This window comes from Chionomys nivalis, chromosome 16 (genome assembly GCF_950005125.1).
Source record: "Chionomys nivalis chromosome 16, mChiNiv1.1, whole genome shotgun sequence".
NCBI classification, from domain to species: Eukaryota; Metazoa; Chordata; class Mammalia; order Rodentia; family Cricetidae; genus Chionomys; species Chionomys nivalis.
Genome location: NC_080101.1, coordinates 32791175 through 32935353, shown reverse-complemented (window position 1 = coordinate 32935353; position 144179 = coordinate 32791175). Strand labels below are relative to the sequence as shown.

The following is a 144179-nucleotide window of genomic DNA, read 5'->3' as shown; positions in this document are numbered from 1 at the left end:
AGTTTTAAAACAAATGAGAATATTTGGTCTTGTGTTTATAAAATTATTGCAATAATTTATTTAAAAAAAACTTAGGCAGTATTTAATTACACACAAAAACATTGTGGCTAAGTATACCATTTGCTTTGTCTTTTTCTGTGTATGTGTGTATGTTTTCTTATGATGTGTGATGTGTGTGAGGGCAAGTGTGTGTGGTATACATGTGGAAGGCAGAGAGAAACTTGAGGTGTCAGTCCTTGTCTCTCTTGTTTCCATTGCGTACATCACGCTAGCTGGCCCAAGAGCTGTCCCCACCTCGCAGCTCACTCTACTGGGCCTAGCTTTAAACAGATTCTGGGATTCAGACTCAGGTTCTCTGGCTTCGGTGGCAAGTGCTTTACCTGCTGAGCCATCTCCCCAGCCCCAGTATAACATTCCCCCCTTTTATTGAAAATATTGTTTTCTCATACAATATATCCTGATTGCAGTATCCCTTCCCTCTACTCTTCCCAGTTCCTCCCTACCTCCCTTCCCATCCAGATCCACTCCTTTTTTTGTCTCTCACTAGAAAAGAACAGGCTTCTAAGAGATAATGGCAAAACGTGACAAAATAAAATATAAAACAAAAGCCATCACATTGAAGTTGGAGAAGGCAATCCAACAGAAGGAAAAGAGCCCCAAGCGCAGGCACAAGAATCAGAGACCCACTCGTTCACACACTCAGAAATCCCATAAAAAATACTAAACTGAGAGTTATAATAAATACTAAACTGTGCTGCTTCACATATGAACTGAAGGTTCATGTGCTTGGCTCAGCTGATGCTCTCCTGGTGTCCTCCCCCCTTCTGGCTGTTACATTCCTTCTGCCTCCTCTTCCTTGGGGTCCCTGAGATCCTAGGGGAGGGATTCGATAGAGACATTCCATGAAGAGCTGTGTGTTCTAATTAGGTACACACCTTTAATCCCTGCACTTGAGAGACAGAAGCAGGTGGATCTCTGTGAGTTCAAGTTCAGCCTGTTCTACAAAGAGTTCCAGGACAGCTAGGGATACACAGAGAAATCCTGTCTTGAAAAATAAAAGGGAAAAGAAAAAGGAAAATGAAAAAAATAGAGGTGTGTTCCGAGGTCTCTCTCTCTCTGTGTCTCTGTCTCTGTCTCTCTGTCTGTCTCTCTGTCTCTCTCTGTTTCTCTCTCTCCCTCTCCCTCTCCTCTCTCTCTCTCTCTCTCTCTCTCTCTCTCTCTCTCTCTCTCTCTCTCTCTCTCTTTCTCTCTCTGCTTAGTGCCTGGCTGTGAGTCTCTGTATTTGCTATCTGCTGCAGAATGAAGCTTTTCTGATGATGACTAAATAAAGCACTGATCTTTGAGTATAGCAGAATGTCTTTCGAAGTCGTTTTTTGATACTTTAAAAAAAAAAAAAACCAGGGGACTGGAGAGATGGCTCAGTGGTTAAGAGCATTGCCTGCTCTTCCAAAGGTCCTGAGTTCAATTCCCAGCAACCACATGGTGGCTCACAACCATCTGTAAAGAGGTCTGGCGCCCTCTTCTGGCCTTCAGGCATACACACAGACAGAATACTGTATACATAATAAATAAATAAATATTTTTTTAAAAAAAATGGTATTTTCTTTTATCCTAGGTCTCTGGGATACCTAGTCCCTGGTTCTCGGTCACCTAGGCAGTGTCACATATGGGTACCATCTCCTGAAGAGGGCCTCAAGTCAAACCAGACATTGGTTGGTTAATTTTACAAGCTTTGTACCACCATTGCCCTAGCATATTTTACAGGTAGAACAGCATTGCAGATCAAAGGGTTTATCTACAATGGCTGGGTTAGGGTTTTCATTTCTCTTTTGGCAGCCTGCAGAGTACCTTCCCATACCGAAGACACTGTACCATAGAGATGAAAATTCTATGTAGGCACCAGCCTCACTTCTCCATGTTCACTAGGTTGTGTAGGTGTTGTCTTCAGCAATAGGGCCTTGCTGTCAGTTTGAGGAGGGCAACCTATAATCTTAGCAAAACGCCTGGGTTGTTTGGAATTTCCATAAGACCCCTTTGGCCAACAACTCAATTGGATGTAAGCCAGTCCCTGTATTGGAAGCTTTATTTGGTGACAAGATGTGGTCAGTTGGGACTTCATCTCCTCCACTGTTTGGAGACCTCATTAGACTGTACTAGGTTTCCATACCACCCCTCAAATGCCCCTCAGTTCTAGCTGTCTATCCCTATATAGCTCCCCCACCTGATCCTTTCCTTCCCCTATACACACCCATAGTCTACCCATAAAATCTACTCTATCTCTCCCTCCCCGGGAGATCCATGTGTCCTCTCTATATACCTGACCTTTATACCTGACCTCTCTGGTTATGCATTATAGCTTGGTTATTTACTTAGTGGCTAATATTCACATGTAAGCGAATACGTACCATGTTTGTCTTTCTGATCTGGGTTCCCTCACTCGGGATAACCTTTCCTTGTTCCATCCATTTGCCTACAAATTTCACGATGTCATTTTTAAACAGCTGAGTAATACTCCGTTGTGTAGATGTACCACATTTTCTTTATCCGTTACTCTGTAGAAGGACATCTGGGTTGTTTCCAATTTCTGGTTATTATGAACAGAGCAGCAATGAACATGGTTAAGCAAGATTCTCTGTAGTAGGATGTGGAGTCCTTTGGGTATACACCCAAGAGTGGTATAGCTGGGTCTTGAGGTAAACAGATTCCCATCATTCTGAGGAACCGCCATATTGATTTCCACAGTGGCTGTGCATGTTTGGATTCCCACCAGCAAACCAGATAAGCATTCCTCTTGCTCCACATCCTCACCAGTATGAGCTATCAACTTTGTTATAGATCTTAGCCATTCTGACAGGTGTTAAGATGGAATCTCAAGGCTGGGCGGTGGTGGCGCACGCCTTTAATCCCAGCACTCGGGAGGCAGAGGCAGGCAGATCTCTGGGAGTTCGAGACCAGCCTGGTCTACAAGAGCTAGTTCCAGAACAGGCTCCAAAACCACAGAGAAACCCCTGTCTCAAAACACCCCCCCCAAAAAAAAAACCAGATGGAATCTCAAAGTAGTTTAGATTTGCATTTCCCTGATGGCTAAGGATGTTGAACATTTCTTTAAGCATTTCTCAGCCATTTGAGATTCCTCTACTGAGAATTCTGTTTAGATCTGTACCCTCATTTTTAAATTGGACTATTGGTTTCTAATATCTAGTTTTTTGAGTTCTTCATATATTTTAGGTATTAGTCCTACATCAGATGTGGAGTTGGTAGAAATCTTTTCCCATTCTGAAGGCTGCTGCTTTGTCTGAATGATGGTGTCCTTTGCCTGACAGAAGCTTTACAGTTTCATGGGGTCAATTATTTATTAATTGTAGATCTTGGTGCCTGCACTAATAGTGCTCTGTTCAGAAAGTCTTCTCCTGTGCCAACGTGTTCAAGGTTATTCCTCACTTTCTCTTCTATCAGGTTCAGTATAACATTTTTAAAATATTAGACTTCAATTACTCTGTTTTATTGTTTCATTTAATTATGATTTTAGTAGTGCAAGGGGATATCTTCTCTATTAGACAGCAAAACATTGCTGCAAAGGAGCAATTCACTTTAAAACATGAGAAACTCCATGCAAGTTTAACAGGACTGGGTACTTTTATTATACAGAACTGAACAAAAACACTCCCATTCTTATGGCATTTTCACAGAAGAAATATTGAAATATTCCGTTGTGGGAAGAGAAAGGGCTAAGAGCCGCAGCTGTAACCAGAGTGGACGGCTTCCAATTGTGTATTCTCTCTTGTTAACAGATTATGGTACAAGAAACATAATTCCATACTCTCAGAGAGTCTTTCCTTTAAAGATTTCAGAGCCTGTAATAACGCTCCATCTGAAGGAAACAGCACTTAATCCCATTTAGATGTCTTTCTCCTCATGTGACGATGCCCTTCACTATCAATGGCTTCATAGAGGTCCTTTTTGTTCTCTTGTGCTGCGTGCAGATAACCAATGTAAGCCACACAAAGAGAAAGGGCTACCAGTCCAAAGACCATTACGGGTTTGTTCTGTTAGAAAAAGAGAGAGAGAGAGAATCACAAAGTGCCAGTGAGACTAGTAATTCCAGGAGAGCCAAATATCACACTGCACTTCCCTCTTGGCATGACAAGTCATTATTATCACTCCTGCTTCCAAAAATGGCATTTTCATTCCCATCATTTTATTCTATCAGCTTAACTCCTGAGTATTTACAGCTGATTTGAGACTCTTGCTTTTCATCTCCTCCTTCTCTTTGTAGCCAGGTAGCTTAGACTTGTGCCCTAGGAAGGTAAAAACTGAGCAAAGATGGAGGCATGGACACAGTTCTGGAACTGTCCCTTCTCTGAGCTGCCACTTAGCTTATTTTATGAGAACGTGAGGAATTCAGTACACATGCTACTTCTCTTGCCCAACACAAGGGTAACGGTCAGAAAAACCTTCATAACTTATGTACAGCAATGAAACAGATGTAGAAACGTGTGTGTGTGTGTGTGCGTGCATGTGCCAGCATGCACGTGTTCTCTCTTTCTCCCCCACCCCCAGCTGCTGGATTTGGTTCCTGTTCCCCACTCGTGCAGAGGACTGTTGATCTGTAAGTCTACTCCTAACTAAAGAATACTTTATTATTCTCCATTCTGAGCTAGTGTGGGACTAGTTTATCACGATCCTCTACACTCCATGTCTACTTTAGCAATTCCCCATGCCTGTTGTGGGATATTTGTACACTGTGTGAAGATATGTTGCTATGGTTGATTTAATAAAGAGCTGAACAGCCAATAGCTAGCTAGGACTTCCAGGTAGAGAGAGGAAGTAGGCGAGCTATTTGAGGTGGAGAACAGATGTCAATGAGACATGGAAGGAGTCAGACATACAGAATGAAAGAAAGGTAAAAAGCCACGTGGTAAAACACAGATTAGTTAAACCAGGTTAATTTCTTATAAGAGCTAGTTAGAAACAAGCCTAAGCTAAGGCTGAGCTTTCATAATAATACATCTCCATGTCATTATTTGAGGGCTGGCTGGCGGGACAGAAAAAGACTAGTTACACATGCCATAGCGGATACATTCCAAGAACCACCTTGAATACCTAAAACCAGAGATTGCCCCAGACCCCCATATAGTATATACTATGCTTTGCTTGTGACACTTGTCTATGATAAAGTTTGGTTTATGAACTAAACACAAGGCCCAAGTAATGATAATAAAACAGAACAATTATGATAATATATTGTTAAGCAATTATATGTTCTTTTCCTCTTTAGTCAAAACAAATATTAACATTTGGGGGACGTGGTTAACAGAGAAACTAGAAAGAGGAACACAGAAGGGGAAACAACCGCACTATTAGGTTTTTGAAGCTTAGGCTCAAAATAAGTGTCAGATATTTTCATCTGGATACACATCTAAGAAAGGCTACGAGATCAGAGCAGTTTAAATCTGCAATTATGGAATGTCTTCAACTATTAAAATTACGTGACAGTCAAGGACTTTAAAATACTTTATTGCTTTGATTAAGTTGGCCCATTTAACCTTAAAAATAATTAACACTGGCAACTATTATTACAATTCTTATCAAGTATGAAATACTTCAATATTTACCATATCTACATTTTTTATTTCACTTATTTTGTAAGTAGAATTTATATTTAAAAGTAAACATATCAAATGAAATATATTCACTAGTTTACTGCACCAACAGAAATCATTTAGCTACATACATAACAGTATATAAATGCAGGTTTTGGAGTGTTCTAGATGAAACAGCATTTAAAATTTGTCTTTACCTTCTAAGACAGAGTCTCGGGCTATAGCCCCAGGCTGGCCTCAAACCAGTTTATCCTTCAACCTTTGTCTCCCAAGGGCTGGGATTAGAGAGCCACCACGACCAGCTTAGGGGCCTTCCTAGTCAGCATAAAATGTCCTTGATACAAACCCAATGCTACAGACAAGTGAACAAGTCTCCTGGATGCAGGCCTTACGGGTTTAATGAAGAGCTCAGGATTCACAGCTCGAAATAAGGTTGTCGTGTGCGTCCCTCGGAGGCCTGGGTTTTCAAATTTCCTCTCTTTCGGAGGGTCTTTCTTTGCTGCTGGAGGCTCAGGTGCTGAGGACATCTTGACTACTGAAGAATATCACCTAAAAGCAATGCATATATACATTTCCTTCATACTTAGTTTTTGATAAACCTATCTTTATTTGAAACAAAGCCTTGCTTTGCAGCCCTGGCTGGCCTGGAACTCCCACTGTAGACCAGGCTGGCCTCGAACATGGGAGACCTGCCTACCTCTGACTCCCAAGTGGTGGGATTAAAGAGCTGCTCCATCAGGTTGGCCCAGAAGCTCTTGAAACAAACAAATAAACCAACACACTGTTTTTAAATTCTAGATGTGCTCCAAGAATGATCACTGCTTGATTATTTTTAAACGGCGCTTTAGGTTTTGTTGGGTGAATCGACCTCTCCCATTTGTTTCCGCTCCTCCTCTTCCTCCATCCACTGGGTCTCCTCCCTTGCTCAGTTAAGCAAACTGAGCACAGTCTGGAAAATGGTTTGTTGGTCTCATTTACACTGTAGCCAGGGCTAAAGCAGAAGAGAGCTGAGGACACCCCACTCTCCTCTGCATTTCCGCTATTTCTACTTTCCCTCACCAATAGCCCTCCCATAGCAGCCTGAGGGAAATACTACCCCTCCTTTCTCTGTATCTCCTCCAGCAGCTTCAGCCCAGCCCATAGGCTGCCGTCCTCTGCCACCCTTCAGGACCCCAAAGCCCTCCCCTGTGCAAACAGTAAGGATAAGCAGCCATTTCTATCATTCCCAGTCGGCAACTCTCCGATGAGCACAGGACATGCTAGCCCCTTAATCTCAACACCCATTTCTCTACCCAGTCAAGTCCAGTGTGTCTTTCTGCCTCCTGATTCTTCTGCTCAGGATAGCAATGTTTGGGGACTATTTGTTTTCTTCCGGGTATCATTCCTACCACATAATGCAGAGGAGTAGGTTAAGAAATGCCCCACAGACTTGATAAAGACAACGCAAGGGGAAGACTGTAACTTCAGGAACAGTAAACGCTATGAAGATTTAGCATTCACACTTAGGCACCAGTGCTCTGTCTGTACAAGTATTCTTGTTTCTTAAGGCTTTGGTTTCACAGAAACGAAAAGCAGTATTTTTGCAGCATTACATTTACAGAGAAACACAGAAGCTCAATACTTTCGCCACAGTGACCACTAAATATCCACCTTCAGCGATTAACTGGGTTAATTACTTTCAGGAACATCGGCGTACAAAGAGAGCATTTCCCATTCTCTACACTTGCCGAGTAAAGGTTGCTGCATCATTTTTTTCTCTGTCTATGCTATGGCTATTATATGGCTGTTATTGCCAGGTCTTCTCCCATCACTGCTGACTGTCTAGTTTCATCTCAGACCATGTCGGATTCACTAACTCTTGAGTCAAATTGTTCCTGGTAACCAGTCTTTAGGACCTAACTTGTGATAGCTTGTGACAGCAGTGACGTAAGCAACTGAGGGCAGAAGCCATTTAAATACGTCATTGGCTGTGGTATTCCTCTAGGTGTAGCGGGAAGCTCTCACAGGAACTACGTCTGCTTTCTGTCATTTCATCATAGAGACGACTTCACAGACCACTGGGTCTCAGCGACCACGTGACTGCATCGCTTCAAGTGCGAGCTCTCAGTTTCTTCCTCCTCAGCTACAATTTGACTTTTTCTCCAACTGGTTTCAAAAGTGAACTTCCACTGTGTGGATTAAACTTTGACTTGAAGCCTGCTATTAAAAAAAAAAAAATGAGCTGGCAGTGGTAGCCTTAATCCTAGCACTTGGAAAGCAGAACTCTGTGAGTTTGAGGCTAGCCTGGTCTACAGAAAGAGTTCCAGGACAGCCAGGGCTACATAGAGAAACACTGTCTCAAGAGGGAGGAAGGGAGGGAGGGAGGGAGGGAGGGAGGGAGGGAGGGAGGGAGGGAGGGAGGGAGGGAGGGAGGGAGGAAGGAAGGAAGGAAGGAAGGAAGGAAGGAAGGAAGGAAGGAAGGAAAAAACTCTCTTCATATAAAGAGAAGGTCCTAGTCTGTTTCTTTGCTCCTCAGAACTTTGTGTGTATAGCTGGGATGGAGATTTAAGATGCACTAGTTAAATAAGAAAGTAGGAAGAATGCAATATCTTAGTTGGTTTTTTTCTCAATGCAAATTACCAGTACTGTTTAGGGAAAACCAACTTCAACTTCACAAGTAAACTCTTAATCTCGTAGTAAAAGCTCACTGGCTATTTTCCACTAGTTAGTGTAGAACTAAGTGTAAATTGCACTCTAAAGAGCTGCAGAACTGCCGGGTGGTGGTGGCGCACGCCTTTAATCCCAGCACTTGGGAGGCAGAGGCAGGCGGATCTCTGGGAGTTCGAGACCAGCCTGGTCTACAAGAGCTAGTTCCAGGACAGGCTCCAAAACCACAGAGAAACCCTGTCTCGAACAAAACAAAACAAAACAAAAAAAAAGAGCTGCAGAACTAATCATAAGTTCAAGAACAGCAAAAACATACCCTGCCACCACTACTCGAATGAAATGTTACTTCCAGGTAATGGTCCATGAGAACCCTTCGTCTTCCCAGTCTTCCCATCACTTTCTTCACCGTCTCCCCCGACTTCTGTTGTTGCTGTCTGTCACTTAAGGAACTTGCTCTCATTTATTTGCGTATATCGTTAGCCAACCTCTAGTTAGTTTCTTATGTTACAAGTTACACACAAAGATGGTGGGGATGGTGAGAAACTGTCATGGCACTACTTAAACAACGCGGTGATATCACACGTTTACAGCCATTTGCAAAATGTCAATTAGGCCCTGTTAGCTTTGTGACCTCTCCTGTGTCTGTATTTTTGTCTTCCTTTTCCCATTACCCACATCTTCTTTCTTATCTACTAATTATCAGGAAATTGTTGTGGGTGATCATGTGTGCATGTGTGCACACATATGAACAGTTTTTCACACTCGTTTATAAAGATTTTTTTTTTTTAATTCACTAGGGTGCTGAGGAGGTGGCTCAGTAGGTAAAGTGCTTGCCAAGCAAGCATGAGGACCTGAGTTCAATCCCTGGCATCCACATGAAACCTAGGCTAGCGGTGTGCATTTGTCATCCTAGTGCTGGGGTGGGGGTGGGGGGATCAGGCTTATCTCTGCACCTCCCAGACCGGCCTGTCCAATGGGATTGGTAAGTTCCAGGTTCCAGTGAGAAAATCTCAGAAAACAAGATAGCTGGCTGTGGAGGACGTCCGAGGATGACCTCTGGCTTCTGCACACATTTACACACATGTGCACCGGAACACATGACTACTTGTGCTTGTACACAGAAAATTCGCTAGAGCAAAATTGGCATGGCTACCTGTATTACATTGTACATGAAAATAAAGACAATATGAGAATTACTTTTGGAAAAAATACTGTTTTCAAATATAGATAGAAAATTGCTTCAAATGGACAAAAAAATGTAATGACAGTATAAAAACTATATTTAGTTTCACTTGCTACATTCTTTAAATGCTTGAGAAAGCAACTTCGAGTCTTGATTAGGACACCTTAAAAGAGATTAAATTGCCTGGCAGTGGTGGCACATGCCTTTAATCTCAGCACTTGGGAGGCAGAGGATTGGTTTATAGAGGGAGTCCCAAGCCGGGCGGTGGTGGCGCAGGCCTTTAATCCCAGCACTTGGGAGGCAGAGGCAGGCGGATCTCTGTGAGTTCGAGACCAGCCTGGTCTATAAGAGCTAGTTCCAGGACAGGCTCCAAAACCACAGAGAAACCCTGTCTCGAAAAACCGAAAAAAAAAAAAGAAGAAAAAAATAGAGGGAGTCCCAAAACATCCAGAGCTTCACAAGGAAACCTGTCTCGAAAAACCAGTAATAATAATGATAATGATAATAAACAAGTTTGAAAAAGAATCAGAGGACTTTATGGCTTGAGGAAATCAAGCAGAGACTTATCCTCAATTTTGGTTCTTTATAAAAGGGCCGGTGCTACTGATTGAAGCATTACAGATGTGGATTTAACATTTTTTAAAGGAAAGAGGTTGACGAAATAGTGGTCATGTCATCTTACAAACCAACCTTCCTAGCACCGGCTGTCTTTTCACTAGGTGGGTAGAATAACCCAGTTCTTCCAACTTCAGCCAACTCCTAACCCATCACCTCACCTTCTTTCTCGAAAATTATTTTTGAGGAATGTATTTTGCACAAGACACAAAACCCGTAAGATTTGTTATCACTTAAATTTAAAAATTAATTCTAACCGTTTTTACTGTAAAATAATAACTTTAAAATCTCTCTCTCTCTCTCTCTCTCTCTCTCTCTCTCTCTCTCACACACACACACACACACACACACACACACACACACACGTAACTTTTCTGGCTCGTGATTTGCCCCACTTGTGGATTAAGGAAAGGTTTTGTCACTGTAGCAGGCAAACTGAAAGCTGTACAGCTATGCAGACCCTGGTCCGGTTGTTTAGGCTCCAGAAGTAACAACGATCAATTAAGTCTGAATATTTAACTGTCAGAAACCTGTTTAATTGACCATAGCTACTTCTGGAGGCTTCGGATGCATCTGGTTTCTAGCTCTCCACCGGGAACTGCGGGTAGATCACAGCCTAACAGGGACCGACCAGCCTGACCCGAGGTCGCCACGGGAGCCTAGACGTCGCTTGCAAACCACGGTACACTCCTGCGAGAGCCCTCAGGACCTGACCTTGGGCAACCGCAAAGACTGAAGCTCCAGCACGGACACCGACCCCCCGGGTCCGTGCGGCCCGCAGCACTCACCTTCCGGCCCTCCCTCCAATGCGCTCCCTCCGCTGCCGGCCTCGGACTGCGGGGAAGGCCGCACCACAGCGCCACCTATGCCCCGGAGGCCGCAGAGCAGGAGCCCGGGCCGACCCGATCCTCTTCCAGGAGCCCAGGCACTGGAACTCCTGAGCAGGCTGCAGTTTGCTTTCTTGGGGGTCTTTGACTTTCAACCTCTCACATTCAAATAAGCTTTCGTTTCGTGGATAGATGATAGATAGATAGATAGATAGATAGATAGATAGATAGATAGATAGATAGATAGATAGATAGATAGATAGATAGATAGATAGATAGATAGATAGAGATAGATAGATGATAGGAATTCGCATTTAATGGACGTGGTACGTGTATAGAACCAGATCACAAGAGCCACTGAGGCCGAAAGGCAAAGCCTTATTCAGGGTAGAACTGCTTGGTGTTCCCAAGAGAAGGAAAGACAGCGCCGCCGAAAAGGAGTCTGGGGTTTTATAAGATGCTTTTTGTTGGGAGGGGGTGTGGTGGGCTTGCGTTAAGACACAAGGGATTGGAGTTCTGGCTGTTAGAACAGTGGGTTGTAGTCAAGCCTTTCTCCTGAGGAAGGGAGTAGGCAGACTTCTGAGAAGTGTAAACCACACGGGCCATCAATCTTGGTGTCTTAGCGGACTCTATCTTGGGCCAAAGATATGGGTTACCCAACAAAGTTTTCCGATTTGTGGGGGAAAGTCGGAGCTCTGTCTTCTTCCATTTTAGGAGCCATGTATGCAATCAGCTCTCTGATGTTCTTCTGTTAGGGCCTAGAGGTTCAAAGACAGCAGGTGTCCCAAAGCTCTGAAACCACAGGCAGGAATGCTGGCTACACACCTTGCTGACTTTTTTGTTTGTTTGTTTGTTGGGATATATTATATAATAGCAAACACCTGAATTTTCATGTGTGTTTAAGTAAAGCTTTTGCAGATGGGTGTTTTTATTGTAAAACTTGTTCTTTCAGGTAAAACTTAATATAACAGTTGACTTTGTTGTGCCTGGAATGATAAAACTATGGCACAGAGATGAAAACATTTAGCAGATTAGAAGTCTTAAGAAACAATTGAAACCATGGCTAAGATCATGCAAAGTGTGTTAGCAGTTTCACATCTGATGCATCCTTTATTTGAGGACAGCATACTAGATGGACATTGAAATAGCTGGATAGCTTACTGTGTCCACACCATGGCGTTGGCTAGGTGTTGCAGCCCTCTGAAATGACGCACCTTTTTCCTTGGAGGTTTAAAGGAAGAACCAGCCATGCATGTGTGGTGCTTTTCAGCTGATAATGCTGAGGCATGGGGCAGGGATTTCCAAGCCTCAGACACTCTGAGTCAAGCCAGAGGCAGGGTTTTTTTCCCTGGCCCTGGTTCCTACATTTCCCCCAGTTTTTGTCTTTTTCTTGTTGTTGTTGTTGTTGTTGTTGTTTACTTTTAGTGGTCAATGAAGAGGGCAACATTATCATTAAACTACTTCCTGTTGTATGAGGGTGCTGAAGTCCATGGGAGCAAGCTTGATCTTCATTGTCAGGGCATAACTGGGGGTCATAGGCCTCTGGTCCTATAGTCAGGGGCTGATGTTCCTGATTAAAGGTTTGGTTAGAAATCCTTTGAATATAGACAAGAAGTTTATTTGGGTTTTTTTTTTTTTTTTTGGTTTTTCGAGACAGGGTTTCTCTGTGGTTTTGGAGCCTGTCCTGGAACTAGCTCTTGTAGACCAGGCTGGTCTTGAACTCACAGAGATCTGCCTGCCTCTGCCTCCCGAGTGCTGGGATTAAAGGCGTGCGCCACCACCGCCCGGCTCTAGACAAGAAGTTTATTAAACAGGATTAATAGTTTATTAAACAGGATAATTAGTAGGATTAGGGCTGGAGAGATGGCTCAGTGGTTAAGAGCATTGCCTGATCTTCCAAAGGTCCTGAGTTCAATTCCCGGCAACCACATGGTGGCTCACAACCATCTGTAATGAGGTCTAGTGCCCTCTTCTGTCCTGCAGACATACATGCAGACAGAATATTGTATACATAATAAATAAATAAATATTTTACAAAAAGAGTTTTAAAACAATTAGTAGGATTAGCAAAAGGAGGAGAAAGGGAGTTAAGGAATGCAGTATCCAACTTCATAATAGACTGTCAGCAATCCATTGGCCAGAGGAATCAAGCTGTTCCTTACATGTTTGGAGATCTGTCTGGAGTTATTGAGTCTTGTCTCTTACCATATCTTATTGGTTGACATAGAACCAACATTCCTCCCTGAAGAAGAGGCAATCACCACCCTTCTCCACTATTAGTAAATCTAATCCTTGCCGATTTTATAGAACCACAGTAGCCAGAGAGGCTATTTGTCCCTGGAGGGTGAGAATGGTGTGAATCATCTGTTTGAGGTCCTGGGTGAACTTAGAGGAAAATTGATAGTAGATAGTTAAAGAAGATAGTCACACTGTCCCAGAGGAGATGCCAATAGTTATACTGTTAAATCCAACTTAACAACAAGGATTCTATTTCTATTCAGGATATCATATTTACTGGTTTAATGGGATGATTGGTATTTGTGAATTACTGTTTTTAGAAAATTGTATTGGTACTGACTCTTGTATATTGATATATTGAATATTGAATGTGAGTGCTCCTACCTCTATTTTTTGTATAAGAGTATGCTTATACCTCTGTCTATATTGTATTGATACATTTACCATATTACAATGTACATTTCTACTGCTGATATTATTTATTTATTTATTTATTTATTTTGGTTTTTCGAGACAGGGTTTCTCTGTGGTTTTGGAGCCTGTCCTGGAACTAGCTCTTATAGACCAGGCTGGACTTGAACTCACAGAGATTCACCTGCTTCTGCCTCCCGAGTGCTGGGATTAAAGGCGTGCGCCACCAAAGCCCGGCTGCTGATATTATTTATATAATGACATTGTTTACATTTGGTATGTAATGACACTGTTTACATTTGGAGATCATTGTTCTCATAATTTGCACAATTGTTTATTCTCTTAGTCTTCAAATTAGATAGGTATTGAGAATTATATGTTTGTCATATTTATATTTAGGATAATCATGTTTTTTAGATACATAGAGATTATATTTAGTATAGATAATATAATCTTCAACCTCTTCAAAGAGCTGTAGAAAATGACCTTTAATCTAACCTAAAATTCCATGCCAACGAGACACAAACACTCCTGACAACATCGCTCTACTCCCGAGAGAACGTTGAGCACCAAAGACACTCCACTGGGAGCTTGTCTTCTTGGCAGAACTGGCCTTCGCGTTAAGAAAAGCCCATACCTCAACTACTGACAAAGATAAAGAATATCCATAAATGGATAAAACAGGGTTGTCTTATCTTGCCAAGACAGTGTAGGATAGTTCTAAAAAAGTTTCTTGCCTTGGATAATGGTATGTCAGTTATGTTAGGCCTTAGCCAAAGTTGGTTGACTCAACATTGCAAACGAGACTTTGGGTGATTGCCCAGGTAGTCAGTTGTCTCTGTCATTTGTTACACATTTTGGATATTTCTCGTTTGTTAAGTAATATTACTTCCCTTCTCAGATCATTGACGGAGTTAAAGATTAGATAATTGTAGTTACTCTCTACATTATTTAGACTCCTTAAAATAAAATGTTTAGTATATTTATTATTTGTTCTATTGTATATAGTTGGTTTGGTTCTGTCTTATTTAGACAAAAGGGAGAGATGTAGGGGAAGCCCAGCCAATCACCTTGCTTGAAGGGCAGGATCCCCTGAGGATATCATTTACTTATAAATATTGCGGGTGTGCTCCCCGCCTTCCCTTCAGTTTTCCTGCTCTCCGCTGGAACTTCGGTTTTGTAAATCCTCCCCTTATTAAAGCTGAATATTTTATAATAAATTCTGTCTGCCGTTCATTTATGCCGTAACAATATTTCAGCTCAAGGATGTAAAAATCACTAAAGTTATTTCAGTCCAGGTGTCTAGGAAGTGCCCAAACCACAAATGTTCTACCCTCCTCCTGGTTGGTTGGCAAGGGCAAGACCATAAACTTCAAAGACTCCCTGACAGGCTAGAAGTTTGTCACCATGGAAAGTCCCCAACAATCTCTCCATCATGTTCTGTTATGATTGGATGAAATTATGGTGTTGTCTCCTTGTGATTTTTTTCTTTAAAATACTTGATTTCCTCCACTTCAAGGATGTGGCTTGGATCCTGATACCTGCCGCCTAGTATATATCAACCTTTTCAATAAATTTCCTGTTTGCTCAAACTTGGTCCTTCCTAGTGGATTATTTGTAGATTCTCAGACCCTAACATTTGGGAGCTCATCTGGGATCTAGGTATCCACTGGCTTGAGTCTGTAGCTCTGGCAACCTTGGCAGTCTCTGGTGGTGAGTACTAAAGATTTTAAGTCTACAGTGCCTTTTTTCTGAGGACCCAAGAAAGGAGAAAATGGATGTAGTATTACTTCTAGGGTCATAAGGAGACGAGAGACTTCTCAACCCCTTATCTGGCCTCTAGGCTCTCATGTTGGAAGTGTCTGAGGCATCAAGTTTCTGGGACTTAGCTGAAGAAGCAGTTGTTCTGCTTGGCTCTGAGTGGTTTTGCTTTCAGTAACGCCTTCCTTGTCTTCTCCATTCTTGTCAGTGCCTCTGGTGTCTTTCTTTGTGGGGAGCTGCCAGGCTATCTGGGCTCTGTCAATTTGGGTTTTTGGTTTCACTTTGTTTTCTCACTGTTAGTCTTATCTCTTACTTTGAGATTATGAGTTAGGCTCCATCTTCAGATCCTAACTCTCCCCTAGACCTTGTTCTACATCACTTCAAGGACTTTAAGAATAAAGCCCAGGAATCTGGGGGTTCTATTTTCCCTGGAAAACTCCGTACCCTCTTTCAAGTCAAATGGCCGATATTCAGGGTTGAATGATCTCCCAAGGGCAATTTTAGCCTTTCCATCTCTCTTGCAGTTCATGTAAAATTCTTTGGCCACCTTGTAGCCTGGGTGCTTCTCCTTGAAGATCCCCCAAAATGGCTTAAGCCACTCCTCCAAAGTCCGCCAGAGGAAACTGACCAATCAAGTCTGTTGGATCAGTCAAGTCTTTGGTTCCTATCCTGCCTCCCTCCATGGAAGACTCCTTGGAGGCCTTAGGAGTCCTCCCCCCTTCCTATGTGTCCCTGCAACCAGAGGCTCTGGCCACCAGAGCTGCCCAGACTTCTCTCCTGCCCCATCCCCCATTTACACACAGTTCCCCTTGATTGAGGAAAATCCAGTGTTCTCTTCAGCTCTCTTCTCTTCTCCCCCTCTTATCTGTGGGGGTCTTCTTTCCTTCCCATTGGTCATCACTCTGAGAGGGGAAAGAGGCAGAAGGGGTGACAGAAAGTTTTGTATGTGGCCCATGAGCATGAATGGAGACAGCACTACAGAAGACAGATTTCAGTGAATCAGCTCAACTTTATTCCAGAGTATAAGGAATATCCAAGATTGGGGAGCCTGAGGACAAACCCTAATTTGCATTAAGTGGCATGCTCTTATTACAAGGCTTGTTATGGCGCAGTAAGGTCCTATAACAGAACTCCTAGCCCTCTTAGCAGGAATCTGTGTCAATGGTCAAGCTAAAGATGAATCAGACGTCTGATTTAAAAGCAGCTTTCAGATAAGGTCAGCCCTCCAGGCCCAGGAACATTCTTCCGATAAGGGCATGTAGAGAACAGGAAGCCTTGCTGGGAAGGGAGAGTTTCCATATTACTGAGCTTGGAGAATGCTGCCAACCTATGGCAGACTGTTAGGAAAGTCGACCTAAAGAAAGGCATGACTCATTCCTTCATACTGACCCCCAAAAGCCCTTGTCCTCTCCTGGGACAAGACTTGATGCACAAATTGAGAACTCAGATTATCCTCAAAGATGATACGTAAACACAGACTTCCAAGGAAGAGAGTCCCAACTCTGTAACCTTTGTTACTCTTCCCCTGGGGAAATAATACCTCCTTAATTCACCACAAGAGGGAGCCAAGAGATGCTCCTATTAAAGAAGCTCCAATTAAAGTTCCAACTGGTGTGGGCAGACTATAACCCACCCGGATTAGCACAGCATTTAACTCCAATCATAGGCAGCTGAAGCCAGGAGCAGCACCTGCCTGGGTTAAACAATACCCGATGTCATCTGAGGCACAAAGAGGCATCAAGGACTCACTTTACTTTAGGGAGGTGGAAGTTCTGGTCCCCTGCCAGTTTCCCTGGAACACTCCATTCCCCCCAAAACCAACAATTTCAGGTGCATCCAGAACCCGAGGGAGGTAAACAAATGTGTAGAGGACATTTACCCCATAGTGCCAAACCTTTATATTTTGCTTAGCCTATTAGCGCCAGCAAAGCAAGTATATACAGTCTTGAACCTGAAGGTTGCTTTTTTTTTTTTTCAGAGCCAGCCCCTGTTTACCTTCAAATGAACCAAACTAGATACTGGGTCCCATGGCCAGTTGACCTAGAATTGACTACCACAAGGATTTAAGAACTCAACAACCCTCTTTGATGAGGCCTTCCATGAAGACCTGGGTGAGTACTGTCTCAGAGCTTTCCAGGTCACACCTCTGTAGTATGTGGATGACTTGCTGGTAGTGGGTGAAGATGAAGCTTTCTGTCAAGAGGCCCCTGAAGGACTATTGCAGACCCTACAAACTCTGGGATACCAAGAGTCAGCCAGAATGACTCAGTTTTGCACCAGGGCAGCTACCTACCTGGGATTCGAACTCCACAAAGGTAAAAGGGCTTTGTCTGCCTCCTGCAAACCAGTCGTCTTGGGGCTCCTGACTCCCCTCACCAAGAGACAGGTGTGGGAATTTCTGGGAAGGGTGGGGTATTGCTCTGTGAGAGAGATTTCTCTCCAGGCAGTCTCCAGCTGGCAGCCTAATATAGACTCTCAATTCAGACTTTGGTTGTGCTGAGTGGTCTCTGGTTTTTTGTTTGATTGGTTTGTTTTTTTTACCCCACAACAAAGACAATGTTTCAATTATTAGCAACTATGCCCCAAATGAAAGGGCACCCACATTTGCAAAGGGAATACCACTAAAGCTTAAGTCACACTTTGACCCTCACACATTGATAGTGGGAGATTTCAATACCCCACTCTTGCCAAAGGATAGGTCTTTCAAACAAAAGCTAAACAGAGAAATGTTGGAGCTAACAGATGTTACAAATGAAATTGAGATAACAGGTATCTACAGAACATCTCCCCCAAACACAAAAGAATACACTGATTGACCATCCTGATTCCATCTTAGGGTAAAAAGCCATTCTGTTATAAGGTCAGAAGAAGTTGTTTTTATTTGTTACAAAATTCAAGTTTGACTCACACATACTCTACCTTGATAAAATGATGTTCTGCCAAAGAATCTTGAAATTTGTTTCTGGAATGGGGTTAGACTCACAGGTACTCTGGCCTGATAAGATAAGGCCTTCTGTCAAGGAAACTCGCCAAGACGATCTGTCAAATAATCTAGTCTGCAATTTGCATCTGTAAAATTTGATTGGGAAATTCTTATGTTACAAAATCCTCAGTTTACACTTTTTCTGTATAAAAGAGGCCTGAAAAGCCACCGTAGTGGTGGACTTTGAGGTCTCGTTTATGTCACACCCAGTGTGTCACATAGTTCACCTCAAGATGAAGATCAAGATGTAGAACTCTCAGCTCCTTCTCTAGCACTGTCTGCCTGCATGCGGCCATGCTTCTTGCCATGATGATAACGGACTAAACCTCTGAAACTTTAAAGCCAGCCCCAATTAAATGCTTTCCTTTATTAGAGTTGCCATGGTCATGGTGTCTCTTCACGGCAATAGAGACCCTAACACAGAATGCAAAGGCCTTTTCTTAAGAGGTCAGAGATTAGAGGCTGAAGTCCCCTGAGACTTCAAAGAGCGAGGGAGTAATGTGAGTGATGTATTTGGGAGGGCTTTGCAACCGGATGTCAAGAGGGGAGTGATGCTTGGCTATAGAGGGCTTAGGGGTGTCCAATACTCGGCGATCCACCTGGGTAAAGGGTAAGGTTCGTCAGATTGTGTGGTTTTCAGGAGAAGGAAGAGGGAAATAGCCAGTGAGCCTGGAGTCAAGCAGATTGGTGGAGCATGGGAAATAAAGGCTTTCACTTTGGCTAAGAGGTCCTTCCCCAGCAAGGGGATGGGACAGGTTGATAACACTGGAAAGAAATGGGGAAAGGGGTACCCTTAAAGATACCCTTCAACCTACAATTTGTCCTGCATTCAAGATGTAGTGGTACAATGGTGGGGTTTGGTGAGGTTGGTAAAGTACTCTCCCTACCCCAACAATACAGAAACAAGGAGAGGTAAGTCCCCCAAATTCCATTAGGAGTAAGTTAAGTGTCTCCAGTGTCCAGAAGAAAGGTGATGGGTTGCCATGATACCATGATGACTACCCATGGTTCCCTGTTGGAGATGGCAGTGATCAGGCCATAGGAACCCAGCCCCCTCAGTTGTTCATGGTCAGCCCTGGGAGGTCAGCTGAAGGGCAATATGGATCTGATGTCCCCGAGTCTTGAGGGCCACAGGGGTAGTTGACATCCCATTGTCCCTCTTGATAGCACCTTGGACATAGTCAGTAAGGTTTTCATGTTTGTCCTAGATGACCTCTTGAATCTTTTCATAATTTATGGCTTTAAGGGCAGACTTCCAGAGCAGGCCAGGAGACAATTTATAAATTGGCCTCTTGTTAAAATACCTCCTCCCCAGCCCAGTATCATAGTTCTACTCCAGAACCTGGTTGGAACTACCTCAGCCCCAAGTGGGTGGGCACAATTAGTTTGGTGCCCTAGCCTGTTCCCAGACTCGCCTGAGTTCCTCTGATGAGAATCTTATGGATGTCTAGACTCACCTACGCTCCTGTGGGAGAAGGTTATTTATAAGATTCCCTGGGACCTGCCTTGTCCTGTGGGAACCTTTTATAGAAAACATTCTGTTTAAGGGACTATCTATCCTATACCCTCCGTTTTTTGACCCAAAGCCTACCTCAGTGGATGCATTGTACTAGGCTTCAGGTCTGGAATAGACTTGAAATATGGGCACCTGCAATTCAAAGCCAGAACCCCAGATGCCCTTGGGCTGCCTTTTACAAAATGTTTTTAAATTGGGGCTGACAACATATGTCCTGAATGCTTGATTTCTCTGTGCACTAAGGCCTGACCTCGATGTGACCTTGACAATGGGATATGATGGCCACCAGAAACAAATGGACAGAACTCCCATCTGCCCATGGTTTCTGGGAACTGTGCTCCTGCCCTTCCCCAGTAGCCAGGGTCTCACAGCACCGGTCTTGTTGGCAAGAGTCACATTGCCTCCAGATTCCCGCCTATCTTCTTCTTCCTTGACCACGCTGCCCGAGACACTGGCCCCTCCCCCACTCTACCCCCAACCCTGCCTACCCAAACCCCTCCTACAGAACCTCATGTTCTATTCAGTGGCCAACATTCCTCATATTCCTTCCCCGTCCACTTTTCTCTCCTCCCCTTCCTCCCTCGGCCACTCCATACCCTTCCATGACAACCCACCTCCTGGTCCCCTTCTACACACTGGCCTAACTCCCCCAAATCCTCCCCAGTCCCTTCTCATACCCAGTCTTGCCAAAGTCCTGCCCTCCTCTGCCAGAATTTATGCTTTTACTTATTCCAGATCTTTCTCCCCAAATCTTGAGCATTGCTTTTAGGCCATAAAACCCATTCTAACGACTGATGTCATTTGTGTTTTACAACAGCCTAAGTGACTTCTGTGTTAGTTTAGAGCCAGGTCAATCCTGACGCCCACAGACATTATGTTTGACATGGTCAAGTGCCATAAACCCTAAATCTTGGGAACCGTCTCTGAGTCAACAGTACCCATTCCTATGAAAGAAGTCAGATGTATTTGTAAGAAATCTCAGTGTAAACATGTCTTAAATTGTGCACTTGGGACTCAGCTAATTGTTATCAGAAAACTTTTTTTCCAAAATTGTGATGTGCTTAAGCACGGCTAAAGTAAAATGATCTGGGCCAGGCTCCAGAAGTCCTGGTCCAGTGTTGGTCACAATAGAATCTGACTGAGCCAAGTTTCATTTTTACTTCACCCCAGTCACTTTTTCCTTGCTTGCGGTGAAGGTTATAGGGGAATCACCACACAAAGTTCTTCTTGGAGGACGGGAATGTATAGATTTAGCTTATTGTAAGAAAATTGTCTGAGGATAAATAGCCAAGAGACCGAGGGTAAAACCAAATACTACCAGTATGTATTTATGACACCTTGTTAGACTTTTATGCAAATATTTCAATATTCCTTCACTTCCTATGTTCTAGTTCTTTTCAGACTAGCCAACTGAATAAGGTTATGAGGTCCAAGACCCCTTCAGTGGGGGAAAGACATAGCCACTACCTGGGTTATAATAAAAAGCAAATGAGTTTCCACTCTTGATCAGGAGTCAAGTTTGTCTTGTCCAGGTACTTCAGTCACAATGGTGATCTCTTTCTCTGTGACCTTGAACATATTTCTAACTTGCAGCAAAGACAGTTGACTAGGGTGGCTTTATTGCAACAGTGACATTTGTCCTGGGTACTTCCCAAGACTCACAGGAAGTGCAGTGGCTTTGGGGAAGATTGGAAGATCCAGGACATTAAACAAATAACTGAGCCGCTGAGATGCATAATGCTTAATAAGCAATTCAGCATTCCTAAAAGAATATTCAATAATGTTTCCAGATAAAGAACTCCTCATCACTACCAGCAGTAAAAACCCTCAAGGGTCTCAAGTTCAAAATGATAAAGACGCCAGGCGGTGGTGGCGCACGCCTTTAATCCCAGCACTCGGGAGGCAGAGGCAGGTGGATCTCTGTGAGTTCAGACCAGCCTGGTCTACAAGAGCTAGTTCCAGGACAGGCTCCAAAAACCACAGAGAAACCCTGTCTCGAAAAACCAAAAAAAAAAAAAAAAAAAAAGATAAAGACTTTCTGGCTTCATCTTGGATATTAGGCACCCCCCCCAACCCCTGCCTTTCTTCTTCTCACTTCTTTCGGTTGGAAACGTGGGCACTTTCTTTAAGGAACGTGGAAGCTGGTGGAAGACAGATGGCCAAGGTTACTTATAGAATAAATGTTTTTATTCACAGCCCAGCTGTGAATGTGCCAAGTTAAATAAGTTAAGCTGGTGGTAAGCTAAGTGCCTTCGTTAGTGACAGCAATCGTTAAAACTTCACATTGGAAAGATTAAATTCCAGAGAGGTTACATCTCCCAGGGAGACAGTGCCCTCACATGAGGCTCACAGTTTCTGTGTTAGATCGACAAGTCTTTACTACTCCCTCCCCGAGAAATGAGGGATTCTCTGTAGCTCATCCACGGAGATTGTATTCCTCGCATCTTCCTCTGGAAGGAAGTTGAGCACTGATGAGCAGGCAGATAAAAGATGCTTTGCTGTCATTCCGCGAACATCTGATGAAACAAGAGAAAGAGACGCAGGAATACGCTGACAAAATTTAAATTCATGGCCGGGCGGTGGTGGTGCACGCCTTTAATCCCAGCACTCAGGAGGCAGAGGCAGGCGGATCTCTGTGAGTTCGAGACCAGCCTGGTCTACAAGAGCTAGTTCCAGGACAGGCTCCAAAACCACAGAGAAACCCTGTCTCGAAAAACCAAAAAAAAAAAAAAAAAAAAAAAATTAAATTCATGATGAAAATGATAGCAGGATTATGAAGTTCTAAGGGATTGTTTTCTTTTTTAAAAGATTTGTTTATTATGTGCACAGTAGGTACTGTGTGCTAGAAGAGGGCACCAGATCTCATTACAGATGGCTGTGAGCCCCATATGGTTGTGGGCCAACATGTGGTTTCTGGATTTGAACTCAGGACCTCTGAAAGAGCAGTCAGTGCTCTTAACCCTTGAGCCATCTCTCCAGCCATGGGATTGTTTTCTTATATTTAAGTTTTCTTTTAATATTCTTGATATTCTTCTTATTAGTGTATATTTGATATACAAATTAATAATCCTCACTGTTACGTTTTCATATAGATGGGATTTATTTTCCATTTATTTTAAGATAAAAGTTGGCACTACAATCTCGGCCTCTGTCTTGCAATATTAGTTACCTGTCTCATTGATTTTCTATATCAGCTGTTTGTCTTGTTGCTATGACAAAATACAGTACAAAATCATCTTAAGGAAGTAAGGGTTTGCTCTCTTCACAGTTTCAGAGTGCAGTCGATAACGATGGGGGAAATGTGCTGTGGGGGCTTGAAGGAGCTGGTCTCATTGTAGAGGAGATGAATGCTGGTACTCACTTCACTTTCTCCTCTATGAAGTCAGGGAACCCCAGTCCACGGAAGGCTATTGCCCGCACTTAGGGTGGGTCTTGCCATCTCAATGAACTTAGTCTTTATATCTTTTGCCAACACACAGAGGCTCACATCTGAGTTAATTCTGGATCCTGTCCGGTTGACAATCATATTAGCTACCATACTTCCCCATTTCCAATTTTTTTGTCTCCTATCTTTTTTACTTTAATTAATTAATTTTCCCAGGCTCATCCCATTTCCCCTCCCTCTTCTCCTCCCAGTCCCTTCCCCCAACCTCTCCCCTCTTTCCCCTCCCACCTATTCCTCCTCCTTTCTCTTCAGAAAAGGCCGGGCCTCCCATGTCTATCAGCCAGCCATGGCATATCTTATTTTATTTATTCTTTGAGAATTTCATGAGACATATTTTGATCATATTCATTGCCCTCCTTCAGCTCCTCCCAGATCTTCCCCCATATTTCTCTTTCTTAAACAACAAAGCAATATAAAAGCATGGAGTTCAGTTTGTGCTGGCTGACTGCTCCTGGGTGTGGGGCCTGCCCTGGAGTATGGCCAATATGCCCAGTGTCACTCCACTGAACGAAACTTACTTTCCTTCTCCCGGGAGCTGTCAACTGTCAACAGCTCCTCAGCTTAGGGTAGGACTTCTTGTCTAACCCACCTCTCCCATGCTGGGATTTTGTCTGGTTTAAGCTTGTGAAGGTTTGCACATGCTGTCAGAGTCTCTGTGAATTCATATGGGCATCTGCCTTGTGTCAGGGAAACTCGGTCTCCTTAAAGTCATCGGAAGACAGATGCTAAAAATAAATCCCGCACTAGTTCAGAATTGAGTATAATAAAGGGTTATTTATTTAGGGGTAGACTCACAGATCACAGTCCTCTGATCAAATGGGAAACAGGAACCGAATCCAGCAGCCAGAAGAGAGAGGGAGCACACATGTTACATGGGCATTTATAGTATAAGAGGTCACACACACACACACACACACCCACACGAGACGAGAGAGAGGAGAGACAGAGAGAGAGAGAGAGAGAGAGAGAGAGAGAGAGAGAGAGAGAGAGAGAGAGAGAAGAGAGAAGGAAGAGACAGAAAGGGGGAAGGGGAGAAGTGGGGAGAGGCTGTTGGACTCTAGTGTCCAAACACCGAGGAGGAGTCGCCCCCAGAGACCATTTCATACACCACAGCCGATGCAAAAGCATGATGATTTTATTAATTCTGTCATGACAGGGTCCCCCAGCATTCGGGAAGCCGAGGGACCCCGAATAGATGGTACAGGCTACTTTTAAAGGGGCCACAGAAGCAAAGGGGGTTGTTCTTTGACTATTTTGATTAGCTTATTCGAAAGGGCTATTACCAACAATTGACTGGAGAGCTGTTGCCAGATCAGGTGAGGTAAGAGGTCATTTTGACCCCGTTTCCCAGGGGACTGAACCAAAACATACGTATATGGGTAATTGTTCAGGAACTGAGTACTTGCAAGTGTAGCTGTTAGGTCCTTGGTTCCCAGGAGAGGAGGGGAAGCAGTATGGCACAGAGGCTGAGAGGCTTCAGAATTGTCAGAAATGGCTTCAGGATTGTCTTAAAGTCTTACAAGGCATGAGAGGGAGATAGAAAAGGGAAGGAACTCAGGCTGGAAGCTGAAGATCAGCCAGCCTCAGCCAACAGGGGAGGGAGTGGGCGTGGCTTGTCTCTTAAAGAGACAGATCAGATCATTACACTGTCCATGTGTGCATTATCGTGGAAACTGGGACATATGCAACAAACTCTACACCCCCTCCCTGAAGAAAAATGAACTTTCTCGTCCAGCAAGACAATAGCTCCTCCTTTATTCATGCTGGGAGGCGTGGTCTCATATAGGTGTTCACAGCATTGTGAGCTCATGCACGCGATGACTAGGTCATGGCCAGAAAACAAGTGCCCCTCCACAGCCTCTAGTCCTTGTCTTCTTTCCGTTCCCTCTCCAGCCAATCTCCCCGAGCCTTGAGGAGATTGATACAGACACCCCAGTTAGGGCAGACCCCTCAACAGTCTTTAGCGCTCCTAGCACTTTGGACAGTTCTGATCTTTGTACTGACTGCTTCCCACTGGAAAGGTGGGAAGTGAGGGGGTGAGCGGCAGGGTTGGGGAGTCAAAACAAAACTTCAACTAAAACTGAGAGCAGCAGTCATCTATGGGCTTAGCATAAACGTTCCGAAGGCGCTGTGATTACGTCCTCAAACCAAAGCCTGTTTCACCTGGTCTGAAGGTCAGAGAGTTTGAGCTTATTCCCTCAAAGTTGTTGACAGCAGGTGTGGCTACAAAACAAGAAATCCTGACCTAGGCTGTGGTTACTTGGGCGTTAAGATGGCCCATAGAGGCGCACCCTCTCCACCCTGACCAAAGGTCAGAGAATTCAAGCATACTTTTGCTACTTCTGTTAAAACTGGAGGTTTGAAATGGGGAGAGGCTGCACACAGGAGCATTAAATGTCTTACTCCAGATCCCCGGATTTTAGGAAATGCTCATCGTTAGGCATGGTGCCGACAAGGGCTGCAGGTGACAAACATTAAGCCACTCAAGTGGTACATGTTTTCTCTGAACTGCCATTAACTAAATTGATGGTCGTTGATCCTATTTCTAAACAAGTATGAATCACCAAGATAGCTGAGGGTTTTCACTTCTATTTACCTTAAAGGGTCACAGGAACTCGAGATTTGACTCTTGGTAGAGATTAGCTAGCCTGGTAAACTAATCTCCCTAGAGCAGATTGTTCCTAATTAATTTGATGATAATATTAAAAACCACCACCTGTGCCCAAGATCAAAGACTCAAGTCACCTTCACCTCACATCCCTCTGTCCCACAAATTAGGAACCTAGTGCGACAGAGACCAACATTTCTCATAAAAATACTTGATGCTCCTTTTGCCTTGCCTATCTAGTATTTGTTCCTGTTCCCATGAAAGAATCCCGAGTTTGCCGAGTGTGGCAGGAAAAATTGCATTTCCAAGGTGGTTTTTTTTTGTGTGTGGTTTGAATGTACACCCAAGTGTATGACAATTTGATCTAACCTGATTTTGAGGGGGTGGGTGGCAGGGTTGGGGAGTTACTTAAAATGTGAGATTTAGCTTGTAGGTGTCTCTTTGAGATGTTCTATCTAGGTGTAGCTGTGAACACGGCTCACAAACAGAGACGCGGTCTGACTGTGCTTCTGCCACAACTTCTCAGATGGAAGCAAGACCGGGTGACAGAGCAGACAGACTCTCGGGTACTGGGAACATCATTTACAGTGTCAGCGTTGAAGAGCCTATCTCCCAGCTTTATGGCCCATCTCATTCGACAGGCCACTGTCAATCTCTTTTTTCTTCTTCACCAGTTGATGCACTGACATTGCTCAAAAGCAAATAATGTATGATCTGAAGGATATTAATGGAACTTATAAAGATTGACTTTCTTCAGATATTTACTTGTAAATAGAAAAGTATATGTATCTGTTGGGGAAGTGTCTGATCAAACTCCCCTTTTTGCTTTCTGTTTTGGTGTGTGTGGGGGTCAGGATATATGGATGTCATCAGCATGCGGGTGCCCCCCAAGTCCAGAAAAAGGACGTAAGGTTCGCTGGAATTGCTGTTACACAGTTGTGAGTCACTCGATATCTGTGCCAGCAATATTAAACCTGACACTGGAAGCTTTTACTAATGTCTACTTCAGTGGTCCCCGGAGAAAATGGTAAGTTGTCGTTGTCCAACACTGAAAACCATGTTAAGGAATATTTCTGATTGATAGGAAGTTTTTTGCACTATCTGGAGAATGATCTACAATAGCCACAATTTTGGTTTCACGAGAGTTTATTAGGCAGAGAGCAAGCAGGAGGAAACAAATCAGGAAGCAGCAGACAGGTAGTATAATATCAGACACATCGTCCAGCAGGACCCACTGCAGAAGACACCCCCAAATACAAAGTCAGCGGGAGGCCCTGATCAACCAAGAGAAACCAGGCATGATGTCTCCACCCCGGGTGAGAGTTCCAACTAGACATTCTGAACACTGCATTCTAATGTTATGGGATAAACAGTAGCCTCATCTCTACCTTGAGAAACTACTTTGATTTACTTTCCAACAGTGTTCATGGGCACAGTATTTTCAAATCATTTTACCCCATTCTCAAAACCATAGCATTGGTACTCGGGCTGTTCTCTGTTCTTTACCGTAGATCCAGGGAAACCAGCCCAGCCCTGGACAACACTTTTGAGACAAACATGTGTGGGTCAGAAGTGAGGGGGCTAACCTCACCTCCACACCGGCTTCTCTGTCAGCTTAAACAGCACTTGCTAACATAATGTGTATTATAGAGACACAAACAATCTCCAAATTCCCTTCATCCATGGTTCTAGAACACAGACTGTATATTTGGCAATGGTAAAATAAGTCTTTTTTCTATATAAACCTAAGTTCACAGCAAGATCTCTTAATAAAATTACCTTTAAAGAACAATTTTTTTAGTCTCAGCACTTTGGGGGAGGGGCAGAGGCAGGAAGATAACTGCACATTCGAGGTCAGCCTGGGCTACACAGGAGGCCTTCTGCAACAAAATCACACAGAGACACACATGGGGCAGCCATGCAGAACTAGTTAGGACGGTCTCTAGACATCCTTCGACGTCATGGCGTTGTGGTGACACGGAAAGGGTTTACTCGACATGGCCTAGGATTTTATTCTCCATTTCTTCACCTGGAGAAGCTGTTTTAAGACCGGGATCAACTATTTGTTCAGGAGAACATGTGGGGAGACACAGGAACACCTACATGATAACCTGTGCAGACCCAACAGGGGCGTCCGGGCAGAGCACCGACAGTCCCAGCATCTCTCGGATGTTAGGGAATGGACGCTTTTCCATATCATCTGCTTATACATTTCTATCTCCAAATTATCAGAATCTGGAATGTAGGTAAGAATGACATCTAGCATTTTATCTTCAGGAACAAACCCACAGTACTTGGTTAGCAACAATGCACATATTCCTGAACTTTATTATATAAACTAAAAAAATAAAAATATTCTGTTACTGGATGAGTTTACTTCATTCTCTGTGTATGAGTGTTTTGCCCACAAGTATGTATGTGCATCACACACGTGCGTGAGGCTAGAAGAGGGCTTTAGATTCACACAGTGTGGGTTCGGGGAATCTAATTGAGTCCTCTTGAAGAGCAGCCAGTGCCCCCACCTGAGGAGCCATCTCTTCAGCACCAAGAAAATTTAAAAATGCAAATGAGCTCTGTGGTCAAGAGCATCTGCTGCTCTTGTGTAGGACCTGAGTTCTGTTCCCAGAACACATTAGTTGCTCACATTAGTCTAACTCCAGCTCAGGGATCGCCACTGCTGGGCTTCGCAGGGACCTGGGCTCATGCGCCCATACCCACACACAGCACATACCAAAACAGCACACACACATCTTTTTTTTTTGTTGTTGTTGTTTTTTGTTTTTTTTCTTGATTATTTCAATGTTTTTTTTTATTCTTTTTTTTTTTTTCACACACACATCTTTAAAGAATACAGATGAGACCACCAAACTCCAGACTGACAGTGACTTGTCTAATGTGACATGAAGCGACAAGAATCCAATTCCTGCTTCGGGGTTCGCATCCAGAACTGTTTGAAGCCCATTCTGACAGCGGCCTCATGTAGTGCTGCTGCTGCTGCTGCTGCCTCTCACCCAGTGTAAACCATTTCTTTCCTTCTGGTAGGAAGGGCAGCTTGGCTCTTCCCGAGACGGGTTAGCAGCTAGTGGGCTATAGTCATCTTCCTATTTTTAAAAACAGCAAACAATTCAACTTTATCATAAGCACTCAAAAATGTGTGACTGCCTCAAACCAGCCTATGTTCCTTATGATAGATAGATAAAAATGCAAAGGGAACGCTGGCTTAACTCCCAGACCCTAACTCCACACTTCCATTATTAGCCGTCTCCCCATGTTGTGGCCCCCTACTCTCGTTCAACTTAAGTCAATTTAGCACGCAGTCATAATCTACCATTAAGTCCTATGCAGATTCTCTCTCTCTCTCTCTCTCTCTCTCTCTCTCTCTCTCTCTCTCTCTCTCTCACACACACACACACACACATACACACACACCAGACGTAAAAACAGTGTGTGTGTACGTGTGTGGAAGTCAGAGGACAAAACCTCCCCTCCCACCACATGCGCTCTGGTGGCTGAGCAGGTCGTGACGGCTGGCAGCCAGTCACCCTTCCTTACTCATTAAGCCATCTCTATTGTCCTTCCCCAAACTGATTTTTTTTTTAATGTAGCTTGTAGTTTCAGATCAGACAAACTTCATTCCAGAAAATTTTGGCAAAACTTAGATAGAATCATGTAAACCCACCCAGTGACTGTAATCCGCCTAGCGGGTCAGTTATTCCAGGGTCCTGAAGAGGCGCTATCTGAAAAAGACATGGGCGGAAAAGAGGAAGGAGACCTAGCAGAGTTCTTGTCAAGGTCTCACTTTATTAGTGAAATGGTTGTGGCTTATATAGCCCTTGAATGAGGAATTTGGCTTGGGATGGGGGCAGGGGCATGGCAAGGGCAGGAAGGGATCTTGCAGCAATGGTCACGAGTCAACACGAGGTCACAAGTCGGTCAGCAGTCGACACACCTAGTGTTCTCTATGCAAGCGGAATCGTTCCTTTTGTGATTCCAACCACAAACAATTCTCTAGATAGTTGGAATGTGGGGCGGGTTCCGCTAACAGATAGCTCTCAAGATAGTTGGGTGTGTGGTGGGCTCCGCCAACAAACAGTTCTCTATACAGTTGGGGTGGGGGGCTCTCTGCAAACATCCCCAGGACAATGGTCCCTGCTATAGTCTTTGGGAAAATGGCTCCTGACAGAATCAGTGCTGTTACAACGGAAGCAAACCATATAAAAATATGCGATGGCAAAGGCCTATACCAGCACTCGGGAGGCTGAGGTAGGAACACGGGGATTTCAAGGCCAGCCTGAGATATAGAGCAAGATTCTCTGCCCAAATAAACACGTACAGAAATTCTCTGAGATAAGCACTCAAAAACATCTGAATATTTATTGAATAAATTACATATACATTAATCAAAAATGAATGTCCTGGTGGATGCTGTGGCACAAACACCTGTAATCAAAACGCTTGGGAGGCTGAAATGGGGGCTATGAGTTCGAGGCCAGCCTGGGCTACATAACAAGACTATGTCAAATAAATAAGAATGTGACTGCTTTGGTTGGGCTAATATTAACATCACGTGTGAAGATGGGAAAATAAGGTAGTAACAGTATTTGTAGATTTTGTCAACAGGAACAGTTTTTTTTCCCCACTCTGACAGTATTATAGTTCTGTGTGTACTTTGTATGTGGCCTTAGTTACGACATAAACCTTCCATCAAGTAATCTAGATCTCTTAAACATGCTGAACAATAGTGCCACACTAATAAAAGCGGTTATCTCCTATGTTAGCGCTCCTAGCATTTATGATCAAGCTAGGAAATGGGTAAAGATAACAGGACAGTACCGGCAAGTGATTATCATGATTATCAACTATCACTTACTGTTCTCACTTCCTCCAGAGCCAAGCTTTGCCTAGGCTTTCGACGTCTCTTACGCTTCTGAATTGGGCATTCTTTAGTTGCTGGACACAAAAGACTTGCAATCTGTTGGAGCATGTCTGCCCACTGCTCCAAGGCACTGACTCTGAGAAAAGCTGCCTACAGTGTGTACTTGGTTGGTAAAATGCAGAGGCAGGCGGATCTCTGTGAGTTTGAGGCCAACCTGGTCTACAAGAGCTAGTTCCAGGACAGGAACCAAAAAGCTACGGAGAAACCCTGTCTCGAAAAATCAAAAAAAGATGGAAAACAAAGGGTAAGGCAGGTCACAGGAATGCAGCCTTCAAGTCCCCCTTTCCAGAATTAAAGCATTGTGTGGCTAACCGAACACCCCAACTCCTAGCCTATTTAAAACTCAAGGTTCAGATTATTCTCTTCATTACCAGGGATACCAGATTGGTCGGGGAGTGGGGAGCTCAGGAATAGACCTAAAGTTTAAAGGTTAAATACACTACTCTGGTGTCAGGAAGAGCAATGCCACAAGCAGAGAACTCATTAGATTGTTTTGCTCTTTTCATTCCGGGAGAGCATCTGCCTTCCATACTAGTACCTCAACAACTCGGAGTGGGAGCTAATTTTCAGTCATGATTTTGTCAGAAAAAATCAATTCAGTTCCATTTTACGTAGGTAATATATAGAAAATAAACCCTTTTAAATGGAAGAGAACCGTGCACATCATGTGTGGTATCAATTCTAATTCTGTCCAAATAAGAACGCGTCATTGTCTGCTCTCCATATTCAAAATGAAACCTGAGAACTTGTCCCCACACCTCTGGCTAAGCAGGACAGTGCAGTCCAAGTCTGGAGACAGGAGGCTGGCTCTGTAGATTTGCTGTTAAAAGAAGGAAATCTGCCTGCAGTTTTCTGTATAAGTTCCCTAAAGAGAACAAACTGATGTTCTAGTTTGTGAAGTCAGAACTCACACAGTTCACTTAGGTAAAACTATCCCATGACTGGTAATCCAGACAAGGTCAATAAAATTATCAGCTTCCTAATTTAATGGACATCTTGCCTTGAACAGCAAAGTCCCAAATATTTGCAGACCCTTGGGGAAACCAGTGCTGTGGAGTCAGCAAGCCCTCACTCGCTCTCTGTAGGGGCCAGATGTTCCACTCTGACCAGGGAGTGCATTCGCAAACCACAAGGAGAGCACTTCTCACAAACACACTGAGCCTCAGCTCAGCAGGAGAGTTTAGGCTCGGTTTCTCTCCTTTTCTTATGTCAGAATGCTAGCTTCATCGCTCTCACCGCCAGGGTGTGTGTGTGTGTGTGTGTTTGGTGAGGATTGTGGTTTAAACCAACACTCAATTGGCAGATTAGAAAATAATCAGAATAGAAAGTCTGAGCATGTAAAAAGTAATGCAGTTGAGATGGTTTTATTTCAATGCAGGGTAAGTGAACATTGTTTTTGTTTTCAAAATGCTGGAGATAGCCAGTCGGTGGTGGCGCACGTCTTTAATCCCAGCACTTGGGAGGCAGAGACAGGCGGATCTTTGTGAGTTCGAGGCCAGCCTGGTCTACAAGAGTTAGTTCCAGGACAGGCTCCAAAGCTACAGAGAAACCCTGCCTCAAAAAACAAAAACAAAACAAAACAAAGAAAAAGAAAGAAAAGAAAATGCTGGAGATCAAACTCAAGTCTCACAACGTGAGATAAGCCTCTTGCAGCACATAAATCAATGAGATTACCAGTGTTTAGGCTTGGGGGCAGCAAACAAGGCCTGTCAAGACAAACTGTGGCGCATTGCGATAGTATGATTGTGTCAGGCGTCTCTGTATACAGGATCCCCTGCAATCAACTAATACTTTAAATGGGCCCTCCTTACAGCTCTTTCAGTGAAGAATTTTTTGGCATAATCTGAACAGTTTGAGATGTATCAGATGTTATAGTGGGAACATGGCACAAGGCCACCGTTACCACCTGTCCAATGTACCCTCAGGGGACTTACGGTAGCTAATCTATGTATACGCAATGTAAAAGATTCTCTGACAGGGTATTTGGGCGATAAAAAGAACCCGCTAGTTTCAAGGGTGGCAAATAACTCTTAGTCACAACCATGGATTACATCCATTTACACCCACGGAGGCGGGGCTCGGCCTGCTCAGCGTCTGCTCCACAGCTTCTTCTCATTGTCTGGCCCCTTGCACTTACAGGTTCACAGCTGCAGCAGAAGCCTGGAGACAGCCCTTTTTCCCTCAGTCCCTTCTTCCACCTTCCACCAACTCCTGGGAGCTCCAGTTTTCCCTAAACACAAATCAACTGCCTGCCGGTGATGGCACACGCCTTTAACCCCAGCACTTGCGAGGCAGAGGAAGGTGGATCTCTGAGTTCTTGGCCAATCTGGCCTAAAAGGTGAGGACCAGGACAGCCAGGGCTGTTACACAGAGAAACCCTGTCTCAAAAAAATAAAATAAAAATCCCGACCCTCCCCCCCCCCCAAAAAAAAAAAAGGCAAATGTGCCTTTAAAACACTATCCATTAACTCTTAATGTTGCTTTCTAGTGACCAAGTTTTTTTTAGATCAAGATGATTTCTGACATCACCTTGTATTTAACTGCTCATGTTCTCCAGACCACAACTCACAGAAAGGTTGCAAGCACGTCTGCAGGTTTCAGCCCCTCTGTTATGTGCTGTCTGTGTAAACACAGAAAGGAACCCTGTCTTACTCATTTTCTGCATCTTAAAATGGGTTAGAGGGGATGGGACTGTGGCTCGGTGTGCACATGTACTTGCTTTACAAGTATGAGGCCTGAAATTGGATCTTAGGGCCTATGCAATGTCAGGCATGAAAGTGTCTGTCTGTAATCCCAATGTTCGTTTGATGAGATGGGAGGCAGAGAGAAGCATCTCGAAGTTTGCTGGCCAGTCAGTGTAGCAAACAGCAGCGGGCAAGACCTTGCCTCGGAAAGAGAAGATGAGAACTGACATGGGAGGTCACCCTCTGACCTACACACACACACACACACACACACACACGACATGGATGTTCAGGTGTGACTGCATGCTTTCATTATACACTAAAAAAAGTTTTAAAGTTGGGGATTAGGCTACACAGTCGTGATGCCTTTGCATCGAAGCCTGAAACACGATATGCCGATGGGTGCAATGGAGGCGCTCAACAGCCGTTTAACTGGACTTAAGGTCTATCCAACCAGAAAGAATGCCTGGTCCCGGAGACCTAGCCAACTGCCTGGAGCTAGTCAGGTCCTGGATCTTAGAAGAGGACATCTTACTGTCACTTATTCAATCAGCACGACTGCTAACTGCATTCTACATCCTTATCCTTGTGTCCACAGAGTAGGGTTAACTTTCCCCTCATTACGTAGCTTCCCTTCACGGCAGATGAAGACTCATACAGAGAACTACGATGAGTCAAAATGCAGAGAACAGATGGTGGGGCCTAAGCTCTCTGGAACACAACCCCTGCACCTAAGGCTCTGGGAACATTTGGGAAGGAACAGATTACAAGAGCCAGAGGGCCAGGGAGACCTCCTAAAAATAAGAGGCTTTGTAAACAACCTGGAACAAGGACACAATAGACGTGCTAAAGTGGAAGGAAAAATCCCACTGGGCCCTACACTCGAGAGCCTTCCTGATGCTGGGACCCTTTAATACAGTTCGTGGGGTAGTGACCTCCAAACATAAAACTACTGTGTTGCTGTTTCAGAACAATGTTTTTGATGTTAGGAATTGTAAAGCAAGTATCTGATATGGAGGATATCTGATATGTGACCCTCAAAGTTGTCAAAACCCATAGGTTTAGAATTGCTGCTCTAGACGAAGAATTACAGTCAAAGAATGCTGATAATGAATTAGTTTTTCCCAGGGATGAGCCCCATAATCAATTAAAAAAAAAAAAAACCAAGTGGCTAACCCTGTAAATTATATACATACAAGCAACACTAGACACAGCAGACTGTATTTATGTATACGTGTAGTATGTAACAGTAACAGCTGGCCATTAACTTGAGGGAGGATGAGGGACCATGGAAGAAGCAGGCAGAAGGGGGAGAAATGATGTAATCAGAGTTTAATTTAAGAAATGTTGAGTTAGTCTAAGAATTAGTAGAAGATTTAAGTTCATCACAGGTACACTCAAGCAGCTGGTAAAAGTTAATGGTATGAGCTAATGTAGGGGCGAGAGCAGAGGCAGGCTGATCTCCAAGTTCTACGTCTGCCAGGGCCACACAGTGAGACCTCGTCTCCAAAACAAAAAACTTACTGTCATTGGCTAATCTGATATATGGGAAATAGGGTCAAGAAGGTTGGATACAGCACACTTCTGCTGAATTTGAACACTGAACATAAAGAATCCAACTACAAAGCTCCTTTTCTCCCATCCCATGGCCACTAAAAAGTGTTCTCAATTACTTTTTACTCAGAGAATTTTACTTGCTTCTACTCCGTTATTATGTTCTCTAGAATGGATTCCCTGTACAAGTCATTCTTTATTGCTTCAGGTGTAGACACTGCTGCGTCCTCTTAACTGACTCAGTCTGAGTGACCCATGACAATGGATGTGCATAGGTGGCTGCAGTCTGGGCACTTCACATGGACCGCCACAAGCACTGTCCCTAACTTCGGACATCAAGTCTCCAGATTCTTATGAAGTGCAAACACAACCTATCCAGTATTAGCTAACTTCCTTATTCCTCATTCATCTCCGTTCCAATTTAAAAGTCTACCTCTGTGGTCATCTCTAGACAGTGCTAGCTGGATAAATCCTGCAACTCAATGTCATATTCAGAGCCATGTTTGGCCTCATCCCTATGCCCTTTCTCTAACACGGCAAGACCCACCCCTAGTCCCTTTACTTCCATCTCTTGGCTTTGTTACTACTCAGACTTATTCGCTGATGCATTACCACTAAGAGTATGCAACTATCTCCTTCCAAACCAATGACTGCCACTAGGCCTGCCACACGATCAGGCAGGTGATGTTATACATACTGCTTTCAAAATGAGAAACTGAATATATCACCTGACAGTCTCCACCATTCCGATTTTCATATCACCTGATAGTAATCTTTATGAATGCCCTAATTTGCACCATTCCGAATTTTTCATTTTCTTTTGCTGAGAATGTTTCCTTCTATTCCAACGATAAGTTTAACAAGTCTACTTCTTAAGTCCATCTAAATTCTGTTAGTTATAATTCTAACAATTTAAACTTTGTTTTTGGAAACAGGTTCCATCCACCACCCCAACTTTACCCCTTTGGTTGACAGGCAATCATTATTCACTAAACTAATTAGAAAAACATTTAAAATTCTTTAAATTAAAATGACTCACAAAAATTGTAAGATTCAGTTCTCATTAATGGACCTCCCAATCTCATTTGGTATATCCACACACCTTTCTCTGATCCTTCTGGGTCTCCTTTGTCTCTTCCTTGCCAAGACTCTGCTGGTTCACTTTCTTCTGTCCACAAAGAGCTGGTGTTCCACAGGCCTAGCCGCTTGACCACCTTGGATTTTCTACATACATGCATGACAAGTCGGCCACGACCACTAGAAATCTCTTAGTGTTAAAAATGGTAAATGCCCAAACTTTTTCTTGTAATTGTTCCTCAATTCTAACAAAATACATTAAATGCTCAAATGATGAAAGACAATGTTTCCCTTAAAGGTATTTTTAACCCAGAACTGAGGTAGGAACAAGGTAGCTCTTCGCCTTGACCTACAGGAGAAGCTCAAATTCAACACTGACCCTTCAACCTTACTTCTGCATTAGCTTGGCGATTAACACTTCCATTGGCATAAATTACCAAAGTCAAAATCTTACAATTCAATATCTACTATTTCTCTCTACCAAATCCCTCATAGGCACGTCAACACCTTTTGATCCACCACCTTTAAGAACTTGGACAGGAATGCATGATACCCTTCAGTGACCCATTCCAACTGCTTTCTAAAACTAAATAATTATAATTTATTTTAAACTTTGGAGCTCCCCAGCGCCCATCCAGCTCGGAATCTCTTTCTATATACACTCTTTCCTTCATAAACATCCATTCCTAGAACTTCTGATCCAGTCCCTCCTACTGATGAGTGCCATAATCTTTATAAAAAGCAACCCCCCACATTCTATTTTTCCTACTGCCTGCATCTCCCTCCTTCCCCATAATCCACAATAATCAAATGCCATCAAATATTCTAGATCGCTTTTTCTAGTACCAATCTAACCAGTGTTTTCTTTCCTAAATGACTGGGACAATCATTCTACCAAGACTTCAATTATCCACTGTATATTTCCTCACTAATGGAAACTTCAAACACCAAGAATCTCATTCCTTGGCTCCAACTCTATATGCCAACTCAACACTTATGGCAACATCCAACACACGTGGGTCTAAGACACCAGATGAACTAGCCCTTGCTTACCTTGCCTTGTTTACACTTTATCATTACCAGCTCTCCACCATTTTCTCAAACGCTTCTCCTATCAGACCCTTTAAAATGAATTTTCTCTTGGCCAAGAATTAGCTCTGATTCTTTTGTGCCCTGATTTCTTCTTTAAGGAAGCTTCTGTTTGCTCAGTGTAGACTACGGGGCATCATCATCTCATTTTGTCTCTCAATAATCAGCATCACGCCTTTGAGAATACTAGCTCTGTAACTTAACTCGGATCTCATAAAGAAGAAAAAGCAGTAACTCAAGAGGACATGAAGGAAACCCAAGTGTTGCAGCAATAAACAAGTATGGGTTTAAACCAATATAACCAGAATAGGCAAAGAGTAACAGGATGTGCTTATAAGTTTACAGTATAAACCCCAAATAAACATTCTGAAGTTCACTGTGAAAATACAGGTTTTACTCCAACATTCCATTTTCCAAAAGACCTAGCCAATGAGCGGTGAAGGAGACATTCAAGAAGAAAACCAAGGGAACAATGTCCCAGGTAAGAAGATGGTGCTGTGCGTTATTCTATGAACAGAAGCAGAAAGGAGGTAGAAATGACCACAACTTTGACCGTTATCTAGAAGCATCAAAGAACTTAGATTTGAAAAACGTGGGCAGAGATTTCACCTTCCTAGATAAGGAATACTGGGAGAAAAGATCAAAGATGAGGTGATAAATGGTCTGAGTATATGATGCCTAGCCCTACAATAGACACCCGTGCATTCACCTGGAATGTTAAGTTTCCTCCTTGCAATATACTGCTAATATGGACCCCCATAGAATGGACTAGAACACACACTCACCAATGACCCAGAGGCCAAGTACTGGAAACCAGAGATGGAGCAGCCAAAAACGAATACAAAAATGGTGGCGCACGCCTTTAATCCCAACACCCGGAAGGCAGAGGCAGGGAGACCTCTGAGTTCGAAGCCAACCTTGTCTACATAACAAGTTCTAGGACAGGCAGTGCTACACAGAGAAACCCTGTCTCAAAGGGGTGTGGGGGGGGTTCAAGTTGTTATCATTCCTACCAAATGCTCTCAAGGGAGTGAGTGAATAATGGCAGAAAGAGAACCTACAGGTATGAAACCATAAAGGAAGTGCACAAGGGTGCTGAAGATGGTTCTGAAAAGAGTAATTTTTACGTGGGTTGGGAGTAAACCTAATTTGTAGTAAATGCAAAGTGTGAAATGGCCTATGCAACAAAATGAGTTATGGTTGGTCCCAAAGTAGTTCTAATTGGATAGATAAACCTCTCTCCCTATCTTTATTTGCATGAGTACCAACCAGCTACTAGGGCCCACCTGCAAATTTTTATTAAGAAAGAACCTAGGTGCTGGGTGGTGGTGGCACACGCCTTTAATTCCAGCAGTCGGGAGGCAGAGGCAGGTGGATCTCTGTGAGTTCGAGGCCAGCCTAGTCTACAAGAGCTAGTTCCAGGACAGGCTCCAAAGTTACAGAGAATGTCTTGAAAAAAGGGAAGGAGGAGGAAGAAGAGGAAGAAGAGGAAGAAGAGAGAGAAGAAGAAGAAGAGGAGGAGGAGGGGGGGGAGGAGGAGGGGGGGAGGAGGAGGAGGAGGAGGAGGAGGAGGAGGAGGAGGAGGAGGAGGAGAAGAAGAAGAAGAAGAAGAAGAAGAAGAAGAAGAAGAAGAAGAAGAAGAAGAAGAAGAAGAAGAAGAAGAAGAAGAAGAAGAAGAAGAAAAAGAAGAAAGAATGAACCTAGGAAAAGAAAACATGATGGGAAAAGTTCTGTGTCCCGTGGAGTGATCTGCAGAGGGAGATGTAAACTTAGAATCGAGGGGCAAGGAACCAGTCACGCCATGAGCAGGAGTGGAACACTGAAAAGCTTAGCAGGGGTTTTGACAGGAGTGGATTTTGGTAAAATGCACTAGTCAATATTCAATAAGTGTTACTGGACACAGAATATTCAAATCATTAACAACCAATACTGCATAAGGACCAATAAAATAGAATGGCAGGCCCATCAGAAAAATCACCACCTATATACAGCTGAGATGGTGCACACCAGATCAATTCTGAGCTTAACAGAAAGTGCCCCCTCCTTTTTGGCCATGCTGGGGATGGAGCTCAGGGCCTTGTGCACATGAATAAACAATATACCAACAGCAGAGACAGCAGCACTCAGTCTGTCCTTGATATCAGCACAGTGGGACACAACGTTTTCATCATCAGCTAAGCCTGGAAAAGTCTAATATGCTAACGACCACTCTCCTTTCAGAGGCTCTAACACACAAGAAAGCGCCTCTGGTCACAGCTCACAATTCATGACCCCAAAGAAGGCTTGGACTACATGCGTTCCAGTACCTTCCTAAACACTTAGTTTCTCTCCGAACTCACTATGTTGTATTTCCTGTCTGCACCAATTTTTCTAAACAAGGCACATGCCTTCTTGTGAATCTCCAATTTCCCCAGCCTATTCACTGAACAATTTCAATTGTCTAAAATGCGTACTTGGATAGTTGTTCAACTTAAATGCACTCAATGGCCACCTTTTTCTTCATTAATAAAACATTTATTTGCCTAGCTTTTTAAGACCTAACTGAATTTAACACTGCTAAAAAGTTTCCAGAACTGTTAAGTTTAACTAGGAAAAGGGGGCTATTTTGAATAATAAAGTACTGAACTGTACTATTAAATTCTCGGGATTCAAAAAAAGAAGAAAAAACCCTCTAGTCTTTAATGATGAAAACTTGGGAAAATATAAGTTGAAGGAAGAAGGTATTTTAAGAACATACTGAAACTCAGTGTGTTGGTGCACACCTTTAATCCCAGCATTCAGAGGCAGAGACCAGTGGATCTCTGTTGAGTTCAACCTAGCCTATTCTACAAAATGAATTCCAGGACAGCCAGGGCTACACAGAGGAACCCTGTCTTGAATTTATTAAGAGCAGATTGAGAAAAAAAATACTTTGTTACTTAATACTGAGACGTGATATTCCGTATCAGCTTTCCCAGTATGCTATTCTGTAGGTTCATTCTCGTTTGATCACTTCATGCTTGACACTAAAGCTCACTCTCACAATTACTTTACATTCACTACCTAGAAAGAAAGAAATGCCACTCAATATCGGCAAGCCTTTTCTTTGGAAATACAGCAGAATGACTGAAGGACATCTATGGTCAATGTTCTACTAAGGAGAGAAAATGCCCACTATTCAGGTATTCCCTTCCGTATTGTCCCTACCCATTCTGGGACTTGAGGTAACTCTGGGTGCTAGAGTTGCATGTGTGGGCCATGGCTCTGCACTGGCCTTCTCACCTTGCGTGAGGACTCACAAGGGCGGCAATGAACCTCTCTGCTACCACATCCTCTCAGAGTTTTGCTAAGATTCCGTCCGAATTAGGAGTGTTCCTAAGAAAACTGTATGGAAACATCCCATGAAGAAAAAAATTATTCAGGTGTTTAAAAAAATATAAATCAACGATGAAAACCACCTTTATTTTAACATTAATAAATAACAGTGGGCTTACCAAATGGTAACATTTTAATGTGTCACGTTTTATGCATACTGAAAAGAAACTTAAGGTGAAACCAACTACTCAACAGAACTCACTAGGTCCCCACATAAAACTATAATGTTTTCATAATTAGACCTTTAACATTTCCAAAAGAAATGAAGTTCACTCCTTCACCACGCTTGCTTATTCAGAGTCCCAGCAATTTCAGGGAAGTGATTTCTCTCTCCTGTAAGTTTGATGCTGTACAGGGACACACACATCCATGTGACCACAACACCACAGCTCAGGCTAACACCATGAATGGAACGGCATTACGGTATGTCAAACAAAAGAAAACAAAACAACAATGCTAATAGGGCAAACAGAAACGAAAGTAAACATCCAAAGGCTGCTTGCTTCCAGTACCGACTCCACCTGTGCTTTGGACGAGGCCGTCAGTGCTCCTGAAGCAACTCCTACCTCGCAGCACAGGTCTGGTGAATGAAGCTAAGCTACAATTAGATACGGAACGATCAAAAATCAATCATAACTAATACTGTTCATGAAGACTAATCTAATGAAAATAGTATCATTAGATAATGTGAAAAATACAGACAAATCTGCACAACCCAATGCCTATAAATAGTAAAATCAAAACATATGACTTCCTTATAGAAAGTGTCTCATCTATGTAACTATAAATGTTAAGGATTCTTGCATTTTATAAACACAAGATGGGCTCACTTTGATGATACCAATTTTAAAATTTATAAAATGTCTAAAAAATTCTTTCCACAAAAGTTTATACAGTTTAAAGCTATACACCATCCATAAATCTCAGAAAATGGGAAGAAAAAAATCTTTATAAGATCACATACAAAAGAAGAACTGAAATGTGATTTTATTTAAGGCAATACTGGGCTACTTCACAAACCACCACCTTGAATATTTACACTGCTCCACTACTAGTTTCTACCACATTGACAAAGGATACTTTAAAATACCAATGTTGAAAATCTTCAATGTAGTAAAGTCTTTATTCACATTTCCATTACATTTCATGGACTCAAAGTAACTATCCAATTAGAAGCAATGGAAAAAGGAAAAAAATCTGCAGCTCTATGAAACTACTAAAGAATCTGCTCTGATTTCACACAAACACCATCCAGGAATGGAGGATGGCAAGTTCCCAAAGCCAAGTGTTGCAATGTGCCTACCGTGCGAACCAGCTTGACATCATCTTGTAAATGTTTATGTTAAAAAAAAAAAAAAACAAAACCTATGGCAGTTTCTAGTTTTAGTTCAAAACATTCTTAATTTAAAACAATAAAAGTTTAAAAACTTGATCACTTCATTAAAATTAAAATTGCAAATATAAATGTATCATTTACTTATTTAGACTTACAGACTGCTGGTGGCAGCAAATGATTTACAATAATAAATATATACAAAAAAACTATCTACAGATAAAGAGTACTGCTATACACGAGTGGTGATCTGCTGAGAAGACACCAATCCCACAGATAATCAATAGAGTTCATGGAAAGGACAACAGGTGACAGAAATCTGAGGCTTAACTCAATTATTTACAATAACTGAAGTATTGATTTTGCCCAAGTCCCATAGGGATAAAATAAAGTTCTACATGACAAATGTCATGGCTTTTTTTTTCTCATTTTTTTTAAAGCTAGGTTAATTCATGTCAACAAATTAAAAAGCTCACAATTACAGCATGCTTGATGGCTTTCTAGTTAAAATAAACTACAAATGATGTGCATTTATAGTACACCAGTCAGCTCTCAGTCCTGCCCTCTGCCCGTGGCTCTGCCTATGCTGACGTCTCTCAAAGCAGTCCTGGCTGGAGCATTTGATCGCACTTCAAGCTTTTTTAGGCTCACAGTAGGTTTCATTTCCTGAAGCTGTTTTAGGACAAGCTCAGTGCAATCTTTAAGAGTCTTGTCTAAAACAATCTTTACATTCTCACTGAACGGAAGCTTGGAGGGATTGGCAAACCGTACAAAGAGTTCACTTTCTTTACAAGAACAAGTGGGATTACCACCAGTCACAGTGGTCTTATCAACATTTCTTCTTGAATTTGAATGGGATCCTCTTTTACTTCCACTGTTTGAATGGTCTCTGTCAGTATTTTTCTTTTGCTTCACTGCAGACTCTTCCAGAAACTTCAGAAATGACACTTCAAATCCCATTGGCTTGAAGGAGCTCCAGTCAAAGGAGGCAGGATGCTCCTCCATGGTTTGAACAGCCACAGCAGTTTCTTCATCCTTCCGTGTATTATTTACCTCCAATGGTAACTCTGGCTCAGTTTTATCAACCTTTCTCTTTTTATTTTGCACAATGCCTTTTTCTTTATTAACTCTCTTCAAATTACCTGCCTTTTGTTTTTCTGATGGGCAGGAATTATTTTCCTGAAAATCATTATTTACCTTTAAAGTAGTATTAACTGGAGTTTCTACATTTGTGCTATCTTCATTTATTAATTTTGTAATAAATAGTTCTGTTAGCTCATCCATTTCATCTTTCTCACCCTTTATACCTTCTTCCTGTGAAATGGAAGATGCTTTTGAATTATCGTTTCTCTCTAACACAAATGCATCAGGATCTTTTGCATCATCTTTACAATCCTCTTGCTGAGAAGCGTCCTTTCCTTGTGGGTTGCCATACCGCTTGAATACAATGAGAATGTTGCGATGTTGTGATGTAAATGCTTTGGACAATTTATGGCACTTATAATGTCTAATGATATTGCTTTCACTTGTAACAACAGAAGTACACCCCTTTATCATACATGGGTACTGCGTTACAAATTTGCTTGTACACTCTGACAAGGCATCGTTTCTAGCCTTTATGGAATATACGTGCTTTCCACGTTTTAGAGAATAAGGCTTATTTTCTTCAATCTGCACAACTTTTGCACTCTTGTTTTCAAAATTACTTTTTTTCTTTCGCTTGGTCTTAGGCATTTTTATTCCTTCTTTTCCAGATCTGCTGTGTTTTGATACCCGATGTTTAGGCTTTGATTTTTCTTGGTTTGCTTTACTTGATATATTTTCCTGACCAGTTAATTTTCTTGGCCGAATCAGATGAGCCTTATGTTTGTCATTATGCTTATTAAAGATGTGTCGGAGGAGGTTAGACCGAGTTGCATATATCCGGTCACAGCCTTCACAGTCACACTTATATATGCCGTCTTCTTCTGATTTACCTGTCCTTGTTCCAATCCCATGGTCTACCTCAAGATGAACAACATAGCTCAGGTACGTTGTAAAAAAAGATTTACACTCCAACTGATCACATGGAAATTTGCCAACATCCACAGCAGCAGTCATGCTTTCAATTTCCTCAAGGGTCATTTCATGAAGTTTCATGTAGTGCTGTATCAGGCCAGTGATTGCTTGGAAAATTCTAGAACAGTCACTGACCTGGCAGCGAAATTCTCTCATTGACTGTTTAGTTTCAGTTTCTTCACTTTCTCTTCCAGCTTCACTTTCCTCTTCAACCTCTGCAGAAAATGTAGGAAGATTTGATTTATGTACAGCCTGGTAATGAAGAATCAAGTTTTGCTGTATTGTAAAAGCAGCAAAGCATCCCTGGTGAACACAGCAGTAAGGTCTATATGGACTGTATCTTGCTGGAAACTCAACGGACTGGGAGACTGGGTTCTTCTCTTTTTTTTCTTCCTTTTCTTTTCTATGCCTCTTATTTTTCCTTCCTTTGGCTTTCGGGTTTGTGAGGTTTGTATTATATTGTTCGGCAGTGACTGTGAGAGGTTGTGAAGAACTTTCTGGTTTCTCAGGACTTTTTTTTTCTATAAATTGTTTTTCTGGGATTACTGCTACATTGCCAAGGGCATCATCTGTCCCCGCCGGCAACACTAAGGCAGGCTGTAAATCAGTTTTTATCTCCTCTGCTACGAGTGGCTGTTTTTTCACTTGAGTAATTTGTGGCACTGACAAATTTTCACTCTGAGATTTTCTTCCATATGGCCTTTTTATTTTTAACTTTACCATTTCTTCTGTTGTAAAATGATGCACCAACTGACAGTGTGCCCGGAGATTAGAATTTCTTGTAAATGTTTTGGTACATGTAGGTACTACACATTTAAATGGAGCAAATTTTAACTGATTCTTCTTAATCTCAAGAATCATTTCTTGAGTATACTGGTGGATTTTACCATAGTGTTTGAACAGGGCATCCTTTGTCATGGCACTGTAGTTACAGTCTTGGTTTTGACACACAAATGGCTTATTAACTCTGTCATTAAGCTGGATATGTATCATTTCAGAAACTGGCTGGACTGTAATATTTGGAGTTGATTTAGTAGGAGTAGGGGGCACTGTTACTGATGTGTTTATCAGCGTACACTGGGAAGCTGGAGTGGAGAGGTCAGTTTCTAATTTTAAGTTTTGCAAACCTTCTAAAATGTCCTGTATTTGATCTTCCTTGTGTAACACTTCAGACTGAGGAGCGTTACTCTTTGTTGGCATTACAGTTAGGAAAGAGGAACACTGAGAAGAATCAGGTAACCTGTTGTCTTGGGTAGGGCTCACTGAAGGAAGGGGCATGCTGTAATTTATCTGAGCATCCTGTGGTGTCTCACCAGTACCCTGAGATCCACTTTTTACCTCGAGTATTTGAGAATTCATAGCAGTTTTAATAATTTCAAGAGTCTTTTCAAAGTTCTGTATAACATTGTCTTCAGAAACCTGCAAATCACAATCCACTGATGTACATGAACTCAAAGCCATCATTCGGGAATCACCATTTTCTGTTTTTAATGTTAAAGGGCTTAATGCTGTGTGTGATTCAAGACTGGCTTTAAAGTTCTCTTTTACATCAGTTATAAACAAATGGTTGTCAATGTTATTTAATTTCTGTGTGAGATTTTCCACCAAAACCCGAGGTTGACAATTTGGAATTACTTCTGAACAAATATTGGTATTGGGAACCTTAAGGTTCTCTGCTGTGAGTCCCACTGTCAAGTCAGTTGATGCCGCATTCTGGGAAGCACTGGATACAATGACTGGAGGAGCAGCCTTTTTTCTTCTCTTAGATGCACTGTTTCCTTTTTTATTCAAAGGACTGGATCTTGAATTTTGAGGCCCACTTGTAACAGGAATATGTGTGCTATTGCTGGTAAAATCTTGCGATGGCTCAGTAGAAGTAGTAAAGGAATCAGCGCACAAACCATTTTCAATAGTCTTTAGCAGTGAATCATTTGTGGGGAAGATAGGCAAGTTGTTACATTCCTTGATGGTGGAAGTTTTGGAATTTGGTGTTCTATTCTGATCAGTTGGTGAACTGTCTGGGTGGCAAACAGTCTGTAACAAGGGTGTCACAGTTGTGCCTGGCATCCCTGTTGAACTCCCTTGTGCTCCATCCGTGACACTGCCTACAGGAACAACCTGAGAAAGCATTTCAGCACTCTCAAACGTGCTGGGAATGCCAGCAGTTTCTAAAGCCTGCTTAATAATTTCACTGCCTTCCTGACCAACACTGGTATTAAAGTTACTCACATCACATCTAGGAAATGAACTTGGTAAAAATGATGAGCGATTTTCCACAGAAAGAAGTTGCAGGAAGGATGGATCTTTAAAACAGGCTTCGGGATTAAAGGTAGATTGGTGTGGCTGCTGCATATTCACTGTACTTGTAGAGAGAATCATGCTGGCCAGAAGGGAAGGCTGTCTGTTGTTCTGTGAAAGTTCCTGTGCAATTTCTGCTCCATCCAGTGGTTTGCAGTAGTCCCGTTTAGACAGGTGTCCACCCAGGGACCTAGGGTTCGTGAAAGCCCTGTAACACCTGCTGCAGATAAATTTCCCATCTCTGATAATTGCAGGCCACTTAGCCCTTTTGTTGTGCTTGGGTTTTCTTTCCTTCCCATTTGGGCCTCGACCACGGTCCTTTTTCACCTTCTTAGATGCGGGCTGCTGTGCACCGGCGCCGCTGCTGTCATCTGAAACACTCGCTTGGGAAGGAAAAGCCCCATTCGCACTACTGCCTCCTTTCAGAAAGGAGGAATCCATGTTTCCTTCCGTCTGCGAGGGATAGTGATTTGTACTATTTTCCAGTTGGGAAAAAACAGAATTATTCTCACTGTTTGCTGGTGAAGGGAAGAGAGAGCTGTTTTCTGTGGGTAAAGGAAGGAAAGGATCTGAGCCGCTGTCAATGTTCAAAGGCAGAACTGTTTTGGTTAGATCTTCCATTTGTGCTGGCAAGGTAGTACTAGACAAATTTTCCATTTGTGAACACAATATACCATCTTGTCCATGCTTATCCTGAGAAGGTAGGTTTGGACTTAGGACACTTTCCACTGAGGGTAACAATGGAGATGATACATTTGCTAAATGAGCTGGAAAAATGGAAGGCGAGACATGCTGCAACTGGGCTGAACAGGCAGGATTCCCATTGGCTTTGGTCTGTGGTGTAAAAAAAGCATGATTAGAGCTGCTCACTTGGGATGGCAAAAAATAAACACACTTTCCATGATTTGGCGTATTTACGTTGTTAGATGTCTGACCTTTTTTAGTTTTGCGCTGCATTTTAAAAGCAGCATATTGGTCAGGGTGTGCTGTTTTCATGTGTTTCCCAATACTCTGGGAGGAGTTATATGTTCGAGTGCACCCCTCGACCTGGCAGCTGAATTTCTGAGCTGGAGCTTTTGGAGGTACTGAGGGAGTTCCCAGAGAACTGCTCAGGCTGAGCTGCGATGGGACAAACGCAATGCTTTCCAGTGTCTTCAGAGGTAAATCGTAAAGGCTGGGTGATGTCTTCCCATCACCTCCACATTCAAACTTGGAAGTCTGCGAACCGTCCAGCAGTCCTGCCTGACTCTCTATAGAGAAGGTCATCAGTGTGTTCACCTGTCTTTCTAAGTTCTGTGGGTTAAGGTCTCCCATCTTCAGCGATTCGGAATTTGCTAAAGAATTATGAGCCACTTGGGCTTCACTTAGGTGCCCATGCTGTTTCTTCTCTTGGAGACATGGATGACACAAACCGACAGCAGCACCTTCACCTGGCTTACGCAAATCTGTCACCAGCGGTTCACCAGTGCCTTCCGCAGCTAGGTTTTCTTGCTTCCCAAAGTCACCCTCAGTGCCATGGTTGAGGGACACCTTGATGGACACAGCCACTTCACTGGTCTGAAGAACAGCAGTGTTATCAGGGTTTTCCAGACCATTTGACAATGGTATGTTAGCTTGCCTGAGTTCAGAGGCAGAGAGCTGGCCCGCTTGGCTTTTCTCCCAGCCATCACCTCTTCCTGCTCCTGAGCCCTTTTCAGAGCTATTCTTCTCTGAAGGAAGCACTGCTCTTTCTTCCCCAGTGCTCCCTTCTGGGTTCCGACTCACATCATTTCCAGACAAACTGAGCTGCTCCTGAGAAGGCAGCACGTTTCCGGGAGCACTGTGGTCATCCACGTGCTTCTCCATCTCACTCTGAGAACGGTAGACCTTACCACACCCCGTGACCTTACAAGTGTAGGTATTATAGTGCTGTGCCTCATGGTCATACAGTAAATATGCTTGGGAAAAAATTCTGCCACACTTTGGAAATAAGCACTTTGCTCTAAAGACTTGATGCTCCTTTCGGTGGGCCAACAGCTCTGCATAACTATTAAAGCCAGCCTTACACTTCATCTGAATACAGATGTAGGGCTTACTGCCGCAGTGCATTTGTAAATGATCATTGAGATGAGTGACACTCACAAAATGCCGTCTACAGTACTGGCAAATGACCTTTTTGCTTTGCATTTCAAGAAAGCGTTTGGCATCTTCATTATCCTTATGACCTTTTACATGAGCAATTAAATTTTTGAAGTACTTAAAGCCCTTTTTACAAAAAGTTACAGGGCAATTAAATTCATTAACGGGTACTGGTTTCTGGACAGGGATCGCCTCTGGCTCATAGGATTTATCTTTGTCATCGTTCTCATCATCTGAACCATCATTGTCATTAAACACTATGAAATCTGTCGAATAGAGGCTATTCTTTTTTATGGGCCGTTGTTCCTGTTTGGCCACATTATTAGTGCTAGTCTTTTGACTTTCATGGGTGGCTGTGATCTTAGGAGGCCTTCCCAATCTTCTTATTGGTTTCATAGCTGCTAGTCTCTCTTTACTAGACTGTTTAACATGCAGTGTGACATGAGGGACAAAAGCTTCTTTAGAATTAAAATTCTTTGCGCATATGGGACAGCTGTAAATCCCATCTTTGTAATGCTTTTGAGCATGCCGTACTATTCTGTGTCCAAGGAATTCTTTGTCACATAGCACGCAATACTGCATGTAGGCTTGCCAATTCCTAAACCTAGCAGATATGAACCCCCTGTCCTTCAATTCTTTTATGTCCTTCTTTTGCTTATCATCACCAGTATCCATCAGGAGGCCAGAATTGGTGCCAAGCCCACAAGAAACCCCATTCACAGATGCTCCTCTGCTTTCATCCTGGTAATCTACTTTTTCATACACTTCACAGTCATTGAGTTCATCAATTGAAGACACAATAGACGCCTCTTCTCCCATTAGTGCAAGACACTGTCGTTTTAAGGTTTTCCAATCCCAAAATTCCGGATCAAAGGGCCACTGAGTTTTCAAAACAAGTAAGAGCTCACAGCGTAGAGAATTTGGTATAGGAAGATTCTCTTCATCATATTTCTGGTCTGGCTGGTTGTATAACATCTCCACAGCATAATATGCGTCTACAGTAGGCTCAATAAGAAATTCACTCAGTTGACAAGCACGTTTCACTTCCAGGTCATCAGGCAACAAACAGGAAATGGTCTTGCAAACTGATATTTTCACTTCAGTATTTTCTGTAGATTCTAAGCGAAGAGCTTTCACACATAATTCTATGCAAGTAGCAAGTCCAGCCCCTTCAGTCTATGAAACAAACAAAAACCAGAAAAGGTTAATCACAGATTCGTCTGATATAGGCAAACATAGGAATTATTTCACTTTTCAGATCCCCTTTATACGTAGGTGAAAGGGCAGGAGAGACAGTGAAAATTCTAGAAAAGGCTTGTGATATTTAGAGAACTCACAAGATAATGAATTTAAGAAAGGATGCAGAGTTGGAGAATGTATGATAAAAGAGTTTCTCTTGAGGAAATGACTTTTCTAACGTGTGAGTGTCAACTCTGTCTCTAAACAAAAGACAAAGTACAGCTAAAGCTACTGCAGAGAGGAATCCCAGCGATACCTGATGGGTGCACACTGCTGAGCAAGGACTCCTTTCAACCCACTAACCACAAATGGTTTTATTTTTTAATTTTTTGAGACAGGGTTCCTCTTTGTAGCCCTGACTGTCCTGTAGACCAGGCTGCCCTTGAAGTCAAAGAGATCCACCTGCCTCTGCCTCCAAAGTGCTGGGATTAAAGGCGTGAAACACCACCACCCAGAGGATTAGCTCAGGCTGGGTCTGACTTCATGATCCTTCTAGATCAGACTTACAAACAATGAGACTGCATTTGTTCACCGAGACACCTAGCAAAGCAACTGGCTTGTTTTAAAAGTATTTTTATGTTGCAGCTACACGTAAGATTTTACAAATAATGCGACACACACAGAAAGAATCTTACCAAACTTAAGTGTTTTCATTGTGTATACTGGAAAACTAAGCAATAGGCAACACTCATATCATAAACTGGTTACATAACAGGTATATTTTAAAACATTGACTTTTAGTTTGCACACATTTCCTATAATAAAATGAAAATGAGTGATTAATTCTTAAAAATCCTCTTAAATCTGAATACTGGTGAGTACTGGCAGTACAACCTGAATTTTTTGTTTTTGTTTTGTTTTTGTTTTTCGAGACAGGGTCTCTCTGTAGCTTTGGTGCCTGTCCTGGAACTAGCTCTTGTAGACCAGGCTGGCCTCTAACTCCCAGAGATCCGCCTGCCTCTGCCTCCTGAGTGCTGGGATTAAAGGCGTACGCCACCACCGCCTGGCTTACAACCTGAATTTTGAAGTCTTAGGCGTATAAACCTAAGAAGTACTCAATGTAAAGACAATTTTATTTTAGATCTGTCTCTTTAAACTCAACAGTACCTGCAAGGTTCCAACAGAGGCAGGGTGCTTGTTTGTTTTGATGATTCCTTTAGCAGCCTTTCCCCTTCTTCCCCTCTCCTCTCTGTCTGCCACGCACCTCAGACCTAACCACCTAACATTCACGTTGACTTTAGAGCACCATATGAGATTCCATTTAGCACTTCCTTACCCACCCACAGTGAACATGCCTTAGTCAGGTTTAAAATTCTTTAAATGGCTAACCTGTGTATTTCAGAACAAATTTAAGCCTACCACGAATACAAAAAGGTTCTCATAATTTGGCCTCCACTCTGTTCTAGCCTTATTTGTCTTTCCTGTGTGTACTAGTATATTATTTGTATTTTGATAAATAAATCTTGCCTGAAGACCAGAGGCAAAGCTAAAACCACTTTTAGGTCAGGCAATGGTTGATACACACTCTTAATCCTAGGATTTGGGGGTCTGTTGGGTCTCTGTGAGTTCAAGGCTACACAAGATAAGTACAGAAATAAATCCAGGTGGTGGTGGCCTACACCTTTAATCCCCAGTACTAGGGAATCACACACCCTTAATCCAAGCACTTGAGGGACTATAAAATGAGAGGAGAGCCTGGTTGCTTAGTTTGTGATCGCCTAGACTTGGTAGAGGTAAGACTTTGCTAGTGGCTTGGCTCCTTTCTTTTCTGTTTTTTGGGATGAACCCCAATATCTGACTCTGGGTTTTTTTTTTTTTTTTTTTTTTTTTGGTTTTTCGAGACAGGGTTTCTCTGTAACTTTGGAGCCTGTCCTGGAACTAGCTCTGTAGACCAGGCTGGCCTCGAACTCACAGAGATCCGCCTGCCTCTGCCTCCCAAGTGCTGGGATTAAAGGCGTGCGCCACCACGGCCCGGCTTGGGTTTTTTTATTATTAGTGCTACACCCACTAACCAAGCATCTTATAACTCAGGCAAGCGTGCTGGCTAGTTTTATATCAATTTGATACAAGCTAGGATCATTTTGGAAAAAAGAACCTCAATTAAGAAATAACCCCAGCCAATCAGCCTGTGGCCAAGCTTGTTATACATTTTCATGACTGATGATTGATATGGGAGGGCCCATCTCATTGTTGGAACTGTCACTCCTGTCTTGTGGTCCTGCAAGCTCTAAGAACAGGTTGAACAAACCAGGTCAGCAACACTCCTCCATAACATCTGCTTAAGTCCCTGCCTTCAGGTTCCTGCCCTGCCTTCCTATGATAGGCGTGATAAGCAAGTATAAACCAAATAAAACTTTGCCTATCTAAGCTGCTTTTGTAATGGCATTTTCCCACAGCCACAGAAACCCTAAATAAGCAGCTATCCATAGTTTCTCAAATATTCCATTCTCTTGTTTGCCTTGACACCTCTTATGAAAGTTTTTCCTGTGAGTATGAACTGTCTTCCCTCCCTCAGTTTAGACTACCTGAGTATTAGCACAGATAGTGGGTTGACAACTCCCTGGTGTTGTTCACGTAGTAGCTGCTTTATAAGCCACTAGTTATCAATGTACTAGAAGTCTTAACATTACACTGCAGCAGAAAGGTCTGTGGTGTACACTGCAATTATTCGTGTATCAGCCTCTATCAACAAATCATGAGATCTTTAAGGGCAGGGCTATAATGCTCAAGTCTATACAAGGTATATGAGGAAAACTATCACATGAATCAAGATTCATGAAACCACCCTTCTGGATATGGAGCACATCTCCAATCCAAACACTTGGGAGGTAGAGACAGGATGATCCAGAGCTCCTGTATATCAAGTCCCAGGCCAACCTGGGCTATATGAGATCCTGTCTCAATGAACTGAAACACACTACCAACAAAACTGTTTAAGATGTGAGAGCATTCTATTAACTATGAAGGACCAACCACTGGGCACATAAAATATGGCAGTCATCTATCAGAGAGAAGCTCTAGTCCAACTTTTCCCAACATGAGGCCCAGCAGCCTGGACTAACATGGAAGGAGAAAGGACAAGGTGGACAGTCCTTTTGCACTATCCCTTTAATTAAGACATGAACCGCAGAGTAGTTAAGCTGATCAAGGTAGTCGGTAGTAAGGTAAGACTGATACTTAGCTAACCTGACTTCTGGTTCCCAGTTCCTTCTGCTCTGCCACATTGCAGACTAAGTGAGATGTTTAGTAGTAACACAAGATGACTATTAAAACTACACTAATATCCTAGGAAACTTATCGCCCTGTTTCAGTTTATTTTTGACTGTAGTACCATATTATATAAAATGAAAAATGAAGGTGAGTTTAGAAAGGTGAGTTTAGAAAGATGAAGAGCTGGGCAGTAAAAAGATATGATTAGTTTTCACTACTGAAAAAAAATATTCAGGACAAAATAAATACAAAAATATATTTAAGACTTATTGACCTAAAACAGGCAATAAAAGACATTTTTTTAAAGCAGTGGGCTTTATTTTTTTATTTCACCTTTCAAAAGAATTTTTACACAGTTAAAATAACCCATTGTCATGCTGAATTTTTTGGGATCTATGCAATGATAATACCTGTAGAAGATGTCTTCCGTATACTTTAACCAGAAAAGAGCTGAATTCCTGTAGGCTACCTGAAGAAAATCAAGCTAGGAGTAGAACTCAGCGACAAGACTCTGATCTCTGATAGTGTGTGGGCTCAAATGTGCACTGCTCATCAGGTTCTTCACTTGCTCACCTCTGCACTCTGCCTAGGATGTTTTTACATTTTCATTTACTAGGTTTCTGCATTTTCAAAAGTTCTGACTTGTTTTAAATCTGGTCATTTAAATAGTATCCTTGTCGAATAGTGTGGTATTTTGAGAGTACTGGCCCTCATAAGCTCAATGGCAGTGGTACTTCTAGGCTTTGTTGGAGGAGGTGTGTAACTGAGAGGGTTGGCTTAGCGTCTCATATATGCTCAAGATACCAGGTAGTGTCTCAGAGCACTTCCTGTTGCCTCTCAGCTTCTTCTCAAGCACCATGTCTGACTGCATGCAGCCAAGCCCTACCATGACGGTGGACTAAACCTGTGAACTGTAAGATAGGCCCAATTAAATGTTTTTTTTTTCTTTATAAGAGTTGCTGTGGTCAGGGACTCATCTGTTAAGAGAACTGGCTGCTCTTCCAGAATCCTTAGTTCAATTCCCAGCACCCACATGACAGCTCACAGCTCTCTTTAACTCCAGTTTCGGGGCATATCCAACACCATCACACAGAATATATACAGACAAAACACCAGTGTACATAAATAAATAATTTTTGAGGGAAAACAAAAAGTTGCTGTGGTCATGGTGTCTCTTCACAGCAAAGGCAATTCATGCTTTATTATTGTGTCTTTATAGATTTATTCATTAAAAATAAATGTCTTTATAGATTTATTACATTATTTGTACTACTAGATAAATTTTCATCCATCCACTCATTTGTGTGTTTATAGTGATACTTTATGATCTATCAAATAAAGATTGCCTGAAGATCAGAGTGTAATCCTGGTAAGAGAAACTCTGTTTAAGTGTAAATAAGAGAGCCTGAGATACTCGGAACTACCTGAGTACAACCCACTTAGTGCTCAGAAGTTTTCCTTGTGCCCATGCCCCTTCTCCGCCTCGGGCCCTGAATCTGAGCTGAGGCTAGACCCCGGTATTTTAGGATACTCTAGATCAAATATTTCAAAGGATTAATAAGAAAAATCAAGGCCCAAAGCACTAAAATGAAATTTAAAAAAAAAAATCATTGAAAGAAGTGTCAAAATAACAAAGTTAAGATGAGGCACAAATTCTAACTGGTATTAATAACAAAAACACAGAGTCAGCTATAGGGGCTAATGTTGAAGATTGGAGAAGCAGAGAAACCAGCCACAAGAGTGTTCTTATGCCTCTATAATGCTCAGACCAAAGGGGCGATCCTGTTCTCAGACTACATCTCTAAACACCATCTGTCTCCACCAGACCTCAGGCTGCACTGAGCTTCTGTCTCCTTCTACCTTATATTCTTCTCTCCACCCAGCCATATCACTCCTGTCTCCACCTCCCTAGAGCTGGAATTAAAAGCGTGTGATCCTAAGTGCTGGGATGACTTTTGTGTGAGCTCTGTTTTTCTTTTAGACAGATTCAATCTCGTGTAGCCCAGGGTAGCCTTGAACTAACAGAGATCCCTCTGCCTCTCCAGTACGGGGATTAAAGGTATGTGCCACCACTCTTCGGCCTCTAGTGGCTTAGCTCTGCATGCCGACCTTCAAGCAAACTTTATTTGTTAAAACATAAAAGATCACTACATTAAGATCTTATTAAAGATAATTTATACAATTTAAATGAAGGGATGATACCTTGATTATTCTTACCTCTGAATTAATGACTTTAATCAGGAAGAAAATGTGATATACAGTCTTTGTTAACATGGACAGCTGACGACACCTCTCAAGGTACACTTGAACTGATGGTTCTACCCTCTGCTGTAGTTTACTCCAGAACAGGGTGAGTTCCCTTAAAAAAACAAAAGTTTAAAAAATAAGCAGAAGGAGTTAACACAATAATCATGGAGAATGTCAGTCCAGCCATTACATTTGAAATTAAAACTTACTTTGTATGCCTAAGTATACGTAAGTCTACACCCTGAATTTCTTTTTTCAAAATATTTATTTATTTATTTGTTTGTTTGTTTATTTATTATGTATGCAATATTCTGTCTGTGTGTGTTTGCAGACCAGAAGAGGGCAGCAGACCTCGTTACAGATAGTCGTGAGCCACCATGTGGTTGCCGGGAATTAAACTCATGACCTTTGGAAGAGCAGGCAATGCTCTTAACCACTGAGCCATCTCTCCAGCCCTACACCCTGAATTTCTGAAGACCAAAAAAATAAGAATCAGATGCAGTTTTTCACTTTATTGATAGTATTTTTCAATCTCAAAGTAGTACTCTTTTAGCACAGAAACACCTAACACTTAGAAGGTTGCATCATGAGAACCTTCGAGTCACACTTGGACATTTAACTACATAATATAAAAATACGAAGTGTGCACAATCCCTAACAAGGATTAAGAACATAAAATACCTAGGATTAGCTGGTGTACCTCAGTGCTAGACCCTTAAAGCATGGATCTTCTAAATTAATATGTACCCAGAAGAATGAACGGAAGAACCAGCAATGACAAAGATCCCAGAAGGAAAACATGCGTTTGTGCCATAAAGATTAAATAAAAAGAAAATTAAAAAATAAAATTAAAATTTAAGCTTATCTAAATGTAATAACAGAAAATAAAATGATAAATAGTCTTGCTGAATCAATTTCTCTCCTGTCCTTCATTTACTTCCCTGCGTGTTAAACATTTTCAGCAACTGTTCTCAACACCAGCCTCTGCTAATGTTTTCCTCAGTTTCCAGCTCCTTAAAACTCTGTCCTCTTCACTGCTCGCTAACATCTATTGAGGACATCAATATCTGCCTCCAAATTTGGCCATACTCACCTTTCCAGTTCTTTTTAAGTCTCCCCTATTTTGACTCTTGTAAAATCTGAACCTTAGTAGAGTTGTGAATTCTGTAACACATTTCAGTTAACTGTAGGCCACATACAGCTTAACTGATCCTGTAACATCATTCATCCTAGTGCGGGGCACCACTGCCGCCTACTTAAAACAACACATTTCATAGAATGCATCCTCTCCCTAAGCAATGGGTGACTGCATAAAAATGGTATCTGCCATTATTCCCATTTTACCATCTTTCTACTTGAATACATTGTTACCACTGACCCAAAGGCCGTCCTTAACTTTTAATTATAGTTGAAACTGATAATTATATTTCTTTTACATTTCTATCACCTCATGCCATACACATAACCTCTAGTGTTTGTCTAAGCTCTGCAATTCTACTTTCTTCCTGGTATGTTGTTCTCTCTATGTATTTTCCAAACAATTCCCAAGTGTGCATTTCAAACTATTTTTTAAACATGAAGGTCTTCATGCTGACCTTCAGAATTGATAACGGACTGCATCTGTGTATCATAAAAAAAATTCACTTTGATGTCTTCTTTTTTTTCCCTTGGATTTTCGAGACAGGGTTTCTCCGTAGCTTTTTGGTTCCTGTCCTGGAACTAGCTCTGTAGACCAGGCTGGCCTCGAACTCACAGAGATCCGCCCGCCTCTGCCTCCCGAGTGCTGGGATTAAAGGCGTGCGCCACCACCACCCAGCTTTGATGTCTTCTTAAATCAATCTCACAATGATTCTCTAGTTGTCACTGACTTTCATATTATATTACATTCCCAAAATGTGCTTATCCTTGATAAACACACAGTATTCACCCATGAACTTTCAGAGCAAGCTCCGCTGTATTAAAGATTTAATTTCTATTCACAACAAGAATCAATTGCTTAGGAAAGCCTAGTAATTAAGAACTTGACTGTACTTGATTATATATATAGCCATTTATTTACCTTGCCTATTCTATATTCATCCACACACCATGTATTCCCTAGCAAATACTCTTAAATGCTAGAATGCTATAAGGCAAATTTTCTGTAAAGACTAATAAAGCCACTGAGTATAAACAATAGTTAGACTCAGATAACACCAATCTAAGGCTGGAATCAAGTATTTTTTAGTTAACAGGAGCCAATATAAGCTTCAGCCTCCCAAAGGGATATTGTAACAAGTTCTGGGACTGTTCCAGACCAGGAAGCATGCACTAAAAGAGAACAACAAAGAACTCGGCAAAGAAGAATGACCTCGACAGCTATGATGTAAATACACATTTACATATATTAGTGCTAAATCGCTCAAAATAAACAATACGCAGATAAAAAATGCATTTGAATCTGAGGTTGGAAAAATAAGTTGAGCAGCTTCTGACAAAGTAATCCTTTATAATTAATTGTACTGTCTTTAACAGAGTCTCAAAAACTAAAGCATGAACTATTTGATAATCACTTTGCACAGATTGTAATACCGGAAAATACACTGTTTGTCTTGATAAGAGAAAAATGTCTTTAAAAACTTCTAAATAATACGAATTCTTAAAATCTACTTTGTTTTCTTTTCATTGTTTTTGTTTCTTTTGTCTGGAACTCACCAGGTAGACCAGGCTAGACTGGAACTCAGAGAGATTGCTTCCCTCTGCCCTCAGAGTGATGGGATTAAAGGTGCACACCATCCTACCTGACCTTTGTTTTCATGTTTAAGGGAACCTCCTTTAAGAAAGAAAAGCAACTTACCAAGCGCAGTACATATCTCCTTGCTGGAGCTGCCGGGATAGAAAGGCAGTACACAAAACAAGGGCGTTTTTCTCATCACCCTCAGATTCTAAATTACAGATCATTTCTAATGCATCTTTGCAATCAACTTCTGAAATCTATAAAAAAAAAAACAAAACCAGAAATAGACCACGAAGTGGCTTTAGGATATATATAGAGAACACATTTGATTTTTTCATTTAATAACACAAATTTTTATCAGCAAAATGATATTAACTTATATACCATCAAATTATAATTGAGATAATAACTTGGCTAGTGTTTTAGAAATATCCTTTTTTAACTAATAAAAGTAAATATAGTGTTCTGGAAGAATATTAAGGAAAATAAGACACTAACTATGTTCAGGAAAGTATGAATGCTCAGTAAATAAGTGTCAATCATAAACATCCTTTATCCATTAGATTGGATCCACTCATTACCCAGAAAAGAAAACCACTGCACTTTTACTATTCTTTAAATTACTACTAGAACCAGAAAACACACATGGAGAATGTATTGGCTACTGATTAATAAACTAAATGTCTACTCATCCTAAGGAAAGAAATAATTCAAAACATTGTATAAACTCTATCACATTAAAAATAAAATCACACATCTCTACTGTTCGGCTTTTCATACAAACATATTCCATTTCAAAGCTTCTCTAGAAATTAATATAATCTTGATAAAGGCAACTTGAACCATTTAACCTATAATTGACTTAAATTAAAAACATATCATCTATATATATATCTCAGAATTAAGCAAAGACTTCTAGAATTTACCAGAAAACAGGACAGTAAGATTCAGTTCCTCGTGATATAAATGAGACGAGAAAAAGAACTAGACTGATAAAGATCATTAGCATCCTCTGGAGTGTTTCTCTCTGATCATCTCAGCTCATCAGACACAAGGCGAGCAAAAGGGAGTGTGCAGTGCTGTGTTTAAATGGAGGAAGCTGTGATCCTAAGGTCCATCGATGGTCAGGAGGAATGAAAGTTGTCTGACAATTCATTTGAGAGGTTCCATTATATGAAATTGGGCTAGGAAACACTAATAAGAGGCGGGGCATGGTGGTGTTTGCTGACAAACCCCAGCACTCAGGAGGCAGAGGACAGGAAGAACAGAAGTTCTAGGACAGGCTAGGTTATAAAACAAAACAGAACAAACATAACTTCCATTTTTGTGATTTAGTAATAATTTTCAAGACCTTAAAGTGATTTTATGTTTGTTTTGTGTATGTATGAGTACCTACATGCACATAACGTGTGCCTGGTGTCAGGAGACCAGAAGAAGGAACCCAATTTCATGGAACTAGAGTTATGGATGGTTGTAAACTATCTTGTGGGCTAGAAAGCAAACCCAGGTCCCTTATAGAAGCACTAAGTGCTCTTAATTACTGAGCCATTTTTAAGTATGAAATTAGTAGCTGGGCTTTGGCTGAAGCTGACACTGTTTGTGTCAGACATGTGTAATCCCCCTGAGTCTGAGGAGCGCCTCTTGGTACCCTAGTTCAGTGAGTCTTCTACCGCTCCTCTGTCAGACACACTGCAACAAATCTATCTGTGAGAGACCCTATTTACACAGTCAAACAAAAAAAGGTGACTAAAAGATATATAATTATACAATCAATATTTTAAAATATCTACAATAAGTTAAACACAGTATCAGACATTTCATGTAATTATTATTATTATTATTATTATTATTTTTTTTGGTTTTTCGAGACAGGGTTTCTCTGTGGTTTTGGAGCCTGTCCTGGAACTAGCTCTTGTAGACCAGGCTGGTCTCGAACTCACAGAGATCCGCCTGCCTCTGCCTCCCAAGTGCTGGGATTAAAGGCGTGCGCCACCACCACCCGGCTTTATGTATATTATTTAATTCTAATTTTATCACTAGACAAAAAGTGTAGCATCTTATGGACAAGACATAATGTAATTTGCTTATGACAATTAAGAACCAGACCCACAAATCAAAAAGAACTTTATCTGACTGACATCAACAACCTAAACTCCTGTTATTTTAATTATTTTTATGTTTTATTAATTTTAAATAATTAATATACATTCAAGATAGCAAATGTCAGTCAGACAAACTGCAAGTTTTTTTTTAACTTTTCCATAATATGTTAATAACAATAACATGAGCAAACTCTTTTTTGGGGCCAGTTTCTTCAGAATTAGCATGGAAAATCGACACAAGAGCTTGCTGAAGAGATACTACCACAGGCTGAGTGTTACTTAAAGCAAAATTGTTTGGAACCATATATGCATTACCTTTTAGATTTTTTAAATTATTTACATAGATACAGTAAGATATTGGTTCTGAACATAACATTTTGTTCCACATCTTATCCACACTGCTTGCGGATCACTACCCAGCACAGTGACATCTTCAGTTACTATGTCTCTCTGTGATCCATCGCACGGTGGCAGATGTGGGCTGTGCTCAAATACATTTACAGACAATTCAGACCTCAGATTTGCTCACTAGGGTTGCAAAAGGGGGTTTAAATTACTCAAAATTATAAGTTTTTTTGCAGAACCAAGACTTCAAAACAGGCTTCAATTCAGTCTGTCCTCATCCCAGACACCACAGATCTAAGCATACTGAGGTCCTACAGTGCTAAACATTGTTTTTTACTTGTTCAAGTTTTTAAAAGTTTGTATCTCTAGAAAATCTGATTTATTTGAAATTCCTTGTTTCTTTCAAAATTTTTGATTCCTGTTAAAGCTCAGTGGGATCAAATGTATGATTATTTCCCCAATGAAATCACCTCCATCAAATTATCTCCTCCTAAAGTGCATGCTTTAGTGTACATATTTATTCATACACACACACATATATATATATACACATATACCACATATGTATGTAAATAAAATATGCCAACCAAATAGCTGGTAGCCTCAAAATACATAAAAACTACAATTAAGATATTATTATTATTATTGCTAGTGGGGGCTCTATGCTGTGCACGGCTGGCATTGCTTCTCTTTTTTCACTTTTTCAGAGGTTCTAGGGATTAAACTCAGGTTTCCAGGCTTTTTTTTCTTTTGGTTTTTCGAGACAGGGTTTCTCTGTAGCTTTGGTGCTTGTCCTGGAACTAGCTCTTCTAGACCAGGCTGGCCTCGAACTCACAGAGATCCACCTGCCTTTGCCTCCCGAGTGCTGGGATTAAAGGCGTGCACCACCACCGCCTGGCCAGGTTTCCAAGCTTTTATGGAACACAATCTTGCTCAAATGTAGTTCTTGTAGTTGTTAGCTAGATACTAAGTTTTAATAACAAAAATAGATATCTTATATCCCTGATTTGCCAGGAGGTGACCTCTTTAAAATATTTATTTATTTATTATGTATACAATATTCTGTCTGCGTGTATGCCTGAAGGCCAGAAGAGGGCACCAGACCTCATTACAGATGGTTGTGAGCCACCATGTGGTTGCTGGGAATTGAACTCAGGACCTTTGGCAGAGCAGGCAATGCTCTTAACCGCTGAGCCATCTCTCCAGCCCGAGGTGACCTCTTTATACTACACTAAATTTAAAACAAAAATATAATTTCAAAATGCAAATAATATTTTTGTTTTCATATGGTTCTGTGTTGCTAATAAGCATAGAGAACACAGCAGTACTTCACGCTTACCAATTATATTTAAGATATTAGTACTAATTATATTTAAATAGTTTCAACAGTTTGCTTACCAAAATAAGATTATGTTTCATACACACAAAAATTTTAATGGCAAACTTGTTATTATACCTAAAGAAACATAAAAATCATACAACTAGCAAATATTTCTAAATTGGCAATCTCTAGTGTCAAGAAAGAAGGAATTTCATGCTCTGTTTCCAGAGGGCACATATGTTGCCATATTTTTTTTCTGAATAATCAGTCCCTACCAAATTTAAAATGTGTAGACTCCTTGTTGTAATTTTTTTTTTTTTTTTTTTTTTTTTTTTTTTTTTTTTTTTGGTTTTTTCGAGACAGGGTTTCTCTGTGGTTTTGGAGTCCTTGTTGTAATTTTTGATTTTTTTTTAAAGATAGGAAATAGCTTAGACAGAATTTGCAATCCTCCTGCCTCAGCCCCAGTGTTTGGTTTACAGATCTGTGCTGCAATTCCCATGTCTAAAATATGTAGATTTTCATATTCAATTCCACTTCTGTAAACTAAATATATCGGCATACCTCCAAGAATGCAAGAAAGTTCACCCTACAGGACAATATTTAACCATCTGGTTAAACATTCTATAAACCCACATTGTAAAACCATGAAGTTATTAAATGTCCACAGCCCAGAGGAAAGATGTCAGTAAAAGAAAGGAAAGTGCTGTCAGTGAAGGAATATATGTGTTTTAAGTATATAAAAATGCTAGTGCACAAAAAAATGTAAGAAAAGTATATTAACTTGATTAAGATAATTTAAAAACTCTTTGTAATCTGTGTGGATGTTGGCATGGGAATGACAGGGCATGATATGAGGTGTGCCTGTCTCCCCTGCTTACTGTTGTGTACAGCCTAACTGAGCCTTCACCCACACTTTCCCACCCAGAGAAGTGTGAAGATGATTAGAGAGAAAACAAGGCACAAGCAAGGAAGCAAGCAAAACAAACAAAAAAACCTTACATGTTTATTCTAAAGAAAAAACTCAACTAAAAACTGGGTGTAAACTAATGCTGCCAAGTATTTCTGCTACCTATGCCAAGAATCCAAGAAATCTCATTATTTCAAGAGAAGTCAGATGAAAATCCCTTTCTTATAGCCCCATAAGTCTGACATCTACCAGAAACAGTGCTATGACTACCGGGAAATAGTTAATTTCTTGCCTATAAACTCACATTGACAAGAATGTCCTCAGGACTATCAATCCAGGTCACATCTGACAATTAAATCTGTCCCCGTATTCTCTACAGAGCATGATTTTAAACTCAAATCTTATACCAAGCAAATGAAAAAATGAACAAGAAGTGTTTATGGGAAGTGGAGAACTAACATGTTTGTGAACACAAATCCCTAAGTGGGGGTACAAGTTCCAAGGTGCAGATGACATGACCACTTTTCTCATGTAGCCAAAATAATAAGTCCGTCATAAAAGCAATTTTAAACATTTTCCTCATATGGGACAGCAAATAACAAGTTTCAAGTATTTTTAACATAAATGCTACAAAAGCAATCTATTTCTCAGAAAACAGATGTTTACCAAGGACAAATCCATAAACAGAGACACAGAGATCTTAGTGAACCATGCTTAAGAACAAGAAGGAAGGGCTGGAGAGATGGCTCAGAGGTTAAGAGCATTGCCTGCTCTTCCAAAGGTCCTGAGTTCAATTCCCAGCAACCACATGGTGGCTCACAACCATCTGTAATGGAGTCTTCTGGCTTGCAGGCATACACACAGACAGAATATTGTATACATAATAAATAATAAAATATTAAAAAAAAAACAAGGAAAAAAAACAAAACAAAATAATTAGTTCTACCTGCTTACTAAAAGAAAAGGAGAATGGTATCAGTGCACAACATCGGAGGAACCCAGGATCCCCAGGTATGGGAATCTCTCTTGGAGTCTGTTCCAGAGCAGGCTGCTGCTGCTGCTTAACTCAAGATACTGACACCGAAAGGGAGTATGACTTGAGTAGTTCAAGATCTGGGAACACGGATTTTGAGACTACAAACTCAGTCTTCAGCTTCAAAGGTAATCGAATGACCACACCCACAGTCAGCTCTCCATTAACAAGCTTCTTTAGTGCAGGGACCACACCCTGTTTGTTGTCCACCCCTCCTACCTACTGTATAGAACACATATTGTAAATCAATGCCACACATGTCAAAGGCTATTAAAAGAAATTTTCATATTTGTCAGTTAAGTTGTCATTTTCAACTAATAAGAAAGCTTCGGTTTTAAATTTGCTCTCATATACAGCAACAGAAAATGCAAATTATGAAACTAAAAGAAACAGTAAAGAGAAGTAGTTATAGATTAGACTAATAGAATAATGTCCAAGACTGGGAGCCTAGGTTTCACTTTATCCAGCTTGGAAACTGGCTGGAACCACTCTCCCTAAGTTTTCTAATATCTTCACCATATACAAGAAGCTTATTTATCATCTGACTTCTTAATTTTACATTCACAAGAAAAAGCACATAGACATCAGAGGCAATCTCTACCCTCAGTGAGCACTCACTTCTCAGGCAACCATGCTCTGAACTCTAATTATAGGCTTCTCTGTCTTCTAGGGACTATACATAGGATATGTGTGATAACCGTGTTCTCCATCTTGTATTTCAGCCTTCAAGTCCTTTAACATAAAAATCCATAAAAAGTTCCTTAACTCTTGAGAATTTTCTATCAGTATACACTGAAATATGATCATGACTATCCTCATTTCCCTTTCCCAATTTCCCCATTCTTAAACTAACAAACCCAGAGTCCAAAGAGTGCTGCCTCTGTGTGTATGAGTGTGAGGCTGGTCACTGTAGCTTGGGATTTGGTCAGCACTGCCCCCCCCCCATCCCCTTTCACCTGCTACACACTGCTAATAGCTCTCAGTAAGGACTGGAATCTAGAGATAACCTACCCCATCTAGGCCAGAATTTTGTCAGGTTTGACCTCCTCAATTGCTTTCTTTTCTGTTTATTGTTCTTACACAGGAGAGATGTAAGACCCTGAAAACAGAGCTCATAGAGTACTATACCAATGAACACACACAGTTCAATACACTATAAATCTTTACCTAAGTTTTTAAAAACAAATTGCTATCTCAACTTTTAATTATAAAATTGAGTGCACAAAAATGTAGAATTTCCTTTTAGTAATAATTATACTTCCTAGTTTTGTGTAAATTCTGCACTTTCTACCAAATGAAGCTAAAATAGAATTTTATTAAAAAATACATTTACATTAAATATGCAAATAACATTTACTTTTTGAGTGCTATATTTTGTTATGCAACATCGTGTTTATTTACACAGGGCCTACAAATAGAGATAATTTATATGACTTCTACCTAGGATTACTCTTCGTGTTAAATTAAGTCAGTTAAAAATATCATGTTATCTTGACATCAAACAAAAATGAAGTTACGGCATAAATACTGCCAAAAAATTGCCTTGAGACTATTAAGACATATCATATTTGCTTTAATTTAGCCAACATGAACTATTCACTTTATTTCACATATGATTCTGAACGCAGCTGAGATTCCAGTCGCCCTTACCAAGGAGCATGCCACACTGTAAGACAGACAAATGTGCTCCGTTATGTACCAGAAAGGAAGTCCACAACATTCTAATCTAAATCTAATTAAAAAAATCATCTATCCACGTTAAAAAATAATAACTAACAAAAAGTATACTCACCTCTTCGATTAGCTTTTCATTTGGTGATGATGTGCAAAGACAGACAAGGTAAGTTTGCTTAAAACTACCTTTTGTACCAATCTCTGGATGCTCAGAACACAGCTTTGCTAGAGCAGTTGCTTGACTTAACTGATTTGTTTTGATTAGATGTTTAATTCTCATATCCAACAAGATGGGACCCTCAAAAGCTAAAAATTCATTCACTTAAAAAAACAAGACATAATAAATTATTAACATTTGGTAATTCATCTGCAATACAAATACTTAGAAGCAATTTTTAAAAACACAGAAAATAAAACTTTTCCCTTTTGGCAATTTTCTATTACTGTCAGCAAGGATATCACACAATATTTGACTTTTTATAAGTTAAGAAGAGGTCCCACTACCCACTCAACCCCCTAAAACACAGTCTTACTAAGTAACTCAGGCTGTCCTGAACTCTCTATGGAGCCCAGGCTGGCTTAAAACTTGTGACCCACCTGTCTCAGTCTCTCAAATGTCACAGTTATAGGCATGTGATGCCATACCAGGCTTGCCAACTTTCTGTTTGTTTTGTTTTTGTAACAGGGTTTCTTTGTGTAGATTTTGCTATCTGGGAACTAGCTGAAGACCAGGCTGGCCTCAAATTCACAGAGATCCAACTGCTAGTGCCTCCTGGTGCTGGGAAAAGGCATGGGGACCCCCCCAACACACACAACTCCCCACCTCAGGCCTGGATACTTTTAAGAGTTACAGCAAATGTTTTTTATTCTTAAAGCACCATTTAGAAGATGCTAAAGAAACCAGGTTTTTTGGGGGGGTGGGAGGGGAGACAGGACCTCACTGCATAGCCCTGGCAAGTCTGGAACTTACTATGTAAGCCAGGTTGGTCTGGAACTCCAGGAAGTTCTCCTGCCTCTGCCTCCAGATTAATAGTGTGGACTACCATACCCATCTTGAATAAACTTGATGATACAAATATTTCTCCATTGAATTCTTTTAAAATTACAATAAATTATTCTTCCCATAATACACTTATTCTTTTTTTTTGTTTGTTTTGTTTTGTTTTTCGAGACAGGGTTTCTCTGTGGTTTTGGTGCCTGTCCTGGAACTAGCTCTTGTAAACCAGGCTGGTCTCGAACTCACAGAGATCCGCCTGCCTCTGCCAATACACTTATTCTTAAATAACCCAGAACACCACACAATTATCTGGGTAATATAAAGAGTACTTGGAAAATCTAGAATAAAAAATTCAACTAATACTTGGTTCAATGTTGACAATGTATTTACATCTTTCACAAAGGGGAAGTCTGTCTTTTTAATAAATGTTTAAAATAAAAATATGCACATAAATAGTAAGGGGGAAAGTCTGCCAAGGGACAAATCCCTTAAATAAATTCATAATTTTACCTATTTCAGTAAATACTTACATAGAATATATTTCTATTCTGTTCAAACTTGCACTCTTTTGGTTCTCTACAACATCAAGTCATTTTGTATCTATCTCTGAAGGAGAATTTATCTTTAATACTTGGTTGTTTTTTTTTTTTTGTATTTTGTTTGCTTGTTTTTTTCAAGACAGGGTTTCTCTGTATTGAAGCTCACTTTTAGAGCAGGCTGACCTCAACCACACAGGTATCTACCTGTCTTTGCCTCCTGAGTGCTGGGATTAAAGGTATGAGCCACCATGCCAGGCAACTATGAATTTAAGCACTTCCCTAAGTTTTCTGTACCTGAATAAAAATAATGTTTGAACATTTATTTCTTGATGGCTTGCTTGAAGCTTTAAAAAAAAAAACTTCTAGGAACAAACAACTGAAATGTTCTGTAGATAAAACGCTACTTTCTCTAATTATGATATCGTGGAAGGTGTGTGCAATGGGAATCTCGTAGACTCCTTGTATCTATTGTAAACACTAGAATATAACAGTTGTTTCTGCATCTAGGGCAGCAGTAGAACACACTAAGTGTTTGTTTAAGAAATCATAGTAGAGAACTGTTTTCTATGATTTACAAAGTGTCTTTTCTGAAGGGGCTTTCTATGCATTGTGTGACTTTGGTCAGGAGACTATCCAGGTATACTTGGAGGTCTTGTGCTTCAGAATAGAGGTTCGAGGTTCAGTTCACAGAAACCATTCCTCTTGCTGCCAGAGGGCCTAAAACCACATTCTGGAATGAATCTCTGTGAACACTTGCATAACACAGCACGGCACAGATATATCTAGGAGTGTGTGAAGCGGGCTTCATTTTCATCATCCTATGTTCCCTTCTAGAAGTGTTAGTTCTAGTTTTTCTCTGCTCTACTAGAAAAAGACATCTTGTACAACACCACTACCGTGACTTTTCCCTATTAAAGTCATAAATAATTAAGCAAATACAAAATTCCAAATTTAAACCTATACTTCAGCCCAGACCTCTATTCTAGCCACTGAACATGAATAAGTAGATGTAAAAGTGTCTAGTGCCTCAGTACCTGACACGAATGTAAAACATCTCTTTTTTTTAGTTCTATGTGATCCATCTGGGACATTTATAACAATAGCTTTTCAATTAAGTTCACTACCAAAGCAAACTCTAATTAAAGTAAAGTTATTCTGACTATGTATGAGTAACTGACGTTAAGAAACACAGCTTTGTGCCACCCCTCCCCACGTTTTTCCAAAAGGAAATTCCAGAGATACAAAGTCTGGGAATTATTACAAATTCTCCCATGGAAACTCATGATCAATAGAATCTGGAAGATAATGGTAAAGGAAAAATTTCACAGTGGCAAATATCTAATAAAACTGATGGCATTTCCTAAAAGGCCAATTTTAAATAATCTTTAAAAAGGTTTTGAAAAAAGAATATTTCTGACAACCTGTGCAGAATACTGTGTTAGATCAGTGCCTTAAAAAAATAGCAATTAGGGCAAGAGAGTTGGTTCAGCAGTTGCTGCTGTCCAGGAAGATCTATATTCTACTCCCAGGACCACACAGTGGCTCACAATCACTAACTCCAGTCCCAGGAAGTCAGATGCCCTCTTCTAGTCTCCCCGGGCAACAGGTACACACGTGGAGCACATGCAAACATGCAAGCAAAACATACACACAAAATAACAAAATAAATAAAACCATTTTTAAACAAATGTTAGTCTTAACATTTTAAAATCATAGCTACTTACAACTTAATGATGGGAAATCAATAGCATTTATCAATTTCTAAGAAAAATGGATTTCTAAGAAGCACAGACTACTGGAACAGAAGGGACTTTATATGGGAATGCAGCTCTGTCATATGGCAAAATGGGTAAACCAAGGCTCACAGAAAGGGAGTAACTTCTTGAAGTAATAAAATCAGTTAATGATAAATCAAGATAAGAATGTGTTTTCTGACTTCTAATTTTATAATTTTCTGTAGAATCAGAAAAAAGAAACTTCTACCTGACCACTGTACCTACTCATAATTTCATAAATTACACCTTCCAACTATGCAGAGTTGTAAAGCAACGTGAGCTTATAAAAGAAAGTTATAGATCCCAAACTAGTGCTCCAAATGAGGGCTGCGCTGGCACTCTCAGCTAAGGTCACTTCTCCACACTCCTAACCCTGTCCGGTTCCTCTTCATCCACTGCCTCCAACCTCTAGGAGTGCAGGGCCACGGCAGGGGCCATGTGCTTCAGTGCTTGCACCGAGGAGACTATTATGGTCTTTATCTCTGAAAAACTAGATACAGCAAGAGTTTCCCTTTCTTTTATGCCGTTCATACTCACACATCATAAAAAATAAAACATTTTAATTATAGTCATGTTTAGTCTGTCTACTTTCTCTGCATCTGCACACTTCACGAGAAAAGGTTTCAATTGGTTTCAAGTCTATCAATACAGCTAAGTAACAAAATGGCGATCTAAGTGTATGGTATTCAACCAACTTAATTAAAGACTTCTTTCCATAAAAATGTTACTTTTTTTTTTCTTTTTGGTTTTTCGAGACAGGGTTTCTCTGTAGCTTTGGAGCCTGTCCTGGAACTAGCTCTGTAGACCGGGCTGGCCTCGAACTCCCAGAGATCCGCCTGCCTCTGCCTCCCGAGTGCTAGGATTAAAGGCGTGCACCACCACCGCCTGGCCAAAAATGTTACTTTTTAACATTAAAAAATTACCCAGGTATGGTGGCATACATCTTTAATCCAAACATTTGGGAGGCAGAGGAAGATAAAAGTCCAGGCAGGACTACAAAGACTGTCTCAAAAAGGAGGAAGAGAGAAGAAGAGGAGGAGGAAAAGATGGAGAAGAAAGAGGAGTGGAAGAAATGGAAATGGAAGAAATGTTAAAAGATATTGTTGCAAGTGATAAATAAACCACAGCACAAACACTGTGTTCTACGTAAAATAGTTTGTCCCACTGACTTGTTTCTGCACCAAAAAAATATGGAGCCAACTTATTTAGTGAGCGCATGCTCTCACGCCTAGGTTTAACAACTGCTTTCCTGTCTTTGCCACACTGCTCCAGAAGGATATCCAAGAGCACACTAAAGAGCTGACCATGAGAGCTAATGCCCAGACGAACCCCAGAATTCAAAGGCTGAAGCAGGAAGACTGTCATGTGCTACAGGACTGCCTGGGTTAAACATAAGTTCTAGGCCTGTCTGGGGTATAGAGTATATAGTGAGACTCAAAAACAAACAAACAAACAAAAACAATAAAAAAGCAAAACAAAAGAGAAAACTCCCAAACAAAGGGAAAAAATTCTACACAGTATGGACCATCTCCATGCTTATATCTGCTTAGCAGCGCTCATCTCAGAAACTGAAGAGTCAGCCTCAGAAAAGGTCTCCCCTGACTAAATTCCCAAGAGATCCAATTTATCCAACCCATCTGCTATTCCCACCACTGACAGCAAACAAGGTTTCCTCGCCTTCAACGGCATTCTCATCGCTTCAATCCATTCTCATCTACGAATCTAGGATATGGGGCTGATTTTTGTTGTTTGTCAAGCTGAGAACTTTAGACATCTAATATTCTGATCATATTCACTCCTTCCCAGACTGTGCTTCCCACTTCATCTAGAATCCTTTCCAACAGAGTCTATTTTCACATCATTAAAAAAAAAACCAGTATGTGCTAGTGTTTGTGGATATGCATGATAGGTATGTATTATGTATTTGCATGTGTGTGTACATGATGGATGTGTGTATGTATGATGTGTATGTGTGTGTTTGTATGTGTGTATGATTTTGCGTGTACACATGTGGAGGTCAGAGGACAGTTTTATAGAGAAGAGTTATTTTCCACCTTTATGTAGGCGTGCAGGGTATCAAATTCAGATCTTGCCAGACTTGTATAGGAGATGTCTGTCCTGCTGAGCCACCTAGCCAGTTTTAGCCTTTTACCCCCTTTGTTAGGTACACTTGTTTCTTCAGTGGTATAGCTCTGAAGTGTTGCCCATATTATATAAATGACCCCCACATTGTGCACATTTGTCTGGGGGTTGTGGTGCTGCACTCTAATATAACTATAATAAACGGGTTGAGCAAGACAGAAGAAGAAGTCAGTAAGGAGCACTCCTCCACGGCCTCTGCATCAGTTCCAACCTCTGGTTCCTGGTGTGACTTCCCAGGATGATGGGCTACAAGCTGTGGGATGAAATAAACTTTTCCTTCTCAAGGTGGTTTTGTTTAAAGTGTTTTGTCACAGCAAAAGAAACCTCACTAAGGCAAAGTTGCTACTCCTGGGCTAAGAGGTGGAGGTAGCATTGGGGGCAAGCTTTTTTTTTGTTTTGTTTTTTTGTTTTTTTAGAGACAGGGTTTCTCTGTGGCTTTGGAGCCTGTCCTGGAACTAGCTCTTGTAGACCAGGCTAGTCTCGAACTCACAGAGATTCACCTGCCTCTGCCTCCCAAGTGCTGGGATTAAAGGCATGCGCCACCACCACCGGGCTGGGGGCAAGCTTTTAAGCTTTAAATTTTCCCTTTGAAGAAGGAAGAAAGGGAATTACTGGGGTGAGACTCAATAAAAGTATGGCAAGCTGACAAGAAAGCAACTAAATTATTCCAACAAAGAAGCAGGGGAAGTGCTGAAGAACTCAGTGTGATTGGTTTCATTCGACATTTAAAATGATACACACAAAAGAAAACAAGTCTAAAGATGTACTAACATGTAAAAAGGTAGTAAAATTAAAACCCCAAACTAACTGGAACTCATCAAAATGTTAACGCATTAAATCTGAAAGAGGCAGTTTTCAGGGGAGGGCCTATTGCTTAAAATTAGGTACTAGTTATGATAAAAGGAGAATTCATCTCTTATGAACTGTGTTAAGCTTTGATTTAAAAGAAGAAAACAACAGAAAAATTTGAAATTGATCCAAAACAGAATTCATTCAACACAAATGAGTTATACTTTTCAAATAAATTATCTCAAAACAGATCAAAAACCCATATGTAAAATGTGAAACTATGAAATCTAGAGAAAAAGGCAGAAGAAAAGTCTATATGATGTTCAATTTGGTGATGAAATTTTTATATGAAAACAAAATCATGATTCCTAAAAGGGAATATTGAGAATCTGGTCCTATTAAAGAGTAGACCTGCTCTATCAGTGACTGTCAGGAGGAAGGCTAAGACATAGTAAAATAAATAAATAGAAAACTGCTCACCCACAAAACATACTGTCTGATGAAGGATTTGTGCACCACGACTGTTAAAATCCAAAAGAAAACAATGTAGTTCAAAAAAGATAGACAATGATCTGAGCAGGTTCTGCATCAGAGATATACAGATGGAAAATGTGCATCTGAAAAGATAGTGGATATCACCTACCACTGCAGATATGCAAACTGAAATACCGTGGCATCTCCACAATCTATCAGATTGGCTACCAAAAGTAGCCAATTGCTGGTGAAGGTTTTAGAGTAACAACAACTATCACTCAGTGCTGATAAAAATAAAAAATTCCATAAGCATTTCAGAGACAGTTTCAGTCTCTAAGAAAGCACAGCACAGTTTTACAACAAGATACAGTAATCAACTCAAGATTTTCCCAGCTCATGGGAAAACTTGTAACTACACAGAAACCTATATGTAAACATTTACAGTAGCTTTGTTCAAACCACTAAAAATGATGGAGGTCAGTGAGTAAATACATCACAGTACATCTTTTCAGTGATATACAAGCCAATTAAGTCACACAAGACAGAAATGTTAAAAGTATATTATTATGTCAAAGAAATCAACTGGAAGGCTGTAATTATATGGCATGGAAAAGCAAAACTACAGACAGCAAGTGGATCAGTAATTGTCAGGTTTAGGGCGTGAAGACGAATGCATGGTGTATAGATATTGTTTAGGACAGTAAAACTATATTAATGCAGAAAACATAAATACACGCAGAATTCTTGAATGGGGATATTCAGCTTCTGCCTTCTCAAAGAGGTGGAAGATATTGCCCTACCTCTTAGGTATGGGGCGTACACAGAAGCATCCTTCAAGGAACACAACATGGAAAGGATGCTCAGTGTGGAAACTGACACATTGTCAGCTAGGCAGGCCGTCAAGGTTCACACCAACAATGGCTAAATCATGCTGACGTGATGTGATGACAATGGCACTTCCCTCTGTGGTCCTTTCCCCCAAAGCCTGTACTCCAATGTGATCATAAGAAAAGTAAGGAACACTGCACAAAAAATACCTGAATCAGTACTCATCAAAACTGTCAAGGTCGCCGGGCGGTGGTGGCGCACACCTTTAATCCCAGGTAGAGGCAGGCGGATCTCTGGGAGTTCGAGGCCAGCCTGGTCTACAAGAGCTAGTTCCAGGACAGGCACCAAAGCTACAGAGAAACCCTGTCTCGGAAAAACAAAAAACAACAACAACAAAAAAAACTGTCAAGGTCATCTAAAAAGGTCAGATCTGAAAAACTATCACACCCGAGAGGAGCCTAAAAAGATGACTAATGTGGTGTGGTGTCCTGGGTTGGTTCTTAGGACAGACAAAAGCTGTTAAGGAAAGACTATGGAACTCTGAATGAAGCACTGGACTTCTTAATAATACAATGTTCACAGTGATTTATTAATTTCAGGCAATGGACCACACTAACATAAACATCAGTGCTTCATCAATCGTTCTGTAAAGGTGTAAAGACAGTAAATGAGGCTGGGTGCTAGCACCCAGGAGGCAAAGAATTGCAGCAAACTCAAAGCCAGCTAATCTCAGAGAAATAAGACAATACAGAAAATAATACATGAAGTCAAACTTATTTCAATACTAAATATTCTTGCTTAAGAGAATTCTGAATAATAGTTATGGTCTTTTCATCAAACAAAGAGAAAAGTATAGAACTGTGGACAAGATATAAGAAATAGATGTTATTTGATGACTAAAGCAACAATTAAGTAATATGGATCAAATGACTGAAAGCAAATAAGAAGCTAGGAGTACACAAGAGCCTGTTTCTGAATTGACCTTCCCTACTATATCCATAGTAGTGGTTGACCATATACAAAGCCTTGTGCATACTAAGCAGGTACTTACCAACCAGCCTTTGGATTGTTTGAGACAGGATCCCATAGCATGGCTCAGACTGGTCTTCAATTCATTATGTAGCCCATGCTGTTCTCAAATTTAAGATCTTTCGGCCTTTAAATTGCTAGAATTACAGACATGTACTATTGTGGTTGGCTTTAAGTGGTCTTTTTATTGTATAATTATGGACCTTAGTTGCAATGCTGTATGCTAGTAGATCTACTATTGATAGAAACTGAGAAAAGAAAACACCTTGAATAACAAATACACTACCCAAGGAATTCTGTTAAGTTAGGGAAACAGAATGAAGGTAGGTAGTAGTCAAGTCAACTTTAAAACCGTCACTGATGTGGGTCTGAAAACATTGATCAGCAGTTACTTGCTGCTCTTCCAGGGGACCTAGGTCTGTATCCTGCTCCCACATCAGGCTCATAAAGAGCTCTAACTCCAGCTCCAAGTGATCCAACAGGCCTCTTCTGGCTTTCACAGGTAGACTTACACATCATTTATGTACTAAAAACAAAGTATAGGAAGGGAGAGTGGGGACATAACTCTAAGATGAATGGGGCTCAAGAAACAACTCTGAGGTTTAGAAAGTTTGCTGCTCTTGCAGAGTCCGAGTTCGGTTTCCAGCACCCCCACTGGGTGACGCACAGCTGTTACTCTGGTTCCAGGGGACTTGAAACTCCCGACCTCCGAGGGCACCTGCCCATGTGTACATACCCATATGCACACAAACATACACATATAACTTACAATAAATTTTCAAAAGAAAACTAATCTTGTGTGACTATAGTGATTTCAATGACTAATGAAATTACCAATGAGAAATGCCTAACCAAAAACAGAATTGTTATTATATTAACTTAAGTACAAATTATTATAATGAACGGAGTGACATATTTGGGATGCAGACTAGATGTTGACAGCACGGTTCAAAAGAATAAAAAACATATATTCTAAAGAAAAGGAATCATGACAGCAGATGTTCATGCAACACCAGGAAGGTTTCTTTTTTTTTGTTTTGTTTTGTTTTGTTTTCCAAGACAGGGTTACTCTGTAGCTCTGGAGCCTTCCTAGAACTAGCTCTTGTAGACCAGGCTGAACTCAAACTCACAGAGATCCGCCTGCCTCTGCCTCCCGAGGGCTGGGATTAAAGGCGTGCGCCACCACCACCCAGCCTGACACCATGAAGATTTTAGACAATATTAAAAAACACAACTAAGCCTGACTATGAGAGTGATCTTTAAACATCTCAATTGTGGGGCTAGGGAGACGTACAGTACTTGCTGTTCAATCATGAAGGACCCGAGTTTGATCCTTAGCACCTACATAAAAAGTTGGGCATGGTAGGAGGTACTTGTAATCCCAGGGCTGGAGAGGAGGAGTTGGAAGGATTCATGTAACTCATTGGCCATCAGTCTAGCTGAATGATGACCTACAAGCCCCAGTAAGAGAACCTGTCTCAAAAAATAAATTAGATTCTCCTGCTCCTCAAGTATGACACCCAACACTATTCTCTTGCTTCTGTTGGTATTGGACCATATGTCCACTGATACCTATACAAAGTGCTGACTTGTGAAGAGACGTACAGTACACGTGTACATGTACACACGCGTGCGCACGTACGCGCGCGCACTCACACACACACACCTCAACGGAAGACTGCAGATGAAGCTTAAATGGTAGAGTGCCTAGCATGCAGGGGGCCCTGGCTTGATTCCCATCACTACATAATCAAGGTGTGGTGGTACATGACTATAACCTCAGCATTTAGGAGGTGTGATGTGGGAGAGGCTGTAGGTCATCTTCCACTATGTAGTTCAAGGCTTGTTTTAGAAACAGTGCCCTATATAAAAGACAAAAATTTCTCAAATGTAATTCTCACAATCAATAGGTTAAGAGTGGACTGAATTATAGATACCATTCTTTACACATTGGTATGGATTTTAAGGTCAATTTTGTTATATGTATATGTATATGTATTTCTGATCCTGACTAAGGTATTATGATTGTGTAGTTCATTTAAGAATGTAATGTAGCCGGGCGGTGGTGGCGCACGCCTTTAATCCCAGCACTTGGGAGGCAGAGACAGGTGAATCTCTGTGAGTTCGAGACCAGCCTGGTCTACAAGAGCTAGTTCCAGGACAGGCTCCAAAGCCACAGAGAAACCCTGTCTCGAAAAAATCAAAAAAAAAAAAAAAAAAGAAGAATGTAATGTATAGCCGGGCGGTGGTGGTGCACGCCTTTAATCCCAGCACTCAGGAGGCAGAGGCAGGCGGATCTCTGTGAGTTTGAGGGCAGCCTGGTCTACAAGAGCTAGTTCTAGGACAGGAACCAAAAAGCTACGGAGAAACCCTGTCTTGAAAAATCCAAAAAAAAAAAAAAGAATGTAATGTATAATTACATTGATGGATACCATCGATAATAGTCAAGCTTGTAGTCATGTTAGATTTTCTAAACATATAGAGATATATTTCAATTGGATAGACATTCTTCATATCTTTCAAGGACTACAGAATATGACATTTTAAATATTTTAATAATTTACGGCTTTTCATAACAATGAGACACATCTACTCCTGACAGTACCAATCTATTGGAGTGGTTTCATTTTTCAATGATGTTTCAGAGGGACATTAAAATAGAAACACAAATTAGTGAGCATTAAGTAGCTGTCCTATTCAGTTACAACCAAAGAAAGGCACAAGTAGTATGACAACAAAGTCCATACCTCCTCTGACATTCAAAACTATTCACCTGAAGCTGGGTGCTGGCTCATCATACCTTCACAGGGAAGCTAAGGCAGAAGGATCATCACAAGATTGAGGCTAGCCTGGCTTACACACCAAAACTACCTACTTGTCTTATACTGATTTACTAGTTACCTCATTCAAAAATGCTCAGACCCCAAAGGGTAACCACATTTGCAGTTTCTGAGCCCTGTCTGTGGTCATGCTTTCAAATCAAAGAGCAGTTTATGGTTGTAATAGTTAAGCTTGAATTCAATAGATTCAGTAATGAGCTAAACTCAGGGTTGCGTGATTACCACTGTTTAAAAATTCCATCAGAACTTCAAGGGCCTCTGTAAACTACCAAGGACAGCCTTCTGCAGCCTGGCCATTCTCACTGTGCTTACTCTCTTGTATGCGCCCAGGACAGGCTCCCTCGGGCTGGTGAGAAGACAGACAGAGACTGGAAGTCTCTTACTCTCTTGTATGCGCCCAGGACAGGCTCCCTCGGGCTGGCGAGAAGACAGACAGAGACTGGAAGTCGTCCGTCCTTGTCTCACTACAGTCAACATTTTAGATAAATTGGTACATAGATGACAAAATTTCATTCCTTCAACTTTCTCAAAGGAGAAAAGAAATATCTGCTTGTGATTTATGTGGTCATTCATGACAGCGGCTTTCAAAGTAATACATGGCTAAGTAAAGACTGAGGACTGTGGCTGCAGTCTCTCAAGCCAACAACGGTTTGCTGCCTGTGCTCTACTAGCTGTGGTCACCTGCAACCCATCTGACTGCAGAAATTCCTGCTGGCTCACAGTATAAACCATTCCCGTGGCTATATGAGGTTAGGATTAAGAAATAAAACAGCAAAGAGACTGACAGGCAGAGCCAGTTGCTAACAACTACAGTGTCAAAACTACTCAAAGCACACGAGCTTTAAAATTGGAATAAACTTCTGATAAGGTTCAGACTCCTTTTTTCTCTGATTTAACAAAATATGTTGAGTTTGGCAAAATGCTACTGAGAAACTGAAACTAGAAAGAGAAGCTAAGCCTTTATTTAGACTAGCTTTAATTTTACTTTTATTAGGCTACCTGTAATAGGACATAATACTACAGGAAGTTCAGGACTGAACTTCAGTTCTTAGTTCTGCCTCATATCAGCAGACATATAATACAGAAAGATGACCAATCTTTTTAAACCTGTAAAATGGACAAGGGACAATAAATCCTACCTTTAGCAGAGGACCATTTTACAAGTTAGGACACATAGAAAAACATGAATGCTGTTATGAACTATATTCAAAATAATCAGATATTATTAACATGTATATCAACGTTTCATAAGCTAAGATTAAAAGTATAATGTGATATTAGATAAAGCACGTTGATATTAATCTAGTAGACAGAAATCTAGTATGTCAAAAGCAAATAAGATTTGTTACTTTAAAATGATTGTTGTTATTGTTTTAAATAAAGTTCAGCTAGGAACGGTGACTTTTGGGAAGCCTGAAGTTTCAGGCCACTCTCAACTACACAGTGAGATCCTCATGCCATCATCACCACCACAAGTAAAATAAATAAAATCTTGAGGTGGTTTGAAAGAAAATGTCTCCCACAGGGAGTAGTACTATCGGGAGGTGTCGCCTGTGGAGGTGGGCATGCTCAAACTATGCCCAGTGTGGCACAGAGTCACTTCCTGTTAGTTCCTTCTCCAGCATCACGTCTGCCTGCATGCCGCTATGTTTCCCACCGTGATCATAATGGACTAACTGAAACTGTAAGGCAGCTCCAATAATGTTTTCCTTTATAAGAGTTGCCTTGGTCACAGGGTCTGTTCATAACAGGTCTTAATATTACAGAGACCTGGCATCCTTAGAAGACGGGTAATACCAGAACAATCAGGAGAGCATGGTGGAGATGACAGAAGGGAAGAAGAGAAGGAACCACTTATCTGAAGAAACATTTAGAGATGAACAAATGAAGAAGAGTATTAGCACTGGCTTATTTCCCCATCCTATGGCCTTCACAATCTGCTGTCCCAGAGCAAAACTAACTAGACTCTGTCAACATCTAGAAAAGCAGCAATAATGAAAGACGTAGGTAGTGATAACTACATGTATGCCCTTTTCTGTTAATGTCTTATTAGTCCACTTAAATATCTATTCGCTATCTTAGGGTTTAGGGTGAAATCTACACTAGCTTTCCTAAGTAATCTTTTCTGTTATTTTACACTGGGAGACAGGGTCCCACTGTACACCCCGGCTAGCCTGAAGCTCTCTATAGGCCAGGGGGGCCTCACACAGGTCGGCACCTCTGCTTGCCAGAGGGAAAGTAATTTAAAGAAAAAATGCCCAGGAGACAGCTGTGCTGCTGCCCTTCCTCGTACAGCCCAAATGTTGTCTAATGTTGTGACTTAGTTGTCTACTTCAGGCATTACTGCAATAGCTGATAGTTTGACTGGGATCTTTACTGCCTGAGCTCATAAAACAGTAACACAATAAGACATACAAAAATCTGAAAAAATTAATCTTAGAAACAGAAGACTTCAGAGTTTCAGCAGTGACAGGTTACCCTTATTTGGAGAAAAAACAGGTACTACCTGATTTCTGCTTCATCATCTGTCAAGTTAGTTTATCCTTTATATTGATGAGTTATCACATTGCTACTTGTCAGGGTACTACAAAGAGAATGCTTCTGATAAAAAGATATTGAGAAAAAAAATTTACAATTTTGGTTATTCTAAACTCCTATAAGTACATCTTCCCCAAAATAAAGTTGAAAGTCCTCCACACAAAATTTAATTAAATGGGTCTCCTTTGATATATCTTGAGATGAGTTATAGTCAAATATTTAAATATTTGTTTTTTCCTGGGCTAATGATTCATTTGCTCCTCTCTCTCTCTCTCTCTCTCTCTCTCTCTCTCTCTCTCTCTCTCTCTCTCTCTCTCTCTAATTTACCTTTATCCTTATCCAATGGCTCCTGGGAAAGAATAGTGGACAGTACCGCATTTTTCCACACCCCAGACTCCTGAGCTAGAGTTGCTAAAAAATGTAGCTCGCAGCTGCCGCTCTCCATCAGCGTCTCATGAGCTACCTACAAATGTTAAATAAACACACAATTTAGATGCCTTAAAGTTTAACCAAATAAGCAAAACTCATTCAACTGCATCCATATTACATAGGTAAGTAATCTCACCTGCACCAATGTCTGAAATTGTTCCCACTGTTTATCTGATAACTCAACAGGTAGACATAGTAAAAGTTCAACACAGCTTCTAAAAAGAAAAAGGACACAAATGATTATTGAAAATAAAACAAAACCAATAATTCTTCTGTCAGTAGAGTCTTCATCAACTATCTTAAATAAAATCTACTTTAAATGAAATAACCATAAAGCCTAAGAAAATAAAGTCTAAGAAAAAAATTATTATAGTCTTTGATTCATGTTTCAAAGTTCTACTCACAATGCCAAGCGTTCCAGAACCAAGGCTACACTTTCACATTCTGAGGTAAGGTATGGTCGAGCTTTAACATAACTTTGGATGGCCACTGTGTATACCTCCAGTAAAGGTAAGGGGTCTTCGGAAGTTTTCCACTTCTCTGCATATTCAAGGAGTGTCTGTTTTGGAAGGAATAATAAAACATATTCAAATGTAAATAAAAACTGCACATTGACTCATCAACTTTTTTCCTTTTCCAACTACTTTAAACAAAAATGTTTCCAACAATTTTGAAGAAGAACAAAAAAAGCAGTTTGTGCTGGGCAGCAGCCTTTAGTCCCAGCACTCGGGAGGCAGAGGCAGGTGGATCTCTGAGATGCTGAGGCCAGCATGGTCTACAGACCGAGGTCTAGGGCAGTCAGGACTATCACTCAGAGAAACCTTGTCTCAAAAGGCCAAAATAAGTAAACTTTAAAAGAAGAAAAAAAAAACCCAGTTTGTGTTAAATATTAAAGCTGTTTCCAAGAGCAAGAAGACGAAGAGTGGCTTCCTCAGCAGCAGCTGTACAGTACAGCTGCTTTAGAACTGAGCAGGACAGAACCAAGTTCACCAGGCCATATCAACTCCCAGGCCTAGCTCCTGTCCAGAAACTCCTACACTGGCTTTTCTTGGCAAGTCCCCTCAAGAACCATGCCCTACAAAGCCACCTTCTAGAGCAGCTCCTGACACTCAGGTCCTGAAGCAGTCAAGCCTGAAACAAGCTAGAACATCACATCAAAAACAAGCAATGAAGGAAATCAACATGCCAAACTCACATCACAAAAACAACAAAAAAAGACCAATAGCATTACCCTCCCCCCACACACACACACTAGCCCTGTAGTAATGTTCTCCAATGAGAGCTACCTAGATGAACTGCAGGACACAGAACGTAAATGAGCAATCACAAACAATACCTTTATCACACTTCAAGGTATTTAAACACACACAGCTCAAGGAGCTTTAAAAGGTTATCAGTAAGTTGTATGATGGCCAAAAAAACCCCACAGATATATAAACTGAATGGAATGAAGAAAACTTAGGGTTTGAAAAGTGAATTCAGTAAAATGACTAAGGCTAGTGGGAGCTGAAATTAAGATGGACTTGTCCTGGTTTGTTTGTCAATTTGACACAAGCTAAAGTATGTGACAAGAGGAAACGGAAACTGAGAAACTGCTCCTGTGGGGCATCTTCTTGATTAATGATTGATATGGGAGGGCATAGTCAACTGCAGATGGTGCCACACCTGGCTAGTGGTCCTGAGTGTATAAGAAAGCAAGTTGAGCGCGCCATGGGGAACAAGCCAGTAGATAGCGCTCCTCCATGGGCTCTGTTTGAGTTCCTGCCTTGAGTTCCCTAGATGATGGAGCGTACTGCTTTCAATCATGATATTTTATCACGGCGACAGACAACCTAACTAAGACAAATATTGATACCAGGTTTGTGGAACACTGCTTGTGACAGACCTGACCATGTTTTGGGGAGGATTGTGGAAGGACTTTTCAAGTGTTCCGAGCTTAAGAAGTTACTGTGGGAATTTAAAAAATAATAAATAGCAGTGAAGATGATTCAAGGCCTGGCTCATAAAGTTTCAGAGGGACATTCTGAGCATCCCTTAAAGGCCATCAGAGTCCTTCAATATTTTGAATCAAGAATTTGTGGTTCTGGTCAGTTGGAACTGAAGAATCAGCCATGATTAAGAACAGACCAGCAGCCAGGCGATGGTGGCGCACGCCTTTAATCCCAGCACTCGGGAGGCAGGGGCAGGCGGATCTCTGGGAGTTCGAGACCAGCCTGGTCTACAGAGCTAGTTCCAGGACAGGCTCCAAAACCACAGAGAAACCCTGTCTCGAAAAACCAAAAAAAAAAAAAAAAAAAAAAAGAACAGACCAGCAGTGTGGGTAGTGTTTCCTTCCTGAGGATCAGCACTTAGAAGCTGTGGTCCAGAGACACCCAAGGCTATATGCCATGCTGGCAGCCAAACCTGGTAATGGGTCAGTTTCCAAGGTAGTACTGGTTTTGAAGGAATGAAGGCGTCATGTCATAGTTGAAGGATAAAAACAAAAAACTTTCTATGATATAAGCAGACAAAAAGAATTTGTGACTAATAAATCAGTCCTACAGAGAATAATGTAAGCAATGCTTAATACTGAAGAGAGGAATAAACAAACACAGCCAAGAGACTACAGAAAGAAAACAAAAAAAGCTGAAATGATTAAAACAAAAAATATTATGACAATATAAACAGCACACACACACACCCCTATTGACAATAACTTTGAATATTAATGGTCTCAATTCCCCAATCAAAAAACACAAATTAGATGAGTAGATTAAGAAACAAAACCCAGGCTGGCTAAGACCTTTTATCTTAACCAGCACTGGGAAGGGAGAAGCAGGAGGATTAGTTGAGGCCAGAATGCTCTACTTAGTGAGGACCATAGAGACACTGTGTCAAAGAAAACAAAATCTTTCTGCTGTTTACAAGAAACTTTAAAGAGCCGGGCGGTGGTGGCGCACGCCTTTAATCCCAGCACTTGGGAGGCAGAGGCAGGCGGATCTCTGTGAGTTCGAGACCAGCCTGGTCTACAAAAGCTAGTTCCAGGACAGGCTCCAAAACCACAGAGAAACCCTGTCTCGAAAAACAAAAAAACAACAACAACAAAAAGAAACTTTAAAGATAGGCATCACCGTAAAGAGAAATGATAGGTAAACAGATCCCAAGCAAATGGGACCAGGAAGAAAGCAGTTGTTATATTATCCTAATTTCTAACAAGCTTCAAACCAAAACTAATCAGAAGAGATAAAGAACATTCCATTCTAAACAATGGAACAATTAATCGAAAAGACATTACAATACTTAACACACAAAGTCTGACACACCCAATTTCATAAAATGATTACTATTGCAATTAAAGACAAGGATTAGCTCTAATTCAGTATAGGACGGGATTTCATCACCCCACTTTCTCCTATAAATAAGTCATTTGGACAAAAATTAAAAACAAGAATTAAATAACATCACACTGATCAAGTGTGATATAACACTTATAATAAATTATAAGAATATTTCTCCCAAACTCCAAAGAATATGCATCCCACTCTGGAGAACATGGAAACTTCTCCAATACAGAACATATCCTGGAACACAAAAGAAATTTTAACAAGCTCAGAAAAAGTAAAACAATTTGTGTGTCCTATCTGACTACAATAAAGTTTAAAACCAAGAGCAAATGAATGTCTAGTAACTATACAAAGTCATGAAGATCAGTATTACTAAATAATAAATGGATCAAAGAAATAAAAAATGAAAAACAAGAAAAAAAACAGAATAAAAAATGAAAAACACGAAAAAATCCAGAATATTTAAAGTAGTTTTAAGAACCATGCTCACTTAATTTAGAAAATCTGAAAGAAATGGATTAATATAAAAATTCATCTAAACCAAAGTTAAACCAAGAAGAGCTCAAAACTTCAACAGACCATGACAAATAAGGAGAACAAACAGTAAGAAATAATCTTCCTTGGGGCCGAGAAGAATACTTTCTGTTTTTCCAAAGAGGACCAGTGTTTGGATCTGAGCTCAGAGCTCCCCGTAATTCCAACTCTAGTGGATGCAATGCCCTCTTCTGGTGTCTATGGTACTCACATACACATGTACAGATACACAAGCAGAAACCATGCACACATGAACAAAAGTAAACAAATGCTTTAAAAGGATTTCTCAGTAAAACAAGCCTAGGCCCAGATGAATTCACAGCAGAATTCTACCAGACTTTCTACAAAGAACTATGAACAGTACACTCATCAAAAAGATGATCTACCTTGATCAAGTAGGCTGTATCCTAGAGAAAAAGAGGTAATTTTGCATGTGTAAATCAGTAAAAGTAATACAATCACACAAATGGGCAAACATCATGTGATCATTTCAACAGATGCAAAAAAGGCCTTGGACAAAACCCAACATGCCTTCAATAATCAAAGCCCCAGAGAAGTATTCTGTGCCTGCTTTTGAGCCACGCTGCAGTTGCCTCTGTCATGTGCCTGTGGACTTGGGCCAATCAGGTTATGTCCAGTGGTGGGCGATGAGACACCGTGGGTCCTACCTCCACATGGTACGGAGAGAGTGGCTCCAGCTGGAGGGACCAACAGTACAGTGAGGCAAAGACGTGCCCCAGGCTGGACTCACGAACCTAGAGGTCCACGCCATGGATTCACAGTGATCTCAGGCCCTTCTGGGAGATCATGAGGCCTGGTAATTTCTCAGGTTAGAGCAGGGCTGGGAACAAGTAGCACCAAGCCACTACACAGAAGTTACAGAGTTGTTTGGGTGTTGAACATTGCAAGGAAGCCGAGAGATGTGGCTGCCTGCAGGGCATTCAGCTGATCTCCAAGGGGAGATCTGGGTCTGGGAGCCTCATCAGCAAGAACTAAGGAGACAGAATCATGAACCAGTGCCGTACCTTCCCCCAGCATGCTGGACACAGTGGTTCGGCCCAATAACACCACCCTTTCAGTCCGTCAACTTGCTGAAAACACAGATGAGACATGATGCTTTGAAAATCACGTGTGTGAGTTATCACATTTGCTTCAAAGCCTACAGTTGATCAGACCCACTTACGGTGACCAATACCTATTTGCTACCACAAATCACTTGCCTACAAATATGGTGCCCTTTTCCCGCCTGCAGGTCTTCATGCTTGACTTTGTGCCCTTGACGAGTTGGGCAGCCAGTAGTACCTCCACCCTGACAGCATCTGAACTCACCTAGATGTTTGATGGCAAGAACACAATGACCATCTGTGACTCCCACTGCCCACTACTGCCATGGGTTCCAACTGATAACAGCTGCCATATTCAGGTGCTATCTGTCCATGAAGGAGGTGCAAGATGCTTACTATCCAAACAAGAACAGTAGTGACCTAGTGCAGTGGGTCCCCAACAATGTGAAAACAGTTACCTGTGACAGTACACCTCAGGGAATAAATATGTTCATCACCTTCAACAGCAATTGCACCACCATGAGGGACTGTTCTAATGGATCTCAGAGCAGTTCACAGCCATGTTCCAGTACAAGGGCTTCATGAACTGGTGGATGAAGGCACATCTAAGACGGAGTTCTCCAAGGCTGAGAGCAGTATGACTGACTGCCCTGGTGTCATAATACAAGCAGTATCAGGATGCTACAGGCAGAGGAGGAGGAGGAGGACGAGGAGGAGGAGGAGGACGAGAACAAGGAGGAGGAAGAGGAAGTAGCCCAGAGCTGTTTTGGCAACTAATCATTCACAGCTTGTCTGCTAGTCATGTCCAAGGTATGTTTGCTGCCCTAGCCTAACATCACTTACGCAGATAGTACTAGTAAAGCAATTTCAAAGTATGAGGAAATGTCCCAGAAACGGGAGAACTGGAGGAAATCTTCAGCATTAATAAAGGCTATATATGATAAATCCACAGCCCACATCACCATAAAGAAAGAAAAACTAAAAAAAAAAAAAGAAAGAAAGAGAAAGAAAGAAAGAAAGAAAGAAAGAAAGAAAGAAAGAAAGACAGACAGACAGACAGACAGACAAAGGCTGGGCAGTGGTGGTGCACACCTTTAATTCCAGAACTTGGGAGGCAGAGGCAGCTAGATCTCTTGAGTATGAGACCAGCCTGGATACAGAGAGTTCTAGCTGGGGTTACACAGAAAAATCTTATCAAAAAGAGAAAGGGAGAGGAGAGGGGAGAGAGAAATCTGATCAGAGATCAAAAAGAACAGCCCAACATCCACACACCTTTTTGATGCAAGGCTCAAAGCTCAAGCTGGAGCAACAGCAAGAGAAGAAATCGATGGGATCCAATAGAAAACAAGTCAAATTACTCCTATTTCCAGATGATAGGAATTCATTATACGAGATCCTAAAAATTGTACCAGAAATCTTCTAGAAATGTTAAACATTTTCAGCAAATTTATAGAAAACAAAATCGACTTATAATAGCTTTTCTTTTTCAAAAGATTTATTTATTTATTTTATGTATATAGCTGTTCTAGCTATATGTATGATTTTATGCCTGAAGAAGAGGGCATCAGATCCCTTTATAGATGGTTGTGAGCCACCACGTGGTTACTGGGAATTGAACTCAGTAAATACTAAGGATGTGAGAGATCTCTACAACAAAAACTTTACGTCTCTAAGGAGATTTAAGATAAAAGATGGAAAGGCAGCCCATGCTCATAGAATGATAGACTACTGTGAAAACGACCACTCTACCAAAGGCATTTTACATACTGCAATTCCAATCACAATTCCCATGACATTTTTTCCACAGAAATGAGGGGAATCCCTAAAATTCGCAAGTAACAACAAAAGGCCCAGGATGGCCAAAGTAATACTGAGAAAAAATGTACAATGTGGCAGAAATTCATGCTGGCCTGGCATCAGAAGGTTAGCAAGTAACTTTCGCTAGCCATGAACTCTCAATGGGCTACACCTGGCCCAGCTCTGGAGTTTTCACCCAGCCCCCAATGTAGCCTTTGTGTTACAGATACCTTTTGTTGCCCTATGTGAATCCTGTCTGACAGTCTTCCATGGATACAAAATCTATGTAAAACCTGGTTTAGAGGAAACTCAGAAAACTGTGAGACCTCAGGAATCAGGTATTGCACAAGGCACTGTATTTTTGGAAACTTCATTCAGTTTGTTTTGAAATATGGAAATCTACTAAAGTGTAAATATAGGAAAGAATATGCCAAGAGGCCAAGGGAAACCAGCTCGCCAAGACTGAGCCCCCTCAGCAGCAGAGGCTAAGTGTCTCTGAATCTTCATTTCATGACCCGTGTGAACCCGCATACTCCACATACTCGCGCCGGGTTACACATGACAGTACAATGCTGGAGAAACTGCAATTCCAGATTCAAGACATATTACAAAGCAATAGCAATAAAAACTGCATGGCTCTAGCATAAAACAGGCTTATCAATGGAACCAAAAAGAAGAACCGAATACGGGCACATAGAACTACATTTGCCATTGATGCCAACTATATGCACTGGATTAGAGACAGTCATCACCAACAAATGCTACTTGGAAAACAGGGTGGTCACATGAAGAATGAAATTAGATTCCTCCCTATCATACTCAAGAGTCAACTCCAAAAGGTTCAAAGACTTCAATCTGGTACCTGAAACTCTGAAACTGCTGTAAGGCCTACAAGATAGGGTGCAGGAAAAGACTCACTGAGCAGAACTCCATTTGCCCAGTAATTAAGGTCAACAAAAGACAAATGGGACATCGTTAAACTAAAAGCTAAAGAACAATCAACTAAGTAAAGAAAATCTTGGTCAACTATACATCTGAGGATTGATACCCAAAAGAACTTGATTGACTTTTTCAAGTCAAAAGAACTTGAAAAACCGGGTCAAGAAAAAAAATGACAAAAATAAGAAGGGGGTTGGAGGCACTACAGATCTGAAGAGTTCTCAAAAGAAAGAAAAGTGGCTAAGATTTTCTTTAATCTTTTCAAAAAACTATTACTAGCAATTAGTGAAAAGCAAATTAAAACTATATTGAGATTTCATCTTACCCCAGTCAGAATGGCCAAGATCAAGAAAATTGACAAGAAATGTTGGTGAGGACATATGGTTGGTGGTTTCCACTATAGAAATCTGTGTTGGGAAAAAAGCTAAAAGTAGATCTATCATATAATCTAGCTATATCGTTCCACAGCAAATGCCTCAATGACTCATATCTTATCCTACATATACTTGCTTGGCTATGATCCTTGCTGCTCTATTCACAATAGCCAGAAAATAGAAAACAGCCTACATGTCCTTCATCAGACAAATAAATAAATAAAAATCTAGTACATAAACACAAGAGTATCTACTTAGCTGTATGGAAAATGAAATTTGCAGGTAAATGGACAGAACTAGAGAGTAAACAGAGTTATCCAGATACAAAGGAACAGATGCCATACCTTCTTTCTCATTTGTGGATCCTAGCTCCAAATCTTTACCAATCTGTATATAACCTGGACTAACTGCAAACACCACAAAAGTAGCAAGGGACCAAGGGAGAAGGGTTGAAGGAGCTCTAGAGAGGAGGATAGTATAACATGGGTGCTGTATGAAGAGAAATAGAAAAAATGGGGGTGGGCTATGTAGCATGACTAATAAAAACCCAGAGAGAGATTTAGGGTTCAACCTGGAAGATCAGAAAAGCAAAAGCAGCCAAGACACTAGAGACCTCTTACCTCTTTGAAATCTTCAGACTGAAGGAGTGGGTTCCTGTCTCATCCCACCTTATATCCCTCCTTAGTGCTAGTATTAAAGGTATGCACCACCACCGCCTGCCCTCTATGGCTGATTAGTGTGGTTGCTGGGATTAAAGCTACCAGTGCCTGGCCTGTAGGGCTGACTAGTGTGGCTGCTCTGCACTGACCTTCAGGCAAGCTTTATTAAAATACAAATAAAATTTCACTATAGGGATATCTGGAGGGGGTTTGAAGGATAACTAACACTAAAGATGTTTGAAAAAGTTAGTTTATATATGTGTGTGTGCGTGTGCACATGTGAATATGCACACACATATATGTGAATATGCACGCATGCGCGCGCACACACACACAGTTTAAATGAAGTTACACCACTTGGAATGATAATGCTGTCTCCAAGAATCAGAGACTAATAAAAACCCAAGTGCCTCTGAGCTGTTATTCAGGAGTCCAAGAAACTCTCCAAACAATATAGGTTATTAGCATTCTAGATTGCCTCCCACAACCTGAAGACACTATGGGTGAAGACAACACACACCTTGAACACAACACTTAGAGGAAATAAAGCTGCAATTGACCTGGAAGCCTCCTCCCTATATTCTAATTTCATAAATATTTGAGATGCTATGCCAGCTGCCAAGAGAGAAAAGAAACAATATTCTTATCTGATGTGGGATGCCCTTCTGGATGCCACTGGTTAATAAAGAAGTTGATTTGGCTAACAAGTCAGGTAGAATAGAGCCAGGTGGGAAAGATAAAGAAAAAGAAGGCAGAATCAGCTGCCAGTAGCCACTGGAGAAGCAAGATATGAGGTAACATGCCTCCTATCTTGGTAAGATATCATATCATGGTAAGATACAGAATAGAAATGGGTTAATTTCAGTTATAAGAGTTAGTTAATAATAAGCCTGAGCTAATAGGCCGAACAGTTTGTAATCTATATTAAGCCTTAGAGTGGTTATTTGGGAAATGGCGGTGGGAGAGAAACCTCCAGTTACACTTACCTAGTTGTAAAGACTATGAATCACAATGACCATCAAGGCAAGATATCCCCAAGGGTAGAATAGTGCCATTAACAATCTTGGGTATAATCAACAGCTTCCTAATTAATTAGACTTAAGAACTGCTTAATAGGAATAAATTCACATTGAGTATTATAAACCTAGCCAAATACTGTGGCTGGTGAGGGTCAAGTACCCTAGAGGGGAATCTACTGCCTACTTCCCTAAATCTGTGTAAGTTCTAACTGCATTTTAAATACTTATATCCTCTCTCACCACACAAAGAAGCTAATCTACAACTGGTCAAAAATACAGAAAACAACCCCTACACCTACAGCTCAAGGAACACTGGAGGATTTTAGCAGCCAGAGAATCAGGATGTCTGCTGTAAGACTCATCCCTATATGAAAGGGAAACTACACCCATGAAATCTCAACAATATGGTTGACCAAACAAGACAAGTACAATGACTATAACACTGACATAGCAATAAAGATTGACAAAGAGCAAAGGCTCCACCCTTAGACAAAGAGCTGGAGGCATTTAATGGCTGCTGAGAGGGGGAGAATTAGTTTTCTCCGGGGACAAGCCCCCTGATAGATTATCCAATCCCAAAAGATCATTAGCAAAACTAAATGGAACAAGCTGTATTTTCATATACAGGTGTGCTCATGTATACACATAAACATACATGTAACAACAATTATTCAATAAGAGGAGGTTATGAGTTTGAGGAGGGAAAGGTGGAAATGATGCAGGAAATTTTTTACTAATTAAGTTTTTTAAGATACTTTGCATCCAGACTGAAGTTTCCCCTCCCACCCTTCTTCCATTACCTCCCCCACTTATTTGCACTTTATTAAGCATTTTGACAGCTTTTTTATTTCTAGGACCAAAAGAAAATGGAAAATTGTTTTAATTAAGTTCACTTGTAATTTATTTGGCAATAAAATATGACACAGGTTTCACCGCCCTCCTTAATGTGTATTCAGATGTTTGACTCAAACACTTCACCGATTCAAAGGAAGTTATTACATAATACACATGGATAAAACTCAAGGATACATCACCTTATAATTCTACATACTTTATATTTGTATTAGGCTATTTCAGAAATTCATACACTCATTATTTCTCAGCTAACATGTTAAACCGCTGAGTTTGAAGAAACTTTCCCTTATAATACAGTTATATTAAATTAACACACAACTGTGACCATGACCATGTCATTTACTTTTGTTTAATGAATAGGTGACATTTTAAGCCAAAAACTGTTCAACTTACTTTAATGTAAAGCAAATCTTAAATGTTTGATGCAATTACACATATAAAGTAAAAATACTTCAAGGTTGATGATTGAGTTATACATTTACTAAAGCAAAACAGAAGGGATACTGTCATATAGCATCTAGCTAAAGTGTAATAATAAAACTTTACATAATATTGGGCAAAGTATAAATTATTTAATAGGTTTTGTGATCACTTGTGAATGTATATTAAACAGAATAGGCTTGCCCTTCTCACAAAAGAGGAAGTTTTCTGGATGCCATCAAGATTGTATATTATAATGCACTCCTAATTCTACTCAAAGTTAGTAGAATGAATATTTAGCTTTTATTCAAAGCCACCACACTCTTAGTGCATAATAATTCACATATTACATTCTTTCAAAAACTGAAATGGGGTAAATTCTAAAACAAATTAGGACTACCACTGCCCAGGCTGCCAGAAGCCCCGCCCCTTCCTTCTCTACAGACAGTAAGTAGGCAGGCTCGTTACCACCCACTGCTCCGGCTGCTACTGCTGCCCTCACTGCTGCAGTGCACTGAGAACATTTTCAGGAATTGTCAGGTATAAAAGGATTACTCAAGTTCAGCCTGGATTCCTGACGAGCCCTCTCCAAGGTCTCATCAGTGGCAATATTCTGAGACCTTCTGATTATCATGTCTAGTTACAGCAAACCATTCAGAAGAGTAAAATAACTATCAGAATAAGAACAATTTATCACAATGCAATCAGAAATGAGGCAATTTCTCCATTTTATTACTTTTTAAAACATTTTTTCCTGGCTAACATAGGCACAGTACCTAAAATTATTTGAAAAGTCAGTCTTATATGTGATTTCAGTTTACTTTCTTACTGGCCTTATAATTTTAATAAGAGAACTTTTAAAGACAAGGGAATATACATTTAAATAAAAGATAAATTTGAAGACTAAACTTTCTTCCTTCCTTCCTTCCTTCCTTCCTTCCTTCCTTTCTTTCTTTCTTTCTTTCTTTCTTTTTGCTTTTTCAAGACAGGGTTTCTCTGTGGTTTTGGAACCTGTCCTGGAACTAGCTCTTGTAGACCAGGCTGGTCTCGAACTCAAAGAGATCCGCCTGCCTCTACCTCCCAAGTGCTGGGATTAAAGGCGTGCGCCACCACCGCCCGGCAAGACTAAACTTTAATATAAGTAAATGTAAACTATATACAGTTTCCTATATGGAAAAAAAATTTTTGTATTTTATTAACATATTATAAATTCTAATGCTCAATATTTTGATATGTATCTGTGTGCAGTGATTGATACATGTGATTAAAACAAACCCTAAGAAATTTAAGAAGCTATTTTGCCTGATTTCAATTAGTTAAGTTATAAAGAAATGCAATCTATAAGCAAAACTGGTATTGGAAAGCATGATAATATTTTATTTATACAGAAAAAATAAAGTAAAATAGGGCAATAGTCTTTGTTCTCTAGTCAAAAATACCATCCTCCGCAAAAGAAATGACTTAGAAGACACTTGAGCAAGCAAGCGTCCACAGGCATGGGATGAAAAATTTAAGGGAATACTTATGTTCACATATGAAGAGTGAAGTCATATTATTTCAATAAGTTAAAAAATAATATGTAAAAACTATTCTGATACATTTTACCATTTCTGCAGACCCCATACAAGACCAATTCTAAAGATATTAAAGAGTGACTATAAGGTCAAAGAAATATTTGTAATAATGAGGGGTTTTGAATTTTAAAAAAGTCATCAGTCATAATTTAAGAAAGTATTTCAAATTGACCTCACTGAAATTATTAAAAAATAAAAGTGTTTCTCTTTATCACTGAATAAAGAGATAGAAAACACTGGCACCAAAAAGAAAGTACACAGACAGCATAAAGGTCCAGCTGTCAAAAATCACCAAAGTCTTTGCAGATATGCTCAACGATAACGGACTCTACATGTCTTCATAGTGTAGAAGACTTCCACAGTTGCGGAATACACATTTAACCACACAAGCAAATCCAGGCAGCCTCTGCTCAAACAAACAAAAGACAGAGGGGATCCTGAAGGAAAAAGCCCCATTAGACTCATAGTCAGCATCAGATCCACACCTCACCTCACCTCACCATCACATTCTACCTTCATGGTATAACATGTTCTGTGGGGAAAGAAACAATCAGCTAACTTCTGGATCTCCACCCAGATTGGAAACATGCAGAAACGTAAATGTAGAAGGTATTTTGGGGGGAGAAGGGGATATGTAACTGCATGCTTGTGTTTTTTCCCGCACATACAGGGTTTTATTATATAAACTAGACTAACTTCTAACCCATAAAATCTCCCTGCCTTGGCTTACCTAGTGCTGGGATTACCACTAGATTCACACTTCCTTACCTATTAATGAAGGGGCTGACACAAATGCTGAGAGACGGATTTATGCTTCTACAAGGCATTCTCTACAGGAGTGCAGGTATTTAAAAATGCAATTATGAGGAAGGGGCCTCTCACAGTCCAGGACAGAAAGTGAGGTGAGGCAGCTGTCTTAGTTACTAAATGGCTCAGCCACTGTTGTGTCATTTTAATCTGATTCACTTTTTGTGCAGAATACTTTGCATTTCTCACAAGTCTGGCGATATCTCCAGTCTCTTAACCAATTAGATCATCCACATGAATAGTGAAGTGGGAAACTAAATGGTGACTGACAAAAGCAATTTTGAACTGACATTAGTTTCTGGGTAAACCAACATGAAACAAAAAGCCAAGAAAACTAGGAATTTAGTGATACAACCATTCTGTAAGAGGGCTGTTTAAACTGTCAGTCTTCCAAGCTTCTGCCAGGGCATTCAGTTATGGAGGGACCACATCCCTGATTTCTATATTCAGTTTCTAGCAGAGAATTTATAAAATCCTTGAAATCTGCTTGAGTTTTGAAGTGTCTTTCTTCTGGCTGAGGAGCATCTTAATAACTTCAGGATGGAGACTGGTCAACAGAATGGTCATGTCACAATTAGGTTGGGACGTTCAGCCCCACTATGCCGAAGCTTCTGAGGAAAAGAATCGGGGATTGAGTTTAATCTCTAATGATCTAAGACTTAATGAACCATGCTTATGTAACAAGACTTAAGAATTAACGCTCAAAGGGGTGGCATACTTCACCTCCACGGAGATGGACAGGAAAGCCCCTAAGCCTCATCCTCTGGGCCTGTGTCCTTTATCCCAGGCAGAATGGCTAGCATTTTCCTGAATTCTGGGAGTCATCCCACCAAATCAACTAAGCAGGGCTCACCTGGGCTCACAGAGGCTGAGGCTACAAGCATGAGGGCCTGCCTGCACAGGTCTGCACCAAGTCCTCTGCGCGTATGCTCTGGCTGTTAGCTTGGTGTTTCTGTGAGACCCCTAACGGTGGGAACAGGCGACTCTGACTCTGGTCTACTGGTGGGACTCTTCCTACTGCTGGGTGCCTTGTCCAACTATTGCATCCTGTTTTGTCTCTTGGAGGCCTGCCCTTTTCTGAAGAGGAAATGGAGGGGGAGTACATATGCAGGAGAGGGGAGGAGTGAAGAAAGGAGAAATCTGTGATCAGGATATGTATTATATGAAGAAAAGAATCTATTTTCAATCCAAAAAAATGTAACAACCTGTAGAAAGGACCATAAAGGTCTTCAATTCTAGAGTCACATTTGATGCAGTACAGGGCAGTCTGGGCCCTGTAACCTAAAGTACAGCTATTCTTGAAGACACACCTTTGGCCTGGAGAGCCTAGCCCCAAGTATTTTCAGAATTAAACCAATTTTAGGATACTGATTTAGTGCTGGACAACTACAGAAAAAAAAGCTACTTGAAAACACTTCATTTGGTGTTAGCAGTAAAGATCTTTCTTTACTCAAGGGGATTAATAAAACTCTAAATTAGAGGGAGGAAGTGTTATATGCCTGTAGTCTCAACTAAAGAGGAAGATTAAGCAGGAGGCTGGCCTAAGCCAAAAGTTCAATACTTGTTTGAACAACATAATGAAGCTCTCTCAAAAATAAAATAAAAGCCAGCATGGTGGCACATACTTATGATCTCAGTACCTAGGAGGCTGAGGCTGGAGGACCATGTCAAGTGCAAGGTCAGTCCGAGCTACACAGAGATTGAGTTATACCCAGGTGCATAGTAATATTTTATTTGGGGGTGGGAAGTAGAGCCGGGCATGGTGACTTAGTCCCAGCACTTCAAAGCAGGTGGGTCTGAGTCCAAGGCAAGCTGCACTACACAGTGAGTTCCAGGACAGCCAGGGCTACATAGAGAAACCCTGTCTCGAAACACACCTCCCCAAAAATAAACAGATAAAGAAAAAAGAAATTTTAAAAAGGTAATACCAATAATCTGTATAAAAGTTCTAAGAGTTGACATTCATAGTAAATAAGTATACCGATAGCACAGCCTTCCTTGTTATTAAAGCATTAGTCAGTGAACAAATATTAACATCAATAAAATGGAAAATATCTGCAATATAATATAACAAATTATACCTTATTTAAGAACTTACACTTTTGTATCTATTGTCTTAACCTATACAGCTTTTACGAAGGAATAAAAAAATGATCAGATATATTTCAGTTAGAAGAAATTTCAGAGATCATGTAATTTACATTTGGTCTTGGGAGTTTATTCTGTAGTCAATACTATACTCAGGAGGTTGAGGCAAGAATATCTTGAGTTCAAGGCCAACCTGTTAAAGGGGAACTAAGTAAAACTCTGTCTCAAAATGTACAAAAGGAAGAGGGCTTTGTACTTGCCTGGCCAACACTCTGAGTTTAATCTCCATCATTCACTATTCGAAAAAAGAACATTCAATACTGTTTTACAGTGTTATCATCAGAGGGTCCTTAAATACAAGGACCCAATTGCCTCTGCAACATTTAAATGAGTCTTCTGGTAACTTAGGTCAATTATAAATTGATGGAGTTACTTTATAATAGCAAAGTAACCATTACTTACAAAATGTCAGTGTATTCTTCACAACTCTAAGAAGCAAGTACTTCTCCCCCAATTTACAGCTACAGTTGGACTTCTTTGCTGGTTATGCTTACTTTTACTTAGAAAATCCAAACCAGAGCAGTGTAAACAGTAATAAGTCTTCACAGAAGAAACTAAGAGAAAGAGCAGGTTCAGGATTAGTTTTTTTACTCAACTCTTTCTTCAACCATGTTATCATTACTTCCACTATTCAGGAGTGTAGCAAATGCTACTCTTCTCATATTCCTGGAACACAGTGCAATAAAATTATATACTATAACCAAAAACAATATTCCTATCAACAAATGGTAATTGTAAACGCAACTCTAAGTCATGGGTGGAAGAAATCACAATAGAAATCAGAGTACTCAATCCACTGATGTCCTGGCAGGTATTATAAACTCAAGAGACACCTGTGCTCCTCCTATTGACTATCAGACTGTTGATATAATGAACCCTACAAAATTGATTTCTCAAGCTGGAAAAAAGGAAATACTTTGCAACCTGTAGTCAAAACAGAAAGAGGAGTTTGCTGGAAAGAGATTTCCACACAGCTTTGATAACTGTCAGACCACTTAGCTGGAAAACTCACACCTTGGTCAGGACTGCCTACTTGGGCATACCTTTCTCTCATTTAAACATAAATCTCATGTACTGAAGATAAATTGGCCCTCTTTGTTGCTCTTCCCAAAGAGAAGATATTGAATAATCTCCTTTCTCTTCTTTCCACCATTTGCCTGTCTAACTGGGACTTTTGAGGATGGATGGCCACCCCTAGATTGTTAGGGATGTCAAGGCCCAGGCTCTGACCCTAACAACTCTGGTTGCAACAAACTATAACATAATCACAACTTAAATATGTGTAAGCTGTCCTGCACAATAAAAGGACTTCTGGAGGCATCATAATCCCTGATTTCAAACTCTAATACACAGCTACAGTACTGAAAACAGCCTGGTATTGGCATAAAAATAGACAGGAGGTCCAACGGAACCAAATTGAAGACCCGGATATTAATCTACACACCTTCGAACACCTGATTTTGACAAAGCAGCAAAAAATATCAAATGAAAAAGAAAGCATATTTAACAAACGATGCTGGCATAACTGGATATCAACATGTAGAAGAATGAAAATAGATCCATATCTATCACCATGCACAAAACTCAAGTCCAAATGGATCAAAGACCTCAAAAGAAAGCCAGCCACACTGAATCTTATAGAAGAGAAAGTGGGAAGTACACTTGAATACACTTGAATGCATTGGCACAGGAGACCACTTCCTAAATATAACTCCAGTAGCACAGACACTGAGAAAAACAATTAATAAATGGGACCTCCTGAAACTGAAAAGCTTCTGTAAAGCAGAGGACACAGTCAACAAGACAAAATGACAGCCTACAGAAATGGAAAAGATCTTCACCAACCCCACATCAGACAGAGGTCTGATCTCCAAAATACACAAAGAACTCAAGAAATTGGTCATCAAAAGAACACATAACCCAATTTAAAAAATGGAGTACAGACTTAAACAGAGAACTCTCAACAGAGGAATCTAAAATGGCTGAAAGACACTTAAGGAAATGTTCAACATCCTTAGTCATCAGAGAAATGAAAATCAAAACCACTCTGAGATTCCATCTTACACCTGTAAGAATGGCCAAGATCAAAAACACTGATGACAACTTATGCTGGAGAGGATGTGGGGGAAAGGGAACACTTCTGCACTGCTGGTGGGAATGCAGGCTGGTACACCTCCTTTGGATATCAGTGTGGCGATTTCTCAGAAAATTAGGAAACAACCTTCCTCAAGACCCAGTAATACCACGTTTAGGTATATATCCAAAGGATGCTCTATCATGCCACAAGGACATGTGCTCAACTATGTTCACAGCAGCTTTGTTTGTTATAGCAAGAACCTGGAAACAACCTAAATGCCCCTTGACCGAAGAATGAATGAGGAAAATGTGGTATATTTACACAATAGAGTACTACACAGCAGAAAAAAATAACATCTTAAAATATGCAGGCAAATGGATGCCTTCATCATTGTGCTTATCCATGGCATTTATAATTAGTAGGCAGTGGTGGCACACACCTTTAATTCCAGCACTTGGGAGGCAGAGGCAGGTGAATCTCTGTGAGTTAGAGGCCAGCCCAGTCTACAAAGCCAGTTCCAGGACAGTCAGAACTGTTACAGAGAAATCCTACCCAACTCCCCGCAAAAAAAAAAAAAAAGAAAAGAAAAGAAAAGAAAAGAAAGAAAGAAAAAAAAGTAATTAAGATACTTGCTCAAACATTTCTGTTCTATTTTAAAGTACTCCTACCATCTTCACAGTATCTTTGCCTCTAATGTCCGCTTTCACAAGCTATCATATTTACTGCAGTATGAACTCTTCTCAGTCATGGCCTTTCCTGTCATTACTAAAGAGAAGAGATACCTTTCTACCAGACTGACTGAAAAAAACACCCTCAGGCACTGCTAATAAAACCCCTCTGGATTTTTAAGATAGATTTGACAATTGTTTGTTAATTTCACATAAGAAGTTAAGCCAGTTTTAGAGACCTAGGAGAGAACACTTGATGTACACAGATACCAAGAATCAATCTACAGCTACAGGAACTAAGACAACGTGATACTAGCAAAGGCATGCATGACAGAGGAGATAACTAAGCTATGAGAGCTAAGTGTGCAGCAGATAGATGAATGGCTCAGTGGTTAAGAGCACTGGCTGCTCTAGAGGAGGACCTGGGCTTGGTTCTCAGCACCCATATGGCAGTTCACAACCATCTGGAACTCTAGCACCACGGAATCTGATGCCCTCTTCTGGCACTGTATGAAAGTGGTATACATACAAACATGTAGGTAAAATACACACAAAATAAATTTAAAAAAAAAAAATCACAAAGTTCAAAGTACCTAATAAATATTGCTCAACTGTTACTGGAGTCCTACCATCTTTTTATATGGGAACTGAAAACAAAACTTCAGGTTTTCAGGTGTCTTAGTTACTTTTCTATTGCTCTGAAGAGATACCATGACCAAGGCAACTTACAAAGTATTTAATTGAAGGCTTGCTTAGAGTTTCAGGGTGAGTCCAAGACCATCACAGTGGGAAGCATGTCAGCATCGAGGCAAGCATGTCTCTGGAGCAGCAGCTAAGAGCTTACATCCTGATCTGCAAATTGGAGGCAGGGAGACTGGGCCTGGTGTGGACTTTTGAAATCTCAAAGCCTACCCCTCAGTGATATACCTCCTCCAACAAAGCCACACTTCCTAAACCTTCCCAAAACATTTTCGCCAATGGTGGACCAAGCATTCAAATATATGAGCCTATGGGGACTATAATTCAAACCACATCATGTTACACAACAAACCCTTACTGACTGAGCCATCTCTGCAGTCCCTGTCTGATATTAACATGTTCTTAAATTTGACTTGCAAGTGTTTTGTTGAGTCTTTAGCATCTATGTTTGTAAGAGAAATTGGCCTATAGTTTTATTGTCATCTTTATCTGGTTTGTCAATCTTTAAAAATTTGATAGTGGGACAAGCATGGTGGTGTACACCTTTAATCCCATCACTAGACAGGAGAATTGCTTGTCATTTTGAGGCTATATATTGAGCTCCAGGTGAGCCATATTACATAGTAAGACCCTCTCTTTAAATGAAAAAAAAAAAAAAGAATTCTAAGTGGCTGTGTGGTGCTAGGCTCTTCACTGTGGGGGACTTTAGCTAGATTCAGTTCTATTTCTTATAAGGATCTCTATGTTCTGGAGTAGTTCTGGTTAGTCACATGCATTTAGAAGTTGTTTCCTTTTCTTCTAGAGATTCCAACTTTGGGGAATATAAGTTTTCAAAGTATTCTCTACAGTTCTGGATTGATTTCACTGCAATCTTTGTGGCAATAGACTCTATTTTATCAATATGGGTCTTCTCTTGATGGTTTGGCTGGCTAGGTGTTCACTTATCTTGTTTACCTTTTAAAGATCCAACTCTTTGATAATTTTGTTGTTATTGGTGTCTGTTTCACCTAGGAATGGCTTCACTTTGGTTTTCTCGAGTCCAGGAGTGCATGTCTCTGGTTATTTAATGAGAGCACTTACAGGCATAAACACAGCCTTGGCTGTGTCCAGAGGGTCTAGCAGTTGTGCTCTCCACTTGAGCACAAATGTCTCACTTTCTTCTCTGACTTCTTGAGTGACCTACCACCCATTCAAAGGTTCTGAAGACTCCCCTGTTCTTTATTTCTACTTTTATTCTACTGTGGTATGACAGCATAAGGGATTGTCTTGATGTTTTGTATCTTCCAGAGCTTGCTTTGTGACCTATGATGTGATCTATTTTGGAGAAGATTCCATGTTCTGCTGAGTAGAGTGTGTATCCTCTAACCTGTTGGGTACAACCTTCTAGAGTTATCTGTTAAATACACTGATTGATGGCATAATTTAGGCCTAAAATTTCTTTGCTGATATTAAGCTTGGAAAACATATCTAAATACGACTGAATATTGCTTACTGTGTTCAGGACTCATGTGTACCTCTGGTGTTTGTTTTAAAGAAGTGAGAGCCCCAACATTTGGTACATAATATTAGTATTATTATTATTAAAATGTACTGTCTTCTTTGTATCTCTTTTGCTGGTTTTAGTTTAAAGACGTAACAGCAGCTACACCTGTTTGCTCATGGTTTCTGTTTGCATGGTAGGATGATTCTTGATGATTCTTATCCATAGACAGTCAGCTTTTGGATAGTTTTTTTTTTTTTTTTTTTTGGAGGGTCTTGGGTTTTTGTTTGTTTCAGAGGTTTATTTTGTGTTCTGTTTTATAGTTGTTGATTTTGAGATAAGATATCACTGTGTAGTCCTGCTTAGCTTGGAACTTGTTATATAAACTAGCCTGGCTTTTTTGTTGTTGTTGTTTTTAGAAACAGGATTTCTCTTTTGAAGAATTTAATCATACAGTAGAAAGTTTTTTTGCTTTTTGTCTTTTTTTGCTCGAGACAGGGTTTCTCTGTGTATCTCTGGCTGTCCTGAAACTCACTCTGTTGGCCAGGCTGGCCTCAAACTCACAGAGATCCACCTGCCTCTGTCTCCCAAGTGTTGGGATTAAAGGTGTGCAACACCACCTGGCCCAGCACTAGCCTGGGCTATTTCTTTTAATTCAAAGATATAGGCTTGCCTTTGCCTCCCAAATGCTGGAATTAAAGATTTGGGCCACGCACCCAGCTGGCTCTTTCTTAATACAGGCAGTCTACATCTTGTATTGGCACCTTGAATCCATTTACAATTTGAAGTTATTTTCTACAAATTTTCTTGGGAAATATTCCAGTTGATTGTAATGGTAGTATTTCTTTTTCTTCTGTTAGCTGGGGGTTGGAAAGGATTTGTTGGTTTGCTGTGTTGGATATGACTCTTTCTCAGCTGTTCTTTTTACTGTTTCTTTCATGGGATATTATTCCATGCATTCTTCTAGATAAAAGCATCAGAAAATCACGGGTGATGTAACTTCTGTAGACTATACACTAAAAAGGAATTAAAGGCTGGTCCACAGAGCGCCTATGCTGGCTAGTCTTGTCTCACACTATCTATCTTGCTAGATTTTGACCCTGGTCTTTTCTCCTACAACACTTTTTATCTTCCAGTCACATTTATTGCACACCAAAAACACTGGCTGGTCATCTAAGTCTTTAACTGGAAGAATTTGTTCTCTTGAAATGTGGACCACACTATGATGGAATAAGATAAATTCTTAATCATTTCACACGTGCAAAGTCCTCAGTGCAGTAAATTCTTTCTTTTCCAAGATATCAGTATCCAATATACACACACTCTGTGCTGCATCTATTTCAACTTGTTTTCATTAAGAACTTTCCACTGAAACAAGGCAGTGGTGGCACATACCTTTAATCCCAGCACTTGGGAGGCAGAGACAGGTGGATCTCTGTGAGGGCAGCCTGGTCTACAAGAGCTAGTTCCAAGTTCCAGGACAGGCACCAAAGCTACAGAGAAACCCTGTCTCGAAAAACCAAAAAGAAAAAAAAAAAAGAAAAGAAAAGAAAGAAAGAAAAAAGAACCTTCCACTTAGCCAGGCAATGGCGGCATGCCTTTAAGCCCAGCACTCAGGGAGGCAGAGGCAGGCAGATCTCTGTGAGTTCAAAGCCATCCAGTTCTACAGAGTGAGATTTCAGAACAATCAGAGATATCCAGAAAAATCCTATCTCAAAACCCGCCTCCCCAAAAGGGATAGAAGCAGACTGTATCAATACCTCCTAATCGTGATAAACTAGTGTGTACCTTTTAATTCCAACAAGCATTCTGCTTTTGGGCTCTATATGAGAACTATACTTTCAAGTTTCTAGCTTTTCTCTAACCCACCCCAACCATCCCAGTCCACCCCAGCCCACTCCACCACCTCATCCACCGCCAGTTAAAGTTTTGGGGCTAGCTGGGGGAATCTTCAGAACAATTTCCTTCTCTTTTGAACAAAGAAAAAATTCCATCGCTAAAACAATAACCACCTAGCATACCTGCATACATCACTGCAAAAAGTGGTTTGTCTTCTCTAAAATGCAGGCTCTAAACAAAAAGATGAATCAGTAATTGTGCTATTTTCAAAGTGGTAACCAATGGCTTTAAAGTATAATTAAAATATTGCTCTGATTAGTTTTTGTCAACTGACACAAGCCAGAGTCATTTGAAAAGAGGGAACTTCAACAGAGGATATGGCCCACCAGACTGGCCCATGGTTAAGTCTGTGGGGCATTTTCTTGGTTAATGATTGATGTGGCAGGGTCCAGCCCACCTTGGGTGGTATAACACCTGGGCAAGTGGTCCTGAGTTATACAAGTAAGCAGCATTCTTCTATGGTCTCTGCTTCAGTTTCTCATACATGGTCCTCCTACCTTGAGTTCCTTTTCTAATTTCCCTCAGTAATGGAGTGTGACCTGAGAATTTAAGGTCATCTTCAGCTACACAGTGGATTCCAGGTGTGGGATACAGTAGAATCTGACTCAAAAAACAACTATTTTAAATTTGATGTTTTTCCTAATCAGGTAGAATGTTTTGAGGGGAGCTGGGAATATGCTCCGGGACAGCATGCAGATGCTCCCTATATAGGTGTCAGCACTGCAAGGAAAAAAGAAAAAAAAATGATCTGGGTCAAGCAAACTAAAAGGCCAGCTTAACCTTGGGAGTAGCTTAGCTCTGTGCTACTGGCAGGCAAGGCCCAAAGATCCCCTAAAAACCATTTTCTAGGGCTGGAGAGATGGTTCAGCAGTTAGAGTACTGGCTGATCTTTCAGGAAACCAGTGCTCAAATCCCATCACCCACAACAGTCTGTAACTCCAGTTCCAAAGGATAGGATGCCCTTTTCTGGTCTCCATGGGCACTTCATACACATGGTACACAAACAGATATGCAAGCAAAACACCCCTACCAAAAAAAAAAAAAAGTTTCTTTTTCCAACTGTTGATTATGATCTACTAGTAGAACATAAATGCAAAAGTAACTTTTTTTTTTCGAGACAGGGTTTTACTGTAGCTATCAAGCCTGTCCTGGAACTAGCTCTTGGAGACCAGGCTGGCCTGGAACTCACAGGGATCGGCCTGCCTCTGCCTCCGAGTGCTGGGATTAAAGGCGTGTGCCACCACCGCCCGGCACTTTTTTTTTTTAAGTGTGTGAAAATAGAACAAGACAGCCACATGGCAATCATGGTAGCACATGTATATAATGCCAGCACCCAGAAGACTGCATTGGAAAGAGTTAAGTTTGATGGCAGCCTATACACAATGAGACCCTACAGAACAAAGCAAAACAAAAACAAAAAAATAACTTAAAAAGACAGTGTACACCACAATGTTATGGTTGCATACTTGCTCAGCTGCTATAAGGCCCGAGTTCCCTGGAGGAGAGGGGAGAAATTACACATTGTAAGCATTGTGTCATAATTCTGTTACAGAGTGACAAGAAAAAGTTACAACTTATGAGCACAAGTTCAGCTTCATGATCTACAGAGTCTCTTAAGTTCCTATTATAAAATCTAAGCTTTAGAAATATCGTTTCAAGTACTAGACTACCAATGAAAAAGACAAAAGGAAGACTTCATAAGCAAAAAGACCAAAGATTAGGATAAACATTAGGATGCTACTATTAGATTGGACAAGATCAGACTTGAGACCAGGTTCAATACCACAGTAAAGAAACATGATAAAATAAAAAGGGCATTCTACAAAATAGTCAAAGTCATTGTGAAGGGGTAGAAAGAACACTTGTTTTAAGGCAAAGACTAGAGAGCAGAGAGAGGTTCCAGGCATAGTGGCTCATGCTTTTAACCTCAACACCCAGGAGACTAAAGTACAAGTGCCGTGAGCTTGAACCCAGCCTGAACTATATTGCAAGACCCTATCTCAAGCCGGGCGATGGTGGCGCACGCCTTTAATCCCAGCACTTGGGAGGCAGAGGCAGGCGGATCTCTGTGAGTTCGAGACCAGCCTGGTCTACAGAGCTAGTTCCAGGACAGGCTCGAAAGCCACAGAGAAACCCTGTCTCGAAAAACAAAACAAAAAAAAGACCCTATCTCAAGTTGATTGGTTATTTAAATAAAAATATAAGGGCTGGAGAGATGGCTCAACAGTTAAGAGTGCTTGTTGCTCTTGCAGAGGACCTGCAGGGGGATATGACAGGCAGTCCTAACCTAATGGTACTGTCTTTCTGACTGCCTAGACATGAACTACTCTATCCCAGTCATGAAAGTGTTCAGACCTGAGTAATAATTTACACAGGTCCCTTGTGATGACTGAAGAAACTCAATATGGAGCCAGGCATCCCTTAAGGGTCATTGGCCTTTTGATCTGGGAGATCTTACTGGCCTGCAGGTGAGAGAGAATAGAATAATAGGCTGTGAGGTATTAACAGCTGCCTTTGCTTCTGTAAAACCTGGAATGGGATGGAATGTTCTTTTTACTACTATAGAGTGGGAAAAGAAGAAATGACTGAGGGAAGAAAAACAACTTCCCTGCCCAGTTGAGGATTCCAAGGATAGTCATAAAAATACACACCTTTCTGATGTCCACTTTAAAACCCCACTTTAACCCCTTTCCACATGGCATGCTGTCTAGTTCTGAGGCTGCCATCCTGTTAACAGTAAGAATAGACTCATTTAGTCTAAATTTGAATTGAGCCTAAGATTTTGGTTTCTCCCAGTGGATTCGAACACCACACAGACCTAGGTTTGGTCGCTAGCACTCACATGGTAGCTCACAAACACCTGTAATTCTAGTTCCAGGGGATCCAACTCCTTCTTCTGTCTTATGTGGGTACCAGGCACACATATGATGCAGACAAAATCACTCATACACATAAAATAAAATAGATAAATCTTTTAAGATACTTTAAAAAGGGTGTAGTAGCTCATACTTGTAATTCCAGTATCAATATGCTGCGAACTATCATAAATTGAGGGAATCCGAGTCTACGTAATGAGTTCCCGGCCAGCATAAAGCTACAGTCTCAAAAGCATTTTTTTCCAAAAAGCTCTACTTCTCTTAACCCAACCCATACTCCACTTAGTGTATTTATCACTAGTCTCACTACCTACCTAGTGTTATTGCTCAACTGTGTATATAGTCCCTGAGTTTTGTATGTAAGCAATAACAGCAGAGATGCACTCCACAACTCTGATTAAATAAAGGAAAGATGCATTTGATAATAAGAAATCTCCTTGGCTAAATATGTATACTTGGAGATCATTAATTTTTTTAATGCAAAGTTAGAGGAGAAAAATAACATTTTTCTTCTAAAGTACAACCAGGAAGTACTCAGGGAGCCACAGCACTTGAAAGGTAGAGATAGATCAGGAGCTCAAGGTCCTCCTTAGCTGCACAGCAAGTCCCAGGCTACATGGAGACCTTGTCTCAGAACAAAAATCCTGTTTTCTGTATTGTTAAGGAAATGTTGCAAGGGGCTGAGGGTCTAAATCACTAGTAGAGTACTTGCTAGCAAGATCAAGACTCCAGGCTCTCCAGCACTGAAAAAATCAATAAATAAACCAAGAAGCAAAGGTATGAAAGGCAGCTACAGAACACACCTCATTCCTCGTTTTATTTTCAGACCAAAACATACTAAGAAGTAGAAAGAAGTTGGGTAGTTTCCTCCTTTGCTAAAATTGACTTAAGTACATTCTAGAAAGTAGGACTTACTGTCTTCAGTATGCAAACCACACTAATTATGAACATTTAAAATATTTCCTAAGGGTGTTATTTAAGTTTTTACAATTTAAATAGCTTATTACTCCCTCAATACCTAAAGTAATTATCCCTAATTAAGAAGCAAGTCATCTTATATTCTGATTTAATCTACCTACCAATTGAGATAGCCCCTAATCAAAATCAGGCTGATTCTTAAGGAACATGCTTATGCAGTTTCAAACACTCTGCCCTTACATTTTTAAAACTGACAAATTAAAGCTTTGGCCCTGCTAGTTAAATTCTTTACCACTGAGTTACATCCCAGGGGATCCCATGCCCTCTTCTGGCCTCTACAGGCACCAGGGATGTACATGGTACACACACACATGCAGGTAAAACACCCAAGCACACAGAAATAATCACAAATAAGTGAGTAAATAAATAAACAGATGGCTTACTCTTCTGAATATCAACCAATAATTACCTAGTAAGGCACAATCCCAAACCACAATTATCAGGCAGAGTTTTGTTGCTTGTTGTTGGGATTTTTGTTGTTAGACAGGATTTCACACTGTAATTTACACTGAGTGCTGAGAGTACAAATGATTGTTATCTTTATGCCTGACTGTTGTTCAATTTTAAAACACAAAGCCAAAGAGTTAAACAATTTGCTACAAAATTATCAAGACAATGTATTTTGAGTCAAAAACATATAAAAAACAAAACAGGGATGGGATCTAGCTCAGTGTGAAGTGCTTGCCTCGAGAAGGCCTGGGCTCCACCTCTCAAGCACTAGAAAACAACAGGAAGGTACAAGGTGAAGTATGTTACCTTTATTAAGATTCCTACCACAGCAATATTATGCACACACACACCTACCTAGAAACGGGAAAAAGTTTTAAAATGGAAAGATCAAGTTTTCACTGTATGTACCTCCTTGGGTCTGAATATTTACTGCCCATTTCAATGCACAATCACATGTTGCTTAATAATATGAATACAGGGGCTAGAGAGAGGGCTCAGTTGTTAAGAGCACTGGCTGCTCTTCCAAAGGACCTGGTTTCAATTCCCAGCACCCACAGGGCCGTTCTCAACTGTGTGTAATTCCAGTTCCAGGGCATCTGGCATCCTCACACAGACATACATGAAGGTAAAACCCCAAAGCCCATTAAAATAAATGAATAAATAAACCTAAGCACACATACACACACACACAAAACAGGAATACATTCTGACAAATAAATTACAAGGCAATTCTGTCACTGTTCTAACATTAAAGAGTATACTTACTTACATTACACAAGCCTAAGTGGTATAGTTTATTACATACGTATTAGAAGGCACTAGTTTCAATTCCCAGTATGCAAAACTATTTTGTTTAATGATACATAGCCTTCTGACATTTCCAAACAGTCATAATGAAGTGGTATTTAAATCTTGCTGCATAAATGTGTATCTTACTACAGTCTCCAGCATCTTACAACTCCTATACTATCTAAACTTAGGTCCTTGAATATAAATGCTTCATTTTTTTCTTAAAAAAAATATTTTATTTTTTTCCGGGCGGTGGTGACGCACTCCTTTAATCCCAGCACTCGGGAGACAGAGGCAGGCGGATCTCTGTGAGTTTGAAGCCAGCCTGGTCTGCAAGAGCTAGTTGCAAGACAGGCTCCAAAGCTACAGAGAAACCCTGTCTTGGAAAAATACATATATTTTTACGTATATGTGGATGTATGTCATATGTGTAGATGGCATGGTGGCAAGAGGACACTGGAACCCCCGGAGCAGGAATTACAGATTATGAGTCACCCAATTTAGGTGCTAGGAACTAAACCAGGTGCTAGGAATGCCACCACAAGCATTCAATCAATGGTTGGGCCATCATCTCTCCGGCCACCTGGTTGGACTTGAACTCTCATTTCTCTTGCTTGTCTCCAGAATGCTGGGATTACATGAAAAAACCACACACAGTGTCACAATGCCTGGTTTAAATGCTTCCTTAAAAATTCAGAATTTCTTTAATCCCAGTACTTGGGACGCAGAGGCAGGCAAATCTCTGTGAGCCTACGGAAAACCTGGTCTACACAGTAAGTTCCAGGCCAGCCAGGGTTACAGAGAGAGACTATTTCAAAAAGAAGAAGAAAAAAGAGAAAAGTTCAGATTTTCAATTGTGGGACCCTCACCCCTTATTCTCAAAGGGACAAGAAGGAATTTCCTAGCAGAATGTTTTAAAATTAGAAACAGACTAGCCTCATGTTCCCAGAAAGATAGCACTTTCCTTCCCCCTCCCACTAGGAAGATTCCAAACACAAAGACACTCAGCTCAGCCCAGGCAGCCACCTGGTACAGGCTGATAAAGATGGCCTGAGTCAGGAATAGGGTGGCCTTGCTCTAAGAAAAAAAACAAAACAAAACAAAACAAAACAAAAAACCTAGCTGACCTAGCCATAAACAAAGGACATCGAGCCTATAGTTCGTGATCCTAGAGAAGTTAAATAATAAGATGAACCCAAAGAAAAACATATATAGATCCTCCTGGAAATTGGAAGCAGACAAGATTGCCGGGCAAAAGTTGGGAGCATGGGGGTGGGGGTGGGGTGGAAGGAAGGGGAGAGGGGAAGGGAGAAGGGGAGGATTGGGAAGAGCTTGGGGTAGTGGGATGGTTGAGATGGAGGAAGGGCGGATATGGGAGCAGGGAAGAAAAATATCTTAATTAAGGAAGCCATTTTAGGGTTGGCAAGAGACTTGGCTCTATAGGGGTTCCTAGGTGTCCAAGGGGATGTCTCCAGCTAGGTCCTTGGGCAGTAGAGAAGAGGGTGCCTGAACTGGTCTTGTCCCATAGCCACACTGATGAATATCTTGAATATCACCATAGAACCTTCATCCGGCGATGGATGGAGATAGAAGCAGAGACCCACACTGGAGCACTGGACTGAGCTCCCAAGGTCCAGATGAAGAGCAGAAGGAGGGAGAAGATGAGCAAGGAAGTCAGGGCTGCGAGGGGTTCATCCATCCACTGAGACGGTGTGACTGATCTAATGGGAGCTCACCAAGGCCAGCTAGACTGGGACTGAATGAGCATGTGATCAAACTGGACTCTCTGAATATGGCTGACAATGAGAAGCCAATGATAATGGCACTGGGATTTGTTTCTACTGCATGTACTGGCTTTTTGGGATCCTAGTCTGTTTGGATGCTCACCTTCCTACACCTGGATGGAGGGGGAAGGAAGGGCCTTGGACTTCCCACAAGGCAGGGTACCCTGCCTTCTCTTAGGACTGCAGAGGGAGGGGGAGGAGGGAGGGGAAGGGAAATGGGAGGAGGGGAGGAGGTGAAATTTTTAAATTATATTATTTATAAAGCAATAAAAAAAAGGAAAAAAAACTAGCTGACATAGCAGGAAGGGATAGAGCAAAAGACCTTGCACCCGTGCAAAAAGACTCTTAGTAGTCACACCTTTAAAAGCTTACTCGACAGAGGAGATACAACTCCTCTCTACCTCACAGCAGGGGTTAGAGATGGGTTCTGAACTGGCTCATATTACGCTAAATAAACCTTGCTTATTACAGCCTGGTCCTCTCTGGTGGTCTCTCTGGGGGTCGCGATCTACGCACAACACAATTACAAGAGATGGGGGAAGAGACAGGTATCTTATCAAGTAGCCAAGGCTGGCCTCCAATCCATAGCAATCCTCCCACTGAGCCTCCTCATTGTAGGGATTACAGATGGGAGCCACCCACCAGGCTCCACTTCATGTTCTTTTTAATTTACACTTGAACCCTGCAGGGCCTTGACTGACTGACCTTACTATTAGCTTAGCCAAAAGGCTGGGACTCAGTGGCAAATTTGTAAACAGTTTTTTTAAGTGATTGCCTACAAACTGTGCTAAGTAAGTTTGTAAACACTCAGTATAGTTACATTTAAATTTGAAGCTCTTTTACCTGAACCTGTTTCTAAACTGTCTGTACTGCTGGAACTCACTTATCTAAACGCAAAAACTCCTGCTCGTGTTTCTCAACACCACAGTGGTTATCTGGGAAGAGGACAAATAGCCACGGGCAGGACTCCTACTCCAGGAATCCAGAACCCAGGTTTATTGAACTAAATGCTACTTTCACAAACCAAGTCATTAGAATTACGAAAATCGTGTGTCTGTATGTGCATGCGTGTGTTTGAATGACACAATTCTAGAACTCCAACCTTTAAAACACATGCTAGGTTTGGGGTATAGCTCAGTGGTAACGCACTTGCTTAGCACCAACTCCTGGGGTTCAATCCCAAGCAGTCAAAACAAGCAAAGTGTTTAAAAACAGGAGCCAGCCACCACAAGACAAAAACTTGAAACAAGTCACAATCAGCAAGCGGCCCAGTATGCAATGTCATAAGCAAACATTATACCCAAACAAACCACTGTTCAACTACTAAATTGGCTTCCTTTTCAACGAGTAATTAAAGTGCCTTTAAGAACTCTGCTGTAATGCTTCTATTTAAATTCCTAAACAAAAAACTTTCCATTATACTGTACTCATCTTAGAAGTAAAAAAGATAAATCACATTAAAAATTACTGTTCTCTTCTGGAGACTGTGAGCTACTCAACACCAAGAATCACGGCCCTGGTTCCTGACCCACAGTAGTCAACAGTCAATGAAAACAGTACAGAATGTACTCAGCAGCATAGCCATTCAAAAAATTCCGTCGAGACAGCCAGGCTTTCTGGTAGGAACTAGAGAAAATATTCTGAAACAATGTCAGAGATTATCCCTAGGGATCTTATGCTCTCACTGTGATCCAATATTAAGAAAATATGTAATATAATTAAAATATACAGATACATAAAAATAATTTTAAGGTAACTTTCAGAACACAGGAGAATTAGAGCTCTACAACAGGTTCTCCCACACATCCATGCTCTACTGCTCTGCACTTTTCTCAGGCTTTTATTTTTCTCTTGCACAGCAGAAAAGAGGGATGGCGTGGAGGCCAGGGCCTTCCGCATAACCTAGGGGTCATAAGCAATTTCTATTTCTGTGTGTTGACTGTATTCTCCAACTCAATTCTTGCTGAGGTAAAACTTAAAATTTAAACAAATTCATTTTTAGCTCACATACCAACAATTAACTAGTGTTCTCCAAGGTATCAAGAACATACATTAGGGAAGAATACTGTCTTCAGAAAGAGGAACTCACAAAACCTAACATCCACAAGGAGAAAAAATATGCTGGACTCCTTTCTTTCACTATATACAAAACAACTCAAAACAGATTAAAGACTTCGGTATAAACTATAAAACTACTGAAGAAAAAAGACTAGGCAATGACTTTTTAGATATAATCCTAAAAGCAAAAAGGTAATGGGTTTTACATCCAGCTAAAAGCCCCAGCAGAACTTCTGCACAGGAAGAAATATGCACGATAAAGAGAATCTTCTGAATAGGAGGGGGAAAATTGTTTCTACAAACTATTTCTGTATAAGCAATTCAAACAATAACAAACAACAAAAAACTAACACACAAATAGTGTAAAAACACTTTGATAGAATCGATATATCATGAAAAAAAAATCCAAAGTTTCACTAATTATCAGGAAAATACCACTTAAATCACAATAAGGCAGTTAGGAATACAGTTAGATGATAATTCGTGTGCTGTGGGTTCAGATGAAGGAAGAATAACACCACAGAATTGCCTAACCCAAAAAGATAAAACTAAAAACAAAAATCATGCAGTGGTGGCACACATCTTTAATCCCAGCACTTGGAAGGCAGAGGCAGGAGGATCTCTGAGTTCAAAGCCAGCCTGGTCTAGAGAGTGAGTTCAGATACAGTCAGAGCTAGAGGGAGGAATCCTGTCTCGAAAAACAAAAACCCAAAAAAATCTCATGAAAGCCAAAAATCCCACTGCTGGGTATACGTCCAAAGGAAATGAAATCAGTATGTCATGTCCAGTGGAGACTATCCACAACCAAGATAGGAAATCAACCAAGTGCCCATCAACTGATAAATGGATAAAGAAAATGTAAGACACATACACAATGGAATACTATTCAGCCATAAAATGGTGAAATCCTATCATTTACAAAAACATGGACTAAACGGGAAGACGTGAAGTTCAGTTAAAGGAACCCAACACATAAACACAAAACATGGAGAATCCAAACTGTAGAACCAGAGATTGGGGGAAAAGGGTACAAATAGAATTTATTTAATAGTACAAAGTTACAATTAGAAATAGGATGCCCTATTACATGTTAGAGTAACAAGAATAATGTAGTGTGTTTATCAAAATAACTAGCTAGAATAAAGGATATAGAATGGCTTCATTACAAAGAAATTACTGATGTTTGAGGTGGTGGAGCTGCTAATAACACTGATAAATCATTGCATAATGCATACAACTGTAACATACTCTGCCCCAAATATATATATATATATTTGGACAACTACTTTGAGGGAAGATAGGCAGGCAGGCAAGCAAGCAAACTGTGGTGGAACAGACCTATAGAGAGGGCTGAGGCAGAAGACCAAGGCCAGACTTTGTTTTCCTTTTGGTTTTTTGTTTGGTTTTGTTTTTCTAGATAAGAGTTTTTCTGTGTAACTCTGGCTGTCCTGGATCTTACTCTGTAGGGCAAGATGGTCTCCAGCTCTGACTCCCTGAGTGCAAGTGCCACCCTCGCCCAGATTGTTTTCCTTTTTTAAAAAGGAAAGGGAAGAGAAGAAAAGAGAAAGAAAAATGGTGACCAGTAGCTAATTCTTTTCTGTTGACATTAAGATTTTTGGGTTTTTTTTTTTCGTTTTTTTTTTTTTTTTGGTTTTTAGAGACAGGGTTTCTCTGTAGCTTTGGAGCCTGTCCAGGAACTAGCTCTTGTAGACCAGGCTGGCCTCAAACTCACAAAGATCCTCCTGCCTCTGCCTCCCGAGTGCTGGGGATTATGTTGCTGTTGTTCTGACACAGGTTTCCCAGGCTAGCCTGGAACTCAGAAATTCTCCTGCCTGATTCTAGAATGCGGGGGCATGGCTTAGTTTAAAATACAGGACTGAAGAGATGACTCTGCAGGTAAAGATGCTTACCACACAAACCTGATGATCTGAAATTAACCGGGGACCCCACTGTGAAAAGTACAATCCAGTTTTGAAAGCAGTCATTTGACCTCCACATATACACTGTGACAGGGCTGCATTCACACAAGCCACACAAACAGAATAATAATGACCTTAAAATAAATAGGGCTGGAAAGACCGGCTCGGTGGTTAAAGCACCCACTGCTCTTGAAGAGAACCTGTGGGAGGTTCTCAGCACCCACACCTGTTAACAGCTATCTGTAGCCCAAGTTCTGTGGGAGGCATGGATCACAAATAAGTACTAAGGGAACCAGAAACGTTAAACATGCAGGGCTGTTCCTTCAAATGAAGGGATGCTAGCTTGTTATCTGCCTGGAAGGCTGAGTAGATATGGGTCTGATGACCTTTGTGTTAAGAGACCACACCAAATCCTCCCCCACACTCTCACAGTAAAGTAAAGCTCATCAATCCAGAGAATCTATCTTTACAGAAGATGTCACCTGACAGAGTTTAGATGCAATCACATCTTAAACTTTACTGTACACATGGGATTGACCAGGAAACTTTTCACCAAATTGTGCTGCACTTAAATCTGTCTAAAACAAACTACTTGAGGGGTCAGTCCTAGAGTTTGAAGCAATATTTGGTTGGCATGGACCACATGGTGACCAGTGACGCCTGACAAAGTTCCAGCATTTCAACACTGCAGACTACACTTCTCCAGCACCTTTTTACTTCCATTTCTAATGATCCTCAATATTAATGCCTTTCCCTGTGGGAAATTTTGTGCCGGCTTTGATAAAGGATGAAAATATGTACAATGTAGCCTCTCTGAACAAAATAATTCTTTGGGGAAAAAAAAATCACTGCCACCATGGAATCAAGAATTCCAATGTGTCTTCCTAATTACACCAAGAACAGGAACATCAGAGATTTACTAGACCCGTGTGATCCCAAGGATAAAATGTCTACAATTCATATCCAGAGCCTGAGGCCATTAAGGGCAAGAGTTCAGTTAATAAATATAGAGAAATCAGAATGGTCCAGTATAATGGGGGAAAGAGTAAGACACCAGGACCTTCCCTTTTGGGAGCGTTATGAGGGAACAGGCCCACAGAATTACGACTAAGAAACTGTAGTAGTGTCGGCTACCCCAAAGTAGTTCTTTTCCCAAGATCAGGCATTTGGATAAAGGTCTTCAATCCCTTAGGGGCTTGAGGAAAATTACTACTTGATAAAGCAGTTATTCTTATCTCTAGCAAGAGGAACTAGTGGTGCCTGTTGTCAAGGTCAATCTAGATTCTTCAAGCCCTGGTCTAAACCACACCCCAGCTCACAGGGCCCTTTCTCACATTTAGTCCTGTGTGGAACTATACAGTATAAAAGCTGCAATCTTTCCTCAATACAGTGCGCTGGCAGACAATGATTCTCCCTCAGATGGTGTGTTCGTCTGCGCATCCGTCCATGTTGCCGTCATCATGCAAAAGCTGGTCCCTTTGAGACCTGAACCCCCCTGCCAAAGCAGGTCTGCATATACTGGCTTTTTAGTCACGTAGAATCAATACCGTCTTGCCTCCCTCAGACTGTTACTCTACTAGCATGGTAGTTGCAGGGAGCCCCGGAATGTCAAGAGAGTTTGACACCCTCTTCATGATGGTGTCATAAAATCTGATTCATGATGCATAAACATAAATGCAGACAAAACACCCATACACGTTAGATAAAAATAAACCTTAAAGATATTTTTAACAATATATAAAAATGAGAACTGGGCTAGTAAAGTCCTGAGTTGATCCCTGGATCTCACAAGGTGGGAGAGAACTGACTCCTGCAAGCCTTTCGTCACATCTACATGCTGTGACACATGCACACGGATGGACACACACACACACACACACCAGAACAAACTTTAAGTAAACACAAAAGTGAGGAGTTTAAAAAAACCTGAGCATTGCTCAAGGCTCACAGAATACTATCTCTGAAGCCCTATGACTGATAAGTTTATCCATTCTGGCATTCCTGAAACACAAACAGCCCAGTTCTAGACAGGAGAAAGATGTAGAAAAGGTTGAATTGCAATTCCAAAGTTAGAAAAGAAGACTCAATTTCTAGCTCCTACTTCTAACAGTAAATCCCATGTTAACTGAAGAAGATGTCCAGACACAATTTTTAAAAATGTTCGAGTTGGAACCCCATCCCCCATTCTCTATGTGACCCAGGGTGACCTCAAAAATCCCACCTGCCTGCCTCAGCCTCTCAAATGCAGGATTAGGGCTGTATACCCTAGAGATCACTTTTATGGTTTATAATTTGGCGGTGGAGAGCATAAATCAGTCTTTAGAATGTGCATGCCTAGCACCCAAGAGACACTGGGTGACCCTCAGCATGGAACAGCACTGGAGAGATGGAAACAAGAAAATCCAAGATTTTTTTTTTTTTTTTTTCGGTTTTTCGAGACAGGGTTTGTCTGTGGTTTTGGAGCCTGTCCTGGAACTAGCTCTTATAGACCAGGCTGGTCTCGAACTCACAGAGATCCGCCTGTCTCTGCCTCCCGAGTGCTGGGATTAAAGGCGTGCGCCACCACCGCCCGGCGAAAATCCAAGATTTAAGGTCATCCTCCACTAAGTGAGTTTGAGACCAGTCTGTGCTATGTCCTCATTATGAATTATAACTTACAATTTTTGAAACTACCACTGATTATTTCATTAGTTTGATTTTTTATCAAGATAATAGAAAATGATTTATGGACATTAAGACTCATCACTTAATAAACCCAACATAGGAAAATATCTTCATTTTTAAAAACTGTTTCATTCATTAAAAGTAACTTTAAGAACTGATGATGTATCTAGCATGCTCATTCCCTAGTACCATTTTATACACACACACAATGACACTTTTATATTAATCGCCAAAAATAAAGAGCCCTATAGTCTTTATTGCATGAAACTTCATTTTCCCAGCATTATTCATCTTTAAAACCATTATCAGTGGACACTACTAGGGAATTAATATGCCAAACTAAAATACTTATTTTTTTCTACAGGTTAAAAAGTAGATTCCAAATTGGTCATGGTGGTGCAAATCTGAAATCCCCGCATTTGGGATGGGTGAAGTAGGACGTCTACCCAAAATTCAATGCCAGCCAGGCCTACACAGTAAGATTCCATCTCAAGACAAACAAACCAATCTCCCAAAAGGTGACATACACTTAACAAACAAAACCTCCCAAAAGTGGACTCCACTTATAAGCAAGAGCCTATTTGTAAATTACACTAAAATAATTTCTCCAGTTTAAAATAAGCTTTGCATATAAAGACCAAGTAAGAATAAGTGAGCACTTTTTCAGGGCAGAAATTTCAAAAATTCTTTAAACAATGACTCGCTAATGCTGCCTCCAACTTTCTAATTGCATATATCTATACACAAGCCATCCTCGATCCTACAAAGTTCTTTTCAAAATAATGAATAGCCATCAAACCATGTATAAGCATAAAGTGCATATAGCAATGGAGATTGTTCCGTATGAGATCAGGTACCCTGAGCCTATATAGAAAGATTGCAGAATCTGGAACCCGGCGAGTGAAAATAGTAACTCTGCAATCCTAAAATGCTCCACCACTGTTCAAACCTCAGTGTTTCCAAAACAAAATCTCAACAATGAGACATCCATTAGGTTCACTCTTAGTGTGAAAACGGTCTATTTCTTCCTCACTTGGGCAATTTTATCAATGTTCTCCAACGCAAGCAGCAGCCCCTTGGAATTTTACATGTTATCTGGGGGAGTAGTGATTAAATCCAAATGTAGACCCAAACTCTGATTTCTGTCATAAGCAAACTGTTCTTAACATTCTAAACCCTAGTTAGAAGACGCTGTTCGAAAGCAATGTCCTTGGGCAAGAAAAGAATGGGAAGGTCTGCAACCGACCTAAGCACAAATCCCTTGTCAACTAAGACACTCAACAGGAAAGAACCCAAGAAATGTGGGGTGGAGGTGGGGGTGCAGGGGGCCGGAAATCCTACTCTTCCGGAACGTAAAGGAGAAACCGACACTGGAAAAGCCGCCCCCAAGGGACAACCGACTCCGGAACGGGTGACAGCTCCCTTGCATCGCGGAGAGCAGCCAGCACTAACGGCCGCGCACCGCAGACGCCGCCGCCACTCCCAGCTTGCAGGTCCGGCGGGACTGGCTCGGGAACATCAACAAAGACCTTACGGTCCGAAGCCTAACCCAACAACAAAGGCCGGACGACCGCGCGCACCGGCCGGGAGCGGGGAACTCCCGCGCGACGGCCCAGACTCTGAGCCCGCGGCGCAGCCCGGGGAGCGTGCACCGAGCCCGAGGCCACCCGGCCCAGCCCCGGCCGCCGAACACAAAGGCGCGGACCGCCCGCGCTCCGGCCGCTCAGGCCCCGCGGAGGGGGAGGGGCTCACCTGGCACAGCTGCCGGCAGTAGGCGGCGGCGGCCTCCACGGCGGGCTCCCGGCTCTCGCACAGCCGCCGCTCCAGCTCCTGCAGCCGTTCGCCCAGGCGCCGCAGCTCCGCCGCGCAGCCGCCGCCGCTCAGGCGCTCCTGCTCGGCCTCATCGTCCGCCATCTTCGCAGCCCGCTCCGTCGCGTACGCACCTGGGTCACGTGATAACACAATGCCACGTTCGGCGGGGTCACGTGCCCGGTGCGCTGGCACGCCCGGGCGCACGTACAAAGGCCGGCGGTGCGGGGCTGCAGCGAGCTGAGGCTTCGGCGGCCGCGGCCTTGGCGGCGGCTGCATGGGCTGCAGAAGAGCTCGAGGCCTGGGCTGAGTGCGGAGCCGGCGCCTGTCCTGGTCCTCGCGCCCACCCAAGACCGCCTCCTGGAAACATGCTCTCTAGATGTCGAGGGCCCACAAAGGGAACAACTCGGTCAGAACAGAATGAGGTTCAGTTCTCATTCTGGAAAACCCTAGCAGGGAACACGGGAAAAGTATAGTTTGGAGAGAATGCAACCAGACCGAAATGATTAGCGTTGTAGCCAGGCGGTTTTTAAGGTGCAAACGCTTTTTTAAAATAAATCTGTTTCGCCACTGTTTAAGATTGTTGCACGCTACAAGAATTGATACCTAATGCAGGCTCTTGAAAGTAGGTCAAGGAAAAAGAACACCATTAAGGATTCTAAAGTAAAAGAACAAGGATGGTAATAAATAAATACCTCCAGCATCTTCCCCCTTTGGTGTTGCAAACAGACGACCTTCTAAACTATATATATATTTTTTTACTTGCACCCCGAAAGCAATGAATTATTGGCATGGAACTGTAGAGGGCTGTGTCTTGTGTGCACCTTTGTAATTCCAGCACTGAATGGAGGCAGGAGGTTCAGAAGTTCATCCCTGGCTACATAGTATTTTCTCGGCCAGCCCAGCCTACGCTTTATGAGACCCTGAAACAAACAAAATTTTAAAGTGAGGGGGAGGGTAAATAAGAGATGCTCAGAAAATCAAAGTGCTTATCCATAAATCTCATAATCAAGTTAATAGCAAAGCCAATGTTTGGGGATGTGTGACAAAGTCGGTAGAGTGCCCGACTTCCACCATGTGACCCGGTTCAGTTCACCACACTGCAAAACCAGGTCAAAGGCACACAACTCCTTGTTTAATTTAACCACTCCCCAGCTGGAAACAGAAGGATCAGAAGTTCAGGTATGCTACACAGCCAGTTTCAGGCCAGTAAAAACAAACAAACAAACAAAAAACCCACAACCTAATTAGAGGCAAGAGGAAGATGCCTTTCTTACAACCGAATCCTTTACAAAACAAAAACAAATAGAGATAAGACACCTAATCTATTTTCTATTGTGTTCTGAGTGAGCAATATTTTTTTTTTAGTTATCTAAAGTAAAAATTCTTCCTGGCTGTTGGCTCTAGCAAAACAGCAGCGAGCAGGAAGCTGAAGTCTTGGGTCTCCTGGTCCAATCCAGCCTGGGCTACACTGTAATACCCTGTCTCAAAAAGTAATTTCTATTGTGTACAGTGGCTTTGTCAGGAAAGTTATATAATAAAGTCAGATGTGGTACAACCCTGTAATTCTAGTATTTCGGAGGCGGAGGCAGAAGGTCAGGAAATGGAAAATGTTCTCTAAATACTATGTTGCCCTACTGGATGTTTGTAAATGCAGGTTTTAAAATCACTACATAAGATGAACATGCACAACAAAATCTTTTATGAAAAACAGCGTCAGTGTTACATAGTAACAAAACAGAATCTTCTAATGTTAGCTTATGCAGGGAGCCAGGGGAAGCACATTGAAAGGCTAAGGATTTTCTCCTAGAGGATTTAATTGCAGGGCCCAGGCCTCACAGCCGCAAGGCACGCAGCACGGCACCTGGTTCCAGGAAAAGCCGCAAGTGGACACCACCCCGGGAGGGCCAACAACGAAAGGGAAGTACCTGACATTCCAACCATTAGATAAGATTAGATAAGATCACCAGAAGTCCCTGTGGCCAGGACTCACCTTTTCTCTCCTTTTGCCTAGACCCTAGATAGACTAATCTCAGCCAATCAGGGTCCTGAACCCTAGAAATCCCCCTCACCCCAACCTCTACTGTGATAAAACCAATACCGCACCTCTAAGTCGGACAAACTTGATGCTTGAATAGACGCCATGCTTTTACATACAAGACTCGTCAACTGCCGGGCGGTGGTGGCGCACGCCTTTAATCCCAGCACTCGGGGAGGCAGAGGCAGGCAGATCTCTGGGAGTTCGAGGCCAGCCTGGTCTACAAGAGCTAGTTCCGGGACAGGCACCCCCCCAAAAAAAAAGATTATGGGTGGTTGTTTTTTCTTCAGTTGTAATGGATTACACTACATTTCATCTACAAGAAGGAAAAAACTGTGGTGGATGGGGTGTGGAGAGACATATTCAAAATGAAGTATGCGTGAATGCTGCTTTTTAAATGATTATGTCGGGCTGGGTGGGTAGCTCAAGAGCAAATATGCATGAGGCCCTGCTAATGGGGGAGGGGGACCACCTAAAAATGTCATTCCTACCTTTAGGCTGTGATACCCTTACAGTTAAGGAAACTGTGTTAGGGGCTGGAGAGATGGGCTCAGTGGTCCAAAGCATCAGCTGCTTTTCCAGAGAACTAGGGCTGGATTCCCAGCACCAGCTCACAGCAGTCTGGGACTTCAGTTCCACCGTTTCCGCCGTTCACTTCCGGCATCTGTCAAGCAAGTAGTGTGGGGGCATTAAGCAGGCAAAAGACCCGCACGTGTACTGGAACGGTAAAGTGATTCTGAGCACTAATACTGTCCTATAAATGCAGCTGTTCCCTTCACTTTTATCTAGTGTCTGTGAATCACGTCTCCCTATTTCTGCGTCCCTTCCTCGCTAGATGTATGCAAAAAGTGCCGTCTCCAGAAAGGATAAGGTCTGGGGGGAGTGATATCAACAGATATTTAACAGGCAGTAGCCGATGTGCGAAAAATTAGAATAGGGTAAAAACGATCTCTATCTTGAAGGAACAAGTCCACGGAAGAGTGACTGGTAATCGGAATACCTACAACATAACCAGCGCTCTCTATGAAAATGTACGTATAATCCGGGTGCAGCGGCAAACACTGATATTCCTGCCACTCAGGATGCAAAAAGATGTGGCTTGCAAAGTCACTCTCAGTCACAAAGCAGGTTCCAGGACAGCCTGGGTCACAGGAAATTCTGTTCAAAAAGAGACAGTGCATATGGATTCACCTAAGAACATTAATCTGACGGAAGTGCTTGGGCGCAACACCCAACAAATCTCTACACAACTGCAGGCTGAATTTTTTAGGTTTTTTTTTTTTTTTTAGACAGTGTCTCATTTTTTAGTTAAATGAGAACTAGCCATTCGTGATGGCTCAAGAATGTAATACCCACACTTGGGGGCAGGTGGAGCAGTAATTCAAGGCCATTCTCTGTCTCAAAGACACCAAGGACCCCTTGATAACTTGGGAGAGCCCAGGAAATCGTGTTTCCCACAGAGAACAATCAACAACCACACTGAATGGAAATGAGGACTTGACACCTTCTAGAAACGGCTGAGAACGGAGAGACCATCCAGAGACGTCTGAGAGAGTCCAGACTGAACACGGTCGGCGGAATAGACCAGGTTATGGGGTGAAGTGGGGCAGAGAGAGGAAACCAAGGGAGCCCCGAGAACCAAGAGCGAACGCCGAGAGTGGAGAAGAGAGCACCCAGCCCAAATAGCTGAGTCATATAGGAATCAGAAGCCGGGGAAAGAAAAGCAACGCCCTAGGGCTGGAGAGGTTTTAGGGTAAGGCTCAGGGAGGGGGTGTGTGCGAAGCGCTGAGAGAAGCCAGGACTCGGTAACAGGTACAGGCAATGCCAAGAGAACCTAGCGGCCTGCCACCGCCTTGACATGTTAAATAGGCACCTCGGTTATCCATGCGCTCTGGGTGTCTTTGGGACCTAACCTACGCAACTTACTGTGGCCCTCATCTTCATAAGTACCAAACTGTCAGTTCATGGGGACCATTACACACACATACACCCTCACGCCCTTCTCTATCCACAGGCTCCTAGGAGAAATTGGAGACCTATTCCATAAAGTGACAAGCCCCTAGGACCACAAGCGTCCAGATTTCTGGGACCGGTACCACGATCCTTTGACACCGGGGCGTGGTATCACAAGGGCCTCCGCTCCGTAGCGCAGCGCCCCAGCCACCAGTTACACTTCCGGCACTTGGGCGGAGCTGCCGTGCTTCCGGGTCGCGCCAGCTCCCGGGTCGCGCGGTCTGCAGCCCAGGTCTTGCACACACTCTTGAGGAATTCTTCGATTGCCGGGCCCGCACGCCGGAGGCGGGATGTCTGGTGTCTGCTGCCCGCAGGCGGTGCAGGTCACCCGGCTCCGGCCGCCGCCACGCTGCTCCCAGACCCCGTCTGCACCTTGTAGCCCGCAGCGCTGGGGTTGGCGCTCCGCGACTCGAGTCGGAGCAGCGCTGCGGGTAGAAGCGCCCGATGGCCGCGGGGCATGGCCTCCAGAACCCGGACTGGCAGCTCCGGGCTGTGCGCTGAGGACACGGGGCGGCTGGAGATGGAGGACTTGACCTGCTTTCTGCGAAGAGCTGGGAGGCACCTAGGCGGATGGACTGGCACAGTCTTGTGGACGAGAAGATGGGCGTCTGTCTGGAGTGGCTCCAAGTCTGGAGAGCTATTGCTGAGACCACCGACCCGTCTGTTGGAAACACAACGCACTTTTCCAGGGAAGACATTTTCTCTGAGAGGCAAAGCAACGGAATCAAATAAAAGTGCTGAAAACGTAAGCCAGGCACTGGTCCGCTTACAGAGATAATTCCAAAGAACCGGAAACACAGAGCTTACCTGTAAAAGAATTAATTTTAGTCCTTAGGTTCTTTTCATTGGGTAGAAACAGAGGGAAGCTGATTTTATTATTTATCTGGTTTTTTTTCCTTATGAAGAAAAGTCAAATAGAAAATGAAAGTAACGATATTTTAAGGACAAAATGTGGTGTCTTTGAAATAGTCTCACTTTGTAGCCCATGCTTGACTTGAACTCTGGGAGAAAAAATACTTTTTTTTCTTTTCCTTTACAGTCCTTCACCATAACATTCGTTTAGTGCAGACCGATGAGCAAACCCAGTGCTTTGGACATGCACGGCAAGCTCTCCGTCAACTCAGCCACAGCCCAATTGTCCTAACTTCTTAACCAAAATGAAAGTCATCGTAAAATAGAGCAAAACAAAACCTTGGAAGCAAGCTCTATCGAATATCTTCGAATTGCTGCACACCATTTCCTCAAAGAAGCAAAGAGAAATCTAGGAAACATTTTCCCGTTTTTTCCTTTCCCTCCTCCTTCCTCTCCCTACCCCCCTACCTTGTGCACATGCCCTATCACTAGGAGTGACACTCGCAACCTTCTAGTTCTAAATTCTAATCGCTGTACCTCATCGGGAATATATAATATCACCGCTGTAGCGTTTGGGTGTTGAAAAATAGTAATGATGAGGTGAAAAGAACTATAGAATTTTGTTGGTTTTCGTGAATCATTTAATTGATAACGTCTTGAGCATTACTGCTCTAAGCACATATTGAACAAGGAATAACCCCAACAAGAACCCTCTATCACACTTATTGTATTATTTTACATTATGAATGTTTTACCTGCATACACACACATACACATATGTATATAAAAATATATCTGTGTACCGTGGGGGGGAGGGGGGAGCTTGCAGTGGCCAAAAGAGGGCATCAGATCTGTTGGAAGTGGAGTTACAAGAGGCTGTGAATGGCTTTTAGACATCAAGCAGAGAAAAACCAGCCTACATTTCACAATTCCAAAGAACCTAGCCTAGACAATAAAGAGGACCATAAAAGAGAAACATAGATCTAATCTACATGGGAGGTAAAAAAAAAGACAAGATCTCCTGAGTAAATTGGAAGCATGGGGATCATGGGTGAGGGTAGAAGGGGAGGGGAGAGAAGGAGAGGGGAGCGGAGAAAAATATATAGCTCAATAAAAAAAATTTTAAAAAAAGAGAGGCTGTGAATGCAATGTGGGTGCAGGGAATCCACTCCAGGGAGAGCAGCCCGTGGTCTTCGGTGCTGAGCCCTCTCTCCAGGCCTCATACTTCTTTTTTGTTGTTTCATTTTGCTTCTTGAAAAGAATCTTACTGCCGGGCTGTGGTGGCGCACGCCTTTAATCCCAGCACTTGGGAGGCAGAGGCAGGCGGATCTCTGTGAGTTCGAGACCAGCCTGGTCTACAAGAGCTAGTTCCAGGACAGCTCCAAAACCACAGAGAAACCCTGTCCCGAATAACCAAAAAAAAAAAAAAAAAAAAAAGAGTCTTACTTTGTAGTGCTGGCTGGCCAGGAACTTTCCACCCACATAGAACATGCTAGCTTGAAACGCAGTGATGCTCCTGACTCTGCTTCTGGTGTGCTAGGATCACAAGCATGGCCCGCCCACCTTTACAAAATGTCCTCTTACTTTCTGTACTTCTCCAATTCTCCTCCTGTTGAATCCCTGTTACAACCAGGGCTGCTGCATTGGTGGCTGAAAAAATGTGGGTGCAGTTATCGGCAATCAGAGTAAAGTTGACTTGTTTTTTCTTCTTCCTCTTAGGTTCCTTCACCTTTGCGTAACAACTCTGCAAGGCAGGGTAGCTTTGATGGACTACATACTGTTTTCACTTGAGCCAACCAGCTTTCCTTTTATTCAACTAGAGGTGAGCCCCATTCACAAACTTGTAAGCCCTTTAATAGCAGAAACTGTTTTGTGTCCAGTCTACTTTCTATAATATCATTTGGCAATGACAATGTGCTTAGTAGTTAATATATATTCACTGAAATGAGTTTAAGCCAGTTTGTATCGACAGTAGCCTGTCATATTTGTCCTCATTATTATAATAAAATGTTTTAGATTCTGTAGAAAGAACATATTCCCTTTAAACTTCAGAATCTTTCTACAGATGTCTGTAAAATATTTAGGAGACTACATTTTATCCGTAAAATGTTCTAAAATAATAAAAATAATATGCTGTGCAAGGGCTGTAGACTAGCAAGAACACAGCCATAGGCTGGATCCGCAGTCACTGAAAACCAAACGCAAGCTACAAGCAGAAGCATTTTTAGCAGATAAGATAGCTGCTCACTTTAGGGTACAGGAGCTTCATTCCTCCACAAGAACAGCAAATGCCCTTGGCTGCATCTCTAACACAGAGTCTCACACTGTAGGTCAGGCTGACTGGAACTCACTGCGTAGCTCATTCTAAAGAATGACGTCTTTATTTGTGTGTGTGTGTGTGTGTGTTGTGCTCATAGACACCAGAAGTTGCAGGATTCCTTGGAGATGGAGTTTCAGATGGATTTGAGGTACCTAACATGGGTGTTAGGAACTGAACTTGTCCTCTGCAAGAACAGGAAACCCCCTTAGCTGATGATTCATCTCTCCAGCCCATGACCTCATTTTTTAAGACACCGCAGTCAAGTAGAGCTGAATCTCTCAGGTCTGGAGTTAATTAAGCATCGGGGATTGATTAAACCATTTGGCCCCATTTTCTAATTCCTTATTTGTATTGCATGTAGTGATATTTCTTCCAATCTAAGTTGTTGGGACAGATTGAAATGTGTATATAAAAGTACTTAATAGATGCCGGTGGTTCTTATCACATGATGCTTGTTCAAAGCAGTCCCTTTCACCATGGTAACCACTAACTTGCCTTTCTAATGTTGAATCATGCTCGTGTTCATACTTTCTTTCCAGTTAAGTGTTCTTTACAAGGTTCACATCTCTAAAATGATTTTTTTTTTTTTTTTTTTTTGGTTTTTCGAGACAGGGTTTCTCTGTGGCTTTGGAGCCTGTCCTGGAACTAGCTCTTGTAGACCAGGCTGGCCTCGAACTCACAGAGATCCGCCTGCCTCTGCCTCCCGAGTGCTGGGTGGGATTAAAGGTGTGCGCCACCACCGCCCGGCCCGCATTTTTTTTTTAGGACAGGTGTTAATTTATTCTTCTTTCATGTATTACATCCCAACAGCGGTTTCCCCTCTTTCCACTCCTCCCAATTCCCCTCTTCACCTCCCTTCTTCCCAATATTCACTCCTCCATTTCCTGAATGGCCAATAGCCAGCAAAGAAAGGATTTGGGGGAGGGAGGCTGGCAGGCAGAGAGGATAAATAGGAGGAGAAATGTAGGCTAGAAAAGAGCAGTAGAAATAAGAGAGGAGAGCCGGGCGGTGGTGGCGCACGCCTTTAATCCCAGCACTCAGGAGGCAGAGGCAGGCGGATCTCTGGGAGTTCGAGACCAGCCTGGTCTACAGAGCTAGTTCCAGGACAGGCTCCAAAGCCACAGAGAAACCCTGTCTCGAAAAACCAAAAAACAAAAAGAACGAGATAGAAATGAGACCACGAAGAAGAAGAAGAAAAAAGATATGAGTCTAAATTAGGCCAAGCACCAATAACTAATAAGAAGTCTCCGTGTCATTATTTGGGAGCTGGTTGGTGGCCCCAAAGAAAAAGCCTGGTACCCCTTTATTAAGGATGGATGAGGTAATCCAATGGGAGGATAAGGATCCCAAGAGCAGACGGAAGAGTCTGACCCCCATTCCTACTGTTAGGAGTTCCACAAGAACGCCAAGCTACACAGCCGGAACGTATATGCAAAGGACCTAGGTCAGACCCTCACAGGCTCCATGATTGCTCTTTCTGTCTCTTTGAGCCCCCATGAACCCTGCTTACTTGACTCTGTGCGCTGTGTTCTCCTGGTGTCCTTTCTCCTCTGGCTCCTACAGTCCTTCCGCTCCACTTCTACAGGGATCCTCTGGCTCCACCTAATGCCTGGCCCTGGGTCTGCATCTGCTCCCGTCAGTTGCTGGATGAAGCATCTCTTATGATGATTGGACTAGGCTCCAGCCTATGAGTACAGCAGAATATTGTTTGGATTCATTTCATTGATATTTTTTCTTTTTTTAATATTTATTTATTTATTAAGTATCCAGTATTCTGTCTGCATGTGTGCCTGCAGGCCAGAAGAGGGCACCAGATCTCATTACAGATGGTTGTGAGCCACCATGTGGTTGCTGGGAATTGAACTCAGGACCTTTGGAAGAGCAGGCAGTGCTCTTAACCTCTGAGCCATCTCTCAGCCCCTCATTGATTTTTTTCTTTTGGCCATTCACGTCAGGTTCTATCCTAGGTCTCTGAACGATCAAGGTTCTGGCTCCTGACCATCGAGGCAGTGCCAGGTGTGGGCCTTCTTAATTCGGCCCCTGCACCTTTATTATGTTTAGATATGTCCTGATTTCAGTGGGAGTTTCTCCCCATTTAGTTTGATGTTGGCTGTTGGGTTGCTGTATATTGCCTTCATTATGTTTAGGTATGTTCCTTGTATCCCTGCTCTTTCCAAGACCTTTATCATAAAGGATGTTGTATTTTGTCAAAAGCTTTTTCAGCATCTAATAAGATGATCATGTGGTTTTTATTTTTCAGCTTGTATATATGGTGAATTATGTTGACATATCTTTGTATGTTACACCATCCCCGAATCTCTGAAATGAAGCTGACTTGATCATGGTGGATGATGGTTCTGATGTGTTCTTGAATTCTATTTGCCAGTATTTTATTTAGAATCTTTGTATCAATGTTCATGAGTGAGATTGGTCTGTGATTATCTTTCCTAGTAATCTTTTTATGTGGTTTAGGTATCAGGGTAATTTTAGCCTCTTAAGAAGAGTTTGGCAATGTTTCTTCTGTTTCTATTCTGTGGAATAATTTGAGGAGTATTGGTATTAGTTCTTTAAAATTCTTGTAGAATTCTGAGCTGAAACCATCTAGTTCTGTGCTTTTTTTGGTTGAGAGACTTTTGATGACTGTTTCTCTTTTTTCAGCAGTTATAGGTCTGTTTAATTTGCATATCTGGTATTGATTTAATTTTGAAAAGTGGTATTTATCGAGAAAGTTGTCCATTTCCTTTAAGTTTTCCAATTTTGTGGAGTACGTGTTTTTGAAATATGACCTAATTATTCTCTGCATTTCCTCTGTGCCTGTTGTTATATCCCAATTTTCATTTCTGATTTTGTTAATTTGGATATTTTATCTATGCCTTTTTGTTAGTTTGGATAAAGGTTTGTCTATTTTGTTGATTTTCTCGAAGAACCAACTCTTTGTCTCATTCTTTGTATTTTTTTTTTTTTGCTCCTATTTTGTTGATTTCAGCTCTCAATTTGATTATTTCCTGCCGTCTAGTTCTCTTAGGTGAGTTTGCTTCATTTTGTTCTAAAGTTTTCAAATATTCTGTTAATTCACTAGTTTGGGATTTTTTTCCAACTTCTTTATGTTGATATTTAATGCTATGAACTTTCCTCCTAACCCTGCTTTCATTGTGTCCCACAAATTTGGGTGTATTGTGTGGTCATTTTCATTGAATTTTAGGAAGTCTTTAATTTCTCCCTTTATTTCTTTCTTGACTCATTGATGATTCAGGTGAGCATTGTTTAATTTCCATGTGTTTGTGGGCTTTCTGAAATTAGGATTGCTGTTGAGTTCTAGTTTTAAGCCATGGTGATCTGATAAGATATATGGTGATCTGATAAGATACATTCCAAATTTTGTTACTGTCGAGGTTTGTTTTATTACCAAGTATGTGGTCAGTTTTTGAGGTAGTTCCATGAGGTGCTGAGAAGAAGGTATATTCTTTTCTGTTTGGATGGAATATTCTATAGATGTCTGTTAAGTCCATTTGAGTCATAACATCTGTTAGTTCCCTTATTTCACTGTTTTTGTCTGACTAACCTGTCCAGTCAGGAGAGTGGAGTGTTGAAATCTCCCACTATTAGTGTGTGGGGTTTAATGTATAATTTAAGCTTTAGAAGTTTCTTTTACATATGAGGGTGCCCTTGTATTTGGGGCATATATGTTCAGTATTGAGATTTCCTATTAATGGATTTTTCCTGTGACTAATATGAAATGTCCTTTTTTGTTTCTTTTGATTGGTCTTTGTTTTAAATCTATTCTTTAGATATTAGGATAGCTACACCAGCTTGTTTCGTACGCCCATTTGATTGAAATTTTTTTTCTCAGCCCTTTACTGTGAGGCAATGTCTGTCTTTGAAGTTGAGGTGTGTTTCTTGTGTGCAGAAGAAGGATGGATTCTGTTAGCCTGTGTCCTTTTTTTTTTTTTTTTTTTTTTTTTTTTTTTTTTTGGTTTTTCGAGACAGGGTTTCTCTGTGGTTTTGGAGCCTGTCCTGGAACTAGCTCTTGTAGACCAGGCTGGTCTCGAACTCACAGAGATCCGCCTGCCTCTGCCTCCCAAGTGCTGGGATTAAAGGCGTGCGCCACCACTGCCCGGCTAACCTGTGTCTTTTTATAGATGAGTTGAGTCCATTTATATTAAGCGATATTAATGACCAGTGATTGCTATCTCCTGTTAATTTAGTTTCTGTTGTTGGTTAATTTGCGTGTTTTTCCCTTCTTCGGGATTTGCTGCTGTGAGATCATCAATTGTCTGTGTTTTTGTTGATGTAGCCAACTTCCTTGAGTTGGAGTTTTTCTTTTAGTACTTTGTGTAGGGCTGGTTAAATCTGGTTTTGCCATGGAATATCTTGTTTTGTCCTTCAGTGGTGATCGAAAGTTTTGCTGGTTATAGTAGTCTGGGCTGGCATCTGTGATCTCTTAATGTCTGCATAATGTTTGACCACGACCTTGTGTGGCTTTCATTTTCTCCAATGAGAAGTCAGGTGTAACTCTGATAGGTCTGCCTTTTATGTTACTTGGCCTTTTTCCTTTGCAGCTCTTAATATCCTTTCTTTATTCTGTATGCTTAGTGTTTTGATTATTATGTTGCAAGGGAACTTTTTTTTGATCCAGTCTATTTAGTGTTCTGTATGCTTCTTGTATCTTCATAGGCATATCTTTCTTTAGGTTGGGAAAGTTTTCCTCTATAATTTTGTTAAATATATTTTCTGTGCTTTTGAGTTGAACTTGTCCTTCTTCTATACCTATTATTCTTAGGTTTGGTCTTTTCATGATATCTTATATTTCCTGGATATTTTGTGTTAAGTTTTTGTTAGGTATAATGTTTTCTTTGACTGATTAGTCTATTTCCTCTATTGTATCTTCAGCACTTGAGATTCTCTTTTCTATCTCTTGTAGTCTGCTGTATGTTTGCGTTTGTGGTTCCTGATTGTTTTATCATGATTTCTGTTTCTATAATTCCCTTGGCTTGTGTTTCCTTTATTGTCTCTATTTCAGTTTTCAAGTCTTGAATAGTTTCTTTCATATATTTGATTGCTTTTTCTTGGTTTTCTTTAAAGGATTTGCTGGTGTCTTCCAATTTTTTGTTTGTCTTTTCCTCCATTTCTTTGAGGGAATTTCTCGTTTCTTCTTTAAGAGTCTCAAACATTCTTCTGAAGTTATTTTTAAGTCATTTTCTTCTGCTTCATCTATATTTGGTTGTTGAAGTCTTGCAGTTGTAGGGTCTCTAGATTTTACTGGTGTCATGTTGCTCTTTGTGTTGTTGTGTGTGTTCTTACCTTGTCTACTCATCTTTTTCTCTATTGGTGTGGTTGGGGCTGTCTGTAACTTTGGTGATTAATCTTCTACGTGCCAGTGGATCCAAGGCTCAGATGGTTGTTCCTCATGGTTCAGCCAGTGCCATAGTTCTAGTTACCCTGTTTGTCACTCTGTTTTCCTGTCACTCAGTGCTCCCAAGGTTTGCTCTGCTCCCTTGGAGTTTGCTGTCTCAGGCCTGCTGTGGTCTAGTTTGCTGGCTCAGACCTGTTTCTGTAAATGTCCCTGGTCTGGATCTGCTCCTGTGGAGGTCCCTGGCTTAGGTTTGGTTCTTTGAAGGTCTCTGGCTCTGATCTTCTCCCTCAGAGGTCCCAGACTTGGGTGCACCTGGACCTGCTCCTGTGGAGTTTGCTGTCTCGGGTCTGCTTTGGCCCAGGTCACTGGCTCAATCCTGCCTCCACAAATGTCCCTGGTCTGGATCCACTCCTGCTCCTGTGGAATTCACTGTCCCTTCACTGCCCCAGGTTCACTCAGGCCCAGGTTGCTGGTTCAGTCCTGCTCTTTTGTGAGATCCTTTCTTAACAAACTATCTTTGCTTCATACTGACTTTGATTGACATTCTTTTCTGTAACATCACCAAGAACCCCAGCCTTGGGCTGGTGAGATGGTTCAGCGGGTTTAAAAGTATGTGCTGCAGAGCCCAGCAGCCCGAGTTGGACGCCCCAAACTCACAGAACCACATACAGGGAAAGGAGAAATTCAACTTCACAAAGTTATTCCCTGACCTCCGCACATGCACAGTGGGATTTGTGAGACACACACACGCACACACCCCGCAGGCACACACTAATGCATAAAATACATTTGAAAAATAAATTATAAGATTCTGAAGAGCTTCCATTCAACAAAGTAAAATGAAATATTTTTAAAAAGAAAAAAAATTGGGGACTGGAGGAATGGCTCAGAGGTTAAAAGCATTGGCTGCTCTTTCCAGAGGTGCCGAGTTCAATTCCAGCCAACTACATGGGGGCTCACAACCACCTATAATGAGATCTGGTGCCCTCTTATGGCATGCAGGCATACACTTGGGTGGAATACTATATACATAATAAATAAATCTTTCAAAAGAAAAAATCATGGCTTCACTTAAATTTTTCACAAGATTTAAAATTTTAGATTTAAATTATTTATTTTTTTAATTTATGTATATGTATATGTCTGTGGATACACATACATGAGTGCAGGTGCCTGTGCAGGTCACAGACATCAGCTCACATGGAGTCACACGTGAGCCTCTTGACCTGGCATGAAATCTGGGGCCTCTGGAAGAGCAGAGCATGTTCTTAACTAAATGCTTTCCTCCAGCCCCCGATAAAATATTTTTATTGTTTTTTTCCATTTTCAATCATTCTTAGGCTGCCATGTGGGACTGTCCAGAGTTCCCCTCCCCCTGACACGTATACTGAGTACCAGTCAGTCCTTCTTGGGATCATCTCATACCTTTCCACATATCCTTATTAAATCCAGGTGTCTGTTAATTTAAAAAATGGAAGCAACTGTTCTATTTTTCCATTTCCTGTTGGAGTAATGTAACCCTGGAAATGCTTTTCTCCTGCTTTGTGAAAATATCAGGTACTTAGCTGATTAAAAGTGCTAGTCTTAGAGCCTTGTTTATTTAAAAAGTGTCAACTTTCAGGATGTTTTGTGCAAATCTCAATAAAATTACGTAGAGAATGACCAAATGCTCTTTTTTTTCATAAGCTGTCCTTGAGGTCACCATTACCTGAAAATGGTTAAAAACAAAAATGATCTGAGGATTGCAACATGATAAGATCAAATTGATGTCATGGTAATTATACCAAGGACCATCCAATCATTGGGTAGAGTTTCCAGTTGATCCCTAGGCTTAGGTGCAGGTGGGAACATGCAATGTGTATTGCTCTGCAGCTATAAAAGTCAGTGGGAGATGTTATTAGCTGCAGTTACTGAACTTTTGAGACGAAATTGAGATCTCTCTCTTCAGCTCTGCAGTCAGCTGCCTGAAACCCATCCCTCCAGAAGTCCAGAGGAAGGTAATGTGATGAAATGATTTGGGGGATTTTTAATTAAGGAGTAGAATATTTGAGACCACACAAAGCACTTTCCTGCACACAGACATTGGTAAGAAGATAATTAGGCATTTATTAATTTTCTTTACAGTGCTTGGGGCGGAGTTAGGAGGAAGTCTGTAAAAGTGAAGTGTGTGGTCGTAGGCTAAATAAGTTGTTATCTTGCCGAAGCCAGAAACCAAGTGTCTCCTGCTGAGATGCTGGAATCCCTGTCAAAATCTAAAATATTTTCTCGAGAGCCACTGCGTGTCATTTGAAGGGCATTCATTTGAGTGTCTTTCAGAGACCAGAGGGCAAGTTGCTGATATTATCCTATTATCAGTTTTTAGATGACGTCACTAAATTTCCAAGTTGGTTATCAATAAAACAGCTCTCATGTTCAGTGAAATGACATATATTCCAACATATTTGGAATAAACACTTTCGTTCTTAAGTTTAAAACAGAGAAGCGTAATCTGTCACAATGGCATATGCCTGTCATCCCAGCAAGCAAGAGGGTTGAAAAATGTAACCTGTCAGTCGCAGTGGTGTGTGCCTGTCACCCCAACAACCAAGAAGGGGAGAAAAGAGTAACATGTCATAGTGACTTGTGCCTGTCATCCCAGCAGGCAGGACTGGGGCGAGTGGGGGAGAATTCTTAAGTGAAAGCAAGATTTACAGACTAGAGAGATAAAAGGCCAGAGGCAATAATAGGTAGATGAGATAATTTAAATTGAGAGAAGCAGGCTAGAAACAAGCCAACCTACGTCTGGGCATTCATAAGTAATAATAAGCCTCTCTGTGTGTGATTTATTTGGGAGCTGGGTGGTGCACACCCCCCAAAAAGCTAAAAGAGTAAAACATCACACAACATATGTTTAAATCTATAGTAACACCTAGGACTGGTTTGTGATGGTCAGTGTTGTCAACTTGATAGATTCCAGAATCACATGGAGACAGGCCTGTTGGCATTCCACCAAATGGTTGCCCTGGTTTCATTAACTGAGGTGGGAAGGCCCACTCACTATAAACGAGATCCTTTCTTAACAAACGATCTTTGCTTCATACTGACTTTGATTGACATTCTTTTCTGGAACATCACTGAGAATCCCAGCTTTGGGCTGGTGAGATGGTTCAGCGGGTTTAAAAGTATGTGCTGCAGAGCCTAACAGCCCAAGTTGGATGCCCCAAACTCACAGACACATAGGGATTTGGTGTGGGATGGTGCCCTTGGAACTATCCCTACTTAGATACCGAAGTACAATTGCAGTTATATTTGTGTTAGCACTGGCTTGTTCGAGAAACTTTAAACAGAGCACTTTTGTTCCTCTTGCTCACCGTTGACAGATAGGACTTGGGACGGGTCTGATACACAGTGAGAGTCACTTGGGCATGCAAACAGCCGCCACGTTTCAATAGGAGTTTTGTTTTTAAAGGACTATAAGTTTGCTTTCCATTCAAAAGTAAGATATTTTGCATTAAAAGATGAATTTGTTTTTTGGACACAGATTAGTTAATACAAGTTCAGACTGGCCCAGAACTGGCTATACAGCCAAAGATAACCTTGAACTCCTGATAATCGTTCCTCCATCTCCCAAGTGCTGGCTTTACCAGGAGAGGAGAGTGTCACGGGCCAGCCATTCAGCCACCCAGCCAGCCACCGAGTGAAAATTCCAGGAGTTCAAGTCTAGCTTGACTGTATGATGAGTTCCAGACTAGGCTGGGCTGTAGAGTGGAACCTCAAAAAGTGCTCAAAATTGTTAGCAATTTGGGAAATGCAAATTAAAGCAAATAATTTTTAATTTATATTTATTGTGTGGGGTAGGGTGTAATTATACCATCCAGTGTAAGTATGGGGAGTAGAGGAAAATCTCTGGGAGTCAGGTTTCTCTTTTCAAGTAGATTCCATGGATCAAGCTCAAGTTGGAAGGCGTGGTGGCAAACACCCTTATCTGTGGAGCCATTTTCCTGGCCCCAAAGTAAAAAAAAAAAAATTATGGTCTTGGCCTTTGTCTTTGAGACAAGGTCTCAATATGTAGCCAGGGTTGGCCTGACCTCAAATATTCTCTTACACTACTGCCCTTGCCGCCAAGGGTTGCTATTATAGGAGTGCACCACCAAACCCAGCTCTATCTCAAGAATTATTCTTTAAATATTTGTATTTTATTTCATGTGTATGTGCACCTCCTTGTCTTTATGTGCACCACATATGGGCAGGTGCCCTTGAAGTCCAGAAGAAGAGATTTCTGAGAAGAGTCACCCAATGTAGGTGCTGGAAACCAAACCTGGATCCTCTGCAAGAATGCTCCAAATTGCTGAGCCATCTCTCCAGACCCTCAAGTAATTATTTAAGAGACATCTTTAGAAACTAAAAGCAATTCTGAATCCTTTTTGTTTGTTTGTTTTTTGAGACAGAGTTTCTCTGTGTAGTTCTGGCTGTCCTGGAACCCACGCTGTAGCCCAAGCTGGCTTCGAACTCACAGAGATCCATCTGTCTCTGTCCACAAGTGCTAGCATTAAATGCTTGTGCCATCACCACCCGACTTGAAATGTTGTCTTATCCCAGGCAGAAGGGCTAAGATCAAGACGACAAATGCTGGCATGGATGTAGGGAAATGGGAAATTAATATTCACTCTTGGTGGGATGGCAAACTGACACAGCTGCCGTGGAAATCAGTGCAGTGAAGTCTTAGAAAATTAAAAATAAATCCAACTTATGCCCAACCTGTAGTATTTCTTCGTATATGCCCAAAGGACTCAGTATCCTACTCCATAGATGATGCGCTCAGCTATTTTCATTGCTACTTTATATAATAGTTAAGAAGTTGAAACAACCTAAATGATCTTCAGCTGATGAATAGATAGTGAAAACATGAAGCATATACACCATAGAATCCAATTCCGTTGTAAAGATAAATGAAATTTTCATGTAAATAGACTTAGAAAATAATTATATAGAGTGAGACAGCACAGACTCAGAAAGACACATGACATGTGTTTTCTCTTAGCTGCCAATGCTAGCTTTGGGTTTTTAGATACTAGTATATAACCAGGAGTAATTGTAATAACAGGAAAGTAAAAAGGGACCATGGGAGAACACATGGGAGAACAGGAGCCCTCGAGAAGAGAGCAGTAGGACATGGTGGCTATGAAGGGAAATGGGAAAGATGCATGATGGAATCTTACCCGGGGAGCAAGAAGACGGGGGCAATACAATGGAAGTGAAAAGGATGAGTGGTGAGTGCACTGAGGATGTTTGGGAAAACTATAGAAAATACTATTTTATTGGTAGTTAAAATTGCATATAGGCTATATATGTCTATGTATTCATCTCTGTATGTATGTATGCACGCATCTATCTATCTGTCTATCTATCTATCTATCTATCTATCTATCTATCTATCATCTATCTATCACCTATCTATCTATCTATTATCTATCTATCTATCTATCTATCTATCTATCTATCTATCTATCATCTATCTATCATCTATCTATCTATCTGTCTATCTATCATCTATCTATCTATCTATCTATCTATCTATCTGTCTGTCTGTCTGTCTATCTATCTATCTATCTATCTATCATCTATCTATCTATCTATCTATCTATCTATCATCTATCTATCACCTATCATCTATCTATCTATCTATCTATCTATCTATCTATCTATCTATCTATCATCTATCGTTATGTCAGTTGGGGTGACAATGCTCTTCCTCAAACTGCAGACTAACAAAAACCCAAATACCCAGCATGAGAAAACTTGAGTTATTGGTCAGGGGAGTCCAAGAGACACCACCAAAGAGGTATTTATAGGCTATTGCTGTTTCCCTTAGTGCCTGCTACAAAAAGAAGGTAAAATTCTATTGCTGAAGATACTACATGTTTCAGGAAATGGATTTGGAGAAATCATCTTGGGTCTGACATGGAGGCCTCTTCTCTGAGGACAGGCTCTCATGGTTTCTGAAGGGCCGAGCAAGCTGCCAACAGAGAAAAGCAATCAATAGTCTTATCCAACTGTAGCAGCAACAAAACACAGCAGTTATCAGTACGACAAGATACTCTGTCTGAAAGGGACAATAGGGACATTTGTATCCTCCGTGTAATCAACAGTCACCTGACTGGACTTAAGGCCTACCCAATAGATGATAACTCATGTCAGGCACTGTAAGTTTAGCCAACTTATAGTGGTATATTATTTGTGTTTTATTAAATAAATAAAGCTTGCCTGAAGATCAGAGAGCAAAGCAGCCATACGAGTTAGCCATACAGGCCAGGGAGTGATGGCACACACCTTTAATCCCAGGACTCAGGAGACAAAGGCAGATGGATCTCTGTGAGTTCAAAGTCACCCTGGGCTACACAAGACTGAATCTTTCTTCTTTTTTTTTCTTGGTTTTTCGAGACAGGGTTTCTCTGTGGTTTTGGAGCCTGTCCTGGAACTAGCTCTTGTAGACCAGGCTGGTCTCGAACTCACAGAGATCCGCCTGCCTCTGCCTCCCAAGTGCTGGGATTAAAGGCATGCGCCACCACCGCCCGGCAAGACTGAATCTTTCTAAAAGAAAAACAGAGCTCACACAAAGGTGATCCCAACACTTGGGCTCACACACCTTTAATCCCAGCACTAGGGAGGTGGAGTCAGGAGCACTATGGCTGGGTGGAGAGAGGAATATAAGGGGAAGAGACAGGAACTCAGTGGAGTGTGGAGTCTTCAGTATTCTTGGAGACAGGATGTTGCCCATTTTCAGTCTGAAGCAGAGGTAAGAGCCAGTGGCTGGCTGCTTTGCTTTCCTGATTTTCAGGTTGAATGCCAGTATCTGTCTCTGGGTTTTTATTATTCACGCTACACCAACTCCTCCTGACTAACGAGGCCACAGAACTTAGAGCAGACTTATGACTGCCAGTTTCTTAAACTAGTATAATTCCTAACTTAGTGGCAAATATGTATCCTTAGAGCCAGGTAAGTCTAGTTCCCACTTTTCAACAAAGAACCATCTTTTTTTCATCAGGTGGAAATCATTACACAAAGCCACAGCTGGTCAAAAATGTGGCGATTAGTTGATCTTGGGGTACCTGCCACCAATTATTACATTTATAGCACAGCCCCTACATTTAAGACACAGAACATCATGGAAGATAGAGTGGAAAGATTGTAAGAGCCAGAGGACCAGGATGTCTGCTTTGAGGTAGTTTCTTTAAGAATAACAAAAAGAGCCGGGTGATGGTGGCGCACGCCTTTAATCCCAGCACTCGGGAGGCAGAGGCAGGCGGATCTCTGTGAGTTCGAGACCAGCCTGGTCTACAGAGCTAGTTCCAGGACAGGCTCCAAAGCCACAGAGAAACCCTGTCTCGAAATCCCCCCCCCCCAAAAAAAAAAAGAATAACAAAAAGATGATATGAAGGGGAGTGGGTGGGCCTGGGAGGATTTCGGAGCAGAAGTAGGGAGATGAATATACTCAAGATGCCTTGCATAAAATCTCCTAAGAATTATCAACTTATGATATTATTAATATTAATAACTATACTATTAATTACTAATTTAAATAATTTATAGTGTTCTGGTATTTAAAAAAAGCTCAACACGAAACAACATTTCCCTTCCAGAATAATCTGAAGATGGCTAGAATGTCTGAGAAATTTTAAATCCTTTGAATAACACCTGTATTTTCCATGATAATCTCTTTTGTCTTGATTGTCTCTTTTACAAGTAAAAGCAGAACTGGTTGTAGTTCCATGTGCCTTTAATCCAGAACTAGGGAGGCAGAGGTAGGTAGATCTCTGAGTCTGAGGCTAGCCTGGTCTACCTAGTAAGTTCCGGGACAGCCAGAGCTACAAAGTCAGATCCTGTCTTGAAATGAATGAATGAATGAATGTAAAACATTCATCTGGAATTCCAGTTTCAGGGCATCAGATGCCCTCTACTGGCCTCCACTGGCACCAGGCGTGCGTGCGCACACACACACACACACATACACACGCATGCACATTTGTGCACAGGCGAAACACCCTCACATCTTAAAAAAAGTAAAACCAGAGGAAGATAACAGTTTCTGTATTGTAAGCTAAATTAATAATGATTTCACTTTCAGACTTCTTTTCACATTATTATAAACCAAGTTTAATATGCATTAAGTTTCCATATTCTATAGTCTTGCTATAAATGCTTATCTTTGGATTAATTCTGATACAGTTGCTCACTACATAACAGTTGAATTTTCATAATATATGAGCAAAAATATTAAGGCACAGAATGATAGTTCATAAAAGAAACCAACTATAATTCTAAAATTATCTCTTTGGGTCACTTATAGCAGTGCTTCTCAACCTAATTTTAATAATGGGATCTGTTTGTAGTACTAAAATTTGAAGTTGGGTGTGGTGACTCAATCCTATAACCCCAACATTGAGGGCCTGAGACAGGGGTGCATCAATTTATAAATCAGCCTGGGCTAAATATTCAAGACTTTCCTCCCCTTTGGCATTAAAATTGCTTCAGAAAGTTTTGAGAGGTTGGCAAGGTGTCTCAGCAGATAAAAACACTGCTGTCAAGCCTGGCAGCTTGAGTCTGATTCACAGGACATGCATGGCTGAAGAGAACCAGTTCAGATAAATCGTCCTCTGACCCCCACTTAAGTCCTGTGGCTTGCCTTTCTCAACACACACGAATAAATAAAAATGTGATAAAAAATTTTTTTGCTTTTCAAAATAAGATCTTTCTGTGTAGTCCTGTCTGTCCTGGAACTTGCTCTGTAGACCAGGCTGGCCTCGTAGAGATCTACCTGCCGCTGCCTCCTGAGTACTATGATTAAACACATGGGTTTCAAGAGAGTTCATTTAAAGAGAAACAACAAGCTGGACATGGCAGTACATGCCTGCAATCCCAGCACTTGAGAGGTGGAGGCAGGGGGATTGCTGAAGATTTGTGAATGTCTTAGGCTGTATAGTGAGACCTAGGCCATAAAGCAAGATCCCGTGCCAAAACAAAAATAAACAAAAATACCTGAAAAGGAAAAGTTAGCATATGATGACATAATGGGTTTCTTGATTTTTCTTTGTTTACTGTCTGGGGACACAGAGCCTCCCTCTGTAGTACAGGCTGGTGTAGAAACGCAAGGATCCCCAGGCCTTAGCCTTCAGAGTGCTGGGATTATGGTTACAGGCCACCAGGAAGCAGGTGACAATTTCCTTGACAGAAAATGTTTGGCGAGAAGAGCGGCATTGTTTGATCGTTTTTAAATCTCCTCGATGTCTGGCCTAGTAGGACCCGCCTGGCTTGATGTAGCCCTTTATTCACCCTGTCTCACTACCACATCGTGGGTCTACACTGAAAAATGCAAAGAACATTTTAGTGTTATTGCTAATTGTCCTCACGGACCCATTGATGCTTCTAGGACCTTTCCACTTCAAGAATCATGGACTTCAAACAGTGGTTACCTGTTCTAGGTATATATTTCTATTATATGCTCATTATATACGTTTATATAAATATGAATTGATACATCTATGAATAATGGCTGTTAAACTGTGTGAGTTAGCACACAGCAGTAATTTTAGTGCCTGGGAGATGAGGTGGAAAAATCAGGAGTTCAAGGTCATCTTCAGTTATAAAGGGCATTCAGGACAGTTTGGGTTACCTGAAACCTTAGCTACTTAGACGAATAAATAAAGCAAGTAAACAGCCTTCCCCGCAAACCCCATCTGAACAACAAGAAAAGCTCCCAGGCTGTTTACCAGAGCTGTACCCTCTTATATTTTCACTGGCGATGTCTGTGTTATCCAATTTCATGCATCCAGTCCAATATTTGACATTTCTTTCATTATAACTGTTCTGGTGATTTTTGTTTTAATTTACATATCTGTCACCCCTAACTACTCCTTTAATTGCACTGGGGAGGCTGTAGAATTGCTGTGAATTCATGGCTGAAGTAGGGGAGGGGGGAGAAGAGGGCGAGGGTTGTTAGGTGCTAATTGTGTAGGTCGGAATAGGGGGACACAGTGTCCTATCTCTTTCCTTAAGCGGTGTGGTGTTTTCTTTTGCGTGGATTTAGGGTATGTTGGAAGCTGAAAGCAGAGGTGGCGAGACATAATAGCTGTTATGAACAGTAATGTTAAATGCTGGCTGTTAGTGCAAGGGACACAGCTCAGTAGAAGAGCAGTGACTTTAGCGTGCCCAAAGCCAGCACCAGCAGTGTAAAAAGAATCACACGAACACTACTGGCTTTCTGTCATGACTGGTAAGCTAAGAGTAGACTGTTGTGCTTTCTCTCACGTGTGGTCTGCAGGAGGACGATGGATTACTACAGAAAATACGCAGCTGCCTTTCTGGTCATGTTGTCCATGTTCCTGCATATTCTTCATTCTCTTCCTGACGGAGACTTGATTATTCAGGGTATGTGACCAAACTCAGGCTTGCAATAAAAAGGGAAACATGTATTTCTAGATGCACATCAATAATCGTTAATTAATTTCTATCCCTTTTCACGTGGGATAAATAGTCACTCCTGGGTTCACTTGTAGACTGTGAACCCCAAATTAAATTCGGTTCAGAAAATGTACAGTGAAAGTGTTTCATTCCACATTCATTTTCATAGCATCCTAAACATGTCCATCTGAAGTACCTTCCTTGTTGTTCCATATCTGAGTTTGATGAGGAGAAAAGTCAAAGATCAGCTGTTTCTTCCAGACTTCTGAAAATGTTAGCATCACTTTCACAGATGAATTTTCATATCAGTTAACAAGCGAGGGAAAAAGAAATCAGTTTTGTGCATTAAATCTGTTTTGCTCTATTATCTGCCACATCTCGTACAGAACCTGACAGAACCCCACCAGCTCGAGAATGGTGAACTATTATCTGTTATGGTTTTTCTCTTGCTCAATGGTAATATTTGAATCTCAAATTCTAAGCACAGATGTCTTTCATATTATCAGGCTGTCTTACCTCACCAAGCTTTCCTAATTCTGGTAATTTTTTTTCTGTCAACATTTGGAGTTCCTATGGGGAAAAACAATAGCAGACTTGCCTCCAGAACCATTTTCCTTCCAAATGAACGAGGCATTTCTGTCAAGCTTCTGTGATCTCTCTAAGCCTCTCTAAGCATGCAGTTAGCGTTGGGAGAGTCTCTGCTCGGAGGATGAGAAACCACTGTGGCAAACTCCCTATGCAAGTTTGCAAACATGGTTTCTCTGTGAATGGAGCTATGCTGATTATAAAGATATCATGTGTGAAGATTAATATGCAGATAAAAATACTTATTTCCTTTTTTATTGCCAATGCAAAAAGTGTTTGTCCTGTCATACTTGGGAGAGAGTGAGTTATCTTTGAAGCCTCTCTTGGTAATCTCCTCCTTCTCTCTTTTGCTGGCTAGGTTGCCCAGAATGTAAACTGAAGGAAAATAAATACTTCTCCAGGATGGGTAACCCAGTCTATCAGTGCATGGGCTGCTGCTTCTCCAGGGCATACCCTACTCCAGCGAGGTCCAAGAAGACAATGCTGGTTCCAAAGAATATCACCTCGGAGGCCACATGCTGTGTGGCCAAATCATTTACTAAGGTGAGCGCTTCCTAACAGCCCATCAGGAGACAGTTTGTACTCACAGGGCTTAATGTCTACGTTGTCCGGCGACCGGTATTTATTGCTCCCTTGTACGGGCAACATCACATCTTTCCTCTTTAATTAGAAGAATAAGCTAAACGGAAAGTGTTGACGGCACAGACGTAGAGAGAACAGTAGTGGCCTCAGTCTAAAAAAATAACCAACGGGAGGTGCATGGTGGAAGGTTAGACAGCGATAACAAAACATACCAGGCAAAGCAAGTTCTCGGCTTTTACAAAACAGCTAGGTGTTGACAGCTTACCACAGTTTATTATGTAGAGAATTAGAAGAGAAGGCTCCTAAAGTTGGCTAGCACAGAGAAACGGTACAGTAGGCGAGAGGAATGAAAACACCACCTCCCTGGTTTGATCATCATAGTTTGTGTATCAGCATCATATTACCAAACTATACTCCGTATGTACGTGCGATTAATATATTCTAAAAAGAGAATAGCAAAGCATGTGGGTGCAGTGGTGCGTTCCTGTGATCTCATCCTTCAGGAACTAGGGGTGAGAAGACTCTAAGGGTTCTAAGCCTACCTGGCCAGAACTGGTGAGATGGATCAATGTGTAAAAGCATTTGTAGACAAGAACAATGTGTCTGAGTCGCGTGCCCAGGACACAGATGAAGGGAGGAGAGATCAGACTCCTCTAAATTGTCCCCATAGCACCCCGCAACACACATATACCGTATAAGCGGGAGAGAAAAGGCCCACTTGGTCTTCACAATGAATTCTAGGTTAGCTAGGTTAGCATCATATGATGATGTCACAAAACATCGCCAGCAAGAGTAGAAATGAATAAACAAACCAAAATACCAAAACCCAGCGACCTGGAGGACATATGCGAGATGTGTGAATCTCTCAGGTTTGACTCTTAAAAAATGTGGGGAGGGGGTGGCGGGGAATAACAAGTAAGTAGGTATTTTTTAGGGATGGAGATATAGATCAATGGCTGAGTGTCTGCCTAAGAAATGCTGAAATAAAGATTCTTAAAAATGGAGAGAGAAAAAGAGAGAGAGGACAGAGCTAAACAAAAGCAGGTTGAAGGAGCGTAGCTTATTTTGTGATGTGAATTTAACTGTTAGAATGACTATATCCCTGGAGAGTGAGAATGTAAACATACCAAACAGTGATGAAATCATTCCGGCTACTGCCTTATTTAATACTTTGCCATTCTGTCTGTCTCCCTACATCCCTGTTTCTCTCCCTTTCAGACCACAGTCTTGGGATATGCTCGAGTGGAGAACCACACAGAATGCCACTGCAGTACGTGTTACTATCACAAGGCTTAGCTTCCGGCAGGCGGCTGTGCTGGGGATGGCTGGTCTGTGGGGTGGCACTGTGTGACTCCGCCTCCCACACCGCAGCCACAAGCCATCCCCTCACACTTCAGTGCAAGCAGCAGTCTCTTCTTCTTAGGGAAAGTAGAGTGTTTAGCATGATCACCAAAGTTGGTGCCGTCAGAAATAAAGCCTTTTAAATCATCAATCACAGAATTGTCACTGTCTTTAAAACCAAAGCTATTATTACTTGGACAAGATTTATCAGAGGGAATGATCCAACATGTTGAATTGGGACCAGAGACACCTAGTGACCTAACACTGGATAATCTTGCTTCCATCTAACCTTCTAGAAGCAAGCTGTCCTCCCATCAGCCAGTGGGCTATTTATCAGATATCAGATTTATCACTGGGGTAGGAGAAAAAGGTACAAAAATTCTATTTTTAGTCATGTTTATGTCCCTTTTACATCTCTCTTTTATTATATTGTATCAAAATACAGGTAAAGTATTATGCTAATACATGGATATAAATTATAAGTAAATAGATGTACATTGTGGATATTTGATTTGAAAGGTTTTCATTGGTAAAAATGTACAACCCATAAACAAAAAGTGAAGTATGCTTCTCCAGGGATGGGAAAGGGTAAAGCATGAATTATCTATCTACATGACTTATGCGTCCCCAGGATGGAATTAATCTCTGTTAGTCAGGCTGTGGCTGAGTGGTAGTTGGGAACAGGGCATCACTGTCGCCAGAGGAAATAACATTGCTCTAAAATTCCAGAAGACTCAAGTGGGTCTGAGTGTGCATGGATAAGTGATAAGAGAAAGCTGTCTGGTGAGCACTCCCGGGGGGGGCAGCAGTACCACTTCTACCCAGCTCTAGAGAAGGCTCCAGAGACTGAGGACACAGCTCCGTAGCGGAGCTCTCGCCTGGCATGCAGTCTCGGGTTCAACCCTTCACACAAACAAGCCGAGCGATGTGCTTCTCACGTCTGTTAGGCATCATGGTCACACCTCCTGAGCTTCTAGCTACAGTCATCCTTACTGCGAGGGCAACAGGATAGTATGAGATCATCCTGTGTTACAGAGGTAACTGAGAGGATGCTGAAATTGTGATGGGAGAAAGGGACATCCCTGTGATCATACAGATCAGACAAACCGACCTAGAAACCATTAGAATGGAGCATCACAGCCAGACTGATCCCCAGTGCCAGGTAGAGTGATGAACAACACAGACAGGCCTTGCTCTGGGGCAATTCAGAGTCACAGTTTGTGTCTGGAGAAGAGAGACAGACAAACTATGGTAGGAGGAAGAGGGGCTGACCTTGGCCAAGAAAAGGATAAACAAAAACCAACCATGTGGGCTGGCCAGTGTCCATGTGTGTAGATAAGGGGTTGTCAGTGTGCTTATGTGGACATGTGAACCAGCCAAGTCTCTCCTGCAGCTTCTTCCTCTCCTCTTCCTTCTATTCTAGTCTTTATTGCTTAGTAATATGAAGTGTCCAATCAAAATGAAGGTAGCCATATGGGAAACAA

General features: G+C 41.3%; 3 protein-coding genes across 5 annotated transcripts; 1 reads left to right on the top strand and 2 right to left on the bottom strand.

Annotated features, from left to right (window-relative positions):
* Positions 1–3613: 3613 nt before the first annotated feature.
* Positions 3614–10892, bottom strand: Smim8 (small integral membrane protein 8). 2 transcript variants are annotated; one of them, XM_057790951.1, is made up of 3 exons: positions 10836–10892; positions 5996–6152; positions 3614–4046 (listed from the first exon to the last, which is right to left on the bottom strand). In XM_057790951.1, the coding sequence occupies exons 2-3, from the start codon at positions 6128–6130 to the stop codon at positions 3888–3890; spliced, it is 294 nt and encodes a 97-aa protein (XP_057646934.1). In that variant the 5' UTR covers positions 6131–6152; positions 10836–10892; the 3' UTR covers positions 3614–3887. The 2 variants fall into 2 exon arrangements, with proteins under 2 accessions (XP_057646934.1, XP_057646933.1); XM_057790950.1 differs by having other exon boundaries at positions 10762–10836.
* Positions 10893–40643: 29751 nt separating this feature from the next.
* On the bottom strand, positions 40644–117280 carry Znf292 (zinc finger protein 292). The gene is made up of 8 exons (XM_057790430.1): positions 117118–117280; positions 79916–80070; positions 79648–79726; positions 79410–79545; positions 65250–65452; positions 57870–58006; positions 55004–55145; positions 40644–49513 (listed from the first exon to the last, which is right to left on the bottom strand). Exons 1-8 carry the CDS (start codon positions 117277–117279, stop codon positions 42416–42418), a joined length of 8112 nt encoding a protein of 2703 aa, XP_057646413.1. The 5' UTR covers position 117280; the 3' UTR covers positions 40644–42415.
* Positions 117281–131662: 14382 nt separating this feature from the next.
* Cga (glycoprotein hormones, alpha polypeptide) lies at positions 131663–142696 on the top strand. Of its 2 annotated transcripts, XM_057791150.1 has the most exons (4): positions 131663–131747; positions 140048–140154; positions 141131–141315; positions 142573–142696. In XM_057791150.1, the coding sequence occupies exons 2-4, from the start codon at positions 140055–140057 to the stop codon at positions 142648–142650; spliced, it is 363 nt and encodes a 120-aa protein (XP_057647133.1). In that variant the 5' UTR covers positions 131663–131747; positions 140048–140054; the 3' UTR covers positions 142651–142696. The 2 variants fall into 2 exon arrangements, with proteins under 2 accessions (XP_057647133.1, XP_057647134.1); XM_057791151.1 differs by lacking the exon at positions 131663–131747 and having other exon boundaries at positions 140022–140154.
* Positions 142697–144179: the final 1483 nt, after the last annotated feature.

Excerpts from the sequence above, each read along its gene's own strand:
- Znf292 (XM_057790430.1), bottom strand. The coding sequence starts at position 117,279 with ATGGCGGACGATGAGGCCGAGCAGGAGCGCCTGAGCGGCGGCGGCTGC. Across the intron at positions 58,007-65,249 it reads ATGAAAAGCTAATCGAAGAG|ATTTCAGAAGTTGATTGCAA; the intron begins GTGAGTATACTT and ends TTTTTTTTATAG. Across the intron at positions 49,514-55,003 it reads TTAAAGTCATTAATTCAGAG|ACTGAAGGGGCTGGACTTGC; the intron begins GTAAGAATAATC and ends TTTGTTTCATAG.
- Cga (XM_057791150.1), top strand. The coding sequence starts at position 140,055 with ATGGATTACTACAGAAAATACGCAGCTGCCTTTCTGGTCATGTTGTCC. Across the intron at positions 140,155-141,130 it reads CGGAGACTTGATTATTCAGG|GTTGCCCAGAATGTAAACTG; the intron begins GTATGTGACCAA and ends TTTGCTGGCTAG. Across the intron at positions 141,316-142,572 it reads TGGCCAAATCATTTACTAAG|ACCACAGTCTTGGGATATGC; the intron begins GTGAGCGCTTCC and ends TCTCCCTTTCAG.
- Smim8 (XM_057790951.1), bottom strand. The coding sequence starts at position 6,130 with ATGTCCTCAGCACCTGAGCCTCCAGCAGCAAAGAAAGACCCTCCGAAA. Across the intron at positions 4,047-5,995 it reads CTGAGCTCTTCATTAAACCC|AACAAACCCGTAATGGTCTT; the intron begins GTAAGGCCTGCA and ends TTTTTCTAACAG.